The sequence below is a fragment of the Anomaloglossus baeobatrachus genome, chromosome 3 (assembly GCF_048569485.1).
Source record: "Anomaloglossus baeobatrachus isolate aAnoBae1 chromosome 3, aAnoBae1.hap1, whole genome shotgun sequence".
Classification (NCBI taxonomy): Eukaryota; Metazoa; Chordata; class Amphibia; order Anura; family Aromobatidae; genus Anomaloglossus; species Anomaloglossus baeobatrachus.
In genome coordinates, this window is record NC_134355.1 from 644863034 (window position 1) to 645007212 (window position 144179).

Consider the following 144179-nt stretch of genomic DNA (forward strand, 5'->3'; position numbering starts at 1 on the left):
CCGGTCCAGCTTGAAGCCGGGGAGCGGGTTACCGGTGGGGACCCATCGCAACCAAAAAGTACACCAAGGTGCAAGGAAGAGGGACATCACCGTCACCTACCGGGAGAGCAAGTGCAGCCGTCCGTGGGACCGTCTATCCAGCCGTTTGGTTTACCGTAAAACTGTGTCCACGTCTCAGGCTGAGTGAGTACCACAGTGCCGCAAGGCACAGCGCTGCCCCCGCGTCCCTGCGCCCACCAGGCCCTGCACCTCCCAAACCATCACCGGGCCCCGGGATCATCAAAAACCCCTACACATGGAGGGGCGACACAACACCTGGCTGCTCCGCACCACCATCCCCGGGACCCCTGTACTGAGCAGCGGTGGTGAAATCACCACAACCGTGGGTGGCGTCACGGACAATAAACATTTCCCACACCCAACAAACCCCTTTCACTCACGGGCGAGGAGTGCCGCTCGAGAAGCCCCCGGGATCCGGCTCACCGCTCGAGCCACCACTGAGCAGCAGCCGCCGGACCCGAGCAGAAGGGGCGAGCGTAGTGTGGTAACACCCTCCTCCCCGCCCGCGACAACTTGGCGTCACGAACAGGATCTTACCGCTCTGCCGTCTGGTAGAGGTGCGTCTTGTTACCGCCGGAGGTATCCGGCAGAAAAATTTCAGAAGCCGCCATCTTTGGCGCGAAAAGTTCCCGCTCGAGCGTCTTCTCGAGCAGTAGAGGCGCGAAGGCCAAAACTCCGCCCCGAGAGAGGAGGGGCCGAAAGAGCTAAGGGGGACGGAAACAAGATGTCTGCGCCCAACGGAGCCGCTGGAGGAGCGGTGGTCGCAGCCGCAGCGGCACCCGCGGATGGGAGTGGGCCTGCCCAGGTCCCGGCCGTACCGGCGGGAGGTGCCGCGGCCCCCGCGCTTGCTCAGGTCATGCCGTTTTCCTTGCTCTATGCGCCCGGAGCTGCCTGGCTACCGCAGTATGACGGGAAATCGGATGCCCTACAGGCTTTCCGGAAAAAGCTTAACCCGTTGCTAGAGCTGTACCCCCTGACTGATAAGCAACGTGCAGCGATAGTGCTAGGCCAGTTAACCGGTGCGGCGGAGCAGGAAGCGGAGACCTGGGCAGAGGGGGACCGGCTCTCTGTAGCCACCATCTTTGAGAAGCTACAGACTGCCTTCGAGACCCGGACTGAAGCTGAGCTGAGGATGCAGTTTTACCAGTGCCGGCAGCGAGCTGGGGATAGCATTCGGGACTATGCTCTACGTCTGCAGACCGCCCTCCGCACGCTGAAGCGGGTGAACTCTATTAATGAGGCGGATAGCAACAAGATGTTAGTGGAGCAATTTGCGCAGGGGATGAGGTCCCCTGAGGATCGTAAACAACTCCGGCTGTGGGCCCTGGAACACCCTGATGTGGACTTTGCTGTGTTAAAGGAACGGGCTATCAAAGCACTACAGCCCCTAGCTGCGGAAGTCCTGGAACCCGTCCCATGGCCCGTCGAGACAGCTCCCGTTGTGGCGACCTCAGCCAAACCAACCTCCCTAATACCTGCAGCCCCGAGCAGCACAGTAGAAGAACTGGCAGCCCAGGTCCGTCGCATGGACGTAGACTTGCCAAAATCCTTGCTGCACTGCAACCTCTGACCAGATCTCAGCCTCCAGCGCAGAAACAGCTTGCTGACAGTCCCGAGGATGTTCCCTGGATGCAGCGGAGAAGTGCTAACAACCCGAGGAGCAGACCTCCAATCTGCTACAAGTGCCGTAAGCCGGGCCATTACTTCCGACAGTGCCCGTTAAACGAGCAACCCCTGGAGCCCCGGGCCAATCCTCAGGAGTAGAACATCGTGGCCCCCCGGACTGGCGAGACCGATATATCGGGGCCCGCCCCATTATCCCCGTGGCGGTGGACGGCATACCAGTGATGGCTCTCTTGGACACTGGATCACAGGTAACTACCATACCGTACACGTTGTACCAGCGGTATTGGGCCATAGACGAGCTGGCGCCCCCAGACAATAGTATAACGTTGATTGCCGCTAATGGACTTCCATTGACCCAGGTGGGGTATAAACAAGTGGCTATGACAGTGGGGCAAGCTGAACTGCAACACCAGGGTATGATTGTGATCATGAATGAACCCAGTGATCATAACCCGAAAATAGTGCTGGGAACCAATGTGATGGAACACTGCATGGCTGATGTGTTGGCCCTATTGCAACAGCTAGCCGCCACAGCGGCAGGGAGCCGGCAGAGGGCTGTGCAGCGTGAGATCCGTGCCCTGATGTACCGCCAGCATGTAAGCTCAACAGGAGGGGAGATTGGTGGAGTGAGAGTGATGGATGTTGCTCCATTGACTGTGCCCCCTAGGAGTGAGATGATGATCTGGTGTAGGGCAGCAGTAGGGCCTCAGGGGCGTGACTACCCTGCGATGATGGAGCCCATGCCTTCCGAGCACTGGCCCACTGTAATGGCCGCCCGAGGGGTGGTGGATGTGAAGAAAGGGAGAGTGCCTGTGAGAGTGTTGAACTGTGGGGAGGAAGAAGTCAGGCTCCCCCGGTATGCCACCATTGCCAGGCTAGTCACCCTGGACCCTCACACTATCCATGAAGCCAGTCCATCCACACCCCCACCTACCACCAGCACTTCCCCACCCCAAGGGGAAACAAAGGAGTGGCATCAACAGCTACATGTAGGCACTGATGATACCCCTACACATCACAGGGCAGGGGTATACAGGGTGGTGCAGGAGTACGAACAGGTTTTCAGTAAGCACCCCCTAGACTTTGGGCAGATCAAGGGGGTCCAACACCACATCCCCACCGGTGACCATCCCCCTATCAAAGAGAGGTATAGACCTATTTCCCCTGCACATTACCAGTGTGCCAAAGATATGTTGAGGAATATGAAGGAGGCAGGGGTTATTCGGGACAGCTGTAGTCCCTGGGCCGCTCCGTTGGTACTGGTCAAGAAGAAGGATGGTACCATGCGGATGTGTGTGGACTACCGGAAAATCAATCAGATAACCCATAAAGATGCCTATCCATTACCTCGTATTGAAGAATCTCTGGCTGCACTGAGAACTGCAAACTACTTCTCAACCCTTGATCTCACCAGCGGATACTGGCAAGTGGCCGTGGCCCCAGAGGACCGGGAGAAGACCGCCTTCACCACCCCGATGGGGCTCTGCGAATTCAATAGCATGCCGTTTGGGCTGTGCAATGCCCCCGGAACCTTCCAACGGCTGATGGAGTGCTGTCTGGGACATTTAAACTTCGAGACCGTCCTGTTGTACTTGGATGATGTGATTGTTTATTCCCAGACGTATGAGGCCCATCTGGAGCACCTAGCCGAGGTGTTCGCGTCCCTTGCCAAGTACGGGATGAAATTGAAGCCCTCTAAATGCCACCTGCTGAAACCCCGGGTGCAGTATCTAGGGCATGTGGTGAGTGCGGACGGTGTCGCCCCCCGACCCTGAGAAGATCACTGCCATCCAGAGCTGGCCGCGACCAACTACAGTGAGGGAAGTAAGGCAGTTTCTGGGTCTGGTGGGGTACTACCGGCGCTTCAAAAAGGGGTACACGAAGATGGCTGCCCCCATGCAGGACCTCCTCGTGGGACAGACCAAAGGTGGTAGACCCATTGGAGCCCCACTGTCGTGGGAAGACAAGCATGAGGAGTCCTTTTGCCAGTTGAAGGCGGCCTTGACCGGAGAAGAGGTCCTGGCGTACCCTGATTATGGGCGCCCGTTCATCCTCCACACGGACGCCAGTAACGTGGGGCTAGGAGCGGTCCTATCCCAGGTCCAGGATGGAAAGGAGAAGGTGATTGCCTACGCTAGCCGAAAACTCCGGCCGACCGAAAGGAACCCTGAGAACTATAGCTCCTTCAAGCTCGAGCTATTGGCGTTGGTGTGGGCTATCACGGAGCGGTTCCGCCACTACTTGGCGGCAGCAACATTCACCGCGTTTACGGACAACAATCCGCTGACTCACCTGAACACGGCCAAGTTGGGCGCGCTGGAGCAGCGGTGGGTAGCCCGGCTAGCCAACTATGATTTCACCATAAAGTACCGAGCCGGTCGTGTCAACATAAATGCTGATGCACTCTCCCGGATGCCCCATTTATCAGAAGAGGGGTGCGAGGATGACGACCTCGAGGAGATTGAGTTGCCTGCGTTTCACCAGCCGCCTACTGAGAGGGTACAAGTATGTCAGCAGAGGGTGGATCTGGACCCGCGGCCCAGTCAAGAGTGGCAGGACGCCCAGGACCAAGCGCCGGCTGTCCGCCTTGTCAAGACTCTGGTGGAACAAGGTGCTATGGGGATAGACCCTGCCGCTCCAGCCGAAGCCCAACGCTTGTGGAAAGAACGGAAACGGCTTTACCTACACCAAGGGAGGCTGTACCGTGAGCTGATCAACCCGAAGACCCATGAGAAAATATGCCAGTTGGTCGTTCCTCAAGCTGACGTCGCTACTGTCCTGCGGGCATACCATGATGGTGCTGGCCACTTCGGGTGGAAGAAGCTGGAGATGCTGTTAAGGGAGCGGTTCTATTGGAGTGGGATGCGTGAATCGCTGGAAGCCTGGTGCCGAGAGTGCGGTCCTTGTACGCTGAGGAGAAAGGACGAGACTAGCCAGAGGGCACCGTTACATCCCATAGTCACCCATCAGCCGCTGGAGCTGGTCGCCCTAGACCATGTCAAGCTCACCCCTAGCCGAAGTGGGTACACCTACGCATTGACCATGGTAGACCACTACTCAAGATTTATGGTGGTAGTCCCCGTTAAGGACCTGACTGGTCGAACTGCTGCTCGAGCGTTCCAGGCTTATTTTTGCCGACCCCATGGGTACCCCGAAAAGGTGCTGACTGACCAAGGCCCGGCTTTTGAAGCAGAGGTGTTCCACGAATTCTGCCAGTTGTACGGCTGCAAGAAGATCCGGACCACTCCGTACCACGCCCAAACCAACGGCATGTGCGAGAAAATGAACCACTTGGTCCTGGGGCTCCTCAAGACGCTACCGCTGGAAGAACGGAACATGTGGCCGGAAAAGTTACCCGACTTGGTCGACATGTACAATAATATCCCGTCTAGCTCGACGAAGTGCACCCCAGCGTATCTGATGAGGGCTCGGCCTGGCCGCCTGCCGGTGGATCTGGAGATGGGGTTGGAGGCCCCGGAAGCACTCCCTTCAACGGCGGAGTGGGAAAGTCGGAGGAGAGCACAATACCGGCAAATCCAAGAGTATGTGGAGAAAAACCTCAGTCGAAGTCGAGAGCAGCAAGAGCACCGGTTCAATCAGAAGGCGTCCGCAGGTCCTTTCCAGCCAGGAGATGTAGTGCTAAAACGGAAGAGAAAAGCCCACAAGCTGGATGATCAGTGGGAGCAAGTCCCTTACGTCATACAACCCACAGAATGGGAAGATGGGAAGGCCTACCAGATCAGTCGTGACCAAGGGGGCACCCTGGCCACAGTTTCCCGGGACCATCTAAAAAGGTGCCCCCCAGCGTTGAAGGCAGAGGTCGAAGTACCGGTTCCTCCACCAGCGGAGAAGGCAGCAGAGGTAATCCACACTGTAATGGGTGACTTCCCAGCAAACTGGCCTACACAGAACGGCGCGGTGATTCTTCCAGTGATACTGTTCCCACAACCCGTGGATGAAGAAGTAGTGGAAGCGGTTAACCTTGAGCCAGAACCAGTGCCAGTGCCCAGGGATGAACCTGTACCCAGCTCCCCTACACCTCCGCCTGCTCCACACTATAGCAGAGAGGAGGAACCGATTGTTTCCTCTACCCCACTGTCTAGCACCACTGACACCGGGCCCCGAAGGTCCACCCGTCCCAACCTAGGTAGACCCCCACTTAGGTACAGGGAGACCGTTCTGTGAGTAAAAAGGGGTCAGGGAATATAAAGAGTGTTTGTTGTGTTTGTTTAAAAGTTGAAATAATGAAAATTGATGATTACCGAAGTTTCACCTGATTGTCTTTGTGATTTGCAACCGGCTGGAGCCGACACCGTTGTCCCCGTGGGGACCGTTAAAAAGTTTTTGCATGGGAACTATCCATGGACAAGCCCGTGAACTTGCAGGGCAACCACAAACGTTAAGTGGCTTGTAAATATGTTGTTTACCGTTACCGTTTTCCGCAATGCCGCCTCCGGAGAGGCAGGTTGGAGGGAGGGCCCTCAGCAGAGCAGGCTGGGGCCCAGCCACCAAAGGAACCGGTGGCTACCCTCTGGAGGGGAAGGACAGATCCCGCTCGGGTAACTTGTGCTGGACTGTGGGTCAAGGGGTGCTGCCTGGGCTTTAGGGGCAGCATCAGGGCCAGGTTGCTTGGGTGGGAGAGAGCGGAAACCGTAACCGTAAACCGTTATGCAACGTTAAAAAGAAATGTGCCTCCCGTCTTGGGAAGAGTTATTATTAAAAATGTAAATATGTTATATTACTATGTTATCTTTTTCAGAAAAATAAAACTGGTTTTGGACGGCAGCCCGCGGACGGTCAGCATTTTGCTAAGGGGGAATGTGTCGCCCTGGGCAAGCCAGGGGACACAGGTCACACACCACCACACCCTACATCCCGGGTAGGAACACCACAGCTAACCAAAAATCCTTGTTGCCTTCCTCCAGAGGCTGATGATTCACACCAGGGGGTGGGCCAGGCGGTTGGCTCCGCCCACCGAGGAGTTCACAGCTCTGGAGGCGGGAGAAACCAGGCAGTCAGCTCAGGGACGAGCTTGAGTAAACAACTGAGTCTAGTCAGGGAGGAGGAAGTGGAAGGAGTGGAGAAGTAGCCCAGGCAGGGCTTGAGTAAACAGCTAAGTGAAAGTAGTGAAAGTAGAAAAGTGGAAAAAGAGGAAAGCAAGTGAGGTGACAGAACAGAAAGAGCGTGCTAAAGCCTGAAGGGTCCAGCTGTGTGCAGGACAGGTCAGCAAGGTCAGCAATGGCGGTGACTGTCTGGAGGGGGACCGTTTGGAAGTTCCTGGAAGGACCCCGGGCTGTGTGCCCGGCGGTCTGGAGCAGTGTTCCGAAGGACAGTCAGCACCAGGGCAGGGGCCTCTCGGACCCCGGCAAGGCTTGGAGTCGCCATAATTTGCCGAATACGTCAGTGAAGGGGACGTAGATCCCCCAACAACAAAGTCCCGATTGAAGGCAACAGCCCAGCCAGTGTAGAAGAGACACCGCCACCACCAAGGCACCCGTTTCTTAGGGCCAGCGCCTGCGGGCAAAGAGTAGAGCTCCCCCGGTCCAGCTTGAAGCCGGGGAGCGGGTTACCGGTGGGGACCCATCGCAACCAAAAAGTACACCAAGGTGCAAGGAAGAGGGACATCACCGTCACCTACCGGGAGAGCAAGTGCAGCCGTCCGTGGGACCGTCTATCCAGCCGTTTGGTTTACCGTAAAACTGTGTCCACGTCTCAGGCTGAGTGAGTACCACAGTGCCGCAAGGCACAGCACTGCCCCCGCGTCCCTGCGCCCACCAGGCCCTGCACCTCCCAAACCATCACCGGGCCCCGGGATCATCAAAAACCCCTACACATGGAGGGGCGACACAACACCTGGCTGCTCCGCACCACCATCCCCGGGACCCCTGTACTGAGCAGCGGTGGTGAAATCACCACAACCGTGGGTGGCGTCACGGACAATAAACATTTCCCACACCCAACAAACCCCTTTCACTCACGGGCGAGGAGTGCCGCTCGAGAAGCCCCCGGGATCCGGCTCACCGCTCGAGCCACCACTGAGCAGCAGCCGCCGGACCCGAGCAGAAGGGGCGAGCGTAGTGTGCTGACACCCTCCTCCCCGCCCGCGACACGTTTTTACTGCGTTTTGGTTTGTTTTTGTATATGTTTTTGTACATGCGTTTTTTTACTATATTCAATGGAAAAACGCGAAAAAGAATTGACATGCTGCTTCTTTTTTCTGCATTCAAAACTGCAGTCAAAAAAGAAGCAACGCGCACACAGCCGTTCTGAATTCTCATAGACTTTGTTGGGGGAATAAAAATCATGCAGTTTAGGGCAACAAATTGCACCTAAAACTGCACCAAAAACGCATCAAAAACTGCACTGCGCGCACAGGGCCTAAATCTATAATTCTGGTGTTCCGACCTCTGCCAGCCCCACTTATCATGAGTACAGTGGTCTATAATCCTCCCCTGTGACTGTAGTTTTAGTGAGCATGTGCAGCCACTGTCCTATTTACTATTTGTAGGAGTAGTGGTCATACATGCTTACTATCACTACAATTGCTTGTGAACTTAGTAAGCATCTCATCAGTATGTGGGTAGGGATACAATTTGCTTATGGACCTTAGCTGCACTGGGGCACATAGATGGAGGGGGGTCCACCAACACCAGCAACTCTTTCAGCTGAATTGTAATGCCGTACAGAGGCTCGCTGGCTCCCTGAGCTGCAATACACGTCGTTGCCAATTCAGGGGCCGGCAACTAATGTCAGCATGCCTGTGAAGGATGGAGCATGGCGGTTATGTCATGCGCTATGGTGGTCAAGCCAAAGTCAGCTGCCATCTCCTGGTCTGGCTATAGAAGATGGGACCAGGATTGAGGACATTTTACCAGGACGTAACTAGGAGTGAGGACATTAAAATAGTAAAGGGCTCAGGTTGGGAGACAGTATATCAAGAAGGGTCCCAGAATCGAGGACATTATTATAGGAAGGGGCTAATGAAGAGGGATATTATACCACTTACCAGTTAGGGGTCCATGATGTGGGATATTACACTATGAAAGGGTCAGAATGTGGAATATTATAACATGAACGGGCTCAGGATGAGGGACATTATTCCAGGATGGGAGAAATTACAACAGGAAGAGGCTCAGGATGGAGGTCATTATTATAGGAATGGGCCAATATGGTGGATATAATTGTATGAAGGGGCAAACTCATGTGTCTTTATAGTATCTAGAATGCTTCTACGGCCCCAACATTTGACCAACATGCAGGGGGGCCAAGAACAAATTTTGCTAAGCACCTGATACCATCCGCTCCCAGCTCCCGTACCCTAATTCATAATCATGATATGTGGGACTAATAATAAATGTATGTGAGAGAGGAGGACAAGGGGCAGGGACTAAAGTGGGTTTTACAAGCAACGACATCGCTAACGTGATGTCATTGGGGTCACGGAATTTATGATGCACATCCGGCCTTGTTAGCGACGTTGTTGCGTGTGAAACGCAGGAACGACCGTTAACGATCAAAAATACTCACCATATCTTTGATCATTGACACATCGTTCTAATCCCAATTATCGTTGCTGTTGCAGGAAGCAGGTTGTTCGTCATTCCTACGGCAGCACACATCACTATGTGTGACACCGCAGGAACAAGGAACATCACCGCACCTGCGGCCGCCCGCAATGAGGAAGGAAGAGGGTGGGCGGGATATTCGGCCAGCTCATCTCCGCCCCTCCGCTTCTATTGGGCGGCCGCTTAGTGACATCACTGTGACGCCGAACGAGCCGCCCCCTTAGAAAGGAGGTGGTTCGCCGGCCACAGCGACGTCGCTAGACAGGTATGTGTGACGGGTGTTAACGATGTTGTGCACCAGAGGCAGCAATTTGCCCGTGACGCACAACCGACGGGGGCGGGTGTTTTCACCAGCGACATCGCTAGCGATGTCGCTGTGTGTATAGCCCACTTAAGGCTATGTGCAAACAATCAAGGTTTGCAGCGAAACATTCTGGTGTGTTAATATGGCGCCCCTGAATATATCAGGGTGCCACAGGGTACTGCAATCCTTACCCAGGGTGCAGGGCCTACCCCCCTGGTTCCAGGTTCCTAAGAAATCGGTGTCACTAACATCCGCACAAATCCCAATCACACCTCACATCATGACCTGTCAGACAAACCAGTGGGTAGGATAAGCGGAATAAGGTTACCCACCTAGGGGTCAGGCGGACTGGTGGGAGGGAGAAGTGAGGAGAGTAGTGAGAGCCCTCAGAGAGTGAGGAGCTGGAGTAGTAGCTCCCGGGGAGCTAGACCAAGGTTGGGTCACAGACAGTAGTCCGGGACCCGAGGAGTCGGGTACCGGTAGCAGTGACATTGGAAGGGTTGTGACGGACATAAGCGGGGTTTGCACGCTACGATATCGTTAATGAATTATCGTCGGGGTCACGTTGTTTGTGACGCACATCCGGCATCATTAACAATATCGCAGTGTGTGACACTTATGAGCGACCTTAAACGATCGCAAAAGCGGTCAAAATCGTTTGCCGTGGAGAGGTCATCCTGAAACAAAAAATCGTTTTCTTTTTATTAGCGATGTTGTTCCTCGTTCCTGCGGCACCACACATCGCTATGTGTGACACCACAGGAGCAACGAACATCTCCTTACCTGCCTCCACCGGCAATGCGGAAGGAAGGAGGTGGACGGGATGTTACATCCCACTCATCTCCGCCCCTCCGCTTCTATTGGACACCGGCCGTGTGGCGTTGCTGTGACGCCGCACGAACTGCCCCCATAGAAAGGAGGTGGTTCGCCGGCCAGAGTGACGTCGCAGAGCTGCAGTAGCGATAATGTTCGCTACGGCAGCAATCACACAATATCGCACGTACGACGGGGGCGGGTGCTATCGCGCTCAACATCGCTAGCCGATGCTAGCGATGTCACAGCATGTAAACCCCGCTATAGTCTAAGAAGACTGTCGGCATCAGAAACCCAAAAGAACTGACCGGCACCGAGCATGACGGGGTACAGGACCTTAGGTCAGGAGCAGGTTCATCCATGCTGATAATTAACCTGAGAGGGAGCGTCTCTTCATGAGCTTCCCTAGGAGCTCAGAGATTGAAGGCGACATCATACCGCAGGGGATAGGGCTTTCCAATAAAGTGGCCCACTAAAATCCCAAGTGTCAGCCATCAAGAGCACAGCTACACTAAAATATAGTGAGCGGGGCCCCAACAGCTTCAAGCTGAGGGGCCACAACAGAGAACTAAATTGTGCACGGAGGTGGCTCCGGATTACCAAGTGACACCGGTGGGAGCAGATACCTGGATGGGCTCCCCTGTAGAGACTGTGATGCACAGAATCTTAGGTTTATCTTCAGTGTGAGTGTCTGCTTTATAATCCTCATCCTGCACCACAACTACACACAGTGAGTACTCTGTTCCCCTGCACCCAGTGCTCCCAAATACTCCACCAAAACCCCAGAGGCCGGGGCCTTCCCTACCTGTAGAGGGACGGACACCTTGCTGCTCCACATTATCTGCCCCAGTACTCCTTCCAGCAGCGGCGGTACTCCCATTACCGCAAACCGCAGGTGGCGTCACAAACTTTTCCCCTTTAAATAATCCCCTTTCAAGGATCGGAGCGAGTGCCGAGCCCGGGTCCAGACCCCCCGAGCCACGACCACCACCATCCAAGCACCCCGGTCTGAGCCAGGACAGCACATTGGCAGGAAAAAGTCTGCGTACAAATCACATTTTTGACACATTTTTTTTACATGTGTTTTTGTTGCGTATTATCCCCAGTCAATAGTATGGATGCAAAAAAAACCCCCTGCAAAATCCCTGCAGTAATTTACATACTGCAGATTTTTATCTGCAAGGAAATATAAACAGAGTGAGATTTCATTAATCTCTTTTACTTAGCTTATACTGTAAAACGTAATTCCGTGGTTAAGGCGACCATACTACAGTTGAGAATGGAGCACTTATTAGCACACTGAAGTAAAAAATTGCAGTAAAGCAACATGTATTGCTATATCAACTCAACTCAATGTGATTAAAGCGGGCTTTACACGCTATGACATCGCTAAAGCGATCTCGTTGGGGTGACAGATTTTGTGACGCACATCCGGCCGCGTTAGCGATGTTGTTGCGTGTGACACCTATTAGCGATTTTGAATAGTTGCAAAAACGTTCAAAATCGCTAATCGGTGACATCCCCCCTAATCTCAATTATCGTTGCTGCTGCAGTAACGATGTTGTTCGTCATTCCTGCGGCAGCACACATCGCTACACCGCAGGAACGAGGAACCTTACCTTACCTGCGTCCCGCCAGCAATGAGGAAGGAAGGAGGTGGGCGGGATGTTCGTCCCGCTCATCTCCGCATCTCCGCATTGATTGGGCGGCCGCTTAGTGACGTTGCTGTGACGCTGAATGAACCGTCCCCTTAGAAAGGAGGTGGTTTGCTGGTCACAGTGACGTCACTATGCAAGTAAGTATGTGTGACGGGTCTGCACGATGTTGTGCGCCACGGGCAGCGATATGCCCGTGATGCACAAACGATGGGGCGGGTACGTACGCTAGCAATATCAGTAACGATATTGCAGCATGTAAAGTACCCCTAAATCTTAAAGATATCTGTAAGAGTTGTCTGTTGTGAATGTCAGTTATGCTTTTGCTGCTGTGAGGCTCCCTCTTGTGGCCAGCAATCGTTTGGACAGAGACCAGGTGTGTTGAGCAATGGGCGTTTCCATTGCTAACTCTCTGCCTATTTAAACCCTGGTCTGCTAGCAGGCTATGTCGGATGTCAGTTTTTCTTTGTACACCAGCCTGCTTCATCCTGCTCCAGACCACATCTACCCCCAGATAAGTGCTTGGTTCTTTCTTATGTTGTTTTGTTCATTTTGCTCTTATCTGAGTTTGTCATTTGCTGTGGTTGTCAGTTTATTTGCATGCAGGGATCGTCCCTCTCAGTTGCTTAGCTGGGAAGCTCCCTGCAGCTATGTTTGGAGTATTGCTCCTATAAGTCCATGTGTTTGTTGCTTCTTGAATTTGTATGGTTCCTGCTTTCTGTTCATTGGTATGACAGGAGAACCTGGTATAGGACAGAGTTCAGATCTAGTGAACTGAGGGCTTTTTGTACTATCAGGTTTTTGGATTTTTGTAGGGTTTTTCTCTGGCCACCATCAGTCCCTTTCCTATCCTGTCCTATTTAGTCAGTGGGGGCCTCACCTTTTGCTAATCCTATCATCTATCTGTGTATTGTGTTTTCCTATATCACTGCAGTCTTTGAATGTGGAGGGCTTGCTATTCTTTATCTATTTTCTGAGGCAGAGAGTTATTCATCTTTCCTTCCTTTAAGATAGCTAGTTCTCTGGCTGGGTTTGCGGTGCACAGGATGTTAATTCACCCCTCGGCTACTTCTAGTGTTGATGGTTAGTAAGGGGATGGCAGCCAGATTAGTTGCCAATGCTCTTGTCACCTTTTACCAATGATTTATGGTGGTCTTCTATGGTTCTGGATCATAACAGTTGTCGTTGTATATGACGGCATGTATGGACAATCAATTTAGGGCAAAATCGTAGGACACAGGTACTATATAAACCTCCCCTTCTGGTCTTTGGACACGCTCCCTGATGAAGGACTATGGAAGCCGAAACCCGTGTAGGGTGTTTTGACTGTGGTGACCATTCTATATGCTGCAAGGGTATGTTGCCTTACACCACTTTGGAGAATATATCTCTGGTCTCAATGTGATCTCTATGGGTTCTGCCTGCAGTGAAATGGGGACTAGATGGGCTATTTACTAACATAAACCTTGACCTATATCCCCATTGTGGTAATTGGACCATAGTGACATGTTTATTTAACTGCAGCATGAGCATATATAACAATGCTTTAGATTTTTAATGTGATCCCAGTCTGTTGTTTATTTGTACAAATTGATACATATATATACAGTTAGGTCCAGAAATATTTGGACAGTGACACAAGTTTTGTTATTTTAGCTGTTTACAAAAACATGTTCAGAAATACAATTATTTATATAATATGGGCTGAAAGTGCACACTCCCAGCTGCAATATGAGAGTTTTCACATCCAAATCGGAGAAAGGGTTTAGGAATCATAGCTCTGTAATGCATAGCCTCCTCTTTTTCAAGGGACCAAAAGTAATTGGACAAGGGACTCTAAGGGCTGCAATTAACTCTGAAGGCGTCTCCCTCGTTAACCTGTAATCAATGAAGTAGTTAAAAGGTCTGGGGTTGATTACAGGTGTGTGGTTTTGCATTTGGAAGCTGTTGCTGTGACCAGACAACATGCGGTCTAAGGAACTCTCAATTGAGGTGAAGCAGAACATCCTGAGGCTGAAAAAAAAGAGAAAATCCATCAGAGAGATAGCAGACATGCTTGGAGTAGCAAAATCAACAGTCGGGTACATTCTGAGAAAAAAGGAATTGACTGGTGAGCTTGGGAACTCAAAAAGGCCTGGGCGTCCATAGATGACAACAGTGGTGGATGATCGCCGCATACTTTCTTTGGTGAAGAAGAACCCGTTCACAACATCAACTGAAGTCCAGAACACTCTCAGTGAAGTAGGTGTATCTATCTCTAAGTCAACAGTAAAGAGAAGACTCCATGAAAGTAAATACAAAGGGTTCACATCTAGATGCAAACCATTCATCAATTCCAAAAATAGACAGGCCAGAGTTAAATTTGCTGAAAAACACCTTATGAAGCCAGCTCAGTTCTGGAAAAGTATTCTATGGACAGATGAGACAAAGATCAACCTGTACCAGAATGATGGGAAGAAAAAAGTTTGGAGAAGAAAGGGAACGGCACATGATCCAAGGCACACCACATCCTCTGTAAAATATGGTGGAGGCAACGTGATGGCATGGGCATGCATGGCTTTCAATGGCACTGGGTCACTTGTGTTTATTGATGACATAACAGCAGACAAGAGTAGCCGGATGAATTCTGAAGTGTACCGGGATATACTTTCAGCCCAGATTCAGCCAAATGCCGCAAAGTTGATCGGACGGCGATTCATAGTACAGATAGACAATGACCCCAAGCATACAGCCAAAGCTACCCAGGAGTTCATGAGTGCAAAAAAGTGGAACATTCTGCAATGGCCAAGTCAATCACCAGATCTTAACCCAATTGAGCATGCATTTCACTTGCTCAAATCCAGACTTAAGACGGAAAGACCCACAAACAAGCAAGACCTGAAGGCTGCGGCTGTAAAGGCCTGGCAAAGCATTAAGAAGGAGGAAACCCAGCGTTTGTTGATGTCCATGGGTTCTAGACTTAAGGCAGTGATTGCCTCCAAAGGATTCGCAACAAAATATTGAAAATAAAAATATTTTGTTTGGGTTTGGTTTATTTGTCCAATTACTTTTGACCTCCTAAAATGTGGAGTGTTTGTAAAGAAATGTGTACAATTCCTACAATATCTATCAGATATTTTTGTTCAAACCTTCAAATTAAACGTTACAATCTGCACTTGAATTCTGTTGTAGAGGTTTCATTTCAAATCCAATGTGGTGGCATGCAGAGCCCAACTCGCGAAAATTGTGTCACTGTCCAAATATTTCTGAACCTAACTGTTACGAGGGGGACCCGGGGAAGCGTGCCAAGATGGGGAATGGACAGCTTCCGCCGGTCAAGGTCCACTGTGCGGTGTAAGGGACCGCTGCTATGGTGGGTGAAGAGTGAGCGGGTTGCTGCTAGCGATCGTCTGGAATGTCACAGACGATCTATGTACACCGGTCTGCCCTAACCCGTGTGGGTTGTATGGCAGGGATCACACGGCTCGGTGTACCTGTTGCACGGGGAAGCACAGAGGTGCCCACGCACGTGTGCCAGTGGAAGTCACGAGAATATGGCACGAGGGTAGCACAGAGGTGCCCACGCACGTGTGCTTTCAATAACCAGGTGAGTCCAGTGGAGACTCGAGGAGCTCACCTGGGACAGGAACACGGCCTGTAGAAGGAGCTACTGCCGGAGCAGCAAGGCAGGGACACGGCCTGCAAACCAGGTGCTGCCTAAGCAGCAAGGGCCAAGCCCACAGAGGAAGATAATGCCTGAGCAGTGGCGTGGCAGCACGCTGCCAGACATCCAAACATAGAAGGACGGTCGCGCGCCGCCATGATGGCAGGAGGAGCTTTTAAGGAGGTGTAGCTCCAGCCAAGGGCGGGCGCGAGGCGGAGATGACGGACTTGACCCAATCAGGATCCACGACATCCCAGCCTGGCCAGTCAGGATTCACCACGTCACCAGCCTTGTCATCAAGCCGTGTGACGTCAGTGGGCGAATCAGGATCCACCAAGCATAGCACATGCTCACCCTCCTGCCTCTGGGAAATAGAGGCGGGATCCTCGGTCTCACAATGTGTAGAGATAACGGGAGTCTCACTGCTTCCCTGAGCAGCAAATCTCTGCACATTGCGCAACCTCACAGACCTTCGAGGCTGCTGAGCAGGAGGATCTGTGGCAGGCAAGGAATGGGAGACCGCCTCATTTCTTGCAACAGGAGTACCACTAGGTGTCACCCTTGTGCTGCCTCTCTGAGGAGGTTTCTCCTGCAGTCTGGCAGACCTTCGGCGCTGCGGAGCAGGAGCGCTCGTGGCAGGCAAGGAGACTGTCTCATTCCTTGCCACAGGAGAGCCACGAGGTGTAACATTACCCCCCCGTCTAGGCCCCCCCCCCTGCCCGTGTTCGAAGGCCGCTATCAAACCCGGGGCGTGGATATGATCCTCCAATTCCCAGGATCTATGCTCCGGACCACAGCCGACCCACTCCACGAGGTAGTACCTCCTGCCCCGTATAACTTTTGTCTCCACAAGCTTTGCCACCTCAGAGTCGTCGGGCGGGGAGTCAGTTTGAGGCATCAGGGACCCCGAGAACTTATTAAGTCGTACGGGTTTCAGGAGGGACACGTGAAAGGTGTTGGCTATAGCCCAGCGTGGAAGGAGCTGGAGTCGGTATGCCACCGGGTTCACCTGCTCTAGCACTTTAAACGGACCCAGGTACCTAGGGGCGAACTTGGCTGCCTGTACCCGTAGGTTAACATTCTTAGAGGACAGCCACACTAGGTCACCAGGGGCGAAGGATGGTGCAGGACGGCGGCGCTCATCAGCCGTTGTCACCATCCGGTCTTTAGCCCTCTTAAGGGCCTCTTGGGTGTTATCCCAGATCTCCCGGGCCTCGGTCGCCCAATCCTCCACTCTAGGATCGGGTGACGTAATGGGCATCGGAACCGGGATTCTGGGATGTTGTCCGTTATTGAGCAGGAACGGAGTCTGACCAGAGGATTCATGGACCGAATTATTAATGGCAAATTCGGCCCAAGGAAGGAGGTTAGCCCAGTTGTCGTGGTGCGCGGAGATAAAATGGCGGAGGTAAGTTACCAAGGTCTGATTGGTCCTCTCTACCAGTCCATTGGTTTCGGGATGGTATGCGGAGGAGATGTTCAGCTCTATCTGCAGGAGCTTACAGAGCTCTCTCCAGAAGCGAGACGCGAACTGGGGACCCCGGTCGCTCACCACCTTGTCAGGCATGCCATGCAGCCTAAATACATGCCTAATGAATAAGGTGGCGAGAGCACGTGATGTCGGGAGTCGTGGGAGAGGCACCAAGTGGACCATTTTAGAGAAGTGATCCGTGATGACCCATACGACCTTGTGACCTGCTGACTTGGGCAGATCTCCCAGGAAGTCCATTCCCACCACTTCCCAGGGACGATCCGGCACTGGCAGTGGGTGAAGAAGACCTGCCGGTCTCTGCCGGGACGGCTTATTCCGTGCACACGACATACAGGCTCCCACATACTCCTGTATGTCCTGGGGTAGTCTCGGCCACCAATAGTGCCTAGTCACAAGGTCTCTGGTCCTTTTGACCCCAAAGTGACCCCCGACCTTGGAGGCATGGGCCCACGATAGCACCTCATTCCGTAGTTCAGGGGGAACGAGGGTCTTGCCAGGTGGCACCTGGTCCAAAGAAGTGGGAGTGACCATCCTCAAGCTGTCCGGGGGTAGTATAAGACGAGGCTCCTCCTCGTCCTCCTCCAACACAGCCATACAACGTGACAAGGCATCGGCCCGTACGTTCTTCTCACCGGCCAGGTGGCGGATAATAAAGCGGAACCGGGAGAAGAACAAGGACCAACGGGCCTGCCTTGGGTTCAGGCGTTGTGCTGTCTGGAGGTATGTGAGATTTTTATGGTCAGAAAATACTTCAAATGGATGCTTCGCACCCTCCAGGAGATGCCGCCATTCCTGGAATGCTAGTTTCATCGCCAGTAACTCCCTATCCCCTATGGAGTAGTTCCTCTCGGCCGGAGAAAAGGTCTTGGAGAAAAAGAAACAAGGATGCTTCCTTCCTCGTTCGTCTTTCTGGTACAGGACTGCACCAGCACCAACCGAAGAGGCGTCTACCTCTAGTAGAAAGGGTTTGGAGATGTCTGGACGATGAAGGATGGGAGCTCTGGAGAAGTAAGTTTTGAGAGTGTGAAATGCCTCTACCGTTTCCCGTGTCCATGCTTTAGGATTAGCGCCCTTGCGGGTAAGGGCAATGATGGGTGCTGCCACCGTCGAGAAGTTGGGAATGAACTGGCGATAATAATTGATAAACCCCAAGAATCGCTGGATCGCTTTCAGCGAGCGGGGCTCAGGCCATTTCATCACTGTCTCCAACTTCCCCGGATCCATTGCTAACCCCTGACTGGACACGATATACCCCAGGAACGGCAAGGATTCACGTTCAAAAACGCACTTTTCTAGCTTAGCATATAACGAATGAGTGCGGAGCCTCTTAAGTACTCGGATGACATCCCTCCGATGGGTGGCAAGATCGGGGGAGAAGATAAGGATATCATCCAGGTATGCAACCACGGAAAGATACAAATCCCGGAAAACATCATTCACAAAGTCTTGAAATACGGCGGGGGCATTGCAGAGTCCGAAGGGCATTACGAGATACTCGTAGTGACCGTCCCTGGTGTTGAAGGCGGTCTTCCACTCATCGCCCTCTCGGACTCGCACTAGATTATACGCCCCGCGTAAATCCAGCTTCGTGAAGATCTTTGCCCCGCGGAATCGATCAAATAACTCCGTAATGAGGGGCAAAGGGTATTTGTTTTTGATCGTGATTGCATTTAATCCCCTGTAATCGATACAGGGGCGTAGATCCCCTTCCTTCTTTTGCACGAAGAAGAACCCCGCACCGGCCGGTGAAATAGACTTGCGAATGAACCCTTTTGCCAGGCTGTTCTGAATATATTTGGACATAGCCTCCGTCTCTGGAGCAGAGAGGGGATACACTCTGCCCCTAGGGGGCTCGGAGCCTGGCTTCAGGTCTATTCGGCAATCGTATGGCCGGTGGGGAGGAAGGGTATCTGCGGCCCTCTTGGAGAAGACGTCCCTGTAGGCCTCATAAGGTGTCGGTAAACCTGGCTCCCCTGTATTCCCTGAGGACCCAACCGACCTAATGGTAGCGGGTGGTTCGGTAGTCACGAGGTGCTCCCTACAGGATCCTGCCCATGATGAGATCTCCCCTGTTGCCCAGTTGAGTATAGGAGCATGCTGTCTCAACCAGGGGAGGCCCAGTAGAATCTCATCCTTCCCCCCTGGAAGCACCAGGAAGGACACCTGCTCATGGTGTCCTGGTGGTACTTCCATCCTGAGAGGGATGGTGATCTGGGTGATGGGATCGACTAGTAGGGACCCGTTGACTACCCGAACCCTGAGTGGCTTGGGTAAGAGAACCAGGGGAACTGAGTATCGGGTTGCCAGGGAGGTCGAAATGAAATTGCCATCAGCGCCTGAGTCCAGGCAGGCCAGAGCAGAGAAGAGAGTAGTGCCAAACTGCAACTGGGCGCTGATAGTCAACCTAGAGGGAGAAGCAGCGTCTAGTAACCCCCCTCTGATGGAAACTAGACGCTGTCTTTTCCCGACGGTTTGGGACATCGGGTAGCTATGTGTCCCCTCTGCCCACAGGAAAAGCAGATGACACCAGACCGAGAACCTGGGGTATAGGAGACCGCTTTGGACACCTCCATTGACTCCACGGAGTCGCCTACAGAGCTGGCTGGGAGACCTGTCTGGTGGAATACGGGAGCCAGACGCTTTTTAGGCCGTGAGGACGTGGGTGCTGAAGAGACCTCGAGCCTCCGCTCCGCCTGGCGGATGTCTATGCGAGAGGCAACCACAATCAAGGACTCTAACGTAGCAGGCACCTCACGCGTGGCCAGTGCGTCTTTGACGAACCCTGCCAGGCCCTCCCAGGACACAGGGACAAGGACCTTATCGGGCCAGTCCAGCTCTGCGGCAAGTGTCCTAAAGTGTACGGCAAAGTCCCCGACTGAAGCGGACCCTTGCCGAAGTCGTAGGAGGCGCAGCGCGGAGTCGTGGGTGACTTGAGGCCCGAGGAACACCATTCTCATGGCCCCAAGATAAGATGCTAAGTTATTCACCACCCGATCTCCGCGCTCCCACAACGGCGTGGACCACTTCAGCGCTCTCCCTATGAGCAGGGACTGGACGAAGGCTACCTTCGCCTTCTCGGTAGCGTAAAGGGTCGCGGACAGCTCTAAGTAGGTGGTAACTTGGTTTATAAACCCACGGCACTCGGAGCTGTCCCCGCTAAAGCGCTCTGGAAGCGCAAGGCGAGGAGACCTTCCGCCCAATAGCACAGCCTGGGTAGCCGCCTGGGTGGCGACTGTCGTCAGAGCAGTCTTGTCGGAGGAAGACTGCTCCACTGCTGCCAAACGTGATTCCAACTGCTGCACATAACGCAGCAACTGCTGCTGCTCTTCAGCCATAGCCAGACCTTTGGCGCGACCGTAATGTTACGAGGGGGACCCGGGGAAGCGTGCCAAGATGGGGAATGGACAGCTTCCGCCGGTCAAGGTCCACTGTGCGGTGTAAGGGACCGCTGCTATGGTGGGTGAAGAGTGAGCGGGTTGCTGCTAGCGATCGTCTGGAATGTCACAGACGATCTATGTACACCGGTCTGCCCTAACCCGTGTGGGTTGTATGGCAGGGATCACACGGCTCGGTGTACCTGTTGCACGGGGAAGCACAGAGGTGCCCACGCACGTGTGCCAGTGGAAGTCACGAGAATATGGCACGAGGGTAGCACAGAGGTGCCCACGCACGTGTGCTTTCAATAACCAGGTGAGTCCAGTGGAGACTCGAGGAGCTCACCTGGGACAGGAACACGGCCTGTAGAAGGAGCTACTGCCGGAGCAGCAAGGCAGGGACACGGCCTGCAAACCAGGTGCTGCCTAAGCAGCAAGGGCCAAGCCCACAGAGGAAGATAATGCCTGAGCAGTGGCGTGGCAGCACGCTGCCAGACATCCAAACATAGAAGGACGGTCGCGCGCCGCCATGATGGCAGGAGGAGCTTTTAAGGAGGTGTAGCTCCAGCCAAGGGCGGGCGCGAGGCGGAGATGACGGACTTGACCCAATCAGGATCCACGACATCCCAGCCTGGCCAGTCAGGATTCACCACGTCACCAGCCTTGTCATCAAGCCGTGTGACGTCAGTGGGCGAATCAGGATCCACCAAGCATAGCACATGCTCACCCTCCTGCCTCTGGGAAATAGAGGCGGGATCCTCGGTCTCACAATGTGTAGAGATAACGGGAGTCTCACTGCTTCCCTGAGCAGCAAATCTCTGCACATTGCGCAACCTCACAGACCTTCGAGGCTGCTGAGCAGGAGGATCTGTGGCAGGCAAGGAATGGGAGACCGCCTCATTTCTTGCAACAGGAGTACCACTAGGTGTCACCCTTGTGCTGCCTCTCTGAGGAGGTTTCTCCTGCAGTCTGGCAGACCTTCGGCGCTGCGGAGCAGGAGCGCTCGTGGCAGGCAAGGAGACTGTCTCATTCATTGCCACAGGAGAGCCACGAGGTGTAACACCTAACTGTATATATAATTAAAAACAACCAGAGCAGTCAAAAAGGACTTAGTAGAGTAAGAGGCAACAACTTCAAGGAACATATTGAAGAAAGCAGAAAAGGAAGTCTTTAGATTTGCCTCATATTATACCATATCCCATGGCCCAAGAACCACCAATACAGAAGCACATAGTCGCACATAAAAGACTTTTTTATTGGATCAGGCATATAAATATTACATGGGATATAGAAAATCGTGAAAAGTAGAAAGGTTAAATAACACAGAGTAGCGAACAAAAATCCCCATGTGGGGCTGCATGGACATGAGAGAGTAGGCAAAAAGGCATATTTGCTCCCTGGTAGGGCCAGTGTAAGTGGTTTTGCAGTTAGCAAGTCACAGGTTCAATATATTAAAGCGGGGTCCCCCGAGGAAGTCATCACGAAACACGTGTTGGGACTGTTCCCCATGTGTGTCTGCATGTGAGTGCCTATTTACGGTAAGCCCCCTGCTGGGCTATGTGCTGTGGTAATATGCTCTTGGTTTTTCTCATTGACTATAACCTTGCTTTAATATATTGAACCTGTGTCTTGCTAACTGCAAAACCAGTACACTGGCCCTACCAGGGAGCAAATATGCCTCTTCAAAAATCTAAAGACTTCCTCTTCTGCTTTCTTCTAACTGTATATATATATATATATATATATATATATATATATGTACAGATGCAGCAGAGCCACCATACTCACACCAGCAATGGAGGACCTGCTACAAATAACAAGGTACAGGTCCACAGTTCTCTTAACCAGCGCTGCCTGCTAATAAAGAGAAAGCAAAAGAGAACAGTTCACTTAATCAGCGCTATTATACTGTTAGAGGTGAAGCAGGCTCTGAAATAACGGTGGTTTCACCAGCACCATTACAGGCACTATAGGATTTGGCAACAGTTTGCTTAACCAGCCCTGTTACTGGTAATAGGGAAGGAAGGATAGCAGTGATCAGCACTATCTGCCAGCACTGACACCAACAAAACAATTTAGTAGCAGATTAGTAAAGAGACCTACCTAAAGACCCTCTGCCTGCAAGGCAAGTAAAGACTGAGAGGCGTCAAGACATCGGCAGTGTCCATATAGAAGTTAAGCAAGCACCACCTAACCTCAGCCCACGTTCCAATCAGCGCAGCTGACGTCACCAGTAGGCAATAGCCAATCCAAAGATGCTACATCATGCACCTGCGCAATGGCCAAACAGTAAGAATTAGAAAAAGACTGGGCCCGAGCATGCGCACACACCTGCTTTCCTCCCTTAGATTCTGGCGACTGTACTGCCACTCGCAACACAGCGGAGGATTGAGCCAAACGCTGAGAACAGTGCCGAGGAGGACCTGTACTTACAGAGTAAGCCTCGGGCTAAAGGCTGCTTTACATGCAGCGACATCGCTAGTGATGTTGCTCGTGAAAGCACCCACCCCCGTCGTTTGTCCGTCACGAGCAAATCGCTGCCCATGGCGCACAAAATCACTAGGACATGTAACATGTACTTACCTTCCTAGCGACGTCGCTGGGGGCGGCAAACAACCTCTTTTTTAAGGGGGAGTTTCGTGCGCCGTCACAGCGACGTCACACAGCGGCCCGCCAATAGAAGCGGAGGGGCTGAGACCAGCCGCATTAACAACACCCCTACCTCGTTGCCGGAGGACGCAGGAACGCTGCTGTTTGTAGTTCCCGGGGTGTCACACATAGCGATGTGTGCTGCCTCAGGAACGACGAACAACCTGCGTCTAGCACCAGCAACAATTTTTTGAAAATGAACGACGTGTCAATGATCAATGATTAGGTGAGTATTTTTGATCGTTAACACTCGCTCATAGGCTCACACGCAATGATGTCGCTAACGACGACAGATGTGCGTCACAAATTCCATGACCCTGACGACATATCATTAGAGATATCGTTGCGTGTAAAGCGGCCTTAAGGAGAGAGAGCGGACAATCTACCTCTGGTGTATGGCACTAACATGACTCCGGAATGTCTGACTAAAGGCCTTTTCCATTTACCCAACATCCCATACCCACTGTGGTTCTTATCTAAAACAAACTCAAACATTGCGGGACATTGGATATAAAGGCCACAGCAGCCCCATTTATTAATAACTGAATTAAGCAACATAACAATACAAATCTTCAATACAAATCTTCATTGAAGAAAACCCAAAAGGAGGGGGGGTACCTGAAGATTGACCAAAACTGTTCCTTGCAACATCGGCCCACCTCCTGACCCTCAGCCGCAACACACCGACTCGAGACCCCTGGCTAGATGTTGCCCACACCATGTCCCGCTGAGACTCAACCCAGCAAGGACCCGTTTTACCAAACATTTGCACCGTTAGAGGTAACCCGCTCCGGCACTGGGTTCCGTCCTCTCCTCTGTGCAACCCCCACATTCAGACACCCCCCTCCTTTACGCCGCTGCGACAGATCACGATCTTCCTCCTCTTCTTCATCGATGTTGAATCAATCTTCAGGGCGGGCGGGCGGGAACGATTCCAGTCACCATTCAGGTAGGAATGCTCACCCCCTCCCCTGACCTGACCTATATATGACCCCCTCCCAGTACCACCCCCTGACCAATCAAACTGACCCCTAGTCCTAACTGCCCCATAGTTCCACCCCCAGATTTCCCGCTCAAACTAACTTTACACATTAACCCCTCACTGACCCTAAGGCCTGGCATCCCTCCTAGTCATGCTGCCCTCCCTTGAGCCCCTTTGGCAGCAGTATGGGCTATTCCTATGTGCACACGACTTTCAGAATGAATTGTGGGGGGAGTCATACAAACTAGTTTATATTTATTGGGATGTGAAAATTATAGTTAAAGAGGGCACAGTGCTGGCTAATCAGCTTATATTTTGAATGGTATGTGGTTAATAAAATATTAATGGTGGGCTACATATGGAATCTGTACTCAGAAGCACAGTGCGCGAGATTTTATATTCAGAAGGCAATAGTATACAGTATATACAATATATGTCACCTTGTTATTTTCTGAGCTGCGGTGATTAGTGTGACAAGACGAGTCATGGTGTAGGATGTTAAAATGAAGATCTGACCAGATTAAGAAGAAGCAGCGGAAAACAACTCAAATTAGACAAGACATCAGCAGAGTCACTGGATGGAAATATTCTATTGAATCTGTACTGTTTGACTTGTAGGCCGCAATTTCACATTTGTGTTACATGTCCGTGTCCCCAAACATTTTTTTATTGGACGAAACACAGACTCATACAGTTTCATAGATTTGATCATATATTCGTGAGAATTTTGGATCTATCCCATTTTGAGAATAAGAATAAGATACACTGACAGGTCACATAAATTAAGAAGAGAAGAGGGATGCAGCAGTCTTGAAATTGCCAAACAAAAGAGAGGGGAGGAAAAAGGAGGAAGGACTGTGGCTTTTATGAAGACTTGATCACTTGACAATGTTGGATATTGGAAAATGTTCAAATATGAATGTAACATTCCCCACCATAGCACCAAAAAAGGAATATCATCCAATAGCTGTTGTTATCTGTTGGTGACCTTTATAACCATAGACACTGAGCAACTGATGCATCAACCTAATGCACATAGATCAGTATCAGTGCTGTATACATAATAAAGTAGGTTATTTTTTATCAAGGATTTTGCAATTTTTTTATTTTATTTTTTTATTTTATATACACTGGAAAAAAGTTTGAAAAAAAACTGCTGCAAAACTGTACATCACATGCTGCAGTCTGCTGAAAGATTGTAAAGGCATCCACTAGCAATATTATCAAGGATTATTTTAAATTTATATATCAGCCAATTTTATATCATTGTTGTCCTTTACTAGGATTAGAGATGAGCGAGTACCATAATATTCGTAATTGCTGTACTCATAATGAACACTTTGTGAAATTCGTGTATCCATTTAGAAGAGCGAGTGCAATGCAAGTCAATGGGAAATGCGAGTATTTTCTCTGCTGGACCCAACAAAGACGTCTGGGGCCTGAGGAGAAGGCTGAAATGGATGGGAAAATGATGAAACTGAATGGGGAGAGCCTGGAGGATATACCTGCATGCATTTCTAACTCACATATAGTTTCTGGGATCCACTGAAGACACATGGAAAAACGTCCGTGTGGCTTCAGTCTATCGGTGCCCCTGCAGTGTATGTTGCACTGCCGTGGCCAGCCCCGCAGTGACTCACACAACAGTATGCGAGCGGGTGCGGAATGATGAACGCTGACATCAGGAGGTTAGCTCATATCATTACCTGCTGTGATGATCTCCGCTGAACTCATGAAGTCAGCTCGTCACTGACTTCCATGACGACGCATTGTCACATCAAGTCTCGTGGGCGGCCCGAGACTGTGAATAGCAGTGATGTCACAGGCTCATGGGACAGTTCACGTGAGAACGTGGAGGCCATGGAAGTCAGTGATGAGTGCTGACGTTACGATTCAGCGGAGTTCATCACTGCAGGTAATGAACTCCGCTTGTGAGGGTAGCCTGGGCTATAGATTGTTTGTTCAAATGTAAAAAGATTATCTGTGTATGTAAATAATCAAAATATAGATGTCACAGTCTAGAATACAGTTCAAGTGTGAGAAGACATGACCTTGGTGCTAGGGTTAGTTAGGGAACTCTGAGGTTTGCTCAAGAGATCCAGAGCCTATGTCTCACCCCAGCGGGTTTAGAAACTTGTCCGGCCAGAAAATCGGACTAGGGTGAACAGAGTTAGGGGAAAGGAGACAAAGACCCCTGAGTTTGAGGATGAGACCCAAGATAGCGGAAGGGCGACAGACCGAGAGGAAGTATCCCGCAGTAAGAGGAAGGAAGCAAAGGAAGGCAATGTTTGTCATAATGGTGTGAAGAATAAAGTGAACTTTCTGGTTGGATAAATGAGCTTTGGTGTCGCATGTGTTACTGACTATGTATGACGAGGACTGCCAGCGGGGTGATGGACACTGGCTTAAAAAAAACAGTAAGTATCGTGCATCTTCCCCAAAGTTCCATGAGTACCCAGAGTCTCTTTAGTGAAGGAGTTCGGTATCCCCGTGAGGCCCAGGGCCGGCACCGTTCTTCACTGTTTTCAGCTTCGGTCATTCCACTCTGGCCATAATCAGAATCAAGTCCTCATCTACCTTTGGCTCTAGAGAAGACCAAGTAGCCACTTAGTCACACCCCTTCAAAGTAAGCCCGTCATCTTTGGTCCAGGAGAAACACATCTCTGTCCCAGCCGGATCGGTCATTGCTGTTTTGCCTGTATCAATGTATTGAACATTTAACTGCATTACTGCTATATGAGACGTACTTAGAAATATGAAGGTACTTAGAGTATAACTTAGCCAAATTTGTGAGAGCTCATCAGCTATGGTAAGGCATTCCTCTTTGATGGAACCATAACATAATATTATGCCTCTCCTGGGCTTACAGCCTAGATATTTAGGGACAGGTAGGATCCAGTATCCAAACAAATGTAGTTTTTTTGTAAGTAGATAAACTCAATATATAGAAAGGATTTACATTAATTTATTTTTACATCATAGTTACATAGTTACATAGTTACTAAGGTTGAAAAAAGACCTAGGTCCATCTAGTTCAACCTTCCTCCACCAGTTCTACATTTGGTCACTAAGTCATTTATAACCAACAATGTTGTGTGTACTGAGGAAATCATCCAGCCCTTTTTTGAAAGCTGTTATAGTATCTGCCATTACTACGTCTTGTGGTAGGCTATTCCACAGTCTGACTGCTCTAACTGTAAAGAACCCTTTCGTATTTAGCTGCCGGAATCGCTTTTCTTCCACTCGCAGTGAGTGCCCCCTGGTCCTTAGTACTGTCTTCGGAAGAAATAAGTCATGTGCCAGTCCTTTATATTGACCACACATATATTTATACATATAAATGAGATCTCCTCTGAGACGTCTTTTTTCTAAGCTAAACATATCTAACTTTTTCAACCTGTCATCATATGGGAGGCCTTCCATTCCTTGTAGTAGTCTAGTTGCTGCCTTTGAACTGACTCTAACTTCTGAATGTCCTTTTTAAAATGTGGAGTCCAAAACTGGACCCCATATTCCAGATGTGGCCTTACAAGTGATTTATAGAGGGGTAATAATACGTTGGGATCGCGGGATCTAATCTCTCTTTTTATACACCCTAGAATCTTGTTTGCTTTTGCAGCTGCTGCTTGACATTGAGTGCTGCTGCTCAGCTTATTTGTAATGAGAATACCCAAGTCCTTCTCCTGTTCTGTAGTCCCGAGTTTACTTCCATTTAATGTATATGCAGTTATAGGATTACTCCATCCTAGGTGCATTACTTTACATTTATCAACATTAACTTTCATTTGCCAAGTATCTGCCCATTCTGACATCTTATCCAGATCTTTTTGGAATATTATACTATCAAGGTCAGTTTTTAATATCCTACATAGTTTGGTGTCATCAGCAAAGACTGACACTTTACTATCAATCCCATCCACAAGGTCATTAATAAAGAGATTAAAAAGAATTGGTCCTAGCACAGATCCCTGCGGTCCCCACTGCTGACTATAGCCCATTTAGAGAATGTTCCATTTATGACTTCTCTTTGTTTCCTATCTTTTAGCCAATTCCTTACCCAGTTGCATATAGTTTCCTCTAGTCCTTGCTTCTGGAGCTTTAGTATAAGGCTATTATATGGTACAGTATCAAATGCCTTTGCAAAGTCCAAATAAATCACATCAGCTGCATTACCAATATCCAGATTTGCACTTACCCCCTCATAGAACCCCAACAGGTTGGTTAGACACGACTTATCTTTCATGAATCCATGCTGTCTGTCAGTTATTATATTATTTTCTGCAACATATTTTTGCATGTCATCCCTTAAAATGCCCTCAAAAACTTTGCATACTACTGATGTCAGGCTTACTGGACAGTAGTTGCCTGGATCTACCCTCTTACCTTTCTTAAATATCGGTACCACATCAGCAATCCTCCAATCCTGAGGCACCAACCCTGTTACAAGCGAGTCTAAAAAGATGAGATACAGCGGTCTGTCAATTACGGAGCTCAATTCCCTCAATATTCGTGGATGAATGCCATCTGGCCCTGGGGATTTGTCAATGTTTAATTTACTCAGACGTAGGCGTACTTCTTCTTGTGTTAAATTAATTATATCGGGTGGTGATGGTGAACTTTGATTTTTCACTTGTTGAATGATGCCTGGTACAGTCAGTTCCTTGGTGAACACAGATGAGAAATGCCTATTTAATATCTCAGTATTTTGTTTGTCCTCTATAACTAACTTGTTATTATATTTTAAGGGGCCAATACTATCCTTTGTTTTCCTTTTGGCATTAATGTATTTATAAAAGATTTTGGGATTTATTTTAATGTCATTGGCGATTTTTGTTTCAGTAGCTAGTTTTGCTTGTTTCATTTCTTTTTTGCATTGCCTCTTGATATCTTTATACTCCTGAAATGCTATTTCTGTATTCTCAGCCTTCAAGATTTTAAACGCCCTTTGTTTTTGTTTTATTATACTTTGTACAGTCTTATTTATCCATAGTGGTTTCTATTTATTCCGGGACGTTTTATTACCAGAGGGTATAAGTTTTTTACAGGACTCTAGCAATATATCCTTAAACTTTCCCCATTTATGTTCAGTATCCCCAGTTACCATGACTTTGTCCCAATCTACACATTTAAGCTCTTCCCTTAATTTGTTGAAATCAGCTTTCCTAAAATTCCAGGTTTTAGCATTTCCCCTTTGAAATGTTCTATTGAATATTACGTTGAAGCTTACCATATTATGATCGCTGGTGCCCAAGTGCTCCCGGACCTGTAGATCTGAAATTGTATCCGGTCTATTTGACAGGACCAAATCTAGCAAATTATCTCCCCTCGTCGGTTCATCTACCATCTGAGAGAGGAAATGGTCTTGAATGGTAGATAAGAATTTACAGCTTTTAGCACAACCAGAAGATTCTATGTCCCACTGTATGTCTGGATAGTTGAAATCCCCCATAATAAGAACCCGATTATTATTACTAGCTGCCTTTTCAATTTGTTCCAGCATTTCACCCTCTATTTGTTCAAGTATGTTAGGAGGCTTATAGCAAACTCCAATTAGCATTTTTCCATTATTCTCCTCCCCATGTACATTTACCCATACTGACTCTACATTGTTGCTGTTCCCCCCAATGTCATCATTCAACACAGGTTTTAGGTTAGATTTGATAAATATACACACCCCACCACCTTTTTTGTCTTTCCTGTCCCTCCTAAATGTACTATAACCCTGTATGTTTGTCACCCAGTCATGGCTTTCATCCAGCCAGGTTTCCGTAATGCCCACCACATCATAATCCATGGTTGACATAAGAGTCTCCAATTCATTCATTTTGTTTGCAAGACTTCTTGCATTGGTCAGTAGACATTTAATCCTATTAACACCTTTATTACTCCTAGCCTCCCTACATTCCTTGCATGTCCCATCCCCCCTAATCCTTCATTGACCCCTACCATCTCACTGTCTCTATCTGCTCTATCTATCCCCTTTTTTGCTCCACTACCCTCCCTCCCCCCAGATCCTAGTTTAAAAGCTCCTCCATCCGTCTGACCATTTTCTCCCCCAGCACAGCTGCACCTTCCCCATTGAGGTGCAGCCCGTCCCTACCGTAGAGCCTGTAGCCGACTGAGAAGTCAGCCCAGTTCTCCATGAACCCGAACCCTTCCTTCCTGCACCAATTTCTAAGCCACGTGTTTATCTCCCTAAGCTCCCGCTGTCTTTCTAGTGACGCTCGTGGCACCGGTAGTATTTCTGAAAACACCACCTTGGAGGTCCTGGACTTCAGCTTCTCTCCTAGTTCCCTGTAATCATTTTAAGGACCTTCCACCTGCCTCTAACTTTGTCATTAGTACCAATGTGCACCATGACCGCTGGGTTTTCCCCAGCCCCACCCAGCAATCTGTCTATCCGATCCACAATATGCCGAACCCGAGCACCCGGCAGACAACACACTGTTCGGCATTCACGGTCTCGGCGACAGATGACCACGTCTGTCCGCCTAATTATAGAGTCCCCTACCACTAACATCTGTCTGGGCTTTGCTGCACTCCTATTTCCCTCCTTCCTACAGCAGTTGTTTTCCTGGTTGCTACATCGTACAAGTTAAATTATAAACTACCTCTCCTGATATACCTTGTCCCATGGCACTAAATTGTAATAATTTAGGCCAAACACAAACCGGTCAATGAGTTTCCTACAGCATTGGTTTTATTTTATGTCTGAATAACTGGGTCAGAAAATGATGTAAGTGAGCACATTGCCTGTTGATCATATCAGTGCTATATACAAGGCGACCGTTTGTACACCAGGATATACTGGAATTGGTACTGGTAAGAAGCCGAGAAACCGTACCTTGAGTGCAGGATAAAAGCGCCCAACTCTCCGAGTAAGCTTCGTATTCACTGCAGATAATGTAAGATGACTGTGCCGTTCTCCCAAGCCATAACCTGTCAGATTGCTGTATGATCAGCAACTAGTCATGGAGAAACAGTCCACATATGCCTATTTCCTCTCACTTGGTAGCCTTCTCCAACTGAGCCAAAAAAGCATTTCAGACGTCTTGCTCACTGTTTTGCATAAGTGAGTTGAACCACAGTTCAGCAGATGTCTGGGGAAAATAAAAGGCCAACAGTGATATGATGGATTCTTCAATAATAAATCTTCCATCGTGCTGCACTCCAGAAGAGATCAATGTCTTGTGCTTTATTTCTCCATAACTAGAACATGTGCATAATGAAAGCTTAATTTATTGTAACCTCCATCTTGGCACCATGGAAGCAGCTGTTTGTGATCTCCAATAATGGGTATATCAGGTTGGTAAGCAATGGAATATTTTGCCACCTATTCACTAGACATTCACAGATTGTTCACATTTCTTATTAAAGGAACCGTTTACTTTAGAAAAGTATACATTTTACTTAGCAATGTGTTTTACTTATCATATTTTTTTGTTTTACTTATCATATTTTTTTGTTTTATAAGATGCACCGTTTTATAAGACGCATCCCAAATTTAGAGAGGAAAAAAGTAAAAAAAAAAAAAATGGGGTCCGTCTTATACTCTGGTGATGTCTTACCGGAGGGGGACGCAGTGGTGGTGGACCAGGGTCACAGGAGGAAGGGGCAGTGGTGGGGTCTGTGCTGGCAGCGGTGGGAGCTGTGGTGGCTGCGTGGAGCAGGGCAGTGAATTGGCGCCCGGAGTTGGCGCATGCGCAGATGGAGCTCTTGGCTCAATGACAAGCCGAGAGCTCCAGCTGTGCATGTGCCGACTCTGGGTGCTATTATTTGAAACCAGAGCATCTAGGACACCCACCGCACCGCCCTGCTCTAAACAGTCGCCCGCACAAACAGCCCTCCATATAGACAGCCAAGCTCCCACACAGGCAGACAGCCACCCACACAGACAGCCCTCCACAAAGCCATCCGCACAACCAGCCATCCGCACAGACAGCCGCCCGCACAGACAGCCAGCCACCAGAACAGCTAGCCGCCCACAAAAACAGCCCTCCATATAGACAGCCAAGCGCCCACACAGGCAGACAGCCACCCACACAGACAGCCCTCCACAAAGCCATCCGCACAACCAGTCATCCACACAGACAGCCGCCCGCACAGACAGACAGACAGCCACCAGAACAGCTAGCCGCCCACATAGACAGCCCCACCGCAGCTCGCACAGAGCCCATTCTCCACCTCCCGATAAGCTACATTTGTTTTTAAGACGCACCTCTCATTTTCCTCCCAAATTTTTTGGGAGGAAAAGCGCGTCTTTTAATCTGAAAAATACAGTAATATCCCCTATAGTGCCACTACATGGAAATTAAACACAGAATACATCCAGGGATATTGTTATAGGGAGTCCAGAGATTGCAGCCTCACCAAACACCTGGAGCCAAAAGTGGCCCAAAAGGTGCCTCTGACCAATGTATGAAAAAAATTGTAAATTACATTTGGTAGACCCTGTTACAGATCTATTAGCACCTAAAAGCTTCATGTTATACCTTTTGATTATAGCTGATTTATCTGGCCTCAATCATCAGAGGACACTCTTCACAAATTGTTTTGCATTTTTGTGCATTCATGTTGATGAGTATCTTCATAAAAATAACTTGAAAGTTTTTAGCTTTTTTTACAAATCGAATATTAAAATGTTCAAATGCACATGAGACAGCACAGTTTAGGAAATGTATCTCAAATTCAATCCCCTGTGAATCTACTCTCATCTCCAATCAACCGACTTCAATTCATTTCAACTGCCACAAAATGTAAACCTGACCTACTGTAATGTTTAAATAGACAGGATGAGGGTGTTTAGCTCCAATGTATCCCCACACAAGTGAAGTTTTCAAAACTAAAAAATCTACAAAATTTCAGAAAGTGAATAAATGTATTATTTCCCTTTGACAGACTGCATAAGACCAGTGATGAGTGAGTACTAAAATCCTCGAGTGGTTGGTACTTGAATGTAGCCGATCGAACACTCGGAAGAGTTCGACTTGAGTACTGAGTATAATGGAAGTCAAAGAGAAACTCAAGCATTTTTCCAGAAGACCATAACAGGAGGGCTGAGAGGTCAGGAAAATCACTGAAATGGATGAAAACAGTATTCAAATTCAACCACACTAGATCACTCACACACAGGTCCGGACCAGGCACATGTCCACTGTCAGCCACATGCTTATACTTAGAGCGCATGTTAAGTCATCTGGTATATCCTCTTTTTTTGTGTCTATAGTTACCATACCCAGTTGTGTACTTTTCTTAAGGGGCTCTCATTTGGGGTACCTGAGGAGGATCAATTGGGTTTACCCCTATCATCTACATGGGAATAGTTTCAACAGCGGTTGCTTAACATGGGCTCTAAGTATAAGGGGCACTTTTTTCACACAATGACATCGCAAGCCGATGCTTGCGATGCCGAGCACGATAGTCCCCACCCCCGTCGCAGCAGCGATATCTTGTGATAGCAGCCGTACCGAACATTATTGCTATGGCAGCTTCACATGGACTCACCTGCCTTGCGACGTCGATCTGGCCGGTGACCCGCCTCCTTATTAAGGGGGCGGGTCGTGCGGCGTCATAGCGACGTCACACAGCAGGCGGCCAATAGAAGCAGAGGGGCGGAGATGAGCGGGACGTAAACATCCCGCCCACCTCTGTCCTTCCGCATAGCCGGCGTAAGCTGCAGGACGCAGGTAGGAGATGTTCCTCGCTCCTGCGGCTTCACACACAGCGATGAGTGCTGCCGCAGGAACGAGGAACAACATCGTACCTGTCGCAGTCGCGTAATTATGGAATTCCCAGACACTACACCGATGATACGATTACGACGATTTTGCGCTCGTTAATCATATCATCTAGGATTTACACACTACGATGTCGAGTGCGACGCCGGAAATGCGTCACTTTCGACATGACCCCTCCGACATCGCACCTGCGATGTCGTAGTGTGCAAAGTGCCCCTAAGTGTGTGACTTAAGGGTGCTTTACATGCTGCGACATCGCTACCGATATATCGTCGGGGTCACATCGTTAGTGAAGCACATCCTGCGCCAGTAGCGACATCGCAGTGTGTGACAGCAAGGAGCGATGATCAACAATCACAAAATCGTTCAAAAACGGTGATCGTTGACACATCGCTCCTTTCCTTAATATCGCTGCTGCCACAGGTACGATGTTGTTCGTCATTCCTGCAGCATCACACATCGCTATGTGTGACACTGCAGGAACGAGGAACATCTCCTTGCCTGCGTCCACCGGCAATGTGGAAGGAAGGAGGTGGGCGGGATGTTATGTCCCGCTCATCTCCGCTCCTCCGCTTCTATTGGCCGGCCGCTTAGTGAAGCCGCAGGTACGTTGCTATGACGACAAACGCCCCTCCCCCTTGAGGGAGGGATTGTTCGGCGGTCACAGCGACGTCGCTGACAAGGTATTTTCGTGTGACGCTGCCGTAGCGATAATGTTCGCTATGGCAGCGAGCACCAAATGTTGCACGAATGACAGGGGCGGGTGCTATAGCGATGTCGCAGCGTGTAAAGCACCCTTTACTGTAGACATGTGCCTGGTTCGGACCTGTGTGTGGGTGGTCTGGTCTGGTTGTAGGTCTGGTTGTACATTAAAAACATTAATCTTAAAGCACTATCGCTTAAGGTAGTACCTCGGTTCATCGGTCCATTCAAAATTACTGCTGTCATCAATCCGTTGGCTTTCCGCCTGGCCTTTCTAGCATCAAAAAAATTCCATCATAATGTGCTTCACAAATCTCTATTAAAGAAATATGTGTATGTTCCTCTGCCAACCACTCCACCTCTGGGCATTGAATAGCATGTTACCACACCCCTGTGGGACTAGTGGTGGATTAGTTGGGGAAATAACACCCTTGCAACTAGTCCCTGTGCTCTTTAGCATGTCACAAAGGACCTTTATAAATACTTTTCTAAAGATCTCTTTATGTATGATACTAGATGCTGGGACAGTTAGGCAGGGATTAGAAAGAAGCACCCAGACCTGGTTGTGGTTCTGGGTGCATATTAGACCTGACTGGTTCCCTTAAATATTTTTCAACAATTTTGGTTCTCAAAACCTCACACAATCTCTTTTTTTCTCTTTTCAATGCTTAGTGTGACACACACAGACACAATGTAACGATTGAATCAACTTCTTCCCTTTTTATCTGGTTTTCAGGTGTGATTTTCATATTGCCCACACCTGTTACTTGTCACAGGTGGGTATGAATGAGCATCACATGCGTGAAACAAAGCTTTTTACCCACAATTTTGAAAAGGTGCTAACATTTTTAGCGGAGCGGTTCTGACATTCCCCAGGTAAGTGGTGTTCTTATATGGTCCTGTTCAAGTCATTATATGAGACCTTATGGTACGATATTAATTTATAACATAGTGTAGGGACCCCCCTATAGAGATTTGCCATGACGGGGCAGGGGGGCTCAAATCATTGATCAATAATTTGCAAAAAATCTCATTGAATTGTTACAGTAGGAATGAACTTGTGAATTTTACACTTTTTATTGTTTCATTGTTGCATGCCATTCATGAGCAGTGCTGGCTCCCCTCTTCTTTACAATTTTGAAAAGGTGCTAACATTTTTCCTGGTTGTTTTGAGGGGTTTGCCTAAAATGATGTCCACTTTTCCTTTTTCCCCAGTCTGTATATTGTCCCTATACACACACAAATGAAATAAACATGTGTATGACAAAACCTGTAATTGTAGTAATTTTATGGGAGAAATACTTCATCTTCTGTAACAATTTCAGGGGTGTCAAGATTTTTGGCCATGACTTTATACTGTGTGTGTGTGTGTATATATATATACTGTATATAAATAAATACTGGTTAGTTACAGTGATTGTTGCAGCATTTATTTGCATCATTTCCTCCTATAACTGCAGCACTAATATAAAAGGTTGATTAGTTACAAAAGGGCATCATTGATGAGCCAACGACTCAGGACGGGGAACACAATTGCCATTATTTCCAGTATAATGGAGGACTTGTCAGTGACTGAAGACTGTTATTATTTCCTCCCCTATAACCTCCCATTCGTATAATTAACATGTCTCAGTGTTTATTAATTAGCAGTTACAGCTTCCAGTAAGGATTCAATTCATGGACTGATTACCATTCACAGTAAATCTATGAATCCCGCACCACACAAATCATTCCATACTGGAAACAAAAGGTTACAAAGTATCAAGCGATCTTGACTTGCACGAAACTCAAGTGCTGAGAATGACGAGGAGCGCAGAGGGAAATTATTTACAGTATCGTCTACTTCACTGGTATACAAGGCAGGCGCGAACACCGACAGTGAGGGGTCCTTCTGCAGGACATGTATCTGTTTCCCCTCTGTCAAGCTCCTTCTGTATATATTGTATACACGCATCATCTCATTAAGCACACATATGTGAAATATGTATAAACATTTTGCTAATACATTATACATGCCACCCATAATGCATTACGCATGTATATACATAGTACACGAGAATGTACATAATAAAAACATACACTTAAATTTTATATATGTGGCGCCCTTGAGGCTTTAGTCGCCACAGAGGTACTGCACCTCAGCCAGAGGTGTGGTATTCTATCTCGGGTAAGGGGAGGTCAATACCAGTTCACACAAAAGCATAGCACACTCACTTAGCAACACATCACCAACCTGGTAAGGACGTGATTATACCCGAACCAGACAGGGGGATGGAGTCAGTTGAGGGGGAACAGAGGTGACGTGTGGAGTTAGTAATTTGGACAGTCTAGTTGAAGGAGTAGAGGAGCAAAGAAATGAAGTCTGGAAGCCAGCACACACAGGCAAGGCCATCGGACCCCGACCAGGCTTGGAGCCGCCGACAATAGTCATATCCAAATGTGACCGGAACCCCGGGGGTTTCCTAACAACCAAAGACCCGATAGAAAGCAACCGCCCACACCGTGAGGGTATACAGCTACCGCCTAAGGCTAGAGACCCAAGGGCCAGTGCCTGCGGGCAAATGGGCTCCTCCGGCATCCATACACCAGGGAGCGGACTACCGTTGGGGATCCATAGTAGTCAAACAAGAACATCAAGGTGCAGGGAAAGACAGCCGCCATCACCTGTCCAGGGAGAGAGACACTGCAGCCGGCTGCGGGACCCGTCCATCCAGCCGTTTGGTTTACCAGAGACTCTATCATTGACTGCCTGAGTTAGTACACCAGTGCCATCCGGCACCACATCGCGCTGCCCCTGCAACCCTGCATCCCAGCCATCCTGCCTCCCTGTCAGCTCACCGGGCCCTGGGACCACTGACCTATACCCACGGAGGGGGAAACAACATCCCAGCTGCTCCCCACCATCGCTCCTGGGATCCCCGTCACCAGCAGCGGTGGTGCCCATCTTCACCACAACCCGTGGGTGGCGTCACGGACTAAATCCCCCAAACCAACCACCCCTTTCACTCACGGGCGAGGAGCGCCGCTCGAGTCCCCGGATCCGGCCCACCGCTTGAGCCACCGAGCAGCCCCAGCAGCGCCAGACCCGAGCGTTAGCGAGCGGCAGCGTCCTCCCTGCCCGCGACACATGGACCGCCTCCGGCCCATTGATCTCCTAGCAGCGTATTTAAGCAAAACGGTGACCAAAGGTGGCGTGTGCTCACATGAGATTGTTGTGAAGGGGTTAATAAATACCACTGGAGTCTTTACATTCCAGACATATACATTCTAGACACATATACCACAAGGAGCCCATAGAATGTGTGACGGTGGGGATGGTGTTTTCATGGAAATGTGCAGTGTTTGTTTTCCACCACACATAATATTTTGCATTTAGCTCACAATCTACTAATTTGGTCTCATCTGACCAGAGCACCTTCTTCCACATTTCCACATGCTCGCGGTGTCCCCTTCTTGGCTTTTTCCAAGAGATACTGTAAATGGGTTTTCTTATGACTTACTTAAAAAATTGGTTTTCTTCTTGCCCCGCCTCCATAAAGGTCAAGTTTGTGGAGTATACGACTAAGACCGGAGTTACACTTGCAAGTGACTCGCACCAGTCTCGCATCACATCACCCCGGCACGGCTGCACACTCTCCTGACAGGAGCAGGTCGAGTGCATTTATTTCTATGCAGCTGAGATGCTCCTGTCCGGAGAGTGTGCGGCCGTGCCAGGTGATGCGATGCGAGTCACTCGCAAGTGTGACTCCAGCCGAATGCCGGCGTCACACGGTGCGATATGTCGGTGAGGTCACGGAATTCGTGATGCATATCCGGCATCGTTAGAGATGTAGTACCGTGTGACACCTCTGAATGACTGTGAACAAGCATAAATACTCACCTTATCGTTGCTCGTTGACACGTCAATCATTTTCAAAATGTCGTTCCTCCTTCTGTGCTCCGATTGTTCATCATTCCCGAGGCAGCACACATTGCTCCGTGTGACACCCCTGGAATGACGAACACAGCTTACCTGCGTCCCGCCGGCAATGCGGAAGGAAGGAGGTGGGCGGGATTTATGTCCCATTGATCTCCGCCCCTCCGCTACTATTGGCCGGTGGCTATGTGATGTCGAATGTCCCTCCCCCTTCAGGAAGAGGATGTTCGCCGCCCCCGTCCGGGAGCTAAGTGCATGTGACAGGGGTTAACGACTTTGTGCGTCACGGGCAACTAATTGCCCGTGATGCTCAAACGACGGGGGCGAGTACGATTGCTTGTGCAATCGCATGATAGATCGTACCGTGTGACGCAGGCATAACAGTTATCCTGTGGAGAGATTCTCCTACCTGAGCATCTCCTCCATAGTGACCTTGGGCCTCTTGGCTACCTTTCTAATTAGTGTTCTCCACAACTTTATCCCTGACATGTCTGGTGTGTTCCTTGGTTTTTATGTTGTATTTTGATCTCTAATGTTCTCAACAAACCTCTGAGGCCGTCACAGAATGACTGTTGCTATACTGAGAATAAATTACACACAGGTGTACTCACTTTACTAATTATGTGATTTATGGAAATGATTGATCATTCAGCATTTTGTTTAGAGATATTGGACTACAAGGGGCTGAATGCAAAGGCACATCTCAATCTTCAGATCTATATTTATTAAATAATTTATGAAACAAGGTATAATTTCCTATTCAATTCACAAATACTTGCTATTTATTGTTAGTATGTCAGATAAAATCCCCAAAATATATATTTACATTTGTGGAAAATGTAAAAATCTGGAAATGTTCATGGTCATGGGAGCCAAAGTAGCGTTGCTCTCCTTCCAGGGGTGATGCTATGCTTGGAAGCAGTGAGAAGGTCTCCATGCTAGGTAAATCTACATACAACACTTCCTAAGTCAGGCCAGAAGGGGGAGCTCAAGACCTGGTTTAGGGAGAGCTTCCCTGTGCATTCTGGTCTGGGGAGGGGTTAGACCACACTCACAAGCACACACCGAAAGGGAAAATAACAGAACAGTTTAGGAGAACAGTGCATGCGATCACTGAGGAGAGCTGTGTGATATAGCCCTCTCAGGACCTAGCGCAGGAACAGGGCACCGGGGCCCTAGGCTGTGTGGGTGCTTAAGCTCCATCAGTGAAGCCCGTAGGAAAGGCAATTTCACATCCCCTGGCCTAAAGAAAGCCCGAAGGTGCAGCAGGACAATAGAACCCGGGACCACAGCTAAGCAGACGCTGCCCGCCATAAGGGAAGGACAGACTACAACAACTTGGAAAAGGGTCACTGTAGGGCTCCAGGCCGCAGAGACCTGTACACTAAAGCGCTACAAGGAAAGCCTCCACCCACCCGGCAAGGTGAGTCTCTTCATTGCTCCCAGGCTGACCGGACCACCGTCATCTTCTGGACCAGACTCCCAGACCTGTAACAACAACTCACCAGTAAAAGTAAAGGAAACTATAGCCCTGTGTTGTCCAGTTATTACCGGTGTCCTCAGTCCTGCACCCCCACGTTACAACAACACCACTGACTACCACCACCACCATCCTCTCTGGGGCCATAGCTCTGCTTGTGGAGAGCTGAACCATCCGAGCTGTGTTGTCATCCACCCCAGCAGAGAAGTCCCACTGCTAATATTGGCCGTGTACCACAGGTGGCGTCACAAACAATTACCTCCATCATCCCCATCCCCAGTCACAGAATCAGGCAAGGCTACCGCGGCATCCCAGGAGAATCACCGTGGTCTGGTGACGAGTAACCCACGACCCTGTGGGCGCATCATTCACAAAGTATGAATACTTTGTCAAGGCTCTATATATGCTGCCCTTTATTCATGACAATTAAAATTTATAGACTTGTTGATTGTTCATGTGATTTACCGTATCCCATGTGACCTAATTATGGAATAATGATGGGTTGCCATGGCAAATGATGGCAACCTCCTCATTGCTGTCATGTACTGAAGCCCAGTCACAGGCAGGGCTTTGGAGGAGAAAGCACGTCAATTTCACTATATACCGCAACATTGAGTATTGCAGCTTATTAAACAAAACTCCCCAAAAACAAAGGTGGATTTGCATTATTTTCATCACGTCATCCCACTTGGAATTTTTCTTTTCCTGTTTTTAAAGTACAATGTATGGAGAAAACAAGTGTCATTGATAAATATAGCTCATCCCTCAAAACACAAAGCTCTCATATGGCTATGTCAATGGAAAGGCAAAAAATCATGACCCTTGAAAAAAGGTGAGGAACAAAACAAATGCATGCAAACCAAACATGGCTGCAGTGGGTAGAGGTAAGATAATGTATGTGTCCATTGCCTACTTTGGGAATTTTTAGCGTGCGTTGATAGAAGCAGCAATTTTAGCTGTAATGTTTCAATGAAACATCCAGTGGGATGTAGGGAGTATACCCCTACGAAGGACTGTGGTGCTCTGTATCTTTAAGGAAACTTTAATGCTCTGTATCTTTAAGAGAACAGGTATTTTCCTGTTGCGCGCTTTGGACACCTGTCGTTGGTGTGCGGATGGTCTGGCCTTTTTCCGTTGGTGTGCAGTTGGTCTGGCCTGTGTCCGTTGCTGTGCAGTTGGTCTGGCCTGTGTTCATTGGTGTGCAGTTGGTCTGGCCTGTATCCGTTGGTGTTCGGTTGGTCGGAATTTTGTCCGCTGGTGTGCAGTTGGTCTGGCCTGTGTCCGTTGGTGTGCGGTTTGTCTGGCCTGTGTCCATTGGTGTGCGGTTGGTCTGGCCTGTGTTCGTTGGTATGCGGTTGGTCTGGCCTGTGTCCATTGGTGTGCGGTTGGTCTGGCCAGCGTCCATTGGTGTGCAGTTGGTCTGTCCTGTATTGCAAGACAGAAGTTTCTAGAAGGGCAAATGAAGAAGGAGCTGCATGAGGAGGCCAGTGTCCATCGGGAAGGAATAGTCCGGCTGCCTGGAGACCTGAAGGAAGAACACAGCTGCCTGGAGGCCCAAAGGAAGAGCCGAGCTGTCCAGAGAGCTGAGGAAGGAAGACTCCATCTCCATCCATGAGGAGGAAAGTGTGAACCATCGTGAGAACTGGTCTTACGAACTGTTCCATGGGTGTGCACCCGGGTGCAGCAGTCAGGGTATAGTATAGGCCTCAGTAGGTAGATGGCGGTCAATCAATCAAGGATCTTCATTATCCAGAGAAGGGGGGAAGTTGCAAAAGATATACTGTTTATATAATATATAACTACAGAGAGCATGCCTACAAAATGAAATTTGCTGGGGGATGAGATTTGAAAAGCTGACCTTGGCAGAGCAGTGTGCAAAGGTGGTAAATGGCCTCAAAAATCTTGTTCTCACTATAGTTTGGTTCCAGTCTGACATTTTTTCTCATCTAAAGCTAATCTGTCACCAGTTTTTGTAACCGAATGTTAGAGCAGTAAGATGTAGGGACAGAAATCCTGATTCCAGCAATGTGTCACTTACTGGGCTGCTTAGTGTAGATCTAGTTGTCTCATGCCATGAAGTCAAACATTTGTAAGCTGTGTATAATCTCATACCTTCAACTGATTGGCAGCTTTCATTATACACCATACATGGACAGAAAGCGGCCAATCAGTGGTGTGGGCGAGGTTATACAGAGTTGGGCAATCATGCTGCTTTCAGACGGGGTGTTACGGAAATAACGATCTCAGTCTCCCAAGGATCAGACGTCAGACTTTCTTATGGTAAAAAGAAAGAAAGGTTTATTGCAAATGCAAGAGCTCTGATTGGATCACAGAACTAACTCCATAAGCCATCTTTGTTTAGTGTCTACTTATTAATTAGGTTGCGCATTCTGAGACCATTGAAAATCCCCTCATAAAGAGAATGTTAGAATTACTGGCTATGTCTTAAAGAGACTAGGTTATTAAAGGGATTATTGAGATGCAACTATAAGGCAAGCATTGATAGCTAAATTAGAGGATATAGAAAGGAAAGCTTATATGATAAGGGAAATTCCTCATCACGGGGTAGCAAAAACCTGCTGATAGATCCCCTTTAAATGTACGCCACCCTTTATACAGTGTGTCCACCCATATCCTGTCCACCGCCATTAACTTGAGAACGGCAGCAGCTATAGGAATAGAAGTGGTGTCTAGGTATAGTAAAGCAGCCATGCACTACGCAATGAAACCACCTATAGCGCCACCTGGTGGAAAACAAGAGAGTTAGCATTTTTATCTCGAAAACGGAAGAAGATCGAGAAAAAAAGTTAACCACAAAGTTGTAGGGCATCATCAATTCAATACGAATCGACACCTTGCATATATAAATGCTATGATTAGAATGTGTAAAACTCACAAGGCTGCGGACGTGAAGCGCTACCTCATGGAGACCTTCCTACAAGTCATTGGGTATGGTGGCTGTGTGGAGTGGCCTCCATGCTCATGTGACCTGACCCCATTGGACTTCTTTCTGTGAGGTCACATCAAACAGCAGGTGTATGCGACCCCTCCACCAACATTGCAGGACCTACGATGACGTATCACAGATGCTTGTGCAAATGTGTCACCTACCATATTGCACAACGTGCAGAAAGATACAGTATGCTGTGCAGAGTCCAGATGTGCATTGCAGCTGACAGGGGCCACTTTGAGCATCAAAGTTAAATGAGTGCCATATGCGTGACCAGCATTCAATATTTTGGTGGGGTCATGGGTTTCATATCATAGCATTTCGTATGCAAGGTGTCGATTCGTATTGAATTGATGATGCCCTACAACTTTGTAATTCACTTTTTTCTCTATCTCGTTCCGATTTCAAGATAAAAATGTTAACTCCATTGTTTTCCACCAGGTGGCGCTGTATGTGGTTTCATTGCATAGCGCATGACTACTTTACTATACCTAGACACCACTTCTATGCCTATAGCTACCGCCGTTCTCAAGTTAATGGCGGTGGACAGGATATGGGTGGACACACTGTATAAATTATATTGCAACATTCACAGTGGGTACCTGAAGTATTCAGACCCCTTTAAATTTTTCACTCTTTGTTTCATTGCAGCCATTTAGTAAATTTAAAAATGACTTCATTTGTCTTCTCATTAATGTACACTCTGCACCCCATCCCCCATCTTGACAGAACCCCCCCCATAAATGTAGACATTTTTTGCAAATTTATTAAACAAGAAAAATTGAAATATCATGTGGTCATAAGTATTCAGACCCTTTGCTCAGTGTTGAGTAGAAGCCCGTTTTGAGCTAGTACAGTCATGAGTCTTCTTGGGAATGATGCAACAAGTTTTTCCACAGTTAGATTTGGGGATCCTCGGCCATTCTTCTTTGCAGATCCTCTCCATTTCCGTCAGGTTGAATGGTGAATGTTGCTGGACTGCCATTTTCAGATCTCTCCAGAGATACTCAATTGGGTTCAGGTCAGGGCTCTGGCTGGGTCAGTCAAGAATGGTCACAGAGTTGTTCTGAAGCCACTTCTTTGTTATTTTAGCTGTGTGCTTAGGGTCATTGTCTTGTTGGAAGGTGAACCTTTGGCCAAGTCTGAGGTCCAGAGCACTCTGAAAGAGGTTTTCTTCCAGGATCTCTCTGTACTTGGCCGCATTCAACTTTGCTTCGATTGCAACCAGTCGTCCTGTCCCTGCAGCTGAAAAACACCCCCGATAGCATGATGCTGCTACCACGTTTCACTGTTGGGATAGTATTGGGCAGGTGATGAGCAGTGCCTGGTTTTCTCCACACATACCGCTTAGAATTATCACCAAAAAGTTCTATCTTCGTCTCATCATTTAGCTATTTTTATATTTAGTGTAGGGACCTACAGACATGAGGTCCCGTGACGAGGGTGTAGGCTTACGTTTTATGGCCATAAATACCAACAAAAACCTCATATAATTTTTTGTTTGTACAGGATACAGCCAGGCCCCTTTCTGTTGGGCCTTGCATTGTAGAGTAACAATAAGGAATAACGTTTGGAACACCATTCTAAGTCTGAACTGGGTGCAAAAACCTAAAAAAAACCTAAAAAAAACCTAAAAAAACCTAAAAAACCATTCCTTATTGTTAGTAGTTTTTTGTTTGTGAACCCTCCCCAACCACACATGTTGCCAATCCATATCATACGCATAAATAGCCTGGGTCTCAGCTTCCCATACACGGTAGGTTTTTTAACTGCATGAGAGGACACACACAAGCTAGGGACCCCAACGTAGAGAAATACTTTGGCGTAGTGTTGGGGCTCTATTGCATTGATCAATTCAGTAGCTAAATTTCTCTTGATTCATATGTTCATGGCAGTAATGCAGATTCCATTTTTCACATTTTCACTCTTACATATAGCTATTGGATTTTTCAAGTCAGTATTCACACAGCAGTTTCTGCTATTTCATGTATTCCCCTTACATAGTCACTGGTGTGCATACCTTATCTCCCCATTGCATTGTAGAGTGTCTGTCTGTGCATGATACACAGTGGGGTACGGCTTGGCAGCCCGCCTGATCTAATAGAAGGGCGTTACCTAATAGGCTGCAGGTTTGTGACTGTGCCATCTGCATGTGAACAGCGCTCTATGCAAGCCACTAGTGTGCAGTTTTATGATCTAGCATTCACCTCCCCTCCATTCCATGGAGGTGTGTGTGTGATCTGCTTCTCCTGCACCTGTGAAGCTTCCACATTAGTGGGGGTTTAGCTGTATCCTGGTAGAGCATTAGCTTTTGGCCTGGGCGATGTACACACTGCAGCCCAACTTGCTGTGAGTAATACTTAATTTTTGGAGGCCATTGTCCTCTTTTTGTTGCTATTTTTATATCTTCGTCTCATCAGACCAGATAATCTTATTTTTCATAGTCTGGGAGTCCTTCATGTGTCTTTTTGCAAACTCTAACTGGCCTTTCATATGTCTTGCACTGAGGAGAGGCTTCTGTCGGGTCACTCTGCCATAAAGGCCCGACTGGTGGAGGGCTGAAGTGATAGTTGACTTTGTGGAACTTTCTCCCATCTCCCTGCTGCATCTCTGGAGCTCAGCCACAGTGATCTTGGGGTTCTTTTGTTACCTCTCTAACCAAGGCTCTTCTCCCATGATTGCTCAGTTTGGCTGGATGGCCAGGTCTAGGAAGAGTTCTGGTGGTCCCATAATTCTTCCACTAAGGATTATGGAGGCCACTGTGCTCTTAGTAACCTTGAGTACTGCAGAAATTCTTTTGTAACCTTGGCCAGATCTGTGCCTTGCCACAATTCTGTCTCTGAGCTCCTTGGGCAGTTCCTTTGACCTCATGATTCTCATTTGGTCTGACATGCACTGTGAGCTGTGAGGTATTATATAGACAGGTGTGCACCTTTCCAAATCAAGTCCTATCAGCTGGACTTCAATGAGGAAGTAGAACCATCTCAAGGAGGATCACAAGGAGTTGGACAGCATGTGACTTAAATATGAGTGTCTGAGCAAAGGGTCTGAATACTTACAACCATGGGATATTTCAGTTTTTCTTGTTTATTAAATTTGCAAAAATGTCTACATTTCTGTTTATTTTCTGACAAGATACAAGATGGGGTGCAGAGTGTACATTAATGAGAAATAAAGGAACTTTTTTTGAATTTACCAAATGACTGCAATGAAACAAAGAGTGAAAAATTTAAAGAGGTCTGAATACTTTTGGTACCCACTGTAAATATAGTATTGTTCATCCTGATCCACCTGCTCCATGGACAGAATTCCAGACATATGTGTTAACACACACTTGTAGGCAGAAATGTGTGAAAGGTAAGTAAAGGCATACAAGTCTCTTTCGAAAACTAGCTGACATTAGACATATGGGTGGGTAGTGGTACCATTTTTGGTGGGGGCTCTCTAATTGGGTTTTAAAATTGGCTTAAATACAAATTGTATCTTTGATTACTGTTTTCTATGTAACATTTATTTCTCGTCCTCCAAGGAAAGAGCTTATTGAGTAACCAATATCCTTCACTCAGTGTTATAATACAGTTCACTTTATGAGCAATTACCAGCATTTCCTTAATTTCCTTCTATTAACGGAATCACTTCTTTTATGAGCAGCAGTGATTTGGTGGATATGAGAAAGCAGCCATGGGGAAATCAAATCCCCCTCAATAGCTCTCCCAGCGTGGTCATCAGAAGGTAGTTATACTGATTGTAGTCTGGTGATATAGACACTTCAAGGAAAAGATGTATACAAGGAAATGGCTGGTAATGCAATTCCATAGTTTGTTCTGTTTGTCTGTCTGTCCACACAAACAAAAGAATACAGCAGCACTCTGTAAGCGTTGAGCTATAAGCAAACATAGAATATATGAAATATAAACTGCATTACTACTATATAGAATATACTTTAGAAAAATGAAGGAACGTTGAGCATAAATTGGCCATTCCATGTGGGTCTATCAACCACAACAAGGTGGCCTTTCTTCAATTGGACCCTAAACCTAATATTTATCAAACATGCCTCTCCTGGGCTAAAAGCCTACAAATTTAAAGATCAGATAGGATCCACCACTAATCAAAAACAACCTTGCGCTGATGAGGGCACAGTAAAAATACACAAACAAAAGAATACAGCAGTACTCTGTAACACCTAAGATCTATGTTAACATAGAATATATCAAATCTAAACTGCATTACTACTATATAGAATATACTTTAGAAAAATGAAGGTACTTAGAGCATAAATTGGACAATTCATGTGTGCCCATCAACCGCGGCAAGGTGACCTTTCTTTGATGGGACCCTAAACCTAATATTTATTAAACATGCTTATCCTGGGCTAAAAGACTAAAAATTTAAAGTTCAGTTAGGATCCAGCACTAATTAAAAATAACCTTGGACTGATGGGAAGAGGGCAATCAGAAAAGGAGCTCCAATGGTATACTGCAAAAACAAAAACAACTAGCCAGCACCTCCAAAAGGAATAAAGCAAGTTTGAACTGGTGCAAGCTGCTTTGACTGCAAAATACGCAAGCAAAAGAATACAGCAGTACTCTTTAACACCTAAGATCTATGCAAACATAGAATATATGAAATATAAACTGCATTACTACTATATAGAATATACTTTAGAAAAATGAAGGTACTTAGAGCATAAATTGGCCAATTCATGTGTGCCCATCAACCGCGGCAAGGTGACCTTTCTTTGATGGGACCCGAAACCTAATATTTATCAAACATACTTCTCTCTGGCTAAAAGCGTACAAATTTAAATCATAAATAGTTACAAGTCAAATTACTGTATGGGATAGCCAAGATGATTGTCTATAAAATGAACATAATTTCAAGATCAAAGCTGCAGTGGATGGTGAGATATGAAGCCTGAAAGTCAAAAGTGCAAAACCCTGTCACCCTTCTGCTCATCAAGGTATCTATTGATATATCTACCATAAATCTGAGATTTTAACTAAATCTCTCTGACAGCGACAACATGATTTTTTTCATAAACTATAGTCTACATAGCATTAATGCCATTCAAAATTCATACATTTTATTCATCTCTAAAGATTCCTGCCCATTGGCCTCGTCAGTTATTTGTGGTCACTGAACATGAGCTCAGAGTATCACTTCTTTTGCCTTTTATCCAGTGGCGTAACTGAAGTCCGGTGGGCCCCGTTGCAAAATTTTAACCTTGACTCCCCTCTGCATATTGGTCAGATGTATGCGAATTTGTAGGGTCTAAATCGTACAAAGACATACGTGTTGCCTTCTTCACTTCATTAAAAGGGTGGTTCACCCATATTTTTTATTGTCTAGATCGATTTTATATTGAGAAACAATGTCTCTCTCAAATACCTTATGTTGGCAATAGTGCCTGTGATAGGTGCTATTGTAGACCGCTGTTCCCCGCTCCGTAAGGTAATTGGCTTTCTGGTGCGTCCGTCACACCCCTGTCCAGTGTTCCTGATACCGGTCCCCGACTCCTGTGGTCCCGGACCACCGTCTGCGGCCCAACCTGTCGCCTCCCTGGGAGCTACAACTCCCCAGCTCCTTACTCTTTGAGGTCTATCTCTCGATTCCCTTTTCTCCCCTCCCACCAGTCTGCCTGACCCCTAGGTGGGCGGCCGTGCTCCAACTTGACCAACCCACTGGTGTGTCTGTACAGGTCATGGTGTGAGGTGTGGTTGGGATTTGTAGTGCGGATGTTAGTGACACCGATGTTGGGAACCTGGAACCATAGGGGGTAGGCCCTGCACCCTGGATGACAGGATGCAGTTCCCTGTAGCACCCTGATGTATTCAGGGGCGCTACACTGGCAGGTAGGAGATGGTACTCAGGTCTCCTGTTGAGCAGCCACAGATTACTGATGTGGCCAATGGACTGGGTTCTGTAAATCGAATTGCATCAACTTTAATACCTTATCATGGTCAGTGTAGGTACAGTTGTTGGATCCCAGTGACATTTACTTATTATTTTACTAGGATGCACATATCTATTTTGCTTCAGTCATCCACTCATTGATCACCATTATCATGTAAGGCTTGTCATGGATATCACCTATCAGCTTCTTCTGCATACACTACTAGCAAGATCACCAGTCATTTTATCAGAATTATCATGAATTTTAATAAGATTATATAAAGCAGATGAGAAATAACATAAGAGGACAACTCAAGATCCTCCATATCCTCCCCTCAATAACATATTCACTACAAACACACAGAAGTTAAAAGGAACGTCTCATACCTTGTATTTAACCAAGTTTAATATGTAACGTGTGCTTTTATTTTATTTTGTTCATGTAAGTCTCTATTAAATAAAATAAAAAATTTGCAATTTTCAAAATGGGCACTTGGTTTTATTTGAGACTACTACTTCCTATTGGGCACTTGGACATTGTCAACAATAGACTGACCTTATATAGGGTGATTCACTCGCTACTTTACCCTGAAAAAGAGGCTGTAACTTCTAAGAGACAATCTATTGTACTGATATTTGGACTGTACATACATTGGTTCGTGAGAAACTGATATTTTCAAGCAGGTGTTTCAAAAAAATGAGTCACATCAAGAGGAGGAGGGAAGGAGAGAAGATCCAGCACCGACGTGATCAAAAGATTCTTTATTCAAAATTGATGAAAAAAGGTAATTCCATCCAAGTGCAAGATAAATTTACGTTTGACGCGTTTCGGAGAAAGTAGACTACTTATTCATAAGCAACATAATCAGAATGAGTAGCCAAGGTGATATATATACCTATACGTCCCTCATCTGAGCCGGATCTACATACAGAAACAACAAAAATAGTGCTCACTTTACATATAAAAGAAATAATACACTCAAAATATTAGAAATACAAATATAAAAAAGTATAAAATCAATGTTAGATAAACCATATTTTCGTTTTAATATACATGCAATGAATCAAAGCGGTAATTTAGTCCTTCAGATAACACACATCCAGCTTAGGAATCCAATATGCTTCCTTTGAAATAGGTTTCTAGCAATCTCCTACTCTATAGGGTCGATTAACCCCTTCCATACCCTAAAAGTTGCAGAGAAAACACATCTCCCCCATAATCCTCCCTGAAACTCAAACAGGCCTAAGATTGTACGGTTTTGTTTAAGGGGCACTTTGCACACTACGACATTGCAGCTGCGGTGTCGGTGGGGTCAAATCGAAAGTGACGCACATCCAGCGTCGCAGTCGATATCGTAGTGTGTAAATCCTTTTTGATACGATTAAAGAGGGCAAAAACGTCCAAATTGTATCATCGTTGTAGCGTCGGTCATTTCCATAATTTCGGAAGGACCGATGTTACGATGTTGTTCCTCGTTCCTGCGGCAGCGCACATCGCTGTGTGTGAAGTCGCAGGAGCGAGGAACATCTCCTACCTCTGTCCTGTGGCTCACGCCAGCTATGCGGAATGAAGGAGGTGGGCGGGATGTTTACGTCCCGCTCATCTCCGCCCCTCTGCTTCTATTGGCCGCCTGCCATGTGATGTCGCTATGACGCCGCACGACCCGCCCACTTAATAAGGATGCGAGTCGCCGGCCAGAGCGACGTCACAGGGCAGGTGAGTGCATGTGAAGCTGCCGTAGCGATAATGTTCGCTACGGCAGCTATCACAAGATATCGTACCTGCGACAGGGGTGGGGACTATCGCACTCGGCATCGCAGCATCGGCTAGTGATGTTGCAGTGTGCAAAGGGCCCCTTAGAATCAGATGTGGCTGCCAATGTATATTCACCAGATCCTTTCATTAGTGTACTTTATACAGTGCAACCTATATAATATAAATGACAACTCAAATAATAAAATAATAAACTTATTTAATAAATAATATAATAAATAAATTAAAATTAATAATAAATAATAAAATAAATATGACATAATAATGTCATATCAACCACATGGTCAATACTGTAATAGTTATATGTTTTTATATCACATTTTTTACCTCTATTATCATAAAATTAATTACTCCTAATGAATAAAACAGCAAATACCGCATTCTATTTGACCAAATCTGAACATGTCTTAATAGCACAATCAGTTTTTTTTTTTTTACTTTTTTTAGAGATCAAAGAAGGGCTGATAGGGAGACATGGTCTCCAATACTTTTATTTATCTCTTACCACAAATAGCATTCTCAAGAATTTTATATCATTCATTTTGGTAAAGTATGGGTAAATTATGTCTCAATATATTTGTAATTTTATAAAAATTAATAGAAAAGGGGGGGGAGGGGAGGGAAGGAAGAGGATAGGGGGTAGAGAAGGTAGTGATCCCATTTCTCAATTTTTTTAATTCCTTTTCTTTTTTTGTTTTTTTTTTCAAAAAATATATATAATTTTTTATCATAATTTTTTTGTTTTTTTATGGGGAAGTTATGAACAAAAATGTGGTTTATCTAACACTGATTTTATATTTCTGTATATTTGAAATTCTAATATTTTGAATGTATTATTTCTTTTATATATAAAGTGAGCACTATTTTTGATGTTTCTGTATGTAGATCTGGCTCAAATGAGGGGCGTATAGGTATATACAGTACAGACCAAAAGTTTGGATACACCTTCTCATTCAAAGAGTTTTCTTTATTTTCAGGACTCTGAAAATTGTAGATTCACATTGAAGGCATCAAAACTATGAATGAAAACGTGGAATGAAATACGTAACAAAAAAGTGTGAAACAAGTGAAAATATGTCTTATATTCTAGATTCTTCAAAGTAGCCACCTTTTGCTTTAATTACTGCTTTGCACACTCTTGGCATTCTCTTGAGGAGCTATAAGAGGTAGTCACCGGAAATGGTCTTCCAACAGTCTTGAAGGAGTTCCCAGAGATGCTTAGCACTTGTTGGCCCTTTTGCCTTCACTCTGCTGTCCAGCTCACCTTAAACCATCTCGATTGGGTTCAGGTCTGGTGACTGTGGAGGTCAAGTCATCTAGCGTAGCACCCCATCACTCTCCTTCTTAGTCAAATATACCTTACACAGCCTGGAGGTGTGTTTGGGGTCATTGTCCTGTGGAAAAATAAATGATGGTCCAACTAAACGCAAACCTGATGGAATAGCACGCCGCTGCAAGATGTTGTGGTAGGCATGCTGGTTCTGTATGCCTTCAATTTTAAATAAATCCCCAACAGTGTCACCAGCAAAGCACCCCCACACCATCACACCTCCTCCTCCATGCTTCACGGTGGGAACCAGGCATGTAGAGTCCATCCGTTCACCTTTTCTACAAAGACACGGTGGTTGGATCCAAAGATCTCAAATTTGGACTCATCAGACCAAAGCACAGATTTCCACTGGTCTAATGTCCATTCCTTGTGTTTTTTAGCCCAAACAAGTCTCTTCTGCTTGTTGCCTGTCCTTAGCAGTGGTTTCCTAGCAGCTATTTTATCATGAAGGCCTGCTGCACAAAGTCTCCTCTTAACAGTTGTTCTAGAGATGAGAAGGTATGTCCAAACCTTTGGTCTGTACTGTATATATATATATATATATATATATATATATATATCACCTTGGCTACTCATTCTGATTATGTTGCTTATGAATAAGGAGTCTACTTTCTCCGAAACGCATCAAGTGTAAGTTTATCTTGCACTTGGTTGGAATTACCTTTTTTAAGAATTTTGAGCAATCTTTTTATTATGTCGGTGCTGGATCTTCTCTCCTCCTCTTTTCCTCTTCACACAATAACCATAAACAAGGCACAGACAGGTACAGAAGGAGAGAGGACCTTGCCCACAAGGCTACAGTAAGTGAGGGAAGAGATGGTCATGTGGCACTGAAGTTGACTGCGGGCTCTTTAGGTTGTATGCTTGTTGGAAGAGGTGGGTCTTCAAGTTCCTTTTGAAGATTTCAAAGGTAAGCGAGAGTATGATATCTAGTGTTAGGGTATGTGCGCACGTTGCTTTTTACCTGCTTTTTACCTGCTTTTTTGCTGCTTTTTCTTCTGCGCTGTTTAATGCGAAAATGGATGTGTTCTTCTATTCAAGCAAGGTCTATGGGAATTTGGGTTTCTTGTTCACACTATGTTGTTCAAAATGCTGCCTTTTTGAGGCAGAACTTTGGTCAAAAACTCAGCTTTTCAAAGAAGCAACATGTCAATTGTTTTTGCCATTTGGGTTTTGCACTGCAAAGCTGAGTTTTTGACCAAAGTTCTGCCACAAAAAGGCAGCATTTTGAACAACATAGTGTGAACAAGAAACCCAAATTCCCATAGACTTTGCTTGAATAGAAGAACACATCCATTTTGGCATTAAACAGCGCAGAAGAAAAAGCAGCAAAAAAGCAGGTAAAAAGCAGGTAAAAAGCAACGTGCGCACATACCCTTAGAGAGTTCCAGAGTATGGGGGAGACACCGGAGAAATCTTGGATGCGATTGTAGGAAGAGGAGATGAGAGGGGAGTAAAGAAGAATATCTTGTGAGGATCGAAGGTTGCATTCTGTAGGTACCAGGAGATTAGGTCAGAGATGTATGGAGGAGACAGGTTGTGGATGGCTTTGTAAGTTATGGTTAGGGTTTTGAACTGGAGTTGCTGGGCAATGGGAAACCAGTGATGGGATTGGCAGAGAGGAGAGGTCAAGGAGTAGCGGAGGGACAAGTGGATTACTTAGACAGCATAGTTTAGAATAGATTGTAGGGGTGTGAGACTGTTAGAAGGGAGGCCACAGAGAAAGAGGTTGCAATCGTCTAGGTGGGAGATAATAAGGGCAGATCCTTACATATGAAAGTTTTGGAGCCTTTGTTAGTCCCCTCGGTTACCATTGTCATCTATGAGCGCATTCCAACTGCAATGTTTGGACATTTATGGGCTGCCAGAAGGAGCTTTCTCCCTCTGTAAATTTACTTAGCTTCTACAACTAGTAATAACTAATCTAATGGGTTACATGACTAGAAACAGCAGTTTGTTAGAATTAAATTACTGCTTATGCCCTCTGAAAATGGCATAGGTAGATTTCCATTGTCTGCATAATGTCAGTAAATATAAAAATAATATTAAAATTCTATAAAAATAGAATTCATTCACAGTTAGTTACATTAAAGAAAATATATAAATAGACAATCATATTACATCTTATTTAGGCAATTATCTATATATAATTGCCTTATTCTATCTGTCTGTCTGTCTGTCTGTCTGTCTTGCTCCAAAATTGTGTCCTTACGGTGACACAAAGCTGATTGGCCGCTGGGCTCGCCATGGCCCCGCCCCCCGCACGGATTGGCCGCTCGCCTCGCCTCTGTTCCGCCCCCCCACGGATTGGTCGCTCGCCTCGGCCTGGCCCCGCCCTCCGCATGAATTGGCCGCTCGCCCCGGCCCTCCGCACGCATCGCCAGACATAACCTTGCGATGCTGGGATCGTGACGGAGCCGGTGTACGCTGGTAAACATTATACACATCGTGTAACTAAGGTCCCTTAGTTACCCGATGTGTATCATAGTTACCAGTGTACACCGGCTCCGTCACGATCCCAGCAGCGCCAGACATAACCTTGCGATCCTGGGATCTTGACGGAGCCGGTGAATGCTGGTAAACATTATACACATCGGGTAACTAAGGTCCCTTAGTTACCCGATGTGTATCATAGTTACCAGTGTACACCGGATCCCGGTACACATGTGCAGGGAGCCGGCATTATACTCCTCTCCCCCCAGGACTACTCCTCCTATTATAGTCCTTCTAATATACTCCTCTCTGAGTATAATAGGAGAACTATTATAGCATGGGGGATGGAGCACGATGGGGTGCGCAGCATGGGGGATGTAGCAGATGGGGGGTGTGCAGCATGGGGGATGTAGCACGATGGGGAGTGCGCAGCATGGGGGATGGAGCACGATGGGCAGTGCGCAGCATGGGGGATGGAGCACGATGGGGGGTGCGCAGCATGGGGGATGGAGCACGATGGGGAGTGCGCAGCATGGGGGAATGGAGCACGATGGGGGGTGCGCAGCATCGGGGATGGAGCACGATGGGGAATGCGCAGCATAGGGGATGGAGCACGATGGGGGGTGGAAAGCATGGGGGATGGAGCACGATGGGGGGTGCGCAGCATGGGGGATGGGGCACGATGGGGGGTGCGCAGCATGGGGGATGGAGCACGATGGGAGGTGCACACCTCCCCCCAACACACACACAGAACACACCACACACACACTGGGAACCACAAACACCGCCATACACAGACACCCACACACACAGACAACGCCACACACACACAACACCCAACACACAAACACTGCGGCATACATAAATATACGCACATACCGCACAACACACACATTGCACAAAACATACCTCCCCCCAAAACACACCACACACACACAAACCGCGCAACACACACACACACAACGCTACAGACACACAGCGCTCCACAAACAACGCAACACACGCAACACACATACAACACCGCTCTCACCCCCCGCCACACCCAGACAACACCCAGAACATGTACAGCGCCCTACACAAACACTTGGTAACTACACACAACAACATCTATATATATATATAACAAAAATCACACATGAACTACACAATACATAAATTCTAGAATACCCGATGCGTAGAATCGGGCCACCTTCTAGTCTATATATAAAAGAATTACATGGGGCATAGGTTTGCATTTCACTCTTTTGATTTGCTGTATAGATTGGGATAGAGTCAGCAGAGTCATCTCATTATCATTATAAAGCAGGAAATTGAATTACAACTATTATTAAACTGCTTATTGGCCTGAAAAGCTGAAGATGATTAGGCTAGACACACTTATAAGATTCTGTATGTGGGGACACTGGTCTCAGGGGGAAAATGTAGTAGCCTATGAACATTTTTCATTTCGTTTACTGCCTTAAGATCTAGACATCTACTACATTGCCTGCACAAGCAAAACAGAAAAAAAAGCATAGATCTCCATTATGAAAGCCTCTGAAGTTCTTAACACATTATATGTTATTCAGATATTTACATTTAATGAGTGACACTAACATAAAATACATATGATGGTTTGGTTAAGTCGAGAATATCAATATTTGATTCTGTAGATTGTGATCTTTCTGTGTTGGTTTTGTTTTTCTAAGCTTTATGGCCCCGAAGGGCTTGATTTATTTTCTAACTTTTCTTTTCTCCTTTGATTTGAATGGAAGAAGTTCTTTTAACCACTATTAATATTTCTAATTCTTTTTTATCTATCCACATGAAGAGCGACACAAGTGCAATCAATGTTATCGTCAAAATGTTTCAGATCTGTATTTTTTGCAGTTGCTTTTTATTTCAGACCTCCTGCTGTTCGGCAATGATTAGTAATATTACGGATTGTGTCATGCAGGATGCTTCAAGAAATCCACCTACTAAAATACCATTGTTTACACAAGTTTAAAAGCATCGAAAAAACCATCTGTGTTTTTCCTGTTTTTCACCTTAACAGCATCTGCTCCGCGGGATGTTTATAAATATTGAGATTCTATTCAGGCAATCGTTTTTCTCTTCAGAATACTTAGATAAATCTTCTGTTGTCCTCTTAAGGGATTGTTTTTGTGGACTTGGAATGTATTAGACTTTTGTAAGAAAATATATTGTAATATGTGTAATATTTTACCTAGGTTCCAAGTATTTGAGGCATCAGAGATCTAAACCACTTTAGAGCCACATTGTAATGCCTAGAAGACTTGGTCAGAACATCTCCAAAATTGGTGAACCCCTGGTTTATGGGGACTCTGACATATATATTCATAGATAGATAGATACAGTTGAAACCAGAAGTTTACATATGTGTAGCGGTCGAACTGCTCGGATCCGGGGTTGCTCGAGGGTCTCCGGACCCGGGGGCTCGCGGCCACTTCAAATGAAAAGGGGGTATTTACAGGGGATAAGAGTTCATGACGCCACCCGTGGTTTGCGGTAAAGGGAGTACGGACGCTGCCGATGGGAGTACCGGGGAAAGATGGAGTGGGGCAGCCAGATGACGTTCCCTCCACAGGTAGGGGAGGCCCCAGGACTCTGGATGGTGGAGGTGCAGGGGAGCGCAGTGCTGGTTGGAAGCAGGTGAGGACCACATACTCACTCAGGCAGTGTTGGCGATGATGCGACTGCAAAGCAGACTCTGACACAAGGGTAAACCAAGTCTCTGGGTGCCGCTGACCTCTTGAGGGAGCTCGTCCGGGTGTCCGTCCCCTCTGGTACTGCCACATGGTCCGGAGCCTGCCTCCGTGCACAATTTAGGAATGTTCTGGTGACCCGTTGGCTTAAAGCTGTCTGGGTCCCGCTCCCTACTTGCTGGTAGTGGAGCTGCGCTCTCAAGGGCTCACGCTTGGGATTTTTGCAGGCTGCATGGATTGGAACGCCCTATCTCCCTCGTTGCGCTAGTACCCTCGATCTCTGAGCTTCTTGGGGACAAACCTTGAAGACACTATTCTCCACAGGCTAATTGCTGGGTTGCCTGAAGCTACTGCCTGACCTAGGGTCCTGTACCCCGCCGTGCTTTCGGACACAGACCGGTTATTAGGCTTGAGATGCTGACCATCCTCCAAGACCAGGTCTAGGCACCCAGCCTCAATACCCTGCAACCGGGTCTCCGACTCCTCCGGGCCCAGACCACCGTCTGTGACCCAACAAACATACAGAGAGAAAATACTCCCTCAGCCCCTCACTTCTTGAGGGCTAACACCGTTCTGACTACATCCCTCCCACCAGTCTGCCTGACCCCTAGGTGGGCGGCCCTCTTCCAGCTAGACCGCCCACTGGTGTGCCTGACAGGGTGTGGTGTGAGGTGGGGTTGGGATTTGGATGCTGATGGAGGCAGTACCATAGGTTGGGAACCCAGAACCATGAGGGGTTGAGTCCTGCACCAAAGGTTAGAGAGTGCAGTCCGCTGTGACACCTTGACTACTTCAGGGGCGTCACACATATACTATCTAAAAAGACACATCTGCAGGCTTTGCCCTCCACTCTCTATAAAGAAACATCTGCAGGTTTTTCTCATTATCTGACATGAAATCAGAATAAACCTTTCCCGTTTTATGGCAATTAGGAACCATATTTTTTTATATTTGCCAAATGCCAGAATAATGAGAGAGAGACAAAATGTTTTATGTCAGTTTTATTACTTTCTGCAAAGTCAAAAGTTTAGATACATTTCATTAGTATTTGGTGGCATTGCCCTTAAACTGTATGACTTTGGTCAAACATTTTGGATCTCCTTCCACAAGCCTCTCACAATAGTTGGTAGGAATTAGGGTCCATTCCTCCTGACAGAACTGGTGTAATTGGGCCATGTTTGTAGATTGTCTTGCTTGCACCGGCTTTCTCAGCTTTGCCCATACATTTTCAATGGGATTGTGGTCAGGACTTTATGATGGCCACTTCAAAACATTGACTTTGTTATCCTTAAGCCACTTTGCAACCAATTTGCCCAGTAGCTTTGGGTCATTGTCCATTTTGTACACCCATTTCTGTCCAAGTTTTAAGTTACTGGCTGATGTCTTGAGATGTTACTTCAGTATTGCTACATAATCTTCTTTCCTCATGATGCCAACTATTTTGTGACATGCACCAGTCTCTCATGCAGTAAAATAACCCCACAACATGAAGCTGCCACCCCCGTGTTTCACAGTTAGGATGGTTTTCTTTGGCTTCAAAGCTTCTCCCTTTTCCTCCAAATTTAATGATGGTCATTATAGCTAAACAGTTCAATTTTAGTTTTGTCAGATCACAAACTAAGGTATTTGTTCCTGTGTGCATTTACAAACATTAGTCTGGCTTTTTTACGTTTATTTTGGAGTAATGGCTTAATCCTGGCAGAGTGGCCTTTTAGCCCATGTTGATGCAGTACTCATTTCACTGTGGATAATGGCACAATCTTACCAGCTTCTGACAGCATCTTCACAAGGTCTTTTGCTTTTGTTCTTTTGTTGAGATACACATGTCTGACCAAAGCACATTAATCTCTGGTATACAGGACCTATCTCCTTCCTAAGCAGTGGCTGGACATTCCCATCGTGTTTGTACTTAAGTATAATTTTTTTGTACAGAAGAACGAGGCACAGTCAGGTATCTGGAAATTGCACCAAGGATGAACCAGACCTGTGCCAGTCCATAATTCTCTTCCTGAGATCTTGGCTGATTTCTTTTGACTTCCCTATGATGCTACACAAAGAATCAATGTGTTTCAGGAGTGGATTAAAATACATCCACAGGTGTGTCTCTAATTAACTCAGATGTTGCCAATAAACCTATCAGAAGCTTCCAAAAACATGACATCATCATATGGGCTGTCCCATATTGTTTAAAGGCATAGTACACTAAAGGCCACTTTACACACAGAGATAAATCTTTGGCAGATCTGTGGTTGCAGTGAAATTATGGACATATTGTTCCATTTGTACACAGCCACAAACCTAGCCCTGATTGTCCACAATTTCACTGCAACCACAGATCTGCCAAAGATTTATCTCTGTGTGTGACAGGGCCTTTAGTGTATGTAAATTTTTGACTTTGCAGAAAGTAATAAAAATGGCTTAAAACATTCTCTCTCATTATTTTGGCATTTGGCAAATATAAATAATTTTGGTAATCCTAAAACGGGAAAGATTTATTCTGATTTTATGTGAGATAGTGAGAAAAACCTGCAGATGTGTCTTTTTAGATAGTGTACGTAAACATCTGATTTCAACTGTAGATAGATAGATAGATAGATTGGCAGTAAACAGGGCAGCAACATACTCAATTTATCATGGGCATATATAATTTCTAAACCCCATTACTGTCATATAGACTATATTTTAAGAATTGGGAACTTAGAGCACAAATCTGCCAATTCATTTGTGCCCACCAGCCACAACACGTAGTACCTTTACCTTGTTGTGGCTGATGGGCGCACAAGAATTGGCCAATTTATGGGCTACGTTTTTCAAACAGGAACAGACACAGACTGAACAGAGCCCCTCTGCAAGAACAATAAATTGGCCTTTAGCAATCCAATAGTTCCTCAAAATGCAAAATTTCACCTGATTTGGAGGTGATCATGGCCCCCTTACTTCTTGGGCTCCTATGCAACTGCACAGGTTGCCCCAATGGTATGGCCAGCCCTGATTTCAATGTTATAAATATAGTCAACATAGCAGTAATGCAGTTTACATTTCATATATTCAATGTGGGCATAAACAGGTCCAGAAGTATTTGGACAGTGACCGAATCCTCGTGATTTCAGCTTTATTTTTGGTTTAAAATGAAACAACAGAGATGCAGTTGTAGTGGAGACTTTCAGGCTTAATTAAAGGGGTTGAATAAAAATGTCCTGTGAAACGTTTAGTAATTGCAGCCATTTTTCTACAAAGCCTCCTCATTTCAGGGGCTCAAAAGTAATTGGGCAAATTTACTTTACCATAAATAAAATGTTAATTTTTAATTCTTCATAGATAAACATTTACAAGCAATGACTGCCTGAAGTCTGTAAGCCATGGACATCACCAATGTTTGGTTTCCTCCTTTATGATGCTTTGCCAGCCTTTACTGCAGCTGACTTTATTTGTTGTGTTTTGTGTGTCTTTCTGCCTTACGTTTTTGTTAATTATGTGAAATACATGCTCAATGGGGTTGAGATCTGGTGAATGATTCGGCCATTGAAGAATATTACATTTCTTTGCCTTAAAAAGCTCCTGGATTGCTTTCGCAGTATATTTTAGATCATTGTCCATCTGTACTGTGAAGCACAATCCAATCAACTTTGCTGCATTTGGTTGAATCTGAGCAGAAAGTCTCACCCTGTGCACTTCAAAATTCATCCGGCTGCTTCTGTCTTCAGTCACATTATCAATAAACACTTGTGACCCTGTGCCACTGATAGCCATGCATTCCCGGTCATCACACTGCCTCCACCATGTGTTACAGTGGATGTCGTGTGCTTTGCATCATGAGCCGTCCCAAGCCTTATAAATACCTTCTGCTTCCCATCCATGTTGTACAGGTTGATCTTAGTATCATTTGTCCATACAATGGTTTTTCAGAACTGGGCGGCTTCTTTAGATCTTTTTTGTCTAATCTGACTTTTCTATTTTTAGGGCTGATTAATGGTTTGCACCTTGTGGTGAATCCTCTATATTTGCTCTCATGATGTCTTCTCTTTATGGTAGACTTAGATACAGAAACATCGACTTCCTAGAGATTGCTCTTAACTCGGGTGGATGTTGTGAAGGGGTTTTCCTTCACTAAGGAACGGATTCTGTAATAATCCACCGCTATTATTTTCGTTGGACATCCAGGCCTCCTTGAGTTCCCATGCTCTCCAATGTGCTCATTTTTTTCGAAGAATATACCAAACTGTTGATTTGGCCACCCCTAAGATTATTGTTATCTCTCTGATGGATTTCTTGTTTTTTAATCCGATTGATGTTTTGTTTCTCCTCCATTGAGAAATCTTTTGACTGCATGTTATGGGTTTTAAACAACAGCTTCCAAATGCAAATGTCACACCTGGAATCAGCTCCAGACCTTTTAACTGCTTAATTGATGATGGATTTATGAAGGAATAACCTACTGTACATAGCCCATTAAAGAGCTTTTGAGATAATTGTCCATTTACTTTTGGTCCCTTTTTAAAAGAGGCAGCTACATGTTAAAGAGCTGTAATTCCTAAACCCTGGCTCCAATTAGGATGTGAATACCCTCAAATTAAAGCTGAGAATATGCACTTAGAAACACATATTGATTGCATAAATGTATATTGAAAATGTTTTGGTAACCAGGTAAAATGCGAACATTTGTGCCACTGTTCAAATATTTCTAGTCCTAACTGTATCTCGGTGCATACAGATTGCTGCCGCACCATTTTTTTATATGCATATACAGTAGTCACAGAAGCTTGCACCTATTGACACTTGCTTCATTGTTTTTAGAGGTTCTGGACAGATTTTTTTTTAAAGTAGATAGAGAAAGGTGATGATACATGTCACGAAGATGCTTTTGAAGGGACCATATTGGTGATCGGACAGAAAACGATGATTGGACTGGGGTAGGGCTGCCCTGCAAGACAGAAGGGACTAGTTGAGTACACCTGTCTTTGTTGTTTTACTTATATTTTTGTGCTCTGCGATCTGGAGACAACTTACATATAATAATGCTGGCATCTGGAGAGATATAATAATGCATAATTTTATCGCATCAAATACATTCAAGGAAAATCACATTTCCTAGCCAAATTTGATCAAATCTGACAAAGTTATATTTTGACAAATTTGCTTTTTCTTAGTAGAGATAAATAAATAAGAGATGATTACAGATAGAAGTGCATCTCAATAAATTAGGATATCATCAAAAGTTAATATATTTCAGTAAATCAATACAAAAAGTGAAACGCATATATTATATAGAGTCATTACACACAGAGGGATCTATTCCTATATATTATATAGTCATTACACACAGAAGGATTTATTTCTATATATTATATAGAGTGATTACACACAGAGGGGTCTGTTTCTATAAATTATATAGAGTCATTACACACAGAGGGATCTATTCCTATATATTATATAGAGTCATTACACACAGAGGGATAGATTTCTATATATTATATAGAGTCATTATACACAGAGGGATCTATTTCATGTGTTTATTTCTGTTAATGTTGATGATTATGGCTTACAGCCAATGAAAACCCAAAAGTCATTATCTCAGAAAATTAGAATATTATATAAGACCATCTGAAAAATTATTTTAAACTCAGAAATGTTGGCGCTTACTGAAAAGTCTGTACAGTAAATGCCTCAATATTTGGTCAGGGATCCTTTTGGATGAATTACTGCATCAATACGGCAATGTGGTATTGAGGCGATCAGCCTGTGGCACTGCTGAGGTGTTATGGAAGCCCAGGTTGCTTTGATAGCAGCTTTTAGCTCGTCTGCATTGTTGGGTCTGGTGCCTCTCATCTTCCTCTTGACAATACCCCATAGATTCTCTATGGGGTTTATATCAGGCGAGTTTGCTGCTCAATCAAGCACAGTGACACTGTGGATATTATGGGGAGATAAGGTATGCACACCAGTGACTATGGAAGGGGAATACATGAAATAGCAGAAACTGCTGTGTGAATACTGACTTGAAAAATCCAATAGCTATATGTAAGAGTGAAAATGTGAAAAATGGAATCTGCATTACTGCCATGAACATATGAATCAGGAGAAATTTAGCTACTGAATTGATCAATGCAATAGAGCCCCAACACTACGCCAAAGTATTTCTCTACGTTGGGGTCCCTAGCTTGTGTGTGTCCTCTCATGCAGTTAAAAAACTTACCGTGTATGGGAAGCTGAGACCCAGGCTATTTATGCGTATGATATGGATTGGCAATAGGTGTGGTTGGGGAGGGTTCACAAACGAAAAAATACTAACAATAATAATAATAGGAATAACGTTTGGAACACCATTCTAAGTCTGAACTGGGTGCAAAAACCTAAAAAACATCACTATGGGGAGATAAGGTATGCACACCAGTGACTATGTAAGGGGAATACATGAAATAGCAGAAACTGCTGTGTGAATACTGACTTGAAAAATCCAATATCACTCTTACATATAGCTATTGGATTTTTCAAGTCAGTATTCACACAGCAGTTTCTGCTATTTCATGTATTCCCCTTACATAGTCACTGGTGTGCATACCTTATCTCCCCATAGTGATGTTTTTTTAGGTTTTTGCACCCAGTTCAGACTTAGAATGGTGTTCCAAACGTTATTCCTTACACTGTGGATATTAACCCCTTCACGACCATGGACGGATATATCCGTCATGGAGCGTGTCCCATTAAGCCCCACCCCCTGCCGCGGGCAGGCGGCGGCAGTCGGCACACATCAGCTGTTTTCAACAGCTGACATGTGTGACTGCATGTTGCGAGTGGAATTGCTTCTGTGATGCCCTGGACTAGCCAGGTAGTCACATACATACCAACATACACCCCCCCACCCTAGGCAGCAACAACAGTCAGACAGAAACCCTTGTTGCCTCCCTCCAGGGCCTGATGTCCACACCAGGTGGGGTGGAACCAGGCGTTTTGCCCCACCCACCGAGGAGTTCACAGGCCTGGAGGCGTGAAAAGTGTCAGATCAGTCTTGGAGGTGAAAGTGAGAGGAGTAAACACTTGAGGTGTCTGGGTAGGAGCCCAGGCACTGACAGCAAGGTTGGCAGACGGTGGTGGCCGTCTGCAGGAGTTGGTGGAACTCCGCAGAGCCGTAAGGACCAGGGTCGGGCGTCGGCCCACCGGAACCGGACCAGGGAAGGGAGTGAAGTAAGCAGACAGGCAGGGCCATCCGACCCCGACCAGGCTTGGAGCCGCCGTCAATAGTCAAATCCAAATGTGACAGGAACCCCAGGGGTTTCCTAACAACCAAGTCCCGATTGAAGGCAACAGTCCACCCAGAGAGGATATACAGCCACCGCCATAGGCTAGAGATCCAAGGGCCATCACCTGCGGGCAAAACGGGCTCCTACGGCACCTATACGCCGGGGAGCGGACTACCGGTGGGCAACCACAGGAGTCAGAACATTCTAAAAGGTGCAGGGAAAGGCAGCCACCATCAGCCGTCCGGGGAGAGCACAACAACAACGCTGCAGCCGGCTGCGGGACCCGTTCATCCGGCCGTTTTGGTTTACCAGAGACTCTGTCAGTGATTGTCTGAGTGAGTATACCAGTGCCGTCCGGCACCACGCCGCGCAGTCCCTACACCCCAGCCATCCAGCCTCCCCGTTACACCACCCCCCTACCCACGGAGGGGACAACATCCCAGCTGCACCCTACCATCTCTCCCGGGATCCCCGTTACCAGCAGCGGTGGTGCCATCATCACCACGTCCCATGGGTGGCGTCACGAACAATCTCCTTAAACATACCACCCCCTTTTCACTCACGGGTGAGGAGCGCTGCTCGAGTCCCCGGGTCCGGTCCACCGCTCGAGCCACCGAGCAGCAGCAGCAGAAGCCCCGGACCCGAGCGTGGCGAGCGCGTCTCCTCCGCCCGCAACACTTCCACTCGCAACAATTAACCCCTTAAATCTCGCTGCCAAAGTCTGGCAGTGAGATCTATATGCGCGCGGCCATGATTTTTACTTACCGCCGCCCCCACCGGAAGTCACATGCGTGATCACGTGACTTTCAGTGGTTGCCATCGTAGAACAGGGTCATGTGATGACGCCTGCAGCTATGAAGTTTCACTTTCGTTTTCCCTCGGCCGAGGGCAGAGAGAAACAAGAAGTGACTGAATCTGCTGTTTACAGCTGTATAGCTGTGATCAACAGATAGATAAGAGCGATCGGATTGCTGATCACTATAGCTCCCTATGGGGACTAGTAAAATAAAAAAAAAATTAAAAAAAGTTTTAAAAAATAAAAAAAAATAAAAAAACCCTAAAAGTTCAAATCACCCCCCTTTCCCCCCATTGAAAATTAAAGAGTTAAAAAATAAAATAAATATACACATATTTGGTATCGCCGCGTTCAGAAATGCCAGATCTATCAAAATATAAAATCAATTAATCTGATTAGTAAAAGGCGTAGTGGCAAAAAAATTCCAACCGCAATATTACGTTTTTTGGTCTGCTCAAGTTTTACGCAAAATGCAATAACAGGCGATCAAAATGTAGCATCTGCGCAAAAATGATACCATTAGAAACGTCAACTCGAGACGCAAAAAATAAGCCATCACTGAGTCATAAATTCAGAAAAATTAGAACGCTACGTGTTTTGGAAAATGTCGCAAAACGTGCACCACTTTTATTGGACAAGCTTGTGAATTTTTTTAACCCCTTAGATACAAGTAAACCTATACATTTTTGGTGTCTACAAACTCGCACCGACCTCAGGCATCACATAGATACATCAGTTTTACCATATAGTGAACACCGGGAATAAAACATCCCAAAAACTATTGTACGATCACACTTTTTTTGCTGTTTTCCACTACACCATATGGTAAAACTTATGGTTTCATTTAAAAGTACAACTTGTCCCGCAAAAAACAAGCCCTCATATGGCAAGATTGATGGAAAATAAAAAAGTTACGGCTCTCGGAAGAAGGGGAGCAAAAAACAAAAAACGCAAAAACGGAAAGTGCCCCGAGGCTGAGTATTGGTACTTTTGGCAGTGTGGACAGGTGAGAAGCTATTTGGCAGAGGGAAGCATGAAGTGCTGTAATATTTCCTGATAGACGGCTGCGCTGACTTTGGTCTTGATAAAACACAGTGGAGCTACACCAGCTGATGACATGGCTCCCCAAACCATCACTGATTGTGGAGACTTCCCACTAGACCTCAGCAGCTTGGATTGTGGCCTCTCCACTCTTCCTCCAGACTCTGGGACCGCGATTACCAAATGAAATCCAAAATTCACTTTCATCTGAAAACAACACGTTGGACACTGAGCAACAGTCCAGTTCTTTTCCTCCTTGGCCCAGGTAAGACGCTTCTGGCGTTGTCTATTGGTCATGAGTGGTGACACAAGGAATGTGACACTTGTAGCCCATGTCCTGGATACGTCTGTGTGTGGTGGCTCTTGAAGCACTGACTCCAGCAGCGTCCAGTCCTTGTGAATCTCCCACAAATTTTTCAATGGCCTTTTCTTAACAATGCTATCAAGGCTGCGGTTATCCCGGTTGCTTGTGCACCTTTTTCTACCACACTTTTCCTTCCACTCAACTTTCCATTAATATGTTTGTATACAGCACTGTGAACAGCCGGCTTCTTTAGCAATGACATTTTGTGGTTTACCCTCCTTGGAGTGTGTCAATGACTGCCTTCTGGACATCTGTCAAGTCAGCAGTCTTCCCATGATTGTGTAGCGTACTGAAACAAACTAAGAGACCATTTTAAACACTTAGGAAGCCTTTGCAGGTGTTTTGTGGTAATTATTTTAATTTTCTGAGATAATGAATTTTGGGTTTTCATTGACTGTAAGCCATAATCATAAACATTAACAGAAATAAACACTCTGTGTGTAATGACTCTATATAATATACAGAAATAGATCACTGTGTGTTATGACTCTATATAATAGAATAGATTATTATGTGTGTAATGTCTCTATATAATATATAGGAATAGGTCCCTCTGTGTGTAATGACTCTATATAATATATAGGAATAGATCCCTCTGTGAGTAATGACTAAATAATATATAGGAATAGATCCCTCTGTGTGTAATGACTCTATATAATATATAGAAATAGATCTCTCGGTGTGTAATTGTGACGCCCTGGGCAAGCCAGGGGTCACAGGTCATCACACCACCACACCCTACATCCCAGTTAGGAACACCAAAGCTACCAAAATCCTTGTTGCCTTCCTCCAGGGGCTGATGTTCACACCAGGGGGTGGGCCAGGCGGTTGGCTCCGCCCACCGAGGAGTACACAGCCCTGGAGGCGGGAAGAACCAGGCAGTCCAGCTAGGGACAGAAAGGAGTAAACAGCTAAGTGAAAGTGAAGTGGTAGTAGAGCAAAGAAGAAAGGAGTAAAAGTGAGCGTAGAAAGACCTGAAGTTGGTCCGGCTAAGTGCAGGACAGTGTCAGCAAGGTCAGCAACAGCGGTGATCGTCTGGAGGGGGACTGGTCGGAGGTTGCTGGAAGGACCGCGGACGGGTAGTGGCCCGGCGGTCTGGAGCAGTATACGAAGGACAGTCAGCACCAGGGCAGGGGCCTCTCGGACCCCGGCAAGGCTAGGAGTCGCCATAATTTGCCGAATCCGTCAGTGAAGGGGACGTCGATCCCCCAACAACCAAGTCCCGACTGAAGGCAACAGTCCAACCATTGAGGAGAGACACCGCCACCGCCAGGGCACCAGTTTCTCAGGGCCAGCGCCTGCGGGCAAAGTAGGGCTCCTCCGGCCCATATCCAAGCCGGGGAGCGGGTTACCGGTGGGAACCCATCGCTACCAACATAGAAACACTAGGTGCAGGTCAAAGGGACATCACCGTTACCTACTGGGAGAGCAAGTGCAGCCGTCCGTGGGAACCGTCTTTCCAGCCGTGTGGTTTACCGAAAAACTGTGTCAACGTCTCAGGCTGAGTGAGTACCACAGTGCCGCAAGGCACAGCGCTGCCCCCGCGTCCCTGCGCCCACCAGCCCTGCATCTCCCATCTCATCACTGGGCCCCGGGATCACCAACCCCTACCCACGGAGGGGCAACACAACAACTGGCTGCTCCATACCATCCTTCCCGGGATCCCCCATACAGAGCAGCGGTGGTGCCAACAAATCACCACAACCGTGGGTGGCGTCACGGACAATAAGCAATCCCCACACCCAACAACCCCCTTTCACTCACGGGCGAGGAGCGCCGCTAGAGTCCCCGGGATCCGGCTCATCGCTCGAGCCACCGAGCAGCAGCAGGCCGCAGCAGCCGCGGCAGCCGGACCCGAGCAGCAGTGGGAGAGCGCGGCGTCCCCTCCTCCGCCCGCGACATAATGATGACTGTACATAATATATCGGAATAGATCACTCTGTGTGTAATGACTATATAATATATAGGAATAATGTAGATCCCTCTGTGTGTAAAGACTCTATATAATATATAGGAATAGATCACTCTGTGTGTAATAACTCTATATAATATATAGAAATAGATCCCTCTGTGTGTAATGACTATATAATATATAGAAATAGATCCCTCTGTGTGTAATGACTCTATATAATATATATAAGAATAGATCCCTCTGTGTGTAAAGACTCTATATAATATATAGGAATAGATCACTGTGTGTAATGACTATATAATATATAAGAATAGATCACTGTGTGTAATGACTATATATTATATAGGAATAGATCACTGTGTGTAATGACTATATAATATATAGAATAGATCCCTCTGTGTGTAATGACTATATAATATATAGAAATAGATCCCTCGGTGTGTAATGATAACTGTATATAATATATAGGAATAGATCACTCTGTGTGTAATGACTATATAATACATAGTAATAATGTAGATCCCTCTGTGTGTAATAACTCTATTTAATATATAGGAATAGATCACTCTGTGTGTAATGACTCAATATAATATATAGAAATAGATCCCTTCTTGTGTAATGACTATATAATATATAGAAATAGATCCCTCTGTGTGTAATGACTCTATATAATATATATAAGAATAGATCCCTCTGTGTGTAATGAATCTATATAATATATAGAAATAGATCCCTCGGTGTGTAATGACTCTATATAATATATAGGAATAGATCACTGTGTGTGTAATTACTCTATATAATATATAGGAATAGATCCCTCTGTGTGTAATGACTCTAAATAATATAGAGAATTAGATCCCTCTGTGTGTAATGACTCTATATAATATATAGGAATACATCACTTTGTGTAATGACTCTATATAATACATAGGAAGAGATCACTCGGTGTGTTATGACTCTATATAATATATATATATATATATATATATATATATATATATATATATATATATATATATAAATAGATCCCTCTGTGTGTAATGACTCTATAAAATATATAGAAATAGATCTCTCTGTGTGTAATGACTCTATATAATATATAGGAATAGATCCCTCTGTGTGTAATGACTCTATATAATATATAGGAATAGATCACTGTGTGTAATGACTCTATAATATATAGGAATAGATCCCTCTGTGTGTAATGACTCTATATAATATATAGGAATAGATCCCTCTGTGTGTAATGACTCTATAATATATAGAAATAGATCCCTCTGTGTGTAATGACTATATAATATATAGGAATAGATCACTGTGTGTAATGACTCTATATAATATATAGGAATAGATCACTCTGTGTGTAATGACTCTATATAATATATAGGAATAGATCCCTCTGTGTGTAATCTATATAATATATAGGAATAGATTCCTCTGTGTGTAATGACTCTGTATAATATATAGAAATAGATTCCTCTGTGTGTAATGACTCTATATAATATATAGAAATAGATCCCTTGGTGTGTAATGACTCTATATAATATATAGGAATAGATCACTGTGTGTGTAATGACTCTATATAATATATAGGAATAGATCCCTCTGTGTGTAATGACTATATAATATAGAGAAATAGATCACTGTGTGTAATGACTCTATATAATATATAGGAATAAATCACTGTGTGTAATGACTCTATATAATATATAGGAATAGATCCCTCTGTGTTTAATGACTATGTAATATATAGAAATAGGTCCCTCTGTGTGTAATGACTCTATATAATATATGTTTCCGTATTTATGTTGAATTACTGAAATAAATTAACTTTTTGATGATATTCTAATTTATTGAGATGCACCTGTATATTGATATAGAGTGCATATATAATATATTGAATGCAGCCATTATGCCAGTGTTCAGAAGGTTAAGAATGACTAACCTCATGATTTTCATTGACATTTAATATGTTACATCAATATGCGGTACTAAAATAACTCCATCATGTCCACATTTCCTCTCCCCCCAGGTACACCTTGATATCGCCTCAGGCACCTAGCACTGTCAAGACAACTTTCTTAATTAACTGCATTGAAATCCCTGCTATATTTTACCAGCGCAGCACCATACCGTGGCAGTCAATCCTCACTAGGGCAGGCGGTGCTCACAGCGCTCCATGATGTACGAGCTCTAGAAAAATAAAAGGCAAAATAAACGAATGAAGCATTTATTCCTTAGGTGAGTGAAGACTCTGTGTAATGGACAAATGAAGGGGTCTCTGTCACTGACCCCCCGATAAGGTGCATCTGCTCCAGGCTGATACTATTTTCATCTCCAATTAGGTGATCAGACAGTGTACAGATATCTATATTTCACACTGTTTGTTCCACGCTGGTATTTGGTCGGTGGTGCGGCATGCGAGCGCCTGGCTGTCAGGAACCCTGTAATAAGATAAGTGCTGCCTCTCCAGACCTCACATAGGCCACCGCCAATGATCTATAAACTTGTCATGGCATGCCCCGTAACAATATACAAATGTCTGACCCCACAGCATTAGAATATATTGTAACACAAGCCCGCGGACAAATTTCTCCTAGTACATATTATTCAGTTATTTTACATATTTTATTTTTTTTTTTACTTGGAATATTTGGAGGATTTGTAAGAAAATTAAATTCCATTTAAATCGGGTTTTTTTCATAAATATATTTTTATTTTTTGGTATAATATGTAACTATGTAACTATTAGGGATGATCGAATATCATAAATATTCGGCAATATTCGACGAATAGTTCGCCGCTATGCGAATATTCGATGCGCAATGTAAGTCTATGGGAAGCCCGAATAGTTGCTATTCGGCAATTATTCGGGTTTCCCATAGACTTACATTGCGCATCGGATATTCGCAAATAGTCGAACTTATTCGGTGAATATGGGTGTTGCCGAATATTTGAGGTATTCGATCATCCCTAGTAACTACATGTGGAAAAAATCCTGATATATTTAAAGCACCATGCCAGTGTTTTTTTTTAATTTTACTGCTGGAGTGATGCTTTAATTCTAAGTTTCCAGACCCTAGTCTTATACTTTCCTGCCGTCGTCTTCATCTTCTACCCGGGTTGCTCCGGTCGGTTTCCGGCAAATTGTGACCTGCCGGCTGCTGCAGTGTTTGATGGAGCGCACAGGAGGTCACAACTCAATACAAGTCTATAAGAGCCTCACTCTAGCCTCATTCTGGCTCACATAGACATACATTTAGAGCTTGTATCCCTGAAGTTAGGGATAGCATAGAGCTCCCTAGCTTAAAGGTCAGCTTAGGAGCCCCGATTCCCCGCTATCCTGTAGTCATCATGAAGGTCAGCTCTCTAGCTGACCTTCAAGCTAGGGAGCTCTATGCTATCCCTAACTTCAGGGATACTCCTAATGGTGGAGAGGCCTGAGTCTCCTTTCTTGCCCTGTAACTGACCAGTCCTGATCATATTCCCTTTCCCCCTCCCCCCAGGGAGCCAGAGACGGAACAGGAGTGTGTTGAAATCCACAGAAATAGACAAGGAAAGCAAAAACTCTGTTACTGAGCATGCACGCACAGAGATATAAGACAATAAGAGATTAGTAGGAAAACAAGAGCAGGAATGAAGCAGCAAGACAACAGGGGTAAACGCCGTAATTGCTCCAAGCAAATGCAACAGCTTTGCCAGAAAGTTTGGGACACCAAAGCTCATAGAGTAACACAGGATAACCTATAGTTGGCAAGGGTAGAAGATTTCATCTAGCATAAATATGAAGGGAGCAGATATGATTGCCTTCCCCACCACATGTGATCACATGAGCCTAGCAAGCAAACTAGCTGAGATTAACTCCTTCTAGCCTGTCTATGAATCAGCACACAGCAGGTCAATGCCCGTGCCTACCTGTGTTGATCCCAGACACCAGAGAAAACAATGGGCGGAGTGTCAGATTCTGCAATGTGAACAGAGCCCCATACCGCTATAATAATGGGTAAAGCTTGTGCAAAACTCTGTGTGACACATGTTTCCTAAGAACCAGTCCCGGTCTTCTTTTTCTTCCTTACTAATTATTCTAAGTAGAGTTGAGCGCGGTTCGCGGTTCGAGGTTCTCCAGTTCGCGGCTCGAGTGATTTTGGGGGCTGTTCTAGATTGAACTAGAACTCGAGCTTTTTGCTAAAGCTCGATAGTTCTAGATATGTTCGAGAATGGTTCTAGCAGAAAAAAACAGGGCTTTTTACAGCTACAGTGTGCAGGAGCCATTGCTGGCAGCCTGCCAGAAGCTGGTAACCAAGATAAATATCGGGTATCCAAGCAAAGCGCTTTGGTTAGTAACCCGATGTTTATCCTAGTTACATGCAGGAAGCCCACACTTCCCCGATCAGCTCACTCCGCCCCCTCCTGCACGCGGCATGTACACACACACACACACACACTCACACTCACCTGTCCCCAGCCAAGCAGTCCACGACACTGACGTCCTCAACGCCACCCACTTCGCACTCCGCCGCCAGCACACATGGCTCCGCCCACCTGCACTCTGCACACATGGTCCCGCTCGGCTTACCTGGGGTGAGGAAGTCCCGACCTCAGCGCTGTCACTGTCCTCCATGGCCGCCGCTTGTCACATCACCTTCTCTCGCTTCCAACCCGAGACTGACTAGCGGTGACGTCACGGGCCGCTCGCGATACTTGGTTGTGAAGGCGGCGGTCATTGAACTCAGTGACAGGTGCTGTCAGCAGTGCAGGAGATCAGCGCAGGTAATGTACCTCGCTGACAGCAGCACTTGTCATCCCCTGCAGTGACCTGGGCTGACCCATTGATCACTCAGGTCACTGCACTGCTCTCCCAGCCAATGGGGAACATCCTGCTCTTCATTGACTGGAACAGTGTGGATCGTCATGGTAACCCCTTGGATTACACCAGAACTGGATTTGTTTTTCTTTCTAATAAATTGGTTAAAGAGGAAATGTATTGGGGAGTGTTTTTTCAAATAAAAATGTGTTTGTCGTCTATTTTTTTTTATTACTGACTGGGTTGGTGATGTCGGGTATCTGATAGACGCCTGACCTCACCAACCCCAGGGCTTGATGCCAGGTGACATTACACATCTGGTATTAACCCCATATATTACCCCATTTGCCACCGCACCAGGGCACGGGATGAGCTGGGGTGAAGCACCAGGATTGGCACATCAAATGGATGCGTCACTTCTGGGGCGGCTGTGGCCTGCTATTTTTAGTCTGGGGAGAGTCCAATAACCATGGACCTCCCTAGTCTGAGAATATCAGACCCCAGCTGTCTGCTTTACCTTGGCTGGTGATCCAATTTTGGGGGGACCCCTACGTGTTTTTTTTTTTTAATTATTTATTTAATTTAAAATAGCGTGGGGTGCCCTCAGTTTTGGATTACCAGCCAAGGTGAGGCTGCCAGCTGTGGTGTGCAGGCTGCAGCCGTCTGCTTTACCCTAGCTGGCTATAAAAATAGGGGGAACCCTACGTCATTTTATTTTTTCATTTTTTGGCTAAATACAAAGCTAAGCACCCCTTAGTGCCACATGAAAGGCACCAAAGGGTGCAAAATTACAAAATGCAGGAGAGTGGGACATTATGTGTCTTTCTGCCATTATAATGACAGAAAAGACTGATATGAAGTGCACAAGCACAAGAAAATCACCAGAGCGCTCTACGCTGTGAAAAGCAGTAGAAAATGGCACTGGAGTGAACATGTGACCGCCTCATGTAGGATGAAGCTATGGATCCTGGGTAAATTTATGCATTTACCCTCCTTCAGTTTTTTTGCAGTACACAAAAAAAACAAAAGGCACACGGATGACAAACAGATGACATACGGACCATCTACGGAACGGAAACGGATGCCACACGGATGCACCCGTGAAAAAAAACGGACTGTTTTTTGCAGACCGCAAAAATGGATCGGTCGTGTTAATGTAGCCTTATTCTGATCTGCCGTATATAAACAGCAGGCAGAAATAAGTGAATAACGCCCCCCAGCATCAGAAAATCTCCGGGGTTTCAGGGCTAGCTGAGACCCTGGAGATCATGATTCAGGACGGTTTTTCCGGTCCCCGCTCACGTGATCACAGGTATACACCGTACACCGATGATCACGTTACAGTAAATGACAGCGCCGGTAAAAAATTATTTATCTCCCATCTGGCATGAACAAACATGATAAATCTCCTCCCCGGTCCCCCGGTGTCGCCAAAGTGCCCCCCCCTGATGCCCTCCTAGAAATCCAAGATGGCCGCGCGCACAGCAGCGCGCCGGCCGCATTCACCCTACTCCTCTGATTTCTGTCGCATGTGCCATGACACATGCGACAGAAAACTCCTCCCCAGGCCCTGCCAGGTCACCCCCTATAACCCCACCGGTGTTCCCCGATGTCCCACGGTACCTGAGCAGCGTTGATCCCCCCACGGCCCTTTCCTTCACAATACATGCTGCCGCATGCACAGAGCGGCTGTCAGCTCAGCTTCCTGTGTCGGCACGGTGGCTTAGTGGTTAGCACTACAGTCTTGCAGCGCTGAGGTCCTGGGTTCAATTCTCACCAAGGACACCATCTGCAAGGAGTTTGTATGTTCTCCCTGTGTTTGTGTGGGTTTCCTCCGGGTACTCCGGTTTCCTCCCACACTCCAAAGACATACAGCGCTATGGAATTAATAACGCTATATAAATGAATAAATTATTATTATTACCGCAATGCCCTGCTCATGAGGTAAGGAACATAATTGATCAGGAGAGCTATATACTACATTTCCAAATGGAGGGATTTGCTTTTATAGTTTCCCTGCTGAACGACTACCAAACATGAGAGTCCGTTATACGCGACAAGAAAACACATACGCCACATAACTATTCATTCAGCTGCATAACTGGAATTAAAGGGGTATTCCATCTCCAAGATCCTATCCCCAATATATAGTAGGTGGAATAGCAATAATATCAGCAAATACCAATATTTGGAAATGTAGAATAGTTCTCCTGATTAGGCATGCCCTTACCTCATGAGCAGGGCATTGCAGCTTTGGTAGCAACCATTACGACATGGACTCTGCTGCTGTGGACCCGGGGAGAGTGAGTGCAGATTCATTGCACCCACACTCCTCACATGAAGGTTCTGCACTCCCAGAGAATGGGGGATACGTTCCCTGAGTGTCTCCCCCCCATTTTCTAGATGGTCCAGAGTCGTCGTGGGACCCCTTTATTTTTTTTCTTACAATAAATTGGTGAAGGAGGAAATGTTTTGGGGACTGATTTTTCAAAAAAAATTTATTTTGTCGATTTTTTTTTGTTAGTACTGACAGTTTATGATGTTGGGTATCTAATAGACGCCATGACATCACAAACTGCTGGACTTGAGCTCAGGTGACTTTACAGCTAGTCTCAACCTGATTTATTACCCCATTTGCCACTGCACAAGGGCACGGGATGAGCTGGGGTGAAGCGCCAGGATTGGCGCATCTAGTGGATGCGCCACGTCTGGGGTGCCTGCGGCCTGCTATTTTTAGGCTGTGAAGACCCAATAACTATGGACCTTCCCACCCTGAGAATACCAGACCACAGCTGTCCGCTTTACCCTGGCTGGTGATCCAATTTGGGGGGACCCTACTTTTTTTGTGTAATTATTAATATTTATAAAATAATTATAAAAAAAGAGCCTGGGGGACCTCCACATTGGATCCCCAACCACGGTAAAGGTGCCAGCTGTGGTTTTCAGGCTACAGCCGTCTGCTTTACCCTAGCTGGCTATCAAAAATGGGGGGACCCAACGTCATTTTTTTTGTAACTATTTTTTAAATAGAAAAAATTAATGGGCTTCCCTGTATTTTGATTGCCAACCAAGGTAACGACAGGCAGATGGGGGTGGCAACCCATAGCTGTCTGCTTTATCTGCGCTGAGAATCAAAAATACCGCGGAGCGCGACATCATTTTTTTTAAAGATTTCTTTTTACAGCATTGTGATGGCCAGCAATCAAAATACAGGGAAGCCCATTTTGTTTTTAGCTATTTAAATAAGTAATTAAACAAAATACATATGGGCTCCCGCTGCATTTTTTGTATTGCTAGCTAAGGGTAATCCAAGCAGCTACTGGCTGCTAACCCCGACTGCTTGGTGTTACCTTCACTGGCAATGGAAAATCCAGGAAAGCATTTTTTATTTTTTTTGCCAAAAAACTACATAAAAAGGACGTGAGCTTCGCCATATTTTTGTATGCTAGCCAGGAATAGCAGGCAGGTGCTGGAAGAGTTGGCTACAGCGCCAGAAGATGGCGCTTCTATGAAAGTGCCATTTTCTGAGGCGGCTGCAGACTGCAATTCGCAGCAGTGGGGCCCAAAAAGCTCAGGCCAACCTGTGCTGCGGATTCCAATCCCCAGCTGCCTAGTTGTACCTGGCTGGACACAAAAATGGGGCGAAGCCTACGTCATTTGTTTTCTAATTATTTCATGAAATTCATGAAATAATAAAAAAAGGGCTTCCCTATATTTTTGGTTCCCAGCCGGGTACAAATAGGCAACTGGGGGTTGGGGGCAGCCGTACCTGCCTGCTGTACCTGGCTAGCATACAAAAATATGGCGAAGCCCACATAATTTTTTCAGGGGGCAAAAAACTTCTGGATACAGTCCTGGATGGAGTATGCTGAGCCTTGTAGTTCTGCAGCTGCTGTCTGTCTGTATGGAGAAGAGCAGACAGCAGCTGCAGAACTACAAGGCTCAGCATACTCCATCCAGGACTGTATGCGCAGTGCTGCTGGCTGTTAGCGGTAACAGCGGTAATGCTGACAGATGCGTTACCATAGCAACGGTGCTCCGATCTTGTAATTCCCGGAGCCGCGGTTAGCGGTGACGTCACCGCTAACTGCGTTGCTATGGCAACGGTGATCTTCATTAATGACCGGCTGTGTCAGCCGGTCCCTAATGGAATGGGGAGTCGACCGTGTGCTAGAGCATGTCGCCGGTACACGGCGATACACAAATGTGCACCGTGTACCGGAGAGTGCAATGACAGGACCTAGGACAGGACATGATGTCAAAGCCATGTGACCAGTCTGTAGCCAATGAGATAATAGCCACGTGACTGGTCACATGGCTATTTTGACGTCACGATAGGTCCTGCATCACTGCTGGCAGTGCTGGTCACCGGGAGGATTCAGCGATCATCGGATGGAATAGCGGCAGGAGCCAGAGTGCAGGAGGGATCGCGGGACCGGTAAGTGTTATGGCAATGTTTATTAACTGTATGTGTACATTTATAATGCGTTTTTATGTGTTTGTGATTGCCTCCCATTATTTCCTATTGGTTCGAGTTCGGTTCGTCGAACGTTCGCCGGACTGAACTCGAACGAGACCTCCGTTCGACGAACCGAACTCGAGCCAAACCACGGCCGGTGTGCTCATCTCTAATTCTAAGCCTCAAAAGACATCACTACATCTTAATGTTACAGCATTTACACCCCAGGCTATCATGTGGCATGAAGTAACCATGTAGTGTGCCGGATGTCATGATGTTCTATTGCACATCTGTTATTTTTCAGTTTGCAGGTTTAATCCGGTGACCTGTTGTTGCATAGTTGGTTCCAGTGTCTGCTAGGCTATTGTATTTTTTTCCCTGTCCAAATACTGATGGTTACAATTGTCTTTGTTTTCTCTTCTTGATTCCCTACTCTCTAAGTGTTTCCCATATTTCCACTTTGGTCTGCCCTATCACATTCTTGGTTGAGGTGCACCTTTCACTGTCCTTCCTTACTGGCTATACCTCTAAGTGGACTTGTGATAATGAGTTACAGCCCTTCATCTTAGGCCCCCTTCACACGTCCTGAAAAAACACGCACGTGTGTTACGTCCGTTTTTCGGGTCCGTTTTCCGTTTCTTGTGTCCTTTTTTTGTGTCCGTGTGCCATCTGTGTGAATGCCGTATGCTAGCTGTGTGTGCGTGTTGATTGTCCGTTTATGCGTTAGAGAAATAACGGACATGTGTATGTGTTGTCCGTGTGAATTTATGCGTGTTTGTGATGCACAATGTCGTAGATACATACCCGCTGACAGCTGACAGAGTCGCGCGTAGAGAATGAACTGGGGTGAACTTCACCCGACTTCATTGTCATACCGCGGCTCTGTCTGTGTCGCATCCTGATTAGCGGTCACCCGTGAAGGACTCATCGGTGACCGCTAATCCCCAGAGTAACTGAATGGAGTACCCCTCTCTCATACTTACCGTTCCCCGATCTCCGGCGCGGCGCTGCACGGCTGTTCTCTAATCTCCTGAAAGAAAGAGGAAAAGCCGCCGGAGCTTTTATAACAGCCGTGCAGCGCCGCGCAGGAGATCGGGGAATGGTAAGTATGAGAGAGGGAGGGGAACTGACCTACAGACAGCGAGAGGGACAGATAAGACAGAGAGACCGACAGAGTGACAGAGAGACCGACCGACGGACTGAGGGAGAGAACGAAACAGAAAAAGAAAAAAGACCTACATCACATCGGTAAAGCATTTGACACTGTCCCACATAAAAGACTGCTAAGTAAAATGAGAAAGCTTGGGCTCGGGGAAAATGTGTGTAGATGGGTAGGTAGCTGGCTTAGTGGTAGAAAACAAAGAGTGGTTATTAATGGTGCATACTCAGATTGGGCCAGGGTTACTAGTGGGGTGCCACAGGGGTCTGTATTGGGCCCCCTACTATTTAATATATTTATTAATGATCTGGTGGATGGTTTACAGAGTAAAATATCAGTATTTGCAGATGATACAAAACTATGTAAGGTAGTTAACACAAAGGAGGACAGTTTGCAACTACAGATGGACTTGAGTAAATTGGAGAATTGGGCTGAAAAATGGCAAATGAGGTTTAACACAGATAAGTGTAAGGTTATGCACATGGGAAGGAGAAACAGATGCTACGATTACTTACTAAATGGGAAACTGCTGGGGAAATCAGACATGGAAAAAGACTTAGGCATCTTAGTGAATAAGAATCTAAATTGGAGTGCCCAGTGTCAGGCAGCAGCCACCAAAGCAAATAGGGTGATGGGATGCATTAGAAGAGGTCTGGGGGCACGAGATGAAAACATCATTCTCCCTCTGTACAAATCACTAGTCAGACCACACTTGGAGTATTGTGTGCAATTTTGGGCGCTGGTGCTGAAGAAAGACATTACTGAACTTGAAAGGGTTCAGAGGCGGGCTACTAAAATAATAAATGGAATGGGTGCATTACAATACACGGAAAGGTTATCAAAATTAGGTCTATTTACTCTAGAAAAGAGAAGACTTAGGGGAGACCTAATAAATATGTACAAATATATCAGAGGGCCATATAGAGATCTCTCCCATGATCTGTTTGTACCAAGGACTATGACAAGAACAAGGGGGCATTCTTTTCGATTGGAGGAAAGAAAATTCCTACATCAGCATAGAAGAGGGTTCTTCACGGTAAGAGCAGTGAGGCTCTGGAACTCTCTTCCTGAGGAAGTGGTGATGGCCAACTCACTGAATGAATTTAAGAGAGGAATGGATGCATTTCTTGTTAGCAAAAGTATAGAAGGTTATAAATAGCATAATCTTACAGGTAGATAGAAGAGCGACCAAGATTATTAGAGGAATGGGTGGGCTGCAATACCAAGACAGGTTATTAAACTTGGGGTTAGTTAGTTAGGAAAAACAAAGGCTTAGGGGGATCTAATCACAATGTACAAATATATGAGGGGACAGTACAGAGACCTTTCCAAAGGTCTCTTTACACCTAGGCCTGCGACTGGAACACGGGGGCATCCGCTACGTCTTGAGGAAAGAATGTTTAATCATAATCACAGATGAGGATTCTTTACTGTACGAGCAGTGAGACTATGGAGCTCTCTGCCGTATGATGTTGTATTGAGGGATTCACAAGTAAAATTTAAGCAGAGCCTGATCGCATTAATTGAAAAATATAATATTACCAGTTATGTATATTGGATTTTATGACAGGGTATTGATCCAGGGAACTAGTCTGATTGCCGTATGTGGAGTCAGGAAGGAATTTTTTCCCCCATTGGAGCTTATTTGACACATTGGGGTTTTTTTGCCTTCCTCTGGATCAACATGTTAGGCTACGGGTTGAACTAGATGGACTTAGGGGCACTTTGCACACTGCGACATCGCAGGCCGATGCTGCGATGCCGAGTGCGATAGTGCCCGCCCCCGTCGCAGCAGCGATATGTGGTGATAGCTGGCGTAGCGAAAGTTATCGCTACGCCAGCTTCACACACACACTCACCTGCCGTGCGACGTCCCTGTGGCCGGCGACCCGCCTCCTTGTTAAGGGGGCGGGTCGTGCGGCGTCACTGCGACGTCACACGGCAGGCGGCCAATCAGAGCGGAGGGGCGGAGATGAGCAGGATGTCAACATCCTGCCCACCTCCTTCCTTCCGCATATCCTACGGAAGCCGCAGTGAGGCCGGTAGGAGACGTTCCTCGCTCCTGCGACTTCACACACAGCGATGTGTGCAGCCGCAGGAGCGAGGAACAACATCGGACCGTCGCGTCAGCGTAATCATGGATTACGCCGACGCTGCACCGATGATACGTTTACGACGCTTTTGCGCTCGTTAATCGTATCATCCAGCCTTTACACACTGCGATGTCGCATGCGATGCCGGAAGTGCGTCATTTTCAATTTGACCCCACCGACATCGCACCTGCGATGTCGCAGTGTGCAAAGTGCCCCTTAGAGTCTCCCTTCAACCTTAAAAACTATGAAACTATGAAACTATGAAACATGAAATAAGCACAAAACGTAAAGTTAGCAAACAGAGATGCGTCCGTGTCACTCGGACGTGCGCACAGACCCATTGACTTTCATTGGGTCCGTGGTGCGTGTTGCGTGCTGAAAACGGACATACTTCTGTGCAAAACGGAGACACAAACGTAGCACGCACACGGACCCACGGACCTTAATGAAAAATGCACATGTGTCCTCAAACATTAAATAACATTGGTGCACGTTTGGCCGTGTCTCCGGTATATACGGAAACGGACCAAACACGCACGTGTATCACAGACGTGTGAAGGGGGCCTTAGGTACAGCTACTTCCTGATTCTCCCTGCACTTCTCTCAGGGGAGACCAAACAAGCACACAGCAGCAGGGGAGATGCGGGCCATTCCATTGTGCTCTTCAGGGGAGCAGTCTTTTAAAGCCACAGTACAACACAGTCTTAGGCCGCCTTCACACGCACGTGCCTCCAGTATGTGCTAGGTCCGTTCTCGCAAGTACCGGAGACACGGGCACACGTATACCCATTAAAATCAATGGATTTATGTGCACGCACGTGTTCAGCCATTGGACCCTGCCTCCGTGTGGAGTAGACGTGAGCCCGTGTGCTCCATATGTAGGCATGTCCGTTTTTCTCCGGCAGCACGGGTGTCACGCGGCCCCACACGTATCACACGGATGTAGTGTGGATGCGGTCCCATGTGACACGCGCCGGAGAAACACACGTGTCATTGTAAAAATAAAACAACACATACTCACCTCCACCAGCCCTGCAGTCTCTGCCGCGGCTGTCACCTGCATTCGACCCCCAGTGAGTTTGAACAATGCATCTTCTTCACTGGGGGCCGGAAGCAGCGTCAGCGGGGCGTGGCCTGTGCCGGACACTGTCATTAAGCACCACAGACAGCTCCGGAAGAATCAGGTAAGGCGGGACTTTCCGTTCTCCGTGTGTTATTACGTATAACACACGGAGAACACGCATGTGCCACAAACACAGCACACGGAGAGCAAACCACCCCTTTTATACATCCGTGAAAAAACAGTTCGTTTTTTTCACGTGCGTGTGAAGGGGCCTTAAAGTCACAGTAAAGCAACATCCTTAATAGAGACTGCAGCCCTTTACATATTCATACATTAGAACTGCGATGCATTTCTATTTTCTGTCTCAACTGCGAGAGCAAGTCATCGGCTTGCTCTAGTTTTCCATAATCATGGCAAAAATGTTGCTGTTCTACCGCAATCACAGTAGAAGAATGAAAATGCAACCTCAGACAATTACTTTAGGGAAAATTTACCGTACTTGATTTATTTTTAGGATTTTTTATATTTTGTGGAGTTGTGGGTGGAGCTAGGACAATGACAATCTCTTCATTTCCATTAAAAAGAGGGAAGGTGTCACCACTAGAAAATGAAATGAGCACCAATATTATAGCTGCAAGCCAATTAAGTCATAATCTTGGCATTGTGAGTGAAAATGCCTCCGGCCTTGGACATAGTATATCCTTGTATGCACTTGTATACATTTTTCACATGCAGAAGTTTGTTTTCTCACATATATCTCATGTAGCTGTGACAGTGCTGACAGCATACAGCAGATCACAGTCAATACTTAGAGCTATGTGTGGCTCTTGTCATTGTAGGATATGATGCTATGACATAGGTATTCTCTTATAATTAATATATGAAGCGTTTCTGGGTAGCCTCCACATCGCGCCACATGGCACAGTCATTATTACTGTTACCATTCAGAATAACAAGTCGAGTGTAGGAGTATGAGAGACACTAATAAGGTCATCGATGTCACATTGTATAGTGCACATTACCCTTCCATAAAGCAATGTTGAGAAGTCATACCGGCTGTCAAACAAAGGGCATGTCTATTGTATTGCATTGCGTTACCCTTTTGCTCCTTTTATTTCTTTTCTCCTGTGTTTAGTAGAGATTTTTTTTATTCTGCCGTCGAGCAAATGAGGAAGAATGTCTTTTGTGTATTGCACCACTAGATACAAGGAGAAGAATCCAATAGTTGTAATCACAGCCATGTCTAAGATGACCTAACCTCGGTCAACTGTCATGTCTGTCTATTATTAAAACCCCTGGAAAAAGTTATCGAATCATCACACTTGGGTTACGGGAAGACAAAGGGTTTTTAAGGAGTTTTTGGAGCAGATCAACTCCAAAAAATTGCAAACAAAAAAATTCACTTAAAAACGTCTGAAAGAGTTTTCCTATTTATTGCAATGTTTCTCTTTGGTATTCATACGCCAAATTTTTTGGAATGTCCTTTTCAATTTTAGGTTTTGAGAAATAGTAGAAAAGAAGAAAGTGAATGTTATTTCTTTGAAAATGTTCCTATCTGGCAACTGCAAGTCAAAGTCTGCAAACAATTCTACCCCCCAAAAAACGTCTTTAAAAATGCATGAAAAATTGTTCACAACTTTTCAGAATACGAAAAACATCCAAAAAGCAGGTTCCGCTTGAAAAAAAAATATTTTTGGGACAACAGAAAGAAATAAACAAGAAATGCAAATAGCCTAAAGGCCCCGTTACACGCAACGACATAACTAACGATATGTCGTCGGGGTCACGAAATTTGTGACGCACATCCGTCATCGTTAGCGACGTCATTGCGTGTGACACCTATGAGCGACCGCTAACGGTCAGAAATACTCACCAAATCGTTGATCGTTGACACATCGTTCATTTTCCAAATATCGTTGCTCGTTTGGTACGCAGGTTGCTCGTCGTTCCTGAGGCAGCACACATCGCTACGTGTGACACCCCGGGAACGACGAACAACACCGTACCTGCGTCCTCCGGCAACGAGATGGGAGTGTCGTTAATGCGGCTGCTCTCCGCCCCTCCGCTTCTATTGCTGGGCCGCTGTGTGACGTCAATGTGATGCCGCACGAACCTCCCCCTTAAAAAAGAGGTTGTTCGCTGGCCACAGCGACGTCGTTAGGAAAGTCCGTTTAACTCGTCCTAACGATATTGTTCGCCACGGGCAACGATTTGCCCGTGATGCACAAACGACGGGGGCGGGTGCGATCGCTAGCGATGTTGCAGCGTGTAAAGCGGCCTTTAGGGTGTATTCAGACATTGTTAATATTCAAAATATGTGGCCTAATTTGTTCCTTTTCAGTGGCTTTAGTATTTGCATTTTTTTGTTATTCTTGGAAAACTTTTTTTATCAAGATATTTAAGAAATGTGACTTTTACCAAATGTGGATTTTTTTTGAGTGCCTCTTACTCCGGTGCCTTCTTGGAGTAAGATTTCTGTTGAAGTTTTCAATTTAATGTTTTCTTTATATAATTGTATGACTTTTTAAAGGATTTGTTTTACCTTTGTTGATAATAATATAAAGCAGCAGGAGAGAAAAGCCACTTAGCAAAAATAAGAGGGTAAAACATAACCTTTATTTAACAGTTATTGAAAGCCTATAAAGATAGGTATGTAATCATAAGCCCCTCTGGGTTGATCAACTGATCAAAAATGGCCAAACACTAACAAGTAGTATTGGCCTACCCAAAGACGCCATTGATGCAATAACAAAAAATGTGGATGTGGGATGGATCAGCGTCTCCTTCATATGGGTGCTCAGGTGTCCATGACGTCACTGACCCTATGCATCTCTAGGAAACTCATTGAAGCCTGTCACCCCACAAGCTTCTGCCCTTACAAAGGCAGACCACAGCTAACCCTATTGCTGAACCCCGTAAGATCTCCCTAATTCCGTCCTGACGCGTTTCATCAGCAAAGACTGATCAGGGGTCATCAGTGCATATAAGGGTAAGAGGTTCTGCGTCCCAGTGCCTACACAAAATAAACTGCTGATAAGTTATATCAGTAAAAGACAAAAAGAGTGCTGTCACGCTTCCCGGTCCCCTGGTCCCGTTCTCTGGTCCCCGTGGCCCGCTCCCCGCTCCCCGGCGGCGTTCCCTGCTCACCACTCCGGTCCCGGCCTCTTCGTCCCCACCTGCGGCCCCCATGCGTCCAGCTCCCCGCTCCCGGCGCTCCTCTGCGACGTGGGACTCCCAGCCGGGCGCTCCTGCTTCCTCCTCACCGCTTCCTGGACTGGCTTCTGGTACACGGGCCTCGCGCATGCGCATTAGGGCGCGCGCGCGGTCATTGACCCTTTCTTAAAGGGCCAGCACCCAGAAACAGGATATTGCATAGACAGGTACAGGGTATATAAGGTTTCTCTTTCCTGGTGGGCGGGGCCTGTTCTACGTGTTTAGCAAGCTAGTGTTCAGGTCCCCTATTGCTTTGCCTTGTGCTTTGCCTGCATTAACCCTGTCCTGTCTCGTAGAGCCTGTCCTGCCACGCCAGCCGCTCCGAACCACGCTCATTCCTGTATCCTGACGGTGACTTCGGCGGATGTTCCACCATCTCTGCAGCTCCGCCAGTCTCCAGTCCCTGGCTTCGTTTGGTGACCAGTTCCATCGCTCAGCAAGTTCCGGATCCCGCCTGACCTTACCACCTGGCCTCGGACTCTGAGCCTCGTCACCCGGACCACCGTCCAGAACTCCGTCCACCTTTCCTGCTCCCCTACGGACTGTCCGGCTACCAATAGTGCTTCGGCTGCCGTGCACCCAGACCCTCTGGCGGGGTGACCTGCCTGGCTGCCTCCTCAAGAGAAACCGGTGTACGGTCCAGAGGTTCCACCACCCGGACGTTACAAGTGCTAACTTCATGATTGAGCAAAACAAATGTCAAATACCGCAAGACAAGAAAAAGTAAAGTGATTTCATTAAATTGCAAATGATGAAACGGAGCATGAGTCTTTCATTTTGTCATCACAATATCTTTTTCAGGCAGAAATGCGCCATAACCTACCTGAAAAAGTGCTAAAGAAACACTAAAAAGAATCAACATATTTCACTGCAATGTCAAAACGACTTTCTGTTCAATTGTTCAGTCTTTTGAACTTCTTTTAACCCCTTCACTAGGCTTGAGTGAATCCAAACTGTTGGGGTTCATACTGAATACCTTGTGTCTGGTGCTCAATCCCAATCATTGAATTTTTACTGTACTTCCCATTCTTGTTCGGTTTTGTCATCCAAATAAAGCTTGTTGAAAGGCCGCAGAGCAGCTAATCAGCAAGCTTTTCTGGTGTGGACACTTCGGGTCCCATCACAGCTATGTCAAGTATTAACATGACTGTGACTGGCCAGTGCACGACTATGAAAAAAAAAATGTCTGTTCCTGCCCTATGTTTGATAACCAGCGCAGGTAAAGCAGCAGCTACAAGTGGTCTGCTTTACCGTGGCTGAATATTAAAAAATATAAGGATCCCATAATTAAAAAGCACACTGTGAGGTCCCCCCCAGTTTTGATAACCAGCCACAGTAAACCTGAAAACTATGGCCTGGTATTATCAGGGTGGGAACAGCTATGGTTATTGGCCCCTCCCAGCCTACAAATGCTAGCCTGCAGTTGCCCCAGAGGTGGCACATCCATGAGATGCACCTATTCTGATGCTTTACTCGACACATCCCGATTGCCCTGGTGTAGTGGAAATCGGGGTAATATATGTGGTTGATTTGTCAAAAATCACAAGTAAAATATATCTTTGTACCGTGTTAGCCAGTAGAGATAAAAAAAATTGTTTAAAAGAACTGAGAGTCCTCAGTGGTTGATACCTTTTAATGGCTAACTGAAAAGATGGTAATAATAGCAAGTATTATCACAGATACAGATACAGATAAAAATCACAGTATCATAGTATCATAGTTTTTAAGGTTGAAGGGAGACTCTAAGTCCATCTAGTTCAACCCGTAGCCTAACATGTTGATCCAGAGGAAGGCAAAAAAACCCCAATGTGGCAAACAAGCTCCAATAGGGAAAAAATAATCCTTCCTGACTCCACATCCGCAATCAGACTAGTTACATGGATCAACACCCTGTCATAAAATCTAATATACATAACTGGTAATTAGTGATGAGCGAGTACTAAAAAGCTCGGGTGCTCGAAGCTCGGGCCGAGCCTCCCAAGATACTCGTGTACTCGGCCCGAGCAACGAGCCCAATGTTATCCTATGGGAGACCCGAGTATTTTTGTGAAATGACCCCCCGGCAGCATGGAGAAACCCTAAAAATGTCACAAAAGTCACAGAAGAGTGCTCAAATGACATGGCAACAGCATGGGGAAGACCCCTTGAAGCATTTATCACTGAAAAGTCACAGCTGTGAACAATTTTGTCCGCGTTTTACGCCATTTTTACGGACTCACCAGAAAACCTTCCAAAATGACCCCAAAATGATTTTTCATGGCGGAAATGTTAAGGGCACATACCCAATAGTGAGATAGAGCTGGTGTATGTTACTTTTTGAGATTAATACATGAAAGATTTTACGTGAAAACATTGTGTGGCACTCCGATGTCCCTGAGAAGAGACGTACATGAAGGCCTCTTGAGTCTAATGTGCCCATTTTGAGGAAGTGAGTCTTTGTAGTATTTTCCTTTGCCAGGGCAGTCCAAAATTGTGAGGTTCACCAATGCCCCTGCATACAGACGTGCATGATGGCCTGTAAACCTGAAGTGCCCATTGTAAGGAAGTGGGTCTATTGTAGTATAGCCCTTAGGCAGGGCAGCCAAAAATTGGGAGGCTCCACGTTGTCCCTGGATAGAGACGTGCATGAGGGCCTGTAAACCTGAAGTGCCCATTGGAAGGAAGTGGGTCTATTGTAGTATAGCCCTTAGGCAGGGCAGCCAAAAATTGGGAGGCTCCACGTTGTCCCTGGATAGAGACATGCATGAGGGCCTGTAAACCTGAAGTGCCCATTGGAAGGAAGTGGGTCTATTGTAGTATAGCCCTTAGGCAGGGCAGCCAAAAATTGGGAGGCTCCACGTTGTCCCTGGATAGAGACGTGCATGAGGGCCTGTAAACCTGAAGTGCCCATTGTAAGGAAGTGGGTCTATTGTAGTATAGCCCTTAGGCAGGGCAGCCAAAAATTGGGAGGCTCCACGTTGTCCCTGGATAGAGACGTGCATGAGGGCCTGTAAACCTTAAGTGCCCATTGGAAGGAAGTGGGTCTATTGTAGTATAGCCCTTAGGCAGGGCAGCCAAAAATTGGGAGGCTCCACGTTGTCCCTGGATAGAGACGTGCATGAGGGCCTGTAAACCTGAAGTGCCCATTAGAAGGAAGTGGGTCTATTGTAGTATAGCCCTTAGGCAGGGCAGCCAAAAATTGGGAGGCTCCACGTTGTCCCTGGATAGAGACGTGCATGAGGGCCTGTAAACCTGAAGTGCCCATTGTAAGGAAGTGGGTCTATTGTAGTATAGCCCTTAGGCAGGGCAGCCAAAAATTGGGAGGCTCCACGTTGTCCCTGGATAGAGACGTGCATGAGGGCCTGTAAACCTGAAGTGCCCATTGGAAGGAAGTGGGTCTATTGTAGTATAGCCCTTAGGCAGGGCAGCCAAAAATTGGGAGGCTCCACGTTGTCCCTGGATGGAGACGTGCATGAGGGCCTGTAAACCTGAAGTGCCCATTGGAAGGAAGTGGGTCTATTGTAGTATAGCCCTTAGGCAGGGCAGCCAAAAATTGGGAGGCTCCACATTGTCCCTGGATAGAGACGTGCATGATGGCCTGTAAACCTGAAGTGCCCATTGTAAGGAAGTGGGTCTATTGTAGTATAGCCCTTAGGCAGGGCAGCCAAAAATTGGGAGGCTCCACGTTGTCCCTGGATAGAGACCTGTTAGGTTCTTAGTGCCTCCGTGCTTGCATTTAAAAACCGCACGTGTGTGCCTGTTGGTGGCAGCTTTCCGCTGCATTTGTGTGAGTTTTGCAAAAACTTGGATATAACGTACAAGTCTAGTGAATACACATCAGCACAGCATTGCAAAATGCGCAAGGGCGTTGTCAACGAACAAGGAAGTGGACGTGATGGTGGTGCAGGCAGAGACCGAGGTTGTGTGCAAGCTCTAATTTCGCCACAACAAAGGGCCACATCTAGTCGCTCGCACGTCCTGTTCCAAATTCTTGGGGACCGCAGCAGTACACCGCTCTTGAACCAAGACCAGTGTCAACAGGTTGTTAGTTGGATAGCGCATAATGCTTCCAGTCAGATTGGCACCACCACAAACACTCTGTCTTCCACACGGTCAAGTGTCAGTAGCCGTGATACTGCACCGCACATTTCAGAACCTGATCCTCCTTCCTACCACCAGGCCGAGTACACGTCCACGGACATTACTGATCCCACACTTGGACACTCGGAAGAGCTGTTCGTTCACGTTTCCATTCACAAATTCTGGCCTCTCGCCAGCTCCTGTTGAAGTGGGCCATGACGAGATTGTATGTACAGATGCCCAAATATTTGAGCAGCCACGTTCTCACGAAGTTGGCAACGTGTCTCAACAAGGGGTGGACGATGATGAGACACAATTGTCAGGAAGTCAGGAGGAGGAGCAGAGTGCGGAAGAGGAAGACGACGTGGTGGATGATCCAGTAACTGACCCAACCTGGCAGGAGGATATGCAGAGCGAGGACAGCAGTGCACAGGGGGAGGGAGGCGTAGCATCCCAACAGGCAGTAAGAAGCAGAGTGGTGGCCCCAGGCAGACGTCAGGCAACTGTTCCCCGGAACAACACGACACAAGGTGCCTGTACAAATGTTAGGTCTTCCCGAGTCTGGCTGTAATACTATTGTATGTATTGAGGATTTCGATTGCGTTAGGGCAATGACAACCAGAGACGAGTTCTTGGTGCAAGACGTTTATAATATGCAACCAGCAAATATGTACATAAACGGAACAAAAACACAGTAGAACATAAATACAGGAAATACCTTCCAGGGACGGAGCGAAAGGGAATTCCCGGGACTGCGCACCGGACTCCCCCAGGGAGACCACCAAGAGCGAACCCCTATACAGGGACTGTCTGGCAATCACCCCAGAAGCCCTAAATGCGCAGCAGCCGGGACACAAAAGGGCAATAGGTAAGTCCAAAAATGTCCGTACGTGATGTGAGTCCAGAGTGGTATTAAACGGAAGGAACTGGGCAGAAGTGCCGACCAAAGACGGCAAACGGAGTCCGGGCACAGCTAGATGATACCAGATGAAGTCCAGAGTCGGTGTCGGTTGTTTTCCAAGAGGATCCGAATAACAATCAGGAACCAAAAGCAGCAGGGCAGGAGCACACAGGAAGCAGTATACTCAGGCACTGGACTAAGCTTTAGGGGCGGCTTTTAAACAGATGGACAGGAAGTAGGGCAACAGAACAGAAAACTCCATGTTAACAAAGGGCAAGCTCTTTCAAAAGAAAACTGGAAAACCCGGAACTCTGACACTGGCAGTTTTTTAAGTTGGCTCCAGATGATTCTAAAAATGCCATTTGCAACACCTGCCATGCCAGCATCAGCAGGGGTACCAAAACTAGCAGCCTGACCACCACCAGCATGATCAGGCACATGTCAGCCAAGCACCCGACTTTGTGGGAAGTACAACAGAGTCGAGGAGCAGTGCTTGCTGATGTCACTGCTACGTCTTCGCTGGTTGTGCATGCGAGCCAATCCCCTGTCCATGCTGCCTGCGAACAAGCCTCCTCCACTCCTGCACCTGCAGTTGCCTACGCAGAAAGAACACCATCATCAAGCACGTCCTTGTCCCAGCGCAGCGTTCAGTTATCCATTCAGCAAACCTTTGAACGCAGGCGCAAATACACTGCCAACACCCCACATGCCACAGTTCTAAATGCTAACATTTCGCGACTGCTTGCGCTGGAAATGTTGCCTTTTAGGCTGGTTGAGACAGAAGCATTCCGCGACATGATGGTGGCAGCTGTCCCACGTTACTCGGTCCACAGCCGCCACTATTTCTCCCGGTGTGCCGTCCCCGCATTGCATAACCACGTGTCACAAAACATCACACGTGCCCTGAACAACGCTGTTTCAGCCAAAGTCCACCTAACCACAGACACGTGGACAAGTGCATGTGGGCAAGGCCGCTACATCTCGTTGACGTCACACTGGGTTAATATTGTGCAAGCTGGGACCCAGTCTGAGCGAGGGACGGAACACGTCCTTCACACACCAAGTTTTGCAGGCCCTACCTCAGTCAGGGTTTCACACACACTCTACAGCTCCGGAATGTCATGCTCCTCAGCCTCCTCCTCCTCCTGCGCATCCTGATCCACTTTACCCTCCACACCAGTCCCAAGCTGGAAGTGTCGCGGGCGGAGGAGGGGACGGTGCGCTCTCCCACTGCTCGGGTCCGGCTGGCGCTGCTCTACGGCTGCTGCTGCTCGTTGGCTCGAGCAATGGCCGGATCCCGGGGACTCGAGCGGCGCTACTCGCCCGTGAGTGAAAAGGGGTGGTTTGGGTTTTGGGGAAATTGTCCGTGACGCCACCCACGGTTGTGGTGATTGTGTGTGGACACCACCGCTGCTCTGGACGGGGATCCCGGGAGCCTGTGACAGGGAGCAGCTTTGTTGTTATTTCTCCCCTCCGTGGGTAGGGGGGTTGGTTGTCCCGGGGCCTGGTGATGGGGTAGAGATGGATGACAGGCGGGTTGCGGGGCCTGATGAGGTGCAGGGTCGCAGGGGCAGCGCTGTGCCGCACGGCACGGAGGTACTCACTCAGCCCAATGATGATGACACAGTTCACGGTAAAACAAGTGGCTGGATGGACGGGTCACTCGGACGGCTGCGGTTGTTCCTCCCTGCAGGTTAGTGATGACTGTCTCTCCCTGCACCTAAGTTAAGTGTTGGTAGTGATGGTTTCCCAACGGTAACCCTCTCCCCGACCTGGATATGGGCCGGAGGAGCCCCTTTTGCCCACAGGCGCTGGCCCTGGGAGACGGTTGCCCTTAGCGGTGGCGGTGTCTCCCCTTCACGGTTGTACGGTTGCCTTCTATCTGGACTTGGCTGTTTGGAAACCCTGAGGTTCCCTTCACTAACGGATTTGGCAAATTCACGGCGACACCAAGCCTTGCCGGGATCCGAAAGTCCTCTGCCAATGGTGCTGGCTTCTCTTTGTATACCGGTCCGGTACGGCCGGGTCACCACCCGTCCACGGTCCTTACGGCAGACTCCAATCGGCCTCCACTGCAGACGGTCACCACATCCTGCCAACCTTGCTGTCCTGTCCGGGCCACACACCCGGACCAACTTCAGGCTCTTTGCTGTCACTTTTCTCCTCTCTACTACTTTCCTCCTTCCACTTCCTTAGCTTAACTCTCACTGCCTGTGTTTTCCCTCCTCCTCGGTGGGTGGAGACCAACCGCCTGGCTCCACACCCTGGTGTGGACAACAGCCCCTGGGGAAGGCAACAAGGATTTTGTGTTTTGACTATGATATGCCTGCAGGGAGTGTGGGGTGTTTAAGTGTTGTGCTCTGTGGCCCCTGGCTTGTCCAGGGCGACACAGAAGCACTGCAGCACTGCCTCGGCGAAGCGGCAACAGGCAGTGCTGAAGCTAATCTGCATAGGTGACAAACCCCACAATGCAGAAGAGGTGTGGACAGCTCTGAAACAGCAGGCAGATCACTGGCTCACAACTCTGAACCTAAAGCCAGGAAAGGTCGTGTGTGACAATGGCCGGAACCTGGTGGCGGCTTTGAGGCGAGGCCAGCTGACACATGTTCCATGCGTGGCCCATGTGCTCAACCTCGTGGTTCAGCGGTTTCTAAAGTCATACTCAGAGCTGTCTGATCTGCTGGTAAAAGTTCGCCGCCTGTCTGCACATTTTCGAAAGTCACCTACTGCTTCAGCCGGCCTTGCCGGCTTAAGACGCCGTTTGCATCTTCCGGCACACAGACTGGTGTGTGATGTCCCCACGCGTTGGAATTCAACTCTGCACAAGTTGGTCAGGATATGTGAGCAGAAGAGGGCAGTTGTTGAGTACCTGCATCACCTAAGCCGTCGGGAAATGGGTCAAACTCCACACATAACACCTGAGGAGTGGAGATGGATGTCCGACCTATGCACCATCCGCCAAAACTTTGAGGACTCCACCAAGATGGTGAGCGGCGATGACGACATTATTAGCGTCACCATACCGCTTCTCTGCCTTCTAAAATGGTCTCTGCTCAAAAAACAACCATGATGCATTGCAGGCGGAGCGCGATGAGTTTGAGCAAGAAACAGTAGTGGGTGTGGGTGATGATAACACACAGCCCAGCCTCGTCTCATCACAACGTGCAGTGGAGGACTATGATGAGGAGGAGGATGAAGACATGGAGCAACTCTCTGGCCAAATTGAGGATATGACATGCAGTCATATCCTCGGTTCAGCGTGGCTGGCCAGAGGACAGGGTAGATGATGAGGAGGAGGAGGAGGAGGACAGCATGTTCAGTCATCGTGTTGGTCAGGATACTGAAGTGATGGCTGTTAAGAGTCTGGCACACATGGCTGACTTTATGGTAAGCTGCCTGTCTCGTGACCCTCGCGTTAAGAACATCTTGGCCGACAATCATTACTGGTTGGTAACACTGTTAGACCCACGCTAAAAGGAGAACTTTATGTCTCTTATTCCCGAGGCGGAGAGGTCAGGCAAAATGCAGCAGTTCCAGAAGGCCATAGTCACGGAAGTAGGCAAAGCATTCCCCTCACAAAACGCTAGCGGCATAGGTCAGGAATCACTGGACAACCAAGGCGTACAGCCGAGAGGGGCACAAGTCCAATCCGCCAGAGGTAGGGGAACAGTCTTTAAGATGTGGGACAGTTTTCTCAGCCCCTCACATACCACAGCCCCTGAGGTGAGGGGTAGTGACACAAGAAATCCTAAGTTTGCCCAGATGCTCAAGGAGTACCTTGCAGATCAAACAACTGTACTCCGACATTCCTCTGTGCCTTACAATTAATGTGTATCCAAGCTGGACACGTGGCATGAATTGGCTCTCTACGCCTTGGAAGTCCTGGCCTGCCCTGCCGCTAGCGTTTTGTCAGAGCGTGTTTTTAGTGCCGCAGGTGGAATCATTACAGATAAACGCACCCGCCTGTCAACTGTAAATGCTGACAGGCTGACTCTGATCAAGATGAACAAGGGTTGGATTTGGCCAGACTTCACCACACACACCAACAGCAAATTACAGCGGAATTTAAAGTTTGTAACGGGAATTTGCCATGTACCTCCACTCACCCATGGTAACACACTTCTGGACTTTGGCTAATCGCTGGACTGCTCCTCCTTCTCCTCATGCGCCATCATGGTGACCGTTACAATAGTTAAGCCGTTGTTTCAGGTATACCCCCAGTGGTAAATTTTTTCGCCCATTCTTTCTGAATGGGCGTTACAACGACAGGAGACCCGCTCCTTTGCAATGGGAACAATGTTTTGAGGCCCTCATGCACATCTCTATCCAGGGACAATGTGGAGCCTCCCAATTTTTGGCTGCCCTGCCTAAGGGCTATACTACAATAGACCCACTTCCTTACAATGGGCACTTCATGTTTACAGGCCATCATGCACGTCTCTATCCAGGGACAATATGGAGCCTGACGCTGCCACCGACTGCCACACACATGCTGTTTTTAAATGCAAGCACGGACGCAATAAGAACCTAACTGGTTTTTAGGAGCGACAATTACTGAGAAGTCTGACACTATCAGACACTGCTGACTGACGTGTATTATACACTAGACTTGTGCGTTATATAATTGTTTGTGCAAAACGCGCACCTGTACGCTGCCACCGACAGACACACACGTGCTGTTTTTAAATGCAAGCACGGACGCAATAAGAACCTAACTGGTTTTTAGGAGCGACAATTACTGAGAAGTCTGACACTATCAGACACTGCTGACTGACGTGTATTATACACTAGACTTGTGCGTTATATAATTGTTTGTGCAAAACGCGCACCTGTACGCTGCCACCGACAGACACACACGTGCTGTTTTTAAATGCAAGCACGGACGCAATAAGAACCTAACTGGTTTTTAGGAGCGACAATTACTGAGAAGTCTGACACTATCAGACACTGCTGACTGACGTGTATTATACACTAGACTTGTGCGTTATATAATAGTTTGTGCAAAACGCGCACCTGTACGCTGCCACCGACAGACACACACGTGCTGTTTTTAAATGCAAGCACGGACGCAATAAGAACCTAACTGGTTTTTAGGAGCGACAATTACTGAGAAGTCTGACACTATCTGGACTGTTTTACACTGTGTACACCAGCCCCAGATATGATGAAGGCTGGTATACGGTCACCACTAGGAATGGCTATATACCCTGCCTGCCTGCCTGCCTGCCTGTATACTGCTACAATAGTCCTGACAAGGACTCTTCTGGTCACTAGCCTGTATTCCGACCTGGCTATACCCTGCCTGTATATAGCAACAATAGTCCTGAGAAGGACTCTGCTACTGTACTCCGACCTGGCTATACCCTGCCTGCCTGTATACAACTAGAATAGTCCTGAGAAGGACTTCTGGTCACACTGTTTGCAGCCCTTCTCCGGAACTAACTATAAAGGGCCGCAAAGCTTTCCCTGAATCAGCGACACTCTCCCTGCACTGACTGTCTGGATAGCTGTGAGCAGAGCACAGCGCGCCGGCCGGTATAAAGGCTCGGTCACGCTGTGCAGGCCGGCCAATCACTGCAATTCCACAACTAACAGGGCTGTGGCATTGCAGTGGTCTGCCAGCCAATCCCTGCATGAGGGCTGGCTCTCAAAAGAGCGCCAACATGCAGAAATGAAGACCACGAGTACAGCACGAGTATCGCGAGATTACTCGGTCCCCGCCGAGCAGCCCGAGTACAGCGATACTCGTGCGAGTACCGAGTAGTTACAAGCATGCTCGCTCATCACTACTGGTAATGTTACATTTTTCAAGAAAGGCGTCCAGGCTCTGCTTAAATGTTAGTAGTGAATCACTCATTACAACATCATGCGGCAGAGAGTTCCATAGTCTCGCTGCTCGTACAGTAAAGAATCCTCGTCTGTGATTATGATTAAACCTTCTTTCCTCAAGACATAGTAGATGCCCCCGTGTTCCAGTCGCAGGCCTAGGTGTAAAAAGATCTTTGGAAAGGTCTCTGTACTGTCCCCTCATATATTTATACATTGTGATTAGATTCCCCCTAAGCCTTCGTTTTTCCAAACTAAATAACCCCAAGTTTAATAACCTGTCTTGGTATTGCAGCCCACCCATTCCTCTAATAATCTTGGTCGCTCTTCTCTGCACCCTCTCCAGTTCAGCTATGTCCTTCTTATAGATCGGTGACCAGAATTGTACACAGTATTCTAAGTGCGGTCGCACTAGTGACTTGTACAGAGGTAGAACTAGATTTTTTTCATGAACACTTATACCTCTTTTAATACATCCCATTATTTTATTAGCCCTGGCAGCAGCTGCCTGACACTGTCCACTAAAGTGAAGTTTACCATCCACCCATACACCCAAGTCTTTTTCTGTGTCTGTTTTACCCAGTGTTCTACAATTAAGTACATAATCATAAATGTTATTTCCTCTACCCAAGTGCATGACCTTACATTTATCTACATTAAACTTCAATTGCCACTTCTCAGCCCAATCCTCCAATTTACATAAATCTCCCTGTAATATAAAATTATCCTCCTCTGTATTGATTACCCTGCAGAGTTTAGTATCATCTGCAAATATTGAAATTCTACTCCGCATGCCCCCAACAAGGTCATTTATAAATATGTTGAAAAGAAGCGGGCCCAATACTGACCCCTGTGGTACCCCACTATGAACTGAGACCCAGTCCGAGTACGTACCATTAATAACCACCCTTTGTTTCCTATCACTGAGCCAGTTTTTAACCCAGTTACACATATTTTGCCCTATCCCCATTATTCTCATTTTATGTACCAACCTTTTGTGTGGCACCGTATCAAAAGCTTTTGAAAAGTCCATATACACAACATCCACTGCATTTCCCTGGTCCAGGCTTGAACTTACCTCTTCATAGAAGCTGATCAAATTAGTTTGACAGGATCGATTCTTCATAAACCCATGTTGATACTCTGTCATAAGGTTATTTTTCTTGAGATACTCCAGTATAGCATCTCTCAAGAAACCCTCAAGGATTTTACCAACCGTAGAGGTTAAACTTACCGGCCTATAATTTCCCGGCTCAGTTTTTGTCCCCTTTTTGAATATTGGCACCACATTTGCTATGCGCCAGTCCTGCGGTACCGACCCTGTTATTAAGGAATCTGAGAAGATTAAAAATAATGGTCTATCTATCACAGAACTCAATTCCTGTAGTACTCTGGGGTGTATGCCATCCGGGCCTGGAGATTTGTCAACCTTAGTGATTTCGAGGCGGCGGCGTACTTCCTGCTGGGTTAAGCAGGTGATATTCAAGGGTGAATTTATGGTATCACTGGTCATGTCATCTGCCATGGCATTTTCTTGTATAAAAACCGTAGAAAAAAAGTCATTCAGCAGGTTGGCTTTACCCTCATCCCCTTCCACCATTTCACCAAGACTATTTTTAAGGGGGCCAACACTATCGCTTTTCAGTTTTTTACTGTTTATGTAGTTAAAGAATATTTTAGGATTATTTTTACTTTCTCTCGCAATGAGTCTCTCTGTCTCAAACTTAGCTAACTTAATTTGCTTTTTACATATTTTATTTAATTTTCTATAATTATATAATGCCTCATCACTACCTACCCTCTTTAATTCTTTTAAGGCTTTCTGTTTTTCTTTTATTGCTTCCCTTACAGCTCTATTTAGCCATAGGGGTTTCCTCCTATTTCTAGCATGTTTGTTCCCATAGGGTATATTTTCTGCACAAGCCCTATTCAGGATGCTCATAAAAGTCTCCTATTTGCTTTGTGTACTTTTATTACTTCGTACATCATCCCAGTTTATTGCACTAAGATCATCTCTCAACCGTTTAAAATTTTCTTTCCTGAAGTTTAGTGTCCTTGTAGCCCCTCTACTAGACATCTTACTAAAGAATACATGAAAACTTATTATTTTGTGATCACTATTCCCCAAGTAACCCCCAACTTGTATATTTGATATGCGGTCTGGCCTATTGGTTAGTACAAGGTCTAGTAGTGCTCCCCCTCTTGTGGGGTCCTGTACCATTTGTGAAAGGTAATTATCTTTCATTGTTATCAAAAATCTATTTCCTTTGCTGGAACTGCAAGTTTCTGTTCCCCAATTTATATCAGGATAGTTAAAGTCCCCCATAATAATTACCTCTCCGAGACTCGCTGCTTTATCAATTTGCTTTATGAGGAGATTCTCTACCTCTTCCATAATATTCGGCGTCTTATAACACACCCCTATCAGTATTTTATTATTCATTCTCCCCCCCCTTATCTCCACCCATAGGGACTCTACATTCTCAGTACCCTCACATATGTTGTCACGCAGGATGGGTTTTAAGGATGATTTTACATATAGACACACACCTCCCCCTCGCTTATTTGTACGGTCATTCCTGAATAGGCTATAACCCTGTAAATTAACAGCCCAGTCATAGCTCTCATCCAGCCATGTCTCTGATATCCCCACTATATCATAATTTTCTTCCAACAATATTAATTCTAATTCCTCCACCTTATTTGTGAGGCTTCGGGCATTAGTGTACATGCACGTTACGTATGACTCTGTACCTGTGTTCCTGCTTACTGTATTAACTGTCCTAACCCTTCCCCCCGTACCACCCCCAATTTCATTACTTGTGCCCTGGTCACTATCTGCACTACATTCCCCTTCTATAAAGTGAATACCCTCACCCCCCATTCCTAGTTTAAACACTCCTCCAACCTTCTAGCCATTTTCTGCCCCAGCAGAGCTGCACCCTCCCCATTAAGATGCAGCCCATCCCTAGCATAGAATCTGTAGCCAACTGAAAAGTCGGCCCAATTCTCCAGGAACCCAAAACCCTCTTTCCTACACCAATTCCTGAGCCACCTGTTAACCTCCCTGATCATCTTTAAGGACCTTCCACCTACCTCTAACTTTGTCATTTGTGCCAATGTGTACAATGACCGCTGGGTCCTCCCCAGCCCCTCCCAGTAATCTGTCAACTCAATCAGCGATGTGCCGAACTCGAGCGCCAGGAAGACAACACACTGTTCGGCGATCCCTGTCTTTGTGACAGATTGCCCTATCTGTCCCCCTAATAATTGAGTCCCCCACTACCAGTACCTGTCTTGCCTGCCCTGCACTCCTATTCCCCCCCTTTACTGGAGCAGACACTCCTCTGGCGTTCAGAGGTCATGCCTTGCTGCAGCAATGCTACCCCTGTAATGACATCCCCCTCATCTGCCAAGTTTGCAAACCTATTGGGGTGTGTCAGTTCAGGACTAGCCTTCCTAGCACTTTTCCCTTTACCCCCCTTTCTAACTGTCACCCAGCTACCTACCTCACCGTCCTGCCGCTCCCTACTACGATCCTCCCCCACATCTGACCCAGCAAGCTGCTGCTCAGTGAGCAGCAAACTCCTTTCCATATTGCTAATGCATCTCAGAGTTGCCAGCTGCTCATTTAGATCCAGTATCTGGGCTTCCAAATGTGCAACTTGCGCACATCTCGAACAACAGTATGCACCCTCGAACGGCTTTTCAAGGACTGCATACATGAGACAAGATGTACACTGGATCGCATTAGCAATAGTGGAGCACATTTTCTAATGGGGATAGCACTAAACAAATGTTAAGTAATTAAACAACTAAATACAAACAATTCTACTCACACTTACTTTTGCTCACACTTTGCTCACTCACGCTCACAATGAAGAAGACAGGCTAAAATTTGCGCGCCGCTAGGCGCGCGGTTTTCAGAAGTCTTCCTTCCGGCTGTAACGGCCAAAACCCGGTTCTCCTTGAGCTCGCGGTGACACAGCTGCCATAAAGCTCTGAGTTGGTAAAGGAGAGGGGTCTATGAAACTCCCTCCATTACCAACACTGTAATTAAAAAGCACACACAAAAAGTTTATATTTTAAATAACAATAAAAAACTGTCACCAAATTATTAACCCCCAAAACACCGCTACAGGTCCAACATAATCCACATGACGTTCCAAGACGATCCCAGCTCTGCTACATATAAAGGCTGCTGTGATGGAAAATGAGACCTCTCACTGCAGCTTTGAGGACACACTGATGACAGCGGGGGACCCGGTATGACGTCACTGAGTTCACTGAAGGTCACAGCCAGGCTTTCATTGTACCAAGTGTGACTGCCAGTGAATCTGCTGCCGGATTGCCGGACATGCCACAGCAGTTGGACAATCAGGCAGTCATGTCATCAGAGTTCACACTAGGGGCTCCCCACTGCCCTCAGGGAAAGTTGAACCCGCTGCCAGATTGCAGGACTGCTGTGCTGTGTCTCACCATCCAACAGTCCAGCAATCCAGCAGCAGCTTCAACTGAGTTTACTGAGGGCAGCAGGGATCCCCCTAGTGTGAACTCCATTGACCTATCTGCCAGACTGTTAAATAGCAGGACACGTCACCACAGCAGTCCAACAGTCCTGTAGTAAGGTCACTGGCGTTCACACTGGGGACTCCCCATGGCCCTCAGTAAACTCAGTTAGACCCACTGCCAAATTGCTAGACTGCCAACTGTAGGACACGACAGCACAGCAGTCCAGCAATCCAGTAGCAGATTCAACTTTCACTGAGGGCATCGGGGAGCCACTACTGTGAACTCGCATGATCTGACTGCTGAATTGTCTGACTATTGTTTTGTTGTGTCTCGCAATCTGGCAGGAGGTTTACTGGAAGTCACACTTGGTACTGTGAGAGCCCGGCTGTGACCTCTGGTGAACTTGTGGCGCCCTGGACTAGCCAGGTCGTCACAGGTACTACAACACACACCCCCACCCTGAGACAGGCACATCAGCCAGACACAAAATCCTTGTTGCCTCCCTCCAGGGGCTGATGTCCACACCAGGTGGGGTGGAGCCAGGCGGTTGGCCCCACCCACTGAGGAGTTCACAGTCCTGGGAAAGGAAGTGAGTTCAGATCAGTGAGTGAAGGAGTGAGGAGTAAACTGACCGTGTCCGGGCGTGTGGCCCGGGCACCAAGAGCAAGGTTGGCAGATGGTGGTGGGCGTCTGCAGGAGAGGCATATCAACGTGGAACCGTAGGACCGGGGACGGGCGGTGGCCCGCCGGTACCGAACCAGTGAGCGAAGTGAAGCCAGCACACACAGGCAGGGCCTACGGACCCCAACCAGGCTTGGAGTCACCATTAGAGGTCAAATCCGTCAGTGACCGGAGCCCCAGGGGTTTCCTAACAGCCAAGACCCGATTGAAGGCAAACGTCCGACCAGAAAGAGGAAATACAGCTACCGCCACAGCTAGAGTTCCAAGGGCTAGAGCCTGCGGGCAAAAGGGCTCCTCCGGCACATACACACGCTGGGGAGCGGGTTACCGGTGGGAATCCACTGGGACCGAACATACACAAAGGTGCAGGGAAAGGCAGCCACCACTAACCATCCAGGAGAAGACACAGCAGCCGGCTGCGGGACCCGTCCATCCAGCCGTTTGGTTTACCAGAGACTTTGCGTACATTTGTGGCTGAGTGAGTACTACCATGCCATCCGGCACTGCGCTGCGCAGTCCAGGCGACCCTGCACCCATCCAACCCTGCCTCCCTGTCACCTCACCGGGCCCCGGGACCACCAACCCCTACCCACGGAGGAGGAAAACAACATCCCAGCTGCTCCCTGCCATCGCTCCCGGGATCCCCGTCACCAGCAGCGGTGGTGCCCAACCTCACCACAACCCGTGGGTGGCGTCACGGACCATATCCCCAAATCAAACTACCCCCTTTCACTCACGGGCGAGGAGCGCCGCTCGAGTCCCCGGATCCGGCCCACCGCTCGAGCCACCGAGCAGCCATCGCAGCAGCGCCGGACCCGAGCGTTAGCGAGCACAGCGCAGCAGCGTCCTTCCCCGCGCGCGACAAACTCACCGCTTCTCAGAGCCCGATCCCCACAGCTGACAGCTGTCTGTTTTACCTTGGCTGGTTATCAAAAACAAAGAGGATTCCATGCCATTTTTTTTAAATGATTTAAATAAATCATTTAAAAAAAACTGAGTGGGTTCTGCCCTATTTTTGAAAATTTGCCAAGGTAAAGCAGACAGCTGGGTGTTTCTATTATCAGGCTGGGAATGCCCATGGTTATTTGGCTCTTCCTAGCCTAAAAATAGCAGCCTGCAGCTGCCATTAGATTTCCCACTTCTGGTGCTTTACTGGCTTTTTCTCATTGCTCTGATGCAGTAGAAATTGGGGTAAATTGTTGGTTGGTGCCAGCTGTTAATTCACAGCCCAGGGGTTGGTAATGGATAGGCATCTACCAGACACCACCATTACTAACCCAGTTAGTATAGAGCTAAAAAAAAACACTGGAAAAAAAAAGTTTATTTGAAAACGCTCACCCACATGTCCTCATTCACCAATTTATTAATTAAAATTAAATACTGGAAGCTCCATTTTAATTCAGTGGACACCCGTACTGGCCACATATCGTTACCCGAGGGAGCACCATAATGAATAACCAGAGGAGTTATTATTGTCTGTGAACTTTGGCATTTCAGGATCAGGATTCAGGATATAATATAGGCTATATTTTCTGTGGAAAGATTTTTGATGCACAGAGCTAATATGTTAATGCGGATTAGCCCGGACCAGTGGTTCAGTCTACAAAATGTATGGCACACAAATTGGCATCCTGTATCAGATACATCAGATGATTTAGCTATGATCCTGGAGGAGGAACCCAAGTATCACGAGTTTCTCTACACTTTTTAACAAAAATGGTTTGAAGCTGTGATTCAAAAGTCAAGGATCCATGTTGTTATACCCCTGATGAGCCCCAATTATTAACAGGAGGGCGAAATGCATAGGGTGCATCCTGGACAATAATACAGCATAAGTCATTATTAATTGTTGATATTACTGGTAGTCGACTAAGTCAGGCCCGCCCCTTAGACGTAAATAGACAAATATTGACGGACTTAATCTCTTTATATATTGTTGGTACACACTATCCCCGTGGGCTCTATCTTGTGTGTTTCACCTTACCCACTTTTATATAGGAGCACGGGATGTATATAGATTGAGTGGAGGGTCAGTATAGGACTCAAGTTGACGTGGAACGGTGGCGTCATGAATATTTAGGACGCCGACCCCCTTATGATAGGAAGAGTGAGAGTTAAGCCTGCTTTACACGTTGCAATTTCGCATACGATATCGTATGCGATTTGCAACGCCCCCATAGTATGTGTGGCACATTCAAATTATTGAATGTGCCGCACAAACGATTAACCCCCGTCACACCTACTTACCCGTCCATACAACCTCGATGTGGGCGGCGAACGTCCATTTCCTGGAGTGGGAGGGACGTTCGGCGTCACATCGACGTCACACGGCAGCCGGCCAATAGAAGCGGAGGGGCGGAGCTGAGCGGCACGTAAACATCCCGCCCACCTCCTTCCTTCCGCATTGTGGGCCGGGAGCCACAGGACGCAGGTAAGATCTGTTCATCGTTCCCGGGGTGTCACACACTGCGATGTGTGCTACCCCGGGTACGATGAACAATCTGACGTGCAATTCTAGAGAAAGGTACGATGTGTATGCGATGAACGTTTTAACGTTCAATCGCAATCGCACATACCTGTCACACACTGCAATGTAACTTACGATGCCGCATGTGCGTCACTTACGACGTGACCACGCCGACACATTGTAAGATACATTGCAGCGTGTAAAGCGGGCTTTAGATGTATATAATTCCCACCTTTCTTCTCAACACAAAAATATTTTATGTGTTTACTTTGTTTGTGGCATAAGTGTTAATAAAATTACTGTTTTGTAAGGTAATGCAAGTTTTTAGTTTTTGATAATTGATATTCTACCTTAGTATTTTGATTCAGTGTTTGGTAGATGTGGGTACTGCCAGGGATGGTGGTAGTAGCAGCTGTGATGGTAGGCCTTCCGCAGGTAGGGCTGTGCCTGGGAGATGATAAGGGGCAATAACGGAGACCACACCAGGTTGTCTTTAACAGTCTCTACTCACTGTGGACCCAGGAGTTGCTGGTTCAGGTCTCTTGAAGGACTAGTGCCAATGTAGTGACCCAGGTTGCTCTGTCTCCAGCACTCTCAGTTGATTGGGTCCCCATAGCGTGGAGCGTTTGGGGGCCCCGACTGTCCCTTTGGAGTACAGTCTCCTTTTCCGTACGGTGGGCAGTGCAGACCCTGTGGGGAAGTAAGTGTCCGAATCCCGATCCTAGTTTACTGCTGATGCCCCTGGATTATTTAGTTCAGTGAAGTCCGTGAAGGTGTCCTCACTGGGCAGGTATTTATCAAACCATTTGAAACTGACGCTTGACCTAGGACCCTGTGCCCCGTGCGTGCTCCAGTCCCAGCGGTATCTCCGGTACCCATCCTGGCGACCTCTCTTCTGTGCCCTCGGGGTCACCGTCACACGGACCCAGCTCAAGCACGTCCGCACACCTCTCCTGTGTGCTACTCGACTCACTACTCACTACCGACTCACTGACCCCTCCCACCAGGTTGGCTATACCCAGGGATTTGTTCTCATGGTGACCATCCTCTTACATGGTTAATCCTCTATGCCCAGTGTGGAGTCGAGAAGTAGGATTTTGGTCATGTTTTGATGGAATCGGCACTGCTACTCCAGGTCCAAGGGGGTAGGTCCTGCATCTCCAAGAGGATGCAGTTCCCTGTAGTGCCCTGAGGGTCTCAGGGGCACTACACATATGAAAATGTAAAAACAACTTGCTATTCATATGTTATTTTGGATGTCTTTTAACCACTTCAAGTTTCCATATATGACAAACAGTTAAAACCAGTGACCTGTCCATTCTTCAGGCACTTTCTGCTTTGAAGATGCTCAATATTGGAAGGCTAAAAAGACATGTAGCGCCCTGGACAAGCCAGGGGCCACAGAGGACAACACCAACACACCCCACACTCCCGGTCAGGCACACCGAAGTCAGACACAAAACCCTTGTTGCCTTCCTCCAGGGGCTGATGATCACACCAGGGGGTGGGCCAGGTGGTTGGTCCCGCCCACCAAGGAGTTCACAGTCTTAGAGGCGGAAAAAGCAGGCAGATTAGTTTTGAGTGCAGTTGAGAGAGGAGTTAAGTGACAGGTAAGCAGCCTGAAGTTGGTCCGGGTGTGTGGCCCGGACGGATCAGCAAGGTTGGCAGACGGTGGTGACCGTCTGCAGGAGTGGCCTATCAGAGCTTACCGTAAAGACCATGGACGGGCGGTGGCCCGGCGGTACCGGACCGGTTCGCGAAGAGAAGCCAGCACCATCTGGCAGGGGCTTACGGACCCCGGCAAGGCTAGGTGTCGCCGTGAATTTGCCGATTCCGTTAGCGAAGGGAACCTCCTGGGTTTCCCAGCAGCCAAGTCCCGACAGAAGGCAACAGTCCAACCAGGAGAGGGAGACACCGCCACCGCCAAGGCAACCATTTCCCAGGGCCAGAGCCTGCGGGCAAAAAGGGGCTCCTCCAGCCCATACCCAAGCTGGGGAGCGGGTTACCGGTGGGAACCCATCAGAACCATCTACCGTACATAGGTGCAGGGAAAGGCAGTCACCATCAACCTGCCGGGAGAAACAACACCGCAGCCATCTGTGGGACCCGTCCATCCAGCCGTGTGTTTTACCGAGAACTGTGTCCTCATCATTGGCTGAGTGAGTACCACCGTGCCGTGCGGCACAGCGCTGCCCCCGCGACCCTGCACCTCACCAGGCCCTGTAACCCGCCTGTCATCCATCCCTACCCCATCATCGGGCCCCGGGACAACCAACCCCCTACCCACGGAGGGGAGAACTAACAACAAAGCTGCTCCCTGTCATTGCTCCCGGGATCCCCGTCCAGAGCAGCGGTGGTGTCACCAATATCACCACAACCGTGGGTGGCGTCACGGACAATAAATCCCCACAATCAATCCCCTTTTCACTCCCGGGCGAGGAGCGCCTCTCGAGTCCCCGGGATCCGGCCCACCACTCGAGCCACCACCGAACAGCAGCAGCCGCAGCAGCAGCGGCCGGACCCGAGCAGTGGGAGACCGCAGCGTCCCCTCCTCCACCCGCGACAACTTGGCGTCACGAACAGGATCTTACCGCTCTGCCGTTGGGTAGAGGTGCACCTTTGTTATTTCCGGAGGTGTCCGGCTGAAAATTTGCCGAAGCCGCCATCTTGGGCGCGAAAAATTCCCGCTCGAGCGTCTCCTCGAGTAGTGGAGGCGCGAAGGCCAAAACCTCGCCCCTGTAGAGGAGGAGCCGGAAAGAGACTAAGGGGGACACGGATGGAGAGATGGCGGCGTCCTCGAATTGGAGCGCGGGAATACCCGCAACCGGGGCATCCAAGCTCTGGGGGAAATGCGGAGGAGTAGCCTTTGAAGACTTCGGCCCGGGTGAGCTCCCCGCCGGGACCGCTGCGTAGCTGTAGTGGGAATTGGGCTGCTTCTGCTTGAAGGTGAGGGCGCAGAGCCTGCAGCAGTTGATGGATTGGAAAGCGGAGATGCGCCGAATGGTTGCCGTAGTGTGGGCCCGTGGGCAAGGGGCCGCTGCAGCCGTGCCGCGTCGCGATCAGTCCACCCAAACCCCAGAACCAGCCCTGATTGAGTGGGAGACGGAGGCCAGCACCGCGGCCGGGGGTCCGGAGAGAATGCCGTTGATGGAGGAGGAGGTCCCAAGTATGCTGCCTCCGCCGCCGTTCCTAACGGCTGTCAGTGGTTCGGGGTTGAACTGCCGATGGAGGGAGAGCCCCATGTACTGCTCGGTCCCTGAGTGGGCCGTCCCCCTGCGGTGGTAGCCGCCTCAAGGTCAGCGGAGTCAAGTTGCAGTTGTCCCCGTTGGGACCACCAGTACTGTGTTAAGAAAGTACCGTTTAAAGTTTGAGAAATAAATGATAAGAGAATGATTAACCAAAGATTTATCTGATTTGCTGCTTGATTGAACCGGTCGTTGCCGGCACCGTTGTCCCCGTGGGGACTGTTTACAAGTTGTTGCATGAGGAACTCCTTATGAACAAGCCCGAGAACTTGCAGGGCAACCACAAACTTAGTGGCATGTAAATAATGTTGTTTCATGGCTTCCACCGTTACCGCCTCCGGAGAGGCAGATTGGAGGAAGGGCCCGCAGTGGAGCAGGCTGGGGCCCAGCCACCACCGGAACCGGTGGCGATCCTCTGGGGGTTTCAGGGGTTCCCCATGGACGTGGGTCCCCTGAAAAGGACAGAACCCGCTCGGGCAACTTGTGCTGGACTGGGGTCAAGGGGTGCTGCCTGTTTGCTTAGGGGCAGCATCAGGGCCAGTTTGCTTGGGTGGGAGAGAGCGGAAGCCGTAACCGTTTGCAACGTTTAAGTAAGAGTACCTCCCGATGTGGAAAGATGTTATTATGCTTGTAAATGTGTTTACCGTTTTTCTATTTTTCAGTTGTGAAAATAAAACCGGTGATGGTCGGGCAGCCCACGGACGGTCTGCATTTAACTAAGGGGGAATGTGGCACCCTGGACAAGCCAGGGGCCACAGAGAACAACACCAACACACCCCACACTCCCGGTCAGGCACACCGAAGTCAGACACAAAACCCTTGTTGCATTCCTCCAGGGGCTGATGATCACACCAGGGGGTGGGCCAGGCGGTTGGTCCCGCCCACCGAGGAGTTCACAGTCTTAGAGGCGGGAAAAGCAGGCAGATTAGTTTTTAGTGGAGTTGAGAGAGGAGTGAAGTGACAGTTAAGCAGCCTGAAGTTGGTCCGGGTGTGTGGCCCGGACGGATCAGCAAGGTTGGGAGACGGTGGTAACCGTCTGCAGGAGTGGCCTATCAGAGCTTACGGTAAACACCGTGGACGGGCGGTGGCCCAGCGGTACCGGACCGGTACGCGAAGAGAAGCCAGCACCATCTGGCAGGGGCTTACGGACCCCGGCAAGGCTAGGTGTCGCCGTGAATTTGCCGAATCCGTTAACGAAGGGAACCTCCTGGGTTTCCCAACAGCCAAGTCCCGACAGAAGGCAACAGTCCAACCAGGAGAGGGAGACACCGCCACCGCCAAGGCAACCGTTTCCCAGGGCCAGAATCTGCGGGCAAAAAGGGGCTCCTCCAGCCCATACCCAAGCTGGGGAGCGGGTTACCGGTGGGAACCCATCGGAACCATCTACCGTACATAGGTGCAGGGAAAGGCAGTCACCATCAACCTGCCGGGAGAAACAACACCGCAGCCATCTGTGGGACCCGTCCATCCAGCCGTGTGTTTTACCGAGAACTGTGTCCTCATCATTGGCTGAGTGAGTACCACCGTGCCGAGTACCACAACCGTGGGTGGCGTCACGGACAATAAATCCCCACAATCAATCCCCTTTTCACTCACGGGCGAGGAGCGCCGCTCGAGTCCCCGGGATCCGGCCCACCGCTCGAGCCACCACCGAGCAGCAGCAGCCGCAGCAGCAGCGGCTGGACCCGAGCAGTGGGAGAGCGCAGCGTCCCCTCCTCCGCCCGCGACAGACACTCAAGAGTTAATTTACAGGAAATTCCCCCAAAAACTGTTAAAAACACTTTACAAAGCTTCAGAGAAAAGGAGAGATTGCTGAAGCGTCTTTCACCTTGAAAAAGAAAAGACTAGAGTCTCTTCAGTGTTTAATGGAATAAAAAACGTTGAGATAAAAAAAGTAAAAATATGCAAAATAATGCTGAAAAATTAAAATAAAAGTCACAAAAGTGCTCAAGAAATGACCAAAAGTATGCTAAGAAAGATAGTTTAGAACATTTTAGAGGAAAGAAGTGATTCGTGAAGCATAAAACGGACATTGTTGGTTGCCTGAAAAATATGCCGCTTACACATTCCTTCTACATCCTATAGAGAGTAATGTCATCACAGAATCTGCACATGACATGTCCAGGAGGTGAAATGCACACTTCTATCAGAACTAAGGCGGGCTTTGCACGTTGCGACATCGCAAGCCGATGCTGCGATGTCGCACGCGATAGTCCCCGTCCCAATCGCAGGTACGATATCTTGTGATAGCTGGCGTAGCGAAAATTATCGCTACGCCAGCTTCACATGCACTCACCTGCCCTGCGACCGTCGCTCTGGCCCCTAAGGGGGCAGGTCGTGCGGCGTCATAGCGACGTCACACGGCAGGCGGCCAATAGCGGTGGAGGGGCAGAGATGAGCAGGATGGAAACATCCCGCCCACCTTCTTCCTTCCGCATAGCCGCCGGCGGCAGGTAAGCTGATGTTCCTCGCTCCTGTGGCGTTATACACAGCGATGTGTGCAGCCGCAGGAGCGAGCAACTACATCGTACCTGTCGCTGCAGCATAATTATGAAAAAGTCAGAGCCTGCAACGATGATACGATAACGACGCTTTTGCGCTCGTTAATCGTATCATCTAGCATTTACACACTACTATCTTGAAAGTGACGCCGGAAGTGCATCACTTTCGATTTGACCCCACCGACATCGCATGTGCGATGTTGCAACGTGCAAAGCCGTCCTAAGAGCTCTACACTGCTGCTTCTATATTCTTAATCCAAACAATGATAGAATAAAGGCCACTTTACACGCAACAACATCGCTAATGAGATGTCGTTGGGGTCACGGAATTCATGACGCACATCCGGCCTCGTTAGCGACATCATTGCGTGTGAAACGCATGAACGACCGTTAACAATCAAAATTACTTACCTTATCGTTGATCGTTGACGCGTCGTTCTAATCCCAATTATCGTTGCTGTTGCAGGACGCAGGTTGTTCGTTGTTTCTGCGGCAGCACACATCGTTATGTGTGACACCGCAGGAACGAGGAACATCACTGTACCTGCGGCTGCCGGCAATGAGGAAGGAAGGAGGTGGGTGGGAGGTTCCAGCCGCTCATCTCCGCCCCTTCGCTTCTATTGGGTGGCCGCTTAGTGTCGTTGCTGTGACGCCACATGAACCGCCCCCTTAGAAAGGAGGCAGTTCGCTGGCCACAGCGACGTCGCTAGGCAGGTAAGTACGTGTGACCGTTCCTAGCAATGTTGTGCACCACGGGCAGCGATTTGCCCATGACGCACAACCGACGAGGGTGGGTGCTTTCACCAGCGACATCGCATGCGATGTCGCTGTGTGTAAAGTGGCCTTTAGTCTCTGCAGATACATAGGGAACTCCTGGATTTATGAGCACTGGGCATGTGGCCATCCACCTGGTATTAAAGGGAATTTGTCAAGAGTTTTTTGCTACCTCTTCTGAGAGCAGCATGTTATAAGGAAAGAGACTCTGAATCCAAGGATGTTTCACTTAGATTATTGGCTGCAGCCATTCTAACACAATCAAAGTGTCAGGATTACACCAAGGAGTACAGACACTAAGTGGACACAACTCTCCCTAAAGCATTAGTAAAGCTCAAAGTGACGCACACACAGAGAATGAGTAGTCATTAAGGAGAGTCAGCACCAGGAAGTCACGTAAGAACAGACGGAATGTGCATGAGAGTCAGAAGCTGAGAAAGAACATAGGTAGCAAAGCAGGAAGCAGAGACAAGGTCAGGTAACATCAGCAAAGTCAGAAGCCGGAAGATCAATCAGAGCAATGGAGGGGGCAGGGGGTTCAGGTTGGGTCTCATACTTGTTACTCATCACCGGGCTGGTGTGGAGGCCTGGGATCTCGCGGTGGCCTGCCCGGTTTCGTGCCCCGAGGTGTTCACAGTTAAAGGGGATAAAAGGTAATGATTGTCGTGACACCACCTGTTGTACGCGGCCAGGGATTAGCCGCCACTGCTGTCGCTGTCTTTTGGGGCAGCAAAGATGGTGTCACTCCCCACAGGTGAAGTGGGCCCCAGGGAGGCTGATAAGGGGAGCAGTACTGGGCCGTTGGCGCCTAAGTGTGGGGCAGCGGCGCCGGCAATAACAGACTCACACAGTCTCTGCGGTTCCAGGTTGCTTTACTCACTGCTCTCTCGTGCACCTGGGTAGTACCGGTCACCTGGTGTGATGGGCCCAGTCGAACCCGGGTCTCTTTGGAGGTCATTCCAGTGTGGTGGTTGCTCCTAGCACCATGTAAGATGGATCCCCGTGGCTTAAAGCTACTTGGGGACCACAGTCCGTGTTGAGTGAAAACTCCTGTCCCGTTTGCAGGTGCCACGGTTCCGCAATGGGGCCTGACTTGGATCAAGGCCTTGGATCCTATATGGCACCGTGCTTCAGGCGCTGTGTTGGCCAGGGAGATGTGCAATCTGGCAGATTCTGAAAAACCAACTTGAAGAATAATTTTCCCTAGGGTACTGCAACCAGTGTGGCGCCGGTCCCGAGGGGGCAATGAAGCTCTCCCCTCAGTGACTGTATGAACTCCTGTTTGCCCCCAGAGCCACTGGTGAGACCGTCTGCTTTTTCCTCTCCTGCTGGAGAACTCTGTAACTGTTGTGTTAGCTCCTAACTCTCTTTAGTGGCTGATCCTCTCCTGGGTCCCTGTCACTAGTGGGTGGCTGCCTCCCATGTTTGGAGACTACCTTAAGACCCCAGCCTAACCCGGCCCCCAGTGGGGAGGGGAGCCTGGTTGTGTGTTTGAGCTGTGTAAGTGGTGAAACCGGATCTACCTCCTCGGGATCCGAGTTGAGCACTGAACCTTAAGTGAGGTGCAGTACCCTTTGGCGACTGAAGCCTCAGGGGCGTCACACTGAGATGGAGGATGGGACCGGGGTCAGGATGACAAACAAACCACAGAAGATGGAGGTCAGGGAAAGATCATCTAGGTAGCAGAATGGAAAAGGGAACTCACAAAACCAGAAGGGCATGCTGTAGTACAGGAGCTATCACTGGCAATGCTTCGGGGAAAACCACGTCAAGATAAAGCAGTGTGAGTCTCGGATGCAGGCACTACAGGGCAAACTCCACGCACCAGACTTTCCCTGCAGGGACCAACAGCAGACATGATACAAAGGTTTTAGTTTTAGCAAAGTAGCAGAGCTGAGAGAGCTGCCCCTGCCCACATCAGGCTCTCTATAGAGATTTTACATTAATAGTGAGGTGTTAATCCAAGGAGGAGGCGTGTCAGACTGCTGTGTGCATGACATTATAGTCCAGTAATAGTAATCACCAGGTGATAAAGTCTTTAGATTAAGTAAACAAAAGCACACAGCCTAATAAGAGAGGCATGGCTTATTTTTATTTTTTAACTCCTACAGCATGCTGTCCTCAGATTACATAGCAAAAACCTGCTGACAGATTCTCTTTAAGCAACATTAAATTTAAGGTTTTGTAAATTAAACAACTCGTCGGCATTAACTTTTTCATCCCAATAATTTCTGATGAGCGCTTTTCCCAATAAAGATACTAAAAAAGAAAAATATTCCTCTATATATATTAGGCTAATGCACCGGAGGTTTATAGCCCTCAAATAGTGAACAGCAAAAGAAAGACGGTAATTGCCGGTCAGTTTTATGATGTGAATTTAATTGTTATTCGGCTTTAAAATGGGAATTTAATTGCCGGTCAAGTTTTAAAATGAACTTTAATTACTGGTCAACATGGAGAAATATGTTTTGTGAGATTGGATTCACTCTCCGTCGACTTTATTGAGACAAAAGTAAAGCTAAGCCGAAAAAAAAAATAAAAATCAATGGAGATCTGATTAACAAGATGCACTAAATTCAATGCCAACTCCTTTGATTCCAGCTATGCAATTCAGTTTAACATGAATGTCTCTATAATTAATGCAAATTATTTCAAATCAATATTTTAGCAAGTTGCGTTGGAAGTCGCTGGAAGGAATTATTTATAAAATATATTTCACCTTATATTTTCTGCTTTCACCACGTAATTACACACAATTTACTGTCAGCATGCTATTCACATTGTGCATTAAAGAGAGTATTATATATTTATAGTGTGCGCCGTCGACAGAGCCGGCTGTATGTAAAATTAACACAATCTGTCTCCACCGAATTACTAATTACCTAGCTGCAGTCGTCAGGTAAGAATGCTCATTTGTGTCATTATGTTGTAATTATATTATAGTCTGGAAGCGGCGACCATGTATAAGGGCTGATTTACTAATGTCCCAAGTTTTTGTTTGATTAGAAATATGCTAATTAGATAATTTGCATATTTTGAATGCAGGTAAGCAGGCGAACGTTGGAGTGGTTGTTAGGAAAATGAATGAGGGACATTAATTTTACATAAATTCTATAAAGAAAGGAAGTGAATAGAACAAATATTATGGCTGATTATATTTTTAGGGTACAAGATGTCCAGTGTCGCCAATCCACCGACCCAATCCAGTGTTCAATGGTTGCCACCGGGATTCCACCGTTCACAATAAGTGAAGTTATTTTGAGAGGATTTTTTAAGTCACTTTTCCTTGTGGCTGTATTGCCGATATTTTCACCAAATTTTTACAGTCATTAAAGAGTCTGTAGATAAAAAAGGGTTTTTTTTCATTTTTTAAAATATATTTTTCAAATTCATAACAAAAAAATCATCATTAAAGTCAGATAAAGACCAGGGAGTCTTTAATGTGAAATGTCACCATTCAGGTGAAGACTGAAGTGTTGGCAGATCCCCCCCTTCCCCAAAAAAAGGAACATATCCCTTTTAAATGGAACCTGTCACCAGATTTGGTGAGTATAAGCTGCGGCCACCACCAGTGGGCTCTTCATTCTAGAATACTGTATATAAGAGACCAGGCCACTATGTAGAATGTAAAAATCACTTTATAATACTCACCTAAATGGTCGATTCGGTGCAGACTGGTCGGACTGGTGTCTCTGTTCTCCGGTATCGGTGCCTCCTCTTTTGGCCATCTTTGTCCTCCTTCTTCTGAAGCCTGAGTGCATAACGCATCTACGTCATCCACACAGGTCGGCATTGAGGTCCTGCGCATGCGCACTTTAATTTGCCCTGGGCAGGGCAGATCAAAGTATTGTAGTGTGCATGAGCAGGACCTCAATGCCGGCTAGTGTGGATGACGTAGGATGTATCATGTACCCAGGCTTCAGAAGAAGGAGGACAAAGATGGCCGAAAGAGGAGGCTCCGGTACCGGAGAACAGAGACATACATTCGACCAGTCTGCAACACACTGCCCCTTAGGTAAGTACTATAAAGTGATTTTTACATTCTATATAGTAGCCTGGGCTCTTATATACAGTATTCTGGAATGCCGTATATAAGAGCTCACTGGTGGTGGCTGCAGCTTCTAGTCACCAAATCTGGTGACAGGTTCCCTTTAAAAGAGACATGTTCTTTGTTTTGGGTGGAGGAATCTGCCAACACTTCAGTCTTCGCCTGAAATGTGAAATTTCATATTTAGGGCTCCATGGTCTACATCTGACTTTAATGATGTTTTTTTTTTTAGAATTTAAAAAATATATATTTTTAAACATGAAAAAAGCCTCTTTTATCTAAAGACTCTTTAATAATTACCGAAAATTTAGTGAAAATATCGGCAACGCAGCCACAAGGAAAAGTGACTTAAAAAAATCCTCTCAAAAAAATGTTATCCCAGTGTGCCAAATAACTACCTTTCATGATTTGTATCACATATATAAGGCAGGATTCACATGATGATATGACCTCCGACGTAAGTGCATCAGATCCAATATGCTAATGACCCTCGACAGTGGGACAAGATGGAGATTTATTAACACTTTACAGTTTTAATGATAAAAATACAATTTTGAAGAAAATGGCAGATTACAGAACATCAGAAGTTATAATGTTAACCAACCACTAAAATTCTTGGGTGCTTGGTGCTCGAGTTGAGTTGGTAAGATGCTCTGAATGTACTCAACTATAGTGATCAGTATAATAGAAGTCAATAATTGGGCAGTTTGTCTCTCCGCCCAGATACAGCCAGCCATAATGAGAACATTTCTGGGGGGACGAAGGGTGTTTTGTTTTTTTTTTTTATTTGACAAGCTACATCCAAAAATGTTGCTTTACCCCCAATAAGAGCCATTCATAGACTGCAAGTGTTTCTCCCTGGGGTGCCTGCACACATCATGCAGTGAAGCAAGCCTGTGCTTTATGGTCATTGTTTCACAGACAAAACATCTGATCACCCACAATACCCGGCCGAGCTCCGCAAGTACTCAAGCAGTAAGGGAAGCAATAAAAGAAAAACAGAAAGCCTTAAAAGAATTAAAGAGGGTAGGTAGTGATGAGGCATTATATAATTATAGAAAATTAAATAAAATATGTAAAAAGCAAATTAAGTTAGCTAAGTTTGAGACAGAGAGACTCATTGCGAGAGAAAGTAAAAATAATCCTAAAATATTCTTTAACTACATAAACAGTAAAAAACTGAAAAGCGATAGTGTTGGCCCCCTTAAAAATAGTCTTGGTGAAATGGTGGAAGGGGATGAGGGTAAAGCCAACCTGCTGAATGACTTTTTTTCTACGGTTTTTATACAAGAAAATGCCATGGCAGATGACATGACCAGTGATGCCATAAATTCACCCTTGAATATTACCTGCTTAACCCAGCAGGAAGTACGCCGCCGCCTCGAAATCACTAAGGTTGACAAATCTCCGGGCCCGGATGGCATACGCCCCAGAGTACTACAGGAATTGAGTTCTGTGATAGATAGACCATTATTTTTAATCTTCTCAGATTCCTTAATAACAGGGTCGGTACTGCAGGACTGGCGCATAGCAAATGTGGTGCCAATATTCAAAAAGGGGACAAAAACTGAGCCGGGAAATTATAGGCCGGTAAGTTTAACCTCTACGGTTGGTAAAATCCTTGAGGGTTTCTTGAGAGATGCTATACTGGAGTATCTCAAGAAAAATAACCTTATGACAGAGTATCAACATGGGTTTATGAGGGATCGATCCTGTCAAACTAATTTGATCAGCTTCTATGAAGAGGTAAGTTCAAGCCTGGACCAGGGAAATGCAGTGGATGTTGTGTATATGGACTTTTCAAAAGCTTTTGATACGGTGCCACACAAAAGGTTGGTACATAAAATGAGAATAATGGGGATAGGGGAAAATATGTGTAACTGGGTTAAAAACTGGCTCAGTGATAGGAAACAAAGGGTGGTTATTAATGGTACGTACTCGGACTGGGTCTCAGTTCATAGTGGGGTACCACAGGGGTCAGTATTGGGCCCGCTTCTTTTCAACATATTTATAAATGACCTTGTTGGGGGCATGCGGAGTAGAATTTCAATATTTGCAGATGATACTAAACTCTGCAGGGTAATCAATACAGAGGAGGATAATTTTATATTACAGGGAGATTTATGTAAATTGGAGGATTGGGCTGAGAAGTGGCAATTGAAGTTTAATGTAGATAAATGTAAGGTCATGCACTTGGGTAGAGGAAATAACATTTATGATTATGTACTTAATTGTAGAACACTGGGTAAAACAGACACAGAAAAAGACTTGGGTGTATGGGTGGATGGTAAACTTCACTTTAGTGGACAGTGTCAGGCAGCTGCTGCCAGGGCTAATAAAATAATGGGATGTATTAAAAGAGGTATAAGTGTTCATGAAAAAAATATAGTTCTACCTCTGTACAAGTCACTAGTGCGACCGCACGTAGCATATTGTGTACAATTCTGGTCACCGATATATAAGAAGGACATAGCTGAACTGGAGAGGGTGCAGAGAAGAGCGACCAAGATTATTAGAGGAATGGGGGGGCTGCAATACCAAGACAGGGTATTAAACTTGGGGTTATTTAGTCTGGAAAAACGAAGGCTTAGGGGAGATCTAATCACAATGTATAAATATATGAGGGGACAGTACAGAGACCTTTCCAAAGATCTATTTACACCTAGGCCTGCGACTGGAACACGGGGGCATCCGCTACGTCTTGAGGAAAGAAGGTTTAATCATAATCACAGACGAGGATTCTTTACTGTACGAGCAGTGAGACTATGGAACTCTCTGCCGCATGGTGTTGTAATGAGTGATTCACTACTAACATTTAAGCAGAGCCTGGATGCCTTTCTTGAAAAATTTAATATTACCAGTTATGTATATTAGATTTTATGACAGGGTATTGATCCAGGGAACTAGTCTGATTGCCGGATGTGGAGTCAGGAAGGAAATTTTTTCCCCATTGGAACTTGTTTGCCACATTGGGTTTTTTTGCCTTCCTCTGGATCAACATGTTAGGCTACGGGTTGAACTAGATGGACGTAGAGTCTCCCTTCAACCTTAAAAACTATGATACTATGATACTATGATTTAATATTAACACCCCGATGCTCGATCGACTAATGAGCAGTGGCAAGCATGTTCACTCATCATTAATCACAAACGCTAGTCCTACAATTTCCCTCACTATATTCAAATAAACATACAAAATGTTGCTTGTCAACATCTGTCTAGTTCTTGTAACAGTCCTTACAATCTTCACTATAATTATCTCCAATAATAAGCATAACAGGCTCTAATGGTAGTCAACTCAGTTTCCCATTAAGCTGCTAGATGCACCAGCTGCTTCCATCTCTCAGGGATGCAGCTTAAGTCTGTACCGTTATGGGGACCTCATGGCTTTTAGCTGTCTCAAGTACTCAGTCCCTCATCTTGGCTTCCAAATCTTTTCAGCTCACTCGGATGTTCTCTTTTGTCACTCCTGCTTTGATCACTCTGTCCTTTCCACTCACTCAGACGTTTTCTTTGGTCACTTCCTCTTAGGGTACTCAGTTCTTTTCTGTTCACTCAGTCATCTTCTTCGGTCACTCAGTCCTTTCCGCTTACTCGGTCATCCTCTTCGGTCACTCAGTCCTTTCCGCTTACTCGGTCATCCTCTTTGGTCACTCAGTCCTTTCTACTCACTCAGTCATCCTCTTCGGTCACGCAGTCCTTTCCGATCACTCAATCATCCTTTTCAATCACTTAATCCTTTCCACTCCCATGGTCGTCCTTTTTGGTAACTTGGTCTTTTAAGGTCACATGTTCAAACTCCCTTATGGACTGCATACTATCACTTTTGCGCCTCTGGGTCCACCTATAAGCCAGCTCAGTTTTCTCAATACATCTGACTAGTCTGAATGATGTGCTGTGGCCTTAGGGGATTTTATATATTTTCTAGCAGCGTCACGGATGGTCATATGTTCTGGGTCCCCTGTTGACTCTCTTCAACTTCCAAATGTATGAGTTCCCATTCTTCAAACTCTCTCCAGCAGAACATTCACGTACACAGAATTTTCCTATGCATTTTTTAATGTAAGAATCACCTACTTCCTAACAGTGGCCTCATTGTGTAACACAGATTGTTGGCCAAAGGCAGATCAACCAACTTTCCTCATGCTCAGTGACATAGATAATTTTTTTCACATAACATATTTTGCCTTCTAAGTGATTTCGGAAATTGTGCTGAGACTTCTTGCTAAGAGAGGGGCAGAGAGAGCTGCTGCAGTAAGAGTCTCAGCAGGGGGCTGTTTTAATGGTTGCTGCAGAGATCACACAATGTGATATATTACTTTCTTAAACATAAAAGCTGAGGTTTTCCTATGAGGACTGCCCACAAACATTATATACAAGGACATTTTCAGTCATTTTTTCGAAGAGGAATCTTTTTGTGTTTACAACCTTTCACTACTATATTATCCTATATTTGATTCTTTGCATTGACAACAAATGTAGACTAATGGAATACGTGTGCTTTTAGAAAGGCTTAGCTGAGCAATTGCTCAATGAGAAAAGAACATTAAAAGTTCATGAAGTATAATGTTCTGTGCTTTACATTACATTTCATAAAATAAATGTATTGTGACGAAAGTTCAAACTCGGTGAACTACTTTTTATAAAAGTGAAAAAAATATTACAGGAATTGTATTGTTAGTACATTTCTTAGCAGGTACGTTCTTTCATATTATATAGGGTGCTTTTTAGAAAAATTAGTTCACAATTACTATTTCAATTATGCAGATAAGAATTAGAGGACTTGATAATCAAGCAGTGACGGCCCTTGCTCCTTCCTTTAGCACTTCCCTCTCCTTTACTGCAGTAGCCAATTTCTGGTAGCTTCATTGTGTTAATGCCGCTTTACACGCTACGACATCGCTAAAGCAATCTCGATGGGGTCACGGAATTTGTGACGCACATCCGGCTGCTTTAGAGATGTCGTTGTGTGTGACACCTATGAGCGATTTTGCATCGTCGCAAAAACGTGCAAAATCGCTCATCGGTGACCTGGGGGTCCATTCTCAATTATCGTTGCTGCTGCAGATAAAATGTAGTTCGTCGTTCCTGCGGCAGCACACATCGATATGTGTGACACCGCAGGAACGAGGAATCCCACCTTACCTGCGACCGCCGGCAATCAGGAAGGAAGGAGGTGGGCGGGATTTTACGTTCCGCTCATCTCCGCCGCTCCCCTTCTATTGGGCGGCCGCTTAGTGACGTCGCTGTGATGCCAAATGAACCGCCACCTTAGAAAGGAGGCAGTTCGCCGGTCACAGCGACGTTGCTAGGCAGGTAAGTAGTGGGACGGGTCTCAGCGATGTTGTGCGCCACGGGCAGCGATGTGCCCGTGTCGTACAACCGATGCGGGCGGGTACGCACGCTAGCGATATCGGTAAAGATATCGCAGCGTGTAAAGCGGCCTTTAGTGATTGCCTGCAGTGATCACTATTAGGGGTGAGCGAACTCACAGATAACTGGGACCAGTTGATCCTGGAGATCCAGATTTTAAAATCTGCTTCCGGGCCAGATTCCAGTCTCCATATAAGAATCCGAAAATTAAAAATGATGGTAGAAGGGATACGGGAATGACAGCAAGCGTGCTGTACTTACCTAGGCTCCTGTATGGCTGTACACTGCTACCAGGCATTCACTCCTAGTGCCACGCATTACATTCATCGCATATACACTGATTTCCCTGCCCACAAGTGCCTATGATTGGTTGCATTCAGACGTGTGGGCATTGAGTGTGAGCATGTCAGCTGAATGTTTCCAATCATTAGCACTGTTTGTGTTTATCTTGGTATAAAAATAAATAAATAAATAAATAAAACATAGGCGTCGGGTCCCCCCATATTATGATACCCAGCACAGATAAAGCATACAGCTACAGGCTGCAGCCACCAGCTGAGTGCTTATCTTGGTTGTGTATCAAAATAAGAGGAACTGCATGCAGCTTTTTTTTTTTATTTTTTAAATTAATAAATAATAAAAAAAAGGTGTGCACTTTCCCCAATTTTGATGCCCAGCCAAGATTAAACCTGATAGCTGGGAGCTGGTATTCTCAGGCTGGAGAGGCCCATGCTTATTGAGCCACCCCCAGCCAAAAAATAGCAGCCTGGTATTGTCGCATCCATTAGATTCGATAAGCCCGGCGATATACCTGGCTCTTACCGATTGCCCTGGTGCAGTAGAAATTGGGGTAATATAGGAGGTTAATGGCAGCCCACAGCTGCCCACTAAACCCTAGATTAGTACTGGCAGGCATCTCTGAGACCCCCCTATTACTAATCTGTCAGTGAAAGTAAATAAACACAAACACCAAAAAAATCTTTATTTGGAATAAAATACAAAAAACCCCCTCTTTCACCATTTTTTTAACCCCCAAAACAACCCTGCACCCCTGCATGACATTTTTGCAACTTAATCTGAGAGCAACATAGTATAGGGTCAGAGACTCTGGTTTTTGTGATGTGTCACTTGCTGGGCTGTTTGCTGTAGTTTTCATTAAAAACAAACAAACAGTTTTATCAGCAGAAAATGATCACTAGAGAACTAGTAAACTTGGGGCTATGTAGTGTAACCACACCCCCAACACTGATTGGCAATTTTCTGCCTATGCACAGTCTACACAGAAAGCTGCTAGTCATTGCTATGGTAGGCGTTCTATAGAGCTTAGCGTTTAGAGATTTCTGTAGCACATAAAGCAGTGATGTTATAAATAATTCAACAAGCAGCCCAGTAAATGATACATTGGTGAAATCATGTTGTTCTCAAAAACCCGATGACAGATTCAGTTTAATAGTATGTGGCATAAGTAGCTGATTCGGGAATCAATCCATGAAATATATTTATAATAGGCTGAATAGTTATAGGATTATTGGAGTTGAAGGAAAGAGCATGTATTTTTTTCAGTTGCATTAGTATAAATATAAGCTTTTAGACCATTAATGAGGTTAAACTTTTTGACTCTTGAATTATTGTACAGTTTCACTAGGGGGCGCTGTACACTGGTGGTTTTGTCTGTAAAGTGTCCCTTATTATACAACATATTAGCTCTAGTAAGATTATTCTGGTTGCTTTTTCCCTAATTCATTGTGATGACCATTAAAAAAAAATGTCCAAACTGACAAACCTCCAATTATTGTTAAAATCAAGATATAATGATAAAATTAAAGTAAATTAAATAGTTATAACTAAATAGACATAGCGACACTTATATTTCCTGGCTAGGAAGAAAATCGCCCATCAATATACACAGTATATAAGAAATAATTGGGTATGATATAGCCATAAATAGCTTCAATATTCCACCTACAAGAGCAACAATATGGAGTAATAAAAGAAACGGCCATTAAATAACTACTGATAGCAAGAGTATCCTATAAATAAAAAAGTTGAATAACTGACTGCCTAAATAATTGGAAGGTAAGTATAATTTTCATCTAAAGCAAATAGCAATATTGCCATACCTTGATGTGCGTTTCGCTGCCAGCTTTCTCAAGGGATAAATGATATCATACCATACCTTCATATCATTTTACCATGGAAAGTATTGAAAAATAGCCAATTTATTTTTCCAAGTATGGATAAATAGTTAAAATAATGCAATTCTACCATTTTATGATTATTGCACTTAAATGTAAGTGGTATTCTGTGGTAACTGATACTGATTCTCCATAAAATTGTAGAGATACCAAACTTGTATAGATTTACTTTAAAGTTGAAAAAAAATCAGAAATTTGTAAAATAAATAAAAAGAATATATATATATATACATATATATATATGTATACATACACACACACATATATATATATATATATATATATATATATATATATATATATATATACTGCTCAAGAAAAAGCACAATGGTATTTTAGTGTTCCCTTTATTTTTTTGAGCAGTCTATATATATATAAATACAGTATATATATATATATATATATATATATGTATATATATATATATATACACTAGCTGTAGTACCCGGACATTGCCCGGGATAGTACCTGTCCCTGTCTCTCTCCCAATCTCTGTCTGTCTGTCTCTCTGTCTGTGTCTTTCTTTGTCTGTCTGTGTCTATGTCTCTGTCTGTCTGTTTCTATCTGTCTGTATTTGTATCAGTCTATCTGTCGCCATCTCTGTGTCTGTCTGTCTCTCTCTATCTCTCTGTCTGTCTCTATGTGTGTGTCTGTCTGTCTCTCTCTTTCCACGTCTGTCTCTTTCCCGATCTGTCTTTGTCTGTCTCTTTCCCCGTCTGTCTCTTTCCAGGTCTTTCTCTTTCCAGGTCTTTCTATTTCCAGGACTGTCTCTTTCCAGGTCTGTCTCTTTACCTGTCTGTCTCTTTGTCTGGATGTCTTTTTACCCGGCTGTCTCTCTCTTTCCCCGTCTGTCTTATTCCCCGTCTGCACAGCGACAGACATAAGGTCTCTTAAATCCTGTGTGTCCACTAGGCGGAAAGGCAGCATTTCAGTAGCCAAGAGCTTACAGAGGGATAGAGTCAACCTCTTAGCTTTGTCATGGGTCGCAGGAAATGGCCTTTTATTTGACCACATCTGAGGGACAGAGATCTGGCTGCTGTGTGTAGACGGTGGGTGTCCCTGGAAAAATGCAGGTTTGTGAGGAAAGTGCATGCGGAGACATGATCAAACGTTGGTGCTATCGATGTCTGAGATAGCTGTACACACTCACTTGTTTCCCCTTCCAAACCAACTGACGACCTAACGTTTGTAACGTTGGCATAGGATATCTCTAGCAGTCAGTGGATTCTTGTTGCATTTATGCTGATTGATCATTATGGACCATCCATTACTTTGGTCTTTTTGGCTCTCTGACTGCTTTGAATACGTTATATTTACCAGTTTGGTGTGTGGGTGCCATTTGGTGGTAATCATCGCCTGTCTCTACAACTTTTAATCAATTTTGTGTCTTTTGTATTTTCTACTCAATAAAATTTATATCTTGTTTCAACTATAAAGTCTTTGTACAGATTTTCTTCTTCGTTGGTACATTAAATTTCTGTATATGGCTTTCTCCATATGCTAATTATGGTACGAGACTTCTCGTGTATTTTGGTATTGTTTGTTCTGACGACCTACCAAGCAAACTGCCTGTTGCGGTTACAGTGGTGGAAGTTGTGCGTGGAAAACCAGGTGTGACAGCTGTCCCCACCATCCTAGAAGATGAAGAGCGCGCGGATGCACTGGAAGGGGCAGGCCGTGGATGGTTTGCTCCGCTAGGCCGCATTGCAGCACGGTGAGCTTCCCACCGGGACCTATGATATTTATTCATGTGATGATTCATGGAAGAAGTTGTCAAACTGCTGAGGTTTTGACCTCTACTAACAGAATCACGACAAATTTTACACATCACATAATTTGGGCGATCTTTTTCTATGTCAAAAAAGGACTAGGCTAGGCAAGGCTTAGAGGGCATGCGACCTGCTGAGCCCCCCCGACTAGTGCTCAGAGGCAGAGTGGTGGCTGATGATGCAGTTGTAGACATGCTACCAGTGCTCCGACTCTGTCCAGGAAGGCGCAAGGTAACTTCGTCGTCGGTTGCATCCTCCTCCACCGCCTCTGTTGACCTCCTCGAGTGCCTGACTGGGGGTTGACAGTAGGTGGGATCTAGAACTTCATCATCAATTGTTGTGTTTGCACTCCCCTCCCCCTCAGACCGAGCCTCTTCTTGCCCTGACCGAATATTTAAGTTGTCATCCCAATCTGGTATCTGCGTCTCATCGTCATCAGTATGTTCCTCATTGTCTATAACCACAGGTGTTACAGTTGGTGACAAAGGGTCAACATTATGGTCAGAAACTTGATCCTCACGGCCTAAATCAGAGTCACAAAGGTTCTGGGCATCACTACAGACTATTTCCTGGTCTGTACTCACTGTAGCTTGGGAGCAGACCTCTGATTCCCAGGCTATAGTGACACTGAACAGCTCTGCAGACTCAGCCATCTCAGTTCCACCATACTGTGCAGGGCTGATGGAGACTTCAGAGCTGGGAGAAAGCAAGTTTGATTGGGATGACAACTCAGAGGACTGGTGTTTTTTGGATGCGGTACTTGAAGTGGCTGAGAGGGCACTTGTTGGACCACTTGAGATCCATTCAAGCATTTTCTTTTTTTGGCCATCATCTACCTTTGTTCCTGTTGTTCGTGTCCGTAAAAAAGGGAGCACATCGGATTGTCCACGGTAAGTAGTAGACATCTTACTTTTGCTGGTAGATGGTCTATCTTCAGCAGATGATAATGCAGTTTTGCCACCTTCCCCACGGACAAACCCTTTTTTTCCTTTTCCACCACGCCTCTTCCCCTTTCCACCAGCATCTGTCATTTTGCCACTCATGTTGATTGCGACAAGATTGTGCACTGAAAATGTGGTAGTAAAAATTGAGAGGTGGTGTAGATTGCAGTGGTGGTCTAGCTTTATTAACAGCAGAATAATAAAGAATAAATATCCCTGATAATGCAAATACGGCCCTTAAACTGGCAGCAAAAATTGCTAGTATAATGGCTTAGTAACAATGAGTTTGAGTGTGCAATGCAGGCAGAGGTGCTGCAAATATCTTTGCACTAGTGGGACAATACAGAAGTCCAACAGCCACGTTTAGGATCCCACTAAGTTCACTCAGTGTTTGCTAGTATAATGGCTTAGTAACAATGAGTTTGAGTGTGCAATGCAGGCAGACGTGCTGCAAATATCTTTGCACTAGTGGGACAATACAGAAGTCCAACAGCCACGTTTAGGATGCCACTAAGTTCACTCAGTGTTTGCTAGCATAATGGCTTAGTAACAAATTAGTTTGAGTGTGCAATGCAGGCAGACGTGCTGCAAATATCTTTGCACTAGTGGGACTTTACAGAAGTCCAACAGCCACGTTTAGGATGCCACTAAGTTCACTCAGTGTTTGCTAGTATAATGGCTTAGTAACAATGAGTTTGAGTGTGCAATGCAGGCAGACATGCTGCAAATATCTTTACACTAGTGGGACAATACAGAAGTCCAACAGCCACGTTTAGGATGCCACTAAGTTCACTCAGTGTTTGCTAGTATAATGGCTTAGTAACAATGAGTTTGAGTGTGCAATGCAGGCAGAGGTGCTGCAAATATCTGTGCACTACTGGGACTATACAGAAGTCCAACAGCCACTTTTAGGATGCCACTAAGTTTACTCAGAGTTTGCTAGTATAATGGCTTAGTAACAATGAGTTTGAGTGTGCAATGCAGGCAGACGTGCTGCAAATATCTTTGCACTAGTGGGACAATACAGAAGTCCAACAGCCACGTTTAGGATCCCACTAAGTTCACTCAGTGTTTGCTAGTATAATGGCTTAGTAACAATGAGTTTGAGTGTGCAATGCAGGCAGACGTGCTGCAAATATCTTTGCACTAGTGGGACAATACAGAAGTCCAACAGCCACGTTTAGGATGCCACTAAGTTCACTCAGTGTTTCCTAGCATAATGGCTTAGTAACAAATGAGTTTGAGTGTGCAATGCAGGCAGACGTGCTGCAAATATCTTTGCACTAGTGGGACTTTACAGAAGTCCAACTGCCACGTTTAGGATGCCACTAAGTTCACTCAGTGTTTGCTAGTATAATGGCTTAGTAACAATGAGTTTGAGTGTGCAATGCAGGCAGAGGTGCTGCAAATATCTGTGCACTACTGGGACTATACAGAAGTCCAACAGCCACTTTTAGGATGCCACTAAGTTTACTCAGAGTTTGCTAGTATAATGGCTTAGTAACAATGAGTTTGAGTGTGCAATGCAGGCAGACATGCTGCAAATATCTTTGCACTAGTGGGACAATACAGAAGTCCAACAGCCACGTTTAGGATGCCACTAAGTTCACTCAGTGTTTGCTAGTATAATGGCTTAGTAACAATGAGTTTGAGTGTGCAATGCAGGCAGACGTGCTGCAAATATCTTTGCACTAGTGGGACAATACAGAAGTCCAACAGCCACGTTTAGGATGCCACTAAGTTCACTCAGTGTTTGCTAGTATAATGGCTTAGTAACAATGAGTTTGAGTGTGCAATGCAGGCAGAGGTGCTGCAAATATCTGTGCACTACTGGGACTATACAGACGTCCAACAGCCACTTTTAGGATGCCACTAAGTTCACTCAGTGTTTGCTAGTATAATGGCTTAGTAACAATGAGTTTGAGTGTGCAATGCAGGCAGACGTGCTGCAAATATCTTTGCACTAGTGGGACAATACAGAAGTCCAACAGCCACGTTTAGGATGCCACTAAGTTCACTCAGTGTTTGCTAGTATAATGGCTTAGTAACAATGAGTTTGAGTGTGCAATGCAGGCAGACGTGCTGCAAATATCTGTGCACTACTGGGACTATACAGAAGTCCAATAGCCACGTTAGGGATGCCACTAAGTTCACTCAGTGTTTGCTAGTATAATGGCTTAGTAACAATGAGTTTGAGTGTGCAATGCAGGCAGACGTGCTGCAAATATCTTTGCACTACTGGGACTATACAGAAGTCCAACAGCCACTTTTAGGATGCCACTAAGTTCACTCAGTGTTTGCTAGTATAATGGCTTACTAACAATGAGTTTGAGTGTGCAATGCAGGCAGACGTGCTGCAAATATCTTTGCACTACTGGGACAATACAGAAGTCCAACAGCCACTTTTAGGATGCCACTAAGTTTCCTCAGTGTTTGCTAGTATAATGGCTTAGTAACAAATGAGTTTAAGTGTGCAATGCAGGCAGACGTGCTGCAAATATCTTTGCGCTAGTGGGACTATACAGAAGTCCAACAGCCACGTTTAGGATGCCACTAAGTTCACTAAGTGTTTGCTAGTATAATGGCTTAGTAACAATGAGTTTGAGTGTGCAATGCAGGCAGACATGCTGCAAATATCTTTGCACTAGTGGGACAATACAGAAGTCCAACAGCCACGTTTAGGATGCCACTAAGTTCACTCAGTGTTTGCTAGTATAATGGCTTAGTAACAATGAGTTTGATTGTGCAATGCAGGCAGAGGTGCTGCAAATATCTGTGCACTACTGGGACTATAAAGAAGTCCAACAGCCACTTTTAGGATGCCACTAAGTTTACTCAGTGTTTGCTAGTATAATGGCTTAGTAACAATGAGTTTGAGTGTGCAATGCAGGCAGACATGCTGCAAATATCTTTGCACTAGTGGGACAATACAGAAGTCCAACAGCCACGTTTAGGATGCCACTAAGTTCACTCAGTGTTTGCTAGTATAATGGCTTAGAAACAATGAGTTTGAGTGTGCAATGCAGGCAGACATGCTGCAAATATCTTTGCACTAGTGGGACAATACAGAAGTCCAACAGCCACGTTTAGGATGCCACTAAGTTCACTCAGTGTTTGCTAGTATAATTGCTTACTAACAATGAGTTTGAGTGTGCAATGCAGGCAGACGTGCTGCAAATATCTTTGCGCTAGTGGGACAATACAGAAGTCCAACAGCCACTTTTAGGATGCCACTAAGTTTCCTCAGTGTTTGCTAGTATAATGGCTTAGTAACAAATGAGTTTAAGTGTGCAATGCAGGCAGACGTGCTGCAAATATCTTTGTGCTAGTGGGACTATACAGAAGTCCAACAGCCACGTTTAGGATGCCACTAAGTTTACTCAGTGTTTGCCAGTATAATGGCTTAGTAACAATGAGTTTGAGTGTGCAATGCAGGCAGACATGCTGCAAATATCTTTGCACTAGTGGGACAATACAGAAGTCCAACAGCCACGTTTAGGATGCCACTAAGTTCACTCAGTGTTTGCTAGTATAATGGCTAAGTAACAATGAGTTTGAGTGTGCAATGCAGGCAGACATGCTGCAAATATCTTTGCACTAGTGGGACAATACAGAAGTTCAACAGCCACGTTTAGGATGCCACTAAGTTCACTCAGTGTTTGCTAGTATAATTGGCTTAGTAACAATGAGTTTGAGTGTGCAATGCAGGCAGACGTGCTGCAAATATCTTTGCACTAGTGGGACAATACAGAAGTCCAACAGCCACGTTTAGAAAGCCACTAAGTTCACTCAGTGTTTGCTAGTATAATGGCTTAGTAACAATGAGTTTGAGTGTGCAATGCAGACAGAGGTGCTGCAAATATCTGTGCACTACTTGGACTATACAGAAGTCCAACAGCCACTTTTAGGATGCCACTAAGTTTACTCAGTGTTTGCTAGTATAATGGCTTAGTAACAATGAGTTTGAGTGTGCAATGCAGGCAGATGTGCTGCAAATATCTGTACACTACTGGGACTATACAGAAGTCCAATAGCCACGTTTAGGATGCCACTAAGTTCACTCAGTGTTTGCTAGTATAATGGCTTAGTAACTATGAGTTTGAGTGTGCAATGCAGGCAGACGTGCTGCAAATATCTTTGCACTAGTGGGACAATACAGAAGTCCAACAGCCACGTTTAGGATGCCACTAAGTTCACTCAGTGTTTGCTAGTATAATGGCTTAGTAACAAATGAGTTTGAGTGTGCAATGCAGGCAGACGTGCTGCAAATATCTTTGCACTAGTGGGACAATACAGAAGTCCAACAGCCACGTTTAGGATGCCACTAAGTTCACTCAGTGTTTGCTAGTATAATGGCTTAGTAACAATGAGTTTGAGTGTGCAATGCAGGCAGAGGTGCTGCAAATATCTTTGCACTACTGGGACTATACAGAAGTCCAACAGCCACTTTTAGGATGCCTCTAAGTTTACTCAGTGTTTGCTAGTATAATGGCTTAGTAACAATGAGTTTGAGTGTGCAATGCAGGCAGACGTGCTGCAAATATCTGTACACTACTGGGACTATACAGAAGTCCAATAGCCACGTTTAGGATGCCACTAAGTTCACTCAGTGTTTGCTAGTATAATGGCTTAGTAACAATGAGTTTGAGTGTGCAATGCAGGCAGACGTGCTGCAAATATCTTTGCACTAGTGGGACAATACAAAAGTCCAACAGCCACTTTTAGGATTCCACTAAGTTTCCTCAGTGTTTGCTAGTATAACGGCTTAGTAACAAATTAGTTTGAGTGTGCAATGCAGGCAGAGGTGCTGCAAATATCTTTGCACTTGTGGGACAATACAGAAGTCCAACAGCCACTTTTAGGATGCCACTAAGTTTACTCAGTGTTTGCTAGTATAATGGCTTAGTAACAATGAGTTTGAGTGTGCAATGCAGGCAGAGGTGCTGCAAATATCTGTGCACTACTGGGACTATACAGAAGTCCAACAGCCACTTTTAGGATGCCACTAAGTTTACTCAGAGTTTGCTAGTATAATGGCTTAGTAACAATGAGTTTGAGTGTGCAATGCAGGCAGACATGCTGCAAATATCTTTGCACTAGTGGGACAATACAGAAGTCCAACAGCCACGTTTAGGATGCCACTAAGTTCACTCAGTGTTTGCTAGTATAATGGCTTAGTAACAATGAGTTTGAGTGTGCAATGCAGGCAGACGTGCTGCAAATATCTTTGCACTAGTGGGACAATACAGAAGTCCAACAGCCACGTTTAGGATGCCACTAAGTTCACTCAGTGTTTGCTAGTATAATGGCTTAGTAACAATGAGTTTGAGTGTGCAATGCAGGCAGAGGTGCTGCAAATATCTGTGCACTACTGGGACTATACAGAAGTCCAACAGCCACTTTTAGGATGCCACTAAGTTCACTCAGTGTTTGCTAGTATAATGGCTTAGTAACAATGAGTTTGAGTGTGCAATGCAGGCAGACGTGCTGCAAATATCTTTGCACTAGTGGGACAATACAGAAGTCCAACAGCCACGTTTAGGATGCCACTAAGTTCACTCAGTGTTTGCTAGTATAATGGCTTAGTAACAATGAGTTTGAGTGTGCAATGCAGGCAGACGTGCTGCAAATATCTGTGCACTACTGGGACTATACAGAAGTCCAATAGCCACGTTAGGGATGCCACTAAGTTCACTCAGTGTTTGCTAGTATAATGGCTTAGTAACAATGAGTTTGAGTGTGCAATGCAGGCAGACGTGCTGCAAATATCTTTGCACTACTGGGACTATACAGAAGTCCAACAGCCACTTTTAGGATGCCACTAAGTTCACTCAGTGTTTGCTAGTATAATGGCTTACTAACAATGAGTTTGAGTGTGCAATGCAGGCAGACGTGCTGCAAATATCTTGGCGCTAGTGGGACAATACAGAAGTCCAACAGCCACTTTTAGGATGCCACTAAGTTTCCTCAGTGTTTGCTAGTATAATGGCTTAGTAACAAATGAGTTTAAGTGTGCAATGCAGGCAGACGTGCTGCAAATATCTTTGCGCTAGTGGGACTATACAGAAGTCCAACAGCCACATTTAGGATGCCACTAAGTTCACTAAGTGTTTGCTAGTATAATGGCTTAGTAACAATGAGTTTGAGTGTGCAATGCAGGCAGACATGCTGCAAATATCTTTGCACTAGTGGGACAATACAGAAGTCCAACAGCCACGTTTAGGATGCCACTAAGTTCACTCAGTGTTTGCTAGTATAATGGCTTAGTAACAATGAGTTTGATTGTGCAATGCAGGCAGAGGTGCTGCAAATATCTGTGCACTACTGGGACTATACAGAAGTCCAACAGCCACTTTTAGGATGCCACTAAGTTTACTCAGTGTTTGCTAGTATAATGGCTTAGTAACAATGAGTTTGAGTGTGCAATGCAGGCAGACATGCTGCAAATATCTTTGCACTAGTGGGACAATACAGAAGTCCAACAGCCACGTTTAGGATGCCACTAAGTTCACTCAGTGTTTGCTAGTATAATGGCTTAGAAACAATGAGTTTGAGTGTGCAATGCAGGCAGACATGCTGCAAATATCTTTGCACTAGTGGGACAATACAGAAGTCCAACAGCCACGTTTAGGATGCCACTAAGTTCACTCAGTGTTTGCTAGTATAATTGCTTACTAACAATGAGTTTGAGTGTGCAATGCAGGCAGACGTGCTGCAAATATCTTTGCGCTAGTGGGACAATACAGAAGTCCAACAGCCACTTTTAGGATGCCACTAAGTTTCCTCAGTGTTTGCTAGTATAATGGCTTAGTAACAAATGAGTTTAAGTGTGCAATGCAGGCAGACGTGCTGCAAATATCTTTGCGCTAGTGGGACTATACAGAAGTCCAACAGCCACGTTTAGGATGCCACTAAGTTTACTCAGTGTTTGCCAGTATAATGGCTTAGTAACAATGAGTTTGAGTGTGCAATGCAGGCAGACATGCTGCAAATATCTTTGCACTAGTGGGACAATACAGAAGTCCAACAGCCACGTTTAGGATGCCACTAAGTTCACTCAGTGTTTGCTAGTATAATGGCTAAGTAACAATGAGTTTGAGTGTGCAATGCAGGCAGACATGCTGCAAATATCTTTGCACTAGTGGGACAATACAGAAGTCCAACAGCCACGTTTAGGATGCCACTAAGTTTACTCAGTGTTTGCTAGTATAATGGCTTAGTAACAATGAGTTTGAGTGTGCAATGCAGGCAGACGTGCTGCAAATATCTGTACACTACTGGGACTATACAGAAGTCCAATAGCCACGTTTAGGATGCCACTAAGTTCACTCAGTGTTTGCTAGTATAATGGCTTAGTAACTATGAGTTTGAGTGTGCAATGCAGGCAGACGTGCTGCAAATATCTTTGCACTAGTGGGACAATACAGAAGTCCAACAGCCACGTTTAGGATGCCACTAAGTTCACTCAGTGTTTGCTAGTATAATGGCTAAGTAACAATGAGTTTGAGTGTGCAATGCAGGCAGACGTGCTGCAAATATCTTTGCACTAGTGGGACAATACAGAAGTCCAACAGCCACGTTTAGGATGCCACTAAGTTCACTCAGTGTTTGCTAGTATAATGGCTTAGTAACAAATGAGTTTGAGTGTGCAATGCAGGCAGACGTGCTGCAAATATCTTTGCACTAGTGGGACAATACAGAAGTCCAACAGCCACGTTTAGGATGCCACTAAGTTTACTCAGTGTTTGCTAGTATAATGGCTTAGTAACAATGAGTTTGAGTGTGCAATGCAGGCAGAGGTGCTGCAAATATCTTTGCACTACTGGGACTATACAGAAGTCCAACAGCCACTTTTAGGATGCCTCTAAGTTTACTCAGTGTTTGCTAGTATAATGGCTTAGTAACAATGAGTTTGAGTGTGCAATGCAGGCAGACGTGCTGCAAATATCTTTGCACTAGTGGGACAATACAAAAGTCCAACAGCCACTTTTAGGATTCCACTAAGTTTCCTCAGTGTTTGCTAGTATAACGGCTTAGTAACAAATTAGTTTGAGTGTGCAATGCAGGCAGAGGTGCTGCAAATATCTTTGCACTTGTGGGACAATACAGAAGTCCAACAGCCACTTTTAGGATGCCACTAAGTTTACTCAGTGTTTGCTAGTATACTGGCTTAGTAACAATGAGTTTGAGTGTGCAATGCAGGCAGACGTGCTGCAAATATCTGTGCACTACTGGGACTATACAGAAGTCCAATAGCCACGTTTAGGATGCCACTAAGTTCTCTCAGTGTTTGCTAGTATAATGGCTTAGTAACTATGAGTTTGAGTGTGCAATGCAGGAAGACGTGCTGCAAATATCTTTGCACTACTGGGACTATACAGAAGTCCAACAGCCACGTTTAGGATGCCACTAGATTCACTGAGTGTTTGCTAGTATAATGGCTTAGTAACAATGAGTTTGAGTGTGCAATGCAGGCAGACGTGCTGCAAATATCTGTGCACTACTGGGACTATACAGAAGTCCAATAGCCACGTTTAGGATGCCACTAAGTTCACTCAGTGTTTGCTAGTATAATGGCTTAGTAACAATGAGTTGGAGTGTGCAAAGGGCAGGAGGGTACAGTGGCAGGGTTCTGGGGCTCTGGGTAGAGGAAAGGAAGCCTGCCTTTCTATCCCTCCTAATGGGGAAATGCAGCGAGGAAATACCTGACCTTAGCTACACATAAAAAAATTGTTTAAAAGAACAGAAAGTCCTCAGTGGTTGAGTCTTAGCTACACAGACGCTGTCATCTTCTGTAGCTGTTAAACTCTGTTTTCAGGACCTGTCACCTATGGCTCTGACCCTGCCGGTATGAGCCCTTAAAAGGACTGATAGAAAGTGGTATCCCTATGCTGTCCAGCGCTGTGTATGGAGCGTAATACAGCTGTATCGGCGATAGGAGCTGCGCCAGTGATGTCTGACACCAAGGACGCAGAAGGCAGATAATGGCGTGCTGGAGGAAAATGTCCGGTTTTATAATGCAGGGACATGTGACATGGACATCCTATCACACATGCCGTTGCTTCTCTGGCTAAAAGTACACTTAGCTGTGTGTGTGTCTGGGATTGGCTGACATGCTGGCCCGCCCCACTACACGCGCTCGCTTAGGGAAAGAAGACAAGGAAAAAAAAAAAATGGCCATTATTCATACAGCAGTGATCTGAATGCGCTGTTCCCGCACACTATACACTGAAATGTCATAATAGTGTGAGTCACAGAGTGACTTACACTATTACAGCGGAAAGCCAGCTAGGAATTAGCTGTTTTTTTTGCTGCTAGAACCGTTCTCGAACGTATCTAGAACTATCGAGCTATTAGCAAAAAGCTTGAGTTCTAGTTCGATCTAGAACAGCCCCCAAAATCACTCGAGCCGCGAACTGGAGAACCACGAACCGCGCTCAACTCTAGTAAGGACATATCCTTATGGATGCGGTTGGTGGCGGCTCCTAGCCACCCCTTTCGGGGGGCAGCCGGGGGGGTCGGATGTTGGAACCCCGGCGAACCAGAAGAGGGGGATTTTGTTGGCAGTATAATGAAGGGCAGTGCAAATTTGGAGCAGCCTGTCGTTTTAAGCTCGAGTATTCGGGCTGTGGAGGGGTCTGTCCAAGTGTTTCAAGAAGGGCAAAGGAAAAGCGGGGAATGGGGCTGGAAGAAGGGAGAACGCCGGTGAAAGTAGAGGTGATGGGGCCGTTTTTAAATAGGTACCCGGATGTTGATGTGGCGCCCCTTTTGGGGTCCGGTTTTCTCCCGCGGTTTTCGCATTCCATCTGTGTATCTTCGCCCCTTATCGGAATTTGCGCTCTGCAAGGCAACACCCGGATGTTGTCAGTGAAAAGTTGGGTAAAGAAGTGGCTTTGGGCCAGGATGGGCAGGCCATTCGATGCCCCTCCATGTCATGATTGGGTTGTTTCTCCGTTGGGGGTGGTGCCGAAAGGAGCCGAACAAATTTGTGCTTATTCAACACTTATCTTATCCAGAGGAGTCATCGGTGTATGTCGGCATTGCTCCAGAATTGTCGACGGTTTATTATGCATCGTTTGACAGAGTGCTGGATTTGGTTAAGGCTGCGAGCCGTGGAGCATTGATGACGAAGGCGGATGTGGAGGCGGCATTTAGGTTGTTACTAGTCCACCCTGCTAGCCAGCATTTCTTGGGTTGCTGTGGGGATGGGAGTTATTACGTTGATCGTTGTTTGCTGATGAGGTTGTTCCATTTCTTATTCCTATTTTGAGATGATTATTTCTTTGTTGAGTGGGTTGTGCGTGGTGTGTCCCTGCTCACATCGATTATTCATTATTGGATGATTTTCTTTTGCAGCGGGCCGGCGGGTCCGATGATTCATGTGGGTTTGTTGTTTTCGTTGCAGAAGGTGGCACCCTTTGGCGTCCCGTTGGTGCAGGAAAAGACTGAAGGTCCAGCGTCAGTGATGCAGTTTTTTTTGGGGGGATAGAGATTGATTCTATGCCTATGGAGTGCAGGCTTCTGTGGAAGATGGTTGTGGACCTATGGGCTGCGGTAGAGGCAGTGAGATCGGCAAAGAAGGTGTGGCTTAAGGTGGTGCAGTCTTGGCTGGGGAAGCGGAACTTTGGGTGCAGAGTTCTGTCGATGGGGCATGTGTTTGCTAGACGGATGGCGACGGCTACGTCAGGGGTGCAGCCATCGGCTCATTTTGTGCAGGTTACGAGGAAGATCAAGGAGGATCTGAGAGTGTAGGATGTTTTTATTTACGGCAATTCAATGGCCAAGCGTTGTGGCAGGATAAAGTGGTGCCTAATGGAGCATTGCAGCTGTACTAGGATGCAGCTGGACCAGTTCGTTTTGGGGCAATTTTTTCCGAGTCATTGGTACGCGGGTGCATGGCTGGAAGAATGGCGTACGGTTTGTTTGTTTTTTTTTAAAAAAAAAAAAAAAGTTTGGCATTGTTGATATTGTTTCCAATTGTGGTGGCAGTCGAGTTGTGGGGGTTCGCAGTTTTTTTGAGAGGAAGGTGTGCTTTCATTGTGACTATCAATCGGTGGTGCATTCGATTAATAGTTTGTCTGATCAATTGGGGCCAGGGGTGGCGTACTTGCGGCACTTGGCTCAAATGTCTGCAGTGATAAATTCATGCTGTGGCAAAGCACATTCCGGGGATCAAGAAAGGGGCAGCTGATGCTTTGTCTTGTTTCAGTTCCACAGGTCTCGGGAGTTGATGCCGGGGGCAGACGAGGTTGGAGCGGTGTGTCCAGAGGGCTTGTGAAATCTGGTAAGGCTGTGATTCTGGAGCTGATCAGCAGCTCGGTGACTGAGGTTACTTGGTGCCGATATGCAAAAGTGTGGGCGGAATGGGTGACATTGTTGGGGGCCATGTTTGCGGAGGGCCCGGTGGATCATTTGGTGGTGTTGGCAGTGGTGAGTAACGATTTTTTAAGGTTGGTCAGTCGGCATCAGCAGTGGTGCATAGCGTGGCGGCTGTGGCCTTCTAGTTGAAGATTAGAGGTGAAAGGGATGTTTTGCAGGATTTTCGAGTGCGGCAGGCCTTGAAGGGTTTTTCGCAGGGGTGTGAAGGAGCAGGACATAAGGCGTCCGATCTCCTTTGTTTTGTTAAAGCGTTTGGTGAGTGGTTTTCGGTTGATATGTTCATCTGATTATGAGCGGGTCTTTTTTCTTTTTGTCCAAGACGGTTTGTGCTAGCCTTTTATGGGGCTTTTCTGATCGGGGAGTTGGTCAGTCCATCTACGGCTAGGGGTGGTGGTTTGATGTTAGAGGATGTGTCTGTGGTGGGGCAGAATGTTGAGCGCCGGCTTCGTCGCTCAAAAAACAGATCAGGCGGGTTGTGGAAGGTTGGTGATGTTATATACGGTCCTGGGTGCAGAATTATGTCGGGGGGGACGCCCAGGCCCATTATTGTGGGTCCTTTTTTGTCAAGGTAACAGTTTGCGGCAGTGCTGCGGACTTGCTTGCAAGGGTGGGTGGGTGGGTGGACTACGGGTCGCATTCTTTCAGGATTGGGGTTGCCACGGAGGCTGCTTGGGGGGTCTCGGGGAAGAGGTTGTGAGACGTATTGGAAGGTGGGAGTCATCTTGTTTTCGTCGTTATGTTCGGCCTCAGTTGTTATCGTGTTAAGGCCAGCGGGGGGTGTTTGAGTCTATTTCGGAAGTGGAACATGTCTTGGTTGGCGTAACCGGTTGGTGTTGTATCTGTGGGTTTATAACCTGTTTGTTTTGTTGTAAGGGTGTGCCTCATTTGGATATTTGGGCACGCGTTCGTTTTTGGGGGGCTCGGTGGGCTGCGGCTCGCCGAAATGGTCGCCAGCTGGGTCTGGACAGGTTGATGGTACTGGTCCTGTATGTGGGAGGCAGTGATTTGGTGGCCTGGGCATCTCGAGAGTTAATTAGGAATATATATATATATAAAAAGAAAAAAAAAGAAAAATTGATTTGTTGTGTGGCGCCCTGGACTAGCCAGGTCGCCACAGACAAAACACCCCCACACCTCCACCCCCGGAGAGTTACATTAGTCAGACACAAAACCTTTGTTGTCTCCCTCCAGGGTCTGATTTCCACACCAGGTGGGGCAGAGCCAGGCGGTTGGCCCCACCCACCGAGGAGTTCACAGGCCTGGAGGCGGGAAAAGCAGGCAGATAGAGTTTGGAGGTGAAAGTGAGAGGTCACGTACTGCGAGTGTCTGGGTTGGAGCCCAGGCACTGAGAGCAAGGTTGGCAGACGGTGGTGGCCGTCTGCAGGAGTTGGTGGAACTCCGCAGAGCCGTAAGGACCGGGGCTGGGTGGTGGCCCACCGGTACCGGACCGGGGAACGGAGTGAAGCTAAGCACACACAGGCAGGGCCATCGGACCCCGACCAGGCTTAAAGCTGCCGTCAATAGTCAAATCCGAATGTGACAGGAACCCCCGGGGTTCCCTAACAACCAAGTCCCGATTGAAGGCAACCGCTCACACCGTGAGGATATACAGCCACCGCAACCGGCTAGAAATCTGAGGGCCAGCGCCTGCGGGCAAAATGGGCTCCTCCGGTATCTATACGCCGGGGAGCGGACTACCGTTGGGAAGCCATTGGAGTCAACACAGTACAAAAAGGTGCAGGGAGAGACAGCCACCATCACCTGTCCGGGGAGAGACACTGCAGCCGGCTGCGGGACCCGTCCATCCAGCCATTTGGTTTACCGGAGACTTTGTGCATCTATTGCTGAGTGGGTACACCCGTGCCATCCGGCACCACACCGCGCTGTCCCTGCAACCCTGCACCTCACCAACCCTGCCTCCCCGTCCCACCACCGGGCCCCTGGACCAGCAACCCCTACCCACGGAAAGGAAAATAACATCCCAGCTGCTCCCTACCATCGCTCCCGGGATCCCCGTCACCAGCAGCGGTGGTGCCCATCTTCACCAGAACCCGTGGGTGGCGTCACGGACTAAATCCCCAAACAAACCACCCCCTTTTCACTCACGGGCGAGGAGCGCCGCTCGAGTCCCCAGATCCGGCCCACCGCTCGAGCCACAGAGCAGCAGCAGCGCCGGACCTGAGCGTTAGCGAGCGCAGCGCCCCGCTGCCTGCGACAGTTGCATTTGTGGAAGATGTACCCGGGCTTAATCGTGTTGTGGTCTGATAGCGTGGCCAGGTTGGAGTGGAGAGGAGCTCGTTTCTGTGGGCAGTATCAATTGAGCCAGGGCTATGGTGAATCGGGTGGTGGGGCGATTCGTAAAGAGGAATGGGCGTATTGGGGTGCGGCACCAAGAGATGGAGTCGCTGAACTGGCAGTTCGGAGATAAGATGGGGTACATCTCAACGATATTGGTGCTGATTTGTGGGTGCTGGGATTGCGTGGAGGTGTGGTACAAGCTTTGGTGTGTGGCGGGTCCAGGCCACGTAAGGAGTCACGTGCCCTATCCTGTGGCGGGGGGTAGGTCTGGTCCAGAGGCAGTTGAAGGCAATGGTAACTGGGCAGAGAGACACCATCTTGGTATGGTGGCTCCGGGTTCCGGGATGTTGCAGGCACGGGGCTCTGCAAAGTTGGGGGTATTAATCAGTGGGTGATTAATACCTCATCTCTGGGTCGGTGTGTTGTGGCCAGGGATATTGGGGTGAGAAGTTGTTCCTGGACTGGGCCTACTCAGGGTTATATATTTACTGTATTGGTTACTGTGTTACCTATTGTTATTTGTTGGGGTCACCCGTTGGACGGCGCCCCCTTGTGTTTAGAATGTAAATAATAGGTAATAAAGGCTGCTTGGCCAATTTAAACCAAGTCGCATGCATTCCGTGTATTATTTATAGATGGTATTGGTGGGTAACACACATACAGCACGACTGGAGAATCCTTCCTCAATGGTCAAGGCTATTTTCCCCTTATTCTTGAACAGGCACTTTTTTTTTTATTTTCATAAATTCAATTAAAGAGTAGTAATAAAGAAATGTTCAGATATTCAAATACATTTTGCATCTTTTTCATAATATACAACTTGTGATAATTTTTCATACATTTTTGAATGTTATTTTTGAGTAGAATATGGACCAGCTGGATGTTTATCATCTCTGTAGTTATAGTTATAGGAACAGTGACTTCAATACCTTGACATGGCAGAAAGAGGAAGCTGTCATCAGTTTCCACTAGATTCCAGAGGAAGTAGGGGGTAAACAAACTATATAGTTAGTGTAAAAGACCTGCTGTAAGAATAGATGGCAGCAAGCACTGAGATTTCAGTTTGCACAGTAAATTGTAATACTACATACTGAAGATCTCCACACCAAAACTAAAAAATGTCCAACTTTACTGACTCAAAAGCACAAGAAAATTAAACTCCAATATGCTCAAAACAGATAAATAAGCCTCATAAGTAGAGATGAGCGAACCGGTCCCGGTACGGCTCGAGGTCGGTTCGCCGAACGGAGGTCCCGTTCGAGTTCGGCTCGTCGAACGTTCGACGAACCGAACTCGAACCAATAGGCTATAATGGGAGGCAATCACAAACACATAAAAATGCATTATAAATGTACACAAACAATTAATAAACATTGCCATAACACTTACCAGTCCTCGCGATCCCTTCTGCACTCTGTCTCCTGCCGCTATTCCATCCGATGATCGCTGAATCCTCCCGGTGACGGCACTGCCAGCAGAGATGCAGGACCTATCGTGACGTCAAAATAGCCATGTGACCAGTCACGTGGCTATTATCTCATTGGCTACAGACTGGTCACATGACTATGACACGTCATGTAGGACCTGCGAGTGCATCTCTCCGGTACACGGTGCACATATGTGTATCGCCGTGTACCGGCGACATGCTCTAGCACACGGTCGACTCCCCGTTCCGTTAGGGACCGGCTGACACAGCCGGTCATTAACAGAGATCACCGTTGCCATAGCAACGCAGTTAGCGGTGACGTCGCCGCTAACTGCGGCTCCGAGAGCACCGTTGCTATGGTAACGCATCTGTCAGCGTTACCGCTGTTATCGCTGACAGCCAGCACTGATCACTCACGGAGTGAAGGCTGCACACTGCTTCCCGATTGTAGTGAGGATTGTACTGAGGATGAGGTTCCCCAGCCCCAAGTGATGGGCTGGTGCACATCATCCTCACTATAATCGTCACTACTACTACACTAGTGAGGATTGTAGTGAGGATTGTACTGAGGATGAGGTTCCCCAGCCCCAAGTGATGAGCTGGTGCACATCATCCTCACTATAATCGTCACTACTACTACACTAGTGAGGATTGTAGTGGGGATTGTACTGAGGATGAGGTTTCCCAGCCCCAAGTGATGAGCTGGGGCACCTCATCCTCACTACAATCGTCACTACTACTACACTAGAAAGAAAGAAGACAGAAGAGCAGGATCGTGGAGGGCTGACAGGGGGTAATAAAGATGGAGTCTCTAATGTGTCTGTGTATTTATTTCTATTAAAGTATTTTTTCTCTGTGTGGTGTTTTTTTTTAACCCTTTATTGGAGATTCTTAATGGCCGGGTCAAACGTGCCTGACATTAAGAATCTCTGGCTTAATACTGGCTAGTAAAACAAAGCCAGTATTAACTCATGATTACCCAACAAGCCACCCGGCTCCAGGGCTGTTGGAAGAGTTGGATACAGCGCCAGATGATGGCGCTTCTATGAGAGCGCCATTTTCTGGGACGGCTGCGGACTGAAATCCGCAACAGAGGCGCCCAGAAACCTCGGGCTAACCTGTGCTGCGGATTCTAATCCCCAGCTGCCTAGTTGTACCCGGCTGGACACAAAAATGGGGCAAAGCCCACGTCATTTGTTTTTTAATTATTTCATGAAATAAGTGAAATAATTAAAAAAAAACGGGCTTCCCTATATTTTTGGTTCCCAGCCGGGTACAAATAGGCAACTGGGGGTTGGAGGCAGCCCGTGGCTGCCTGCTGTACCTGGCTAGCATACAAAAATATGGCGAAGCCCACGTCATTTTTTTGGTGGGCAAAAAAATTCTGCATACAGTCCTGGATGGAGTATGCTGAGCCTTGTAGTTCTGCAGCTGCTGTCTGCTCTTCTCCATACAGACAGACAGCAGCTGCAGAACTACAAGGCTCAGCATACTCCATCCAGGACTGTATGCAGAAGTTTTTTGCCCCCTGAAAAAATTATGTGGGCTTCGCCATATTTTTGTATGCTAGCCAGGTACAGCAGGCAGGTACGGCTGCCCCCAACCCCCAGTTGCCTATTTGTACCCGGCTGGGAACCAAAAATAAAGGGAAGCCCTTTTTTTATTATTTCATGAATTTCATGAAATAATTAGAAAACAAATGACGTAGGCTTCGCCCCATTTTTGTGTCCAGCCAGGTACAACTAGGCAGCTGGAGATTAGAATCCGCAGCACAGGTTGGCCTGAGCTTTCTGGGCCCCACTGCTGCGAATTGCAGTCTGCAGCCGCCTCAGAAAATGGCATTTTCATAGAAGCGCCATCTTCTGGCGCTGTATCCAACTCTTCCAGCACCTGCCTGCTATACCTGGCTAGCATACAAAAAAATGGCGAAGCTCACGTCCTTTTTTTGTAGTTTTTTGGCAAAAAAAATAAAAAATGCTTCCCTGGATTTTCCATTGCCAGTGAAGGTAACACCAAGCAGTGGGGGTTAGCAGCCAGTAGCTGCTTGGATTACCCTTAGCTAGCAATACAAAAAATGCAGCGGGAGCCCATATATATTTTTTTTAATTATTTATTTAAATAACTAAAAATAAAATGGGCTTCCCTGTATTTTGATTGCTGGACGTCACAGTGCTGTAAAAATAAATCTTTAAAAAAATGACGTAGCGCTCCGCGGTATTTTTGATTCTCAGCGCAGATAAAGCAGGCAGCTACGGGTTGCCACCCCCATCTACCTGCCGTTACCTTGGTTGGCAATCAAAATACAGGGAAGCCCATTATTTTTTTCTATTTAAAAAATAGTTAAAAAAAAAAATGACGTTGGGTCCCCCCATTTTTGATAGCCAGCTAGGGTAAAGCAGACGGCTGTAGCCTGAAAACCACAGCTGGCAGCTTTACCGTGGTTGGGGATCCAATGTGGAGGTCCCCTCAGGCTCTTTTTTATAATTATTTTATAAATATTAATAATTACACAATAAAAGTAGGGTCCCCCCCAAATTGGATCACCAGCCAAGGTAAAGCGGACATCTGTGGTCTGGTATTCTCAGGGTGGGAAGGTCCATAGTTATTGAGCCTTCACAGCCTAAAAATAGCAGGCCGCAGGCACCCCAGACATGGCGCATCCACTAGATGCGCCAATCCTGGCGCTTCACCCCAGCTCATCCCGTGCCCTGGTGCAGTGGCAAACGGGGTAATAAATCGGGTTGATACTAGCTGTAAAGTAACCTGAGATCAAGCCCAGCAGTTTGTGATGTCATGGCGTCTATTAGATACCCAACATCATAAACTGTCAGTACTAACAAAAAAAAAAAATCGACAAAAGAAATTTATTTGAAAAAACAGTCCCCAAAACATTTCCTCTTTCACCAATTTATTGTAAGAAAAAAAATAAAGGGGTCCCACGACGACTCTGGACCGTCTAGAATATGGGGGGAGACACTCAGGGAACAAATCCCCCATTTTCTAGGAGTGCGGACCCTTCATATGAGGAGTGTGGGTGCAATGAATCTGCACTCACTCTTCTCGGGTCCACAGCAGCAGAGTCCATGTCGTAATGGTTACTACCAAAGCTGCAATGCCCTGCTCATGAGGTAAGGGCATGCCTAATCAGGAGAACTACTGTAGAGGAAGCTCTGCTCACTTGTATATAGGTGCTCAGAGGTAATAATAGATAAAATTAGTGAGTAACCTCGACACTCTAAATCTCCCAGACTAAGTCAGTAAGTCACAACGGATAGTAATGCAAAATCACTCTTTATTGGTCCGTATTAAGAAAAAAAATTTTTTCATAAGCATATATGTTTTTGTCCAAAACAAGTTACAAATGACGTTTCGGCCTGAGCCTTCGTCAGATTGGACTTATCTGCATGTAATCATGAAAAATGACAATAATCAGTATCACATAAGAGTGAGAGAACAATAACATAAACTCGAACAATGTAGAGGTACAATTGGGATGCAGCAAAAAAATTGCAACACAGCAAGAAATGAAACACATGATACAAATGTCATAATACAGTACAAGGACAATATAGTAATGACAAATATGGGGTCAGAGTAGGCTTAGACAGCTCTGGTACGAAAAAGATGTCAATCATAAAGTAACATGTGCAGTAGGTGTAGAGCTACAGTATGCATGGCAGAGCTAATGGGTAGACCGACCATAGAAAAAGAACGGAGAAAAAGTGGAGAAAAAGTGGAGAAAAAATGGAGAAAAAAATGGAGAAAAAGTGGAGAAAAAGTGGAGAAAAAGTGGAGAAAAAGTGGAGAAAAAATGGAGACAAAAATGGAGAAAAAGTGGAGAAAAAGTGGAGAAAAAGTGGAGAAAAAATGGAGAAAAAATGGAGAAAAAGTGGAGAGAAAGTGGAGAAAAAGTGGAGAATAAGTGGAGAAAAAATGGAGAATAAGTGGAGAAAAAATGGAGAAAAATATGGAGAAAAAGTGGAGAAAAAGTGGAGAAAAAGTGGAGAAAAAGTGGAGAAAAAATGGAGAATAAGTGGAGAAAAAATGGAGAATAAGTGGAGAAAAAATGGAGAAAAAGTAATGAAAAAGTGGAGAAAAAGTGGAGAAAAAGTGGAGAAAAAATGGAGAATAAGTGGAGAAAAAATGGAGAAAAAAATGGAGAAAAAGTGGAGAAAAAGTGGAGAAAAAGTGGAGAAAAAATGGAGAAAAAGTGGAGAAAAAGTGGAGAAAAAGTGGAGAATAATTGGAGAAAAAATGGAGAATAAGTGGAGAAAAAGTGGAGAAAAAGTGGAGAAAAAGTGGAGAAAAAGTGGAGAAAAAGTGGAGAATAAGTGGAGTAAAAGTGGAGAAAAAGTGGAGAATAAGTGGAGAATAAGTGTAGAAAAAATGGAGAATAAGTGGAGAAAAAAAGGAGAAAAAAATGGAGAAAAAGTGGAGAAAAAGTGGAGAAAAAATGGAGAAAAAAATGGAGAAAAAGTGGAGAAAAAGTGGAGAAAAAGTGGAGAAAAAGTGGAGAAAAAATGGAGAAAAAGTGGAGAAAAAGTGGAGAAAAAGTGG